We start from the raw sequence: 144179 nt of genomic DNA, 5'->3' as shown, positions 1-144179 counted from the left end.
TACCCAAATGGCTTCCACAGACTTCAGCTGGTCAGAACAGAGGCATTCATGTAGTATGAAAAAGATCCAGGAAGTCTCATATCAGAAACCTGAAGGGAGAATCAGGAAACTCAAAAGCAAATCTGCAGCTTCCAATGAATGGGCATCCTACCTCTGGCTGGTTTGGGGCCAGAGTGTAGAGGTCTGAGGGGCATGAAAGAATTTCTGCCAATGTGGAAAATTATGATCAGGGCCTTTTCTGTGAAGGTGACTGAGAAGTGGGGAGGAAAAGGAGGGGTGGAAGGAAGATGGAAATGTTTAAGGGATAAAGATGCTTTGCCACCTCTGGGCCCATTTAACCCTTCCCAGGAAGACCATCTGACATCAGGTAAGGGAGAAGAGAGTTTCTTCCCCTGGGAAATCTTCCTAAGGTTTCTGCTGCAGCTAAAGACTCCTACCACAGTGCAGCTGTCACCCACTGCCTATCTGCCTGAAGTCACACACACAGATGCTCCCACTGCTCTTCTTAATACTTCCTCATTGGGTTCAGAGCCACCAGCTAAATCAATCTTCCTTCTGACCACATCTCCCAGCTCCTTTCTTATACCCAGCTCAGAAGTGTCCATCCTAAAGCCCCATCCTCTTCAGGATGAAAAAGAAAAGCTGCTTAGCAATAATTGCATTTTTTCTGTAAGAATGATGTACACAAATATTCACTTTCCACTCTCAATTTATTCATCATATATCATCTGAATTTCAGATCACAAGCTGAGAAGAACTGAGAGCATATGGCATTCCTGGCTGTATATAAACTCATGATGCATAGAGGGCACTACCAAGACAAAAGTCTTGACAGATCCCATGATTGTTGCATGGGGACACTACTGGTAGCTGCTTCCTCCACTGTTGCTATCTGAACACCTCTAGGTAGCTTCCCATTTTGTGCAACTCCACAAAACCCTTCTCCTGCAGGAATAGCTATCTGCATTTGACCCAGAGTCCTTTACAGTCGCTTTTGCCTAAAGAAGCTCCTATTCCCAACACCTGTGGAGTAGTATGCTGACTGGTCAAAACATGGAATATCTAGATAGCTGATCTGCAAATATTAAAGAATAGAGAGAAAATAGAAAAGAACAGAGGGAACCCTCACTGGCGTCACAACAAGTCAGAACAAACACATGGAAATTCCTGAGGGAGTTCAAGGTGAAAAGGTTGACTTTGTGATATTCTCAATACTTGTAAATAATGCTAGAATGTTGCACTTGCAATTATTCCTTACATCTCGTGATTCTGGTGGGGAATAGAGTCCAGGTGAGCAAACACCTACAGGAGAAAGAGGGGTTTGTAGATGACAGGTGTGAAGGTTGCCAGGTAAGAAGGCTCAAGAGATCCAACATGCTTTTACTACACTGGCAAGGCAGCACTGCATGAATTACAGTTCCATTGGTCCTTCCCTTTCTCTTTGCTCACAACCAACTGTAGGAGCACTACCAGCTGATTATTGCCAGGGATGAGAGGGAACTATAAAAAAGTGTTATGTTTCATGTCTAAGGGCAAAAAAGGATATAAATTATGTGCTTTAGATACCTACAGGTTCAACAATGCAGTCCATCATCTACAGGCCATCTCTGGTTTCTTGTTGGCTTTCTCCCATTTCAGTTTTACTGGAAATTTCCCTTCTTGATCCTAATCAGAAACACAGCCTTCTTCCTGCACTGTTTTTTTCCAAATGTGAATTTAATTTATTGAGCGAACAACTGCACATTTCACATTAGTAGATCACCTGCCTCTGCTTATATTGCCTGTCCAAAATACATGGGGCCTCCTCTGTCTGGTTGAGGCGATTGATTTCCATCTTGTAGCTGGGACCAGCTGCTCTCTCACACCCATCAATATTGTTCTCCTTAAACACACCTGAAGATAATGGAAAGACCCCAAAATGCAAATGGGTTTTGTAAGAACACTACTAAAAATATTTCATAGCAATTGATTACTACAATATTACATGCATCAATTGTGTCAGCTATCCCTTGTACTTCCATGGCATTCAGGAGTTTCAGTCCCCAGAAGCAGGACTCAGGTCTGCTGAAGTGAGTGTGTGTGGGATGGGAGCCTTTCCCCTTGGAGGCAGGCTGGTGCCTGTACACAGTCCTCCACACCCTTCCCTAATTCCCACTGGTCTCATCCCCAGATCTGCTCCTGAGAGAATGAAACGCCATGCCAGAGCAGTTCTAACAAGGGCAATCTAGTTTCAGATTTGTCCTTTGGATGAAAAACATTGTCAAAAAACCACTTTTCATTTTCTGAGTAAATGAGCTGAAAGTTTCTCCAAGAGATCAGCAGGTTTTGTCTGACCCCAGCTGAAAAGCAGCAAATTACTGAGCTGAGGGAAGTATTATAAGAGTCAGACAACATTTTAAAGAAGCTTCTAAAATACTGTTCCAGTTCAGAAACTATCCAAATTAAATGCTTTAGTTTTTCATCTAAAAAGTATTTGGGAAGAAACTATTCAGCAGATTCAGCAAAAGCTTCAGAAGTTGCTCTGGGCAACCTGACACAACATGTCTGGATGAAGATGAGTTTTGACAGGAATATTTCACCCTGTCAAGAGTCTCTTCCCTCTTCACCATGCAGCTGACCTTCCCCCAGATAGAAATTCTCTTGGCTTTTGTGAAAAAAGAAACACAGGCAATATCTACTTTATTTGCTGTTCCTCAGGAATGATTATCTGTCCCTGATCTGGTTAATGTTTATGATAGAGTCTAGGTTTATAACACTGTTCAACAGCTGAAAGAATATGAAGACAGGACAGACTCTGTACTTTGGAGATATTTGACTAGAGCAGGAATAAATATCTTCAAAAAACAGCCATATTTAGAAACAGCTACTGAGCATCAGATCTTTCACAAACTGAAAACTTCAGAGCCCCAAAACCCTGGCTTTTCCTTTTAGCTTGCCATCTCCAGTCACCTCCATGGCCACCATCTCCCAAAAGCCATGTGAGTTTCTGAGGAGTAATAAAGAAGGTAGAAGTAAAAATAAAACCATACAAGTCTTCTCATTATAAGCAAAGCAAGACCAGCAATGAAACTTGGCATGAAAATACATTTTTACTGTGTAAGAGATATTTCAAGTCATTTTTCTTCATCAAAAGACACAGGGTAACTCCTGTCTGCCAATATCAGATTTCCCCAGATTGAGTTGGATGTATCTGTGTATGCCCAGGTTACTTGTGGTGATGGGCAAGACTTGCTGGGTGAGTTTGCCACATGTCCATGATCACCATCATATAAATAGTTGCAAAGTATACTCAATGTCAGCTAAAAACTGAGCTAAATCAGTGCTGAATTTGCACAACTGTCTGTTTAAGTATTAGAAAATGCAGAAATTATTGTGGCACTGCAAACACATCTCAAGACTCTCTGCACAGATATTTTTATATTTTCCTTTGGGAAAAGCACCTTGTTGAAAAAAATGCTGGATATTGCTTCTTTCAAGTATAAGAATATCTGTGCTTGGAAGTAACACTGAGGCCTCACAATTTTACCTCTGGAGAAATATCACATCAAATCACTGTCAGTGGAGCAGGACTCCACCAGTCCCATCCTTCACCAAAAAGCAGAGCACTGCCACCTTCATCCTGGCATTTCCTAACTGCAGGAGTTTGCAGTTAATGTGTCCCCCTGAGGGGCCTGGCATGTGACAGCCCTGACAAGAATTCCAGGTTTTATCACCTGCAGTGTCCCATTTCTGCCTAATAATCACTACATATGGTAGATGAGACCAAAAAATGAGATTCTGGGGGTAAGAGAAGACAGTGCAAATGCTGGAGCAATCAGTGTAACATACAAGAGATGGCAGACTTATGGAGTTTAAAATCAGGCTAAATAATGAGCTAGTTTTCCATCTGTTGGGTATTTGTGTGTCTCCAATTTCTGTAAATCTCCAATTTCCTAGACATTTCAGAGAAATCTAAAGGTATCTGAGCAGAGGTGATGGGCATTTGAAGGAGAGATTTGAAAGCAGAAATCATTTCCACAGGACATGTACAGAAGCTGATGACCCCTGAGCAGCTTCTAGAGTTTAAATCTCTTATGAACCATATTTCACAGCTCAGGGCAAGAGATGTGCAGACATTTTAAACCTGCAGAAACCCAGGACCTTCCTTGGTGAAAGAAGGAACCATTACTAAAATAAAGATCTAACACTGAGTATGTTCAGATCACATAGTTTTAGAGCATAGAAACAACGGGATCACTGAATCTTCCTCTTTGCTATGGTTCTCCACTGAGAGCAATTGCAAACAGACACAGAGAGGAAGGAGATTTGTCCACATGAAAGGTAAAGAACTTTCAACATTCGTTCTGGCTCAAGAAAGAAGAACATAAATCTACTCAATAATAAATGCATATGTGCAAGAGAAATGAGTGTGTACTTGAACATTTTCCAAACTGTGTTCTCCTGTGCTAAAGGATTTTATCAGAGATAGCTCTCCCCACTGTAATCACACAAATTCATCTTGGGAGATGCTTTAGCTTGTCCTAAGAGAAGACACCAAACAATCAGACTTGTTGAGACACTTGCAGTTATGCTTTTTGCACCCTTAGAAAGTAAATGGAATTAAGTCCTAACTTCTTGAGCACCTCCACTAAGGACACATCTGAAAACTTACCATCTTAACAGACATATGTGAAAGAAAATGGCTATAATAAATATTTCTTTCATATCAATATTTTAAAGTAGCCCATTCAAGCTCACCTGCTCCAAGGTTCACCAGTTTCCATCTCTCCACCTCGTAGGCTACAGAAAGTGTATCATTAGCAGGCCTGAATTACAGGCAGGACTAGGGAAATCAAGGCAGCTACATGGATTCCTGCTGAGATTCAGTCAGTACTGGCAAGTGTCAAAGTCTCTAAGGAGAAGAGCACAGTCCTGTGCAGTGCTGCACATCTGAGCACAGGCAGCACCATGGAGGGGTGTGAGCCACCTGCTATGGCCATGGCGTGCTGGAGCACGGCAGATGGGCCAGCAGATCTGTTTGTTCTCAGTGTGCACTTTGTGTGCCTTGCTCTGGCAGAGCCTATGCCTGGGCAGCCAGGAGGGAGCCTGCCTGCTTCCCTTGTGCTGGCTCTGCTGGGGCATGCCTGAGGACCAGGGAGATGACACCTTGCAAAGAGCTGAGCGTTTCACGGAAAAGCCTCCGGACTCATGTGGTGAGAAGCAGAGAGGAGTTTCCCTGCAGGATGAAATGCAAACCTGCAGGACAAGTGGAGACAGGGACTCTTGAGATCATGGTTTCCTAGTCATTTCTTGTTACAAAAGTAGAATGATTTATGTTGGAAGGCACCTCCAATATTGGAAGGTCATCCAATCCCACCACTGGCTCACAGCAGCACCAGCCTGGAATCTAGCTCAGGTTGCTCAAGGCCATGTCCAGCAGGTTTTGGATGTCTTCAAGGACAGCAGTTTCACAGCCTCACACTGAGAAATGTCCTTGTATTTCACCTCCCTGTGAACACTCCTTTCCATAGATCTCATTGGTGTCCCATGCCTTGCTCACTACCACTGAGCACCTCTGGCTCCATCTGCTCTCTAGCATAGCCCATTATGTGGGAGAGGACAGCAAGTGCAGTCTCTCCCTTAGCCTTCCCTTCTCCAGGCTGGAAAAGACCTGTTCCTCCAGCCTCTCCCCACTTTTCCTGGGCTCCAGCCCCCAGAGCCCATCAGCCATCCTGGAGAGATGGCACAGATGCAGGGGGATGAGACATCTCTGGCAGCAGCATCCTGTACTTTGGTCAGGTCAAAGCAACTGCGCACCCCAGCCTAAGAGAAGGAATCAGACTCCAAGCTGCATTTTGGAAGTGATAGAACATAACTCTCCTCAGGACCCAGAAGGTCTTGACTGCATTGCAGAAAGGAACTGATGCTGGGCTGGCAGTAAGGGAAGGGACTCACTGCAGGAGCTCAGGGGACAGTACCACATGTGCCTTCCCTCACTGGAGCTGGAATTCTTGTCTGAGCAAGACATTCCCCCTTGGAGTGAGCCCAGACCTACTCTGTGGGGGCAAGACCAATGCACAGCATGAAAGCAAAGAAGAAGAAATTTGAAGGTGAAGGTCTGCTGTATTCTCACTTGGAAGCACTGGAGAAGGCACTTGACACAATAGCACCTGATCTGTATTGACAACAGTTCCAGCAGGTCACTACTGACCTGTTTCATGTAACCACTGAGAGTGCCTCCCCTCCTGAAACACTGAGCTCCACAAATTAAATCCAGCCTGGCAGGGCAGAGTGGGATGCAGCTTTCACCGGCTCCACGCTGACATTTATTCTCAGAACTCTCATAGGAGGGACTCTGTGCTCTCTGTACTCCAGAGGGCATCAGCAGAACAGCAACAACCCATTGTGTTTTTAAATGGCTTTTAGAGAAATTAGTCAAATATTTCAAAAATATGAAAGTGTTTCTCTACTAGAGAAGCAAGATACAGTTATTCTAATTTACATAATTCTTTTTGGACTACAGTCAACCTGATTTCAAGGGAATTCACACTGGATGACTCCAGTTAATGTTGTCAATTCACTAAAAAATTATACAGTATTATTAAGATATAATAATAATAATAATAATAATAATAATAATAGTACTTTAAAAACTCCAGAGTAACTTACAGTTCAAAGTAATAAGACATGTAATATTGCAGACCAAGAGGACCAAATTGAAGGATTGCTGTCTTTCAGAATGCCACAGCAGCGCCTGTATAATCTTACTGCCTGCATAAAAAGAGAGCTACAAGTTCCTATGCAACATATTGTGATATCAAATATTGAAAGGGGGTGTCAGCAAATTTCAGGATGGCTTACATGGCTGGATGGAACTGTTATATAGATGAGGAAAAAGAAAACAGATATCACATTGGATATAACATTGGAGATTGATATAGATTAGATTTTATTTACTTCATTTTCCATCTTGCACTCCCACGCAAATTTCAGCAGATGAATGGCACTTCCAATTGCAAGAATAAATTGCTCTTGAATAAAGTCATATTAAGTTGATTTGGTTTTCTTTCTTTTTTTTTTTTTGGTAACTTTACTCATAGCTGAACTTTTGTGCTCTCATTTTTCTCTCAGTGTGTTACTCATCTTCAGTCTGAATATGTTTTAGGTAGCTTCTGTAAGCTGAGAAGCTATTGTTCATTTGTTTACAGAAAAACAGGCTACATGTGCCTAGCTTCTTTTTTCAGTCTGTAAACAATTCAAACACATTTGCTAGCAGTCTGGATCAAAACTTCTATTGAACTATTGTGCTTATCTTTGCACAGGTAAGAGATAGGAAAGGAAGCCAGGAAGGAAAGGATTGGCAGAAGCTCCAAGAGCTCTAAATGCACAGAACCTTTCATGCTGTACCTACTGGTAGTTTCCCATGTGTAGGCATACAGGCTGAGAAAGAGAGGAGAAGAAATGCTTCCATACATTGCTAACCCCTGAGGAATGGCCCAGAGGAAAATCCTTCCAAAATATTTATCCTGTAATTGTAAAGCTTTTCTTTCTGAAAGATTCCTTCTTTAACATGCACTACAAGAAAAGACATTTTCTTTACAAGAAGGACATTGAGGTGCTTCAGTGTGTTCAGAGAAAGGCAACAGAGCTGGTGAAGGGTCTGGAGCACAAGTTTTAGGAGGAGCAGCTGGAGGAGCTAGGGTTATTTATGCTGGGGAAAAGGAGGCTCAGGAAAGATCTAATCACACTCCAGAACCACCTGAAAGGAAGTTGCATTAAGGTGGGTGCTGTTCTCTTCTCTCAAGTAACAAGTGACAGAAAAACAGGAAATGGCCTTAAGTTGTGCTAGGACACATTCAGATTGAATATTCAAAAAAATTTCTTCACCAAAAGGATTATGAACACTGGAACAGGATGCCCAGGGAAGTGGTGGCATTACCATCCTTGAGGTATTTAACAGACATGTAGATCTGGTCCTTAACTACAAGGTTTAGTATGGAGTTCTCCGTGCTGGGTTAATGGTTGGACTGGATGGTCTTGGATTTATTTACCAACCTAAATGATTCTATGTTGTATAGCACCTTTCCTCCTTGAATCCCCTACCTCCCAAGGGGATGATCCTCCTGGCTGGAAGGTGTTCACTGGGGCACTGACCTGTGAGTTTTCCAAGCCCTCAGTCATACCCACATCAGCACAGCCCCTGTGGCTGCTGCAGGAGCACACCCTCACATGGAGTCATGTATAACATGGGTGGCCTGACCACAGGGTCCAGCTCTGTGTGAGAGCAGGCTCTGGTGTCCTGCCTGCCCTTCCCTGTCTGCCTTTTGGCAGTGCCTGCACTTTGTGCCAGCCCCCACTGTGAGTACAAGGCAACAGCTTGTCCTTCCATCCATTGCTGCATGAGGCATCAGGTGACACCACTGTGGCTGAGGTGTGCTGAGTGCCATGGGGTCCTGGATGCACATCTCTGCCACCATCCTGCCATCCCTACAGCAACCCCCAGACACTACAAACATCAGTGCTGCAGCTTTAACTTTAAAAGGGATGTCCCCAGAAATTGGCCCCTATTAATGGCAATGTAGGTAATTAAGAAATAGCGTACCATTTAAAACAAATATGCCAAATAAAAACTATTAAAAGTCTGGTATAGAGGAAGCAAAATACCTCATTGAAAGATACTAAATTGAGATCTGGCTGCAGCATGCATCCACAGCTGTCTTTTCCTTAGGCTCATGTCTAGTATTAGGTATATGTTTCATTTCACTGACTTCAGTTACTTCTACTGTATGAACTCATGCAGTTTACAGAAGTTAATGATGCATGTGAAGCATTTCCCAGAGTGAGTAGCTAGATTCCCATTAGGAGGATGTGTAGAAATGCAGGCAATTCTTAGGACTCTTCTAAGAAAAGGCCAGGTCTGGCCATGCATATACAGCAAAAATCAGGTGCCTGCCCAGAAAAATTGTCTTCACTGTTTACTCGGCACCATTCCTAAAGTAATAACACTTGTCTGTCCTGGTTAATGTTTTCTAGAGGACGTTTTGCTTTCATAATGCTATTCAACTGTATAAATAAGAGAGGGAGCTACAGAGTAGTCCTGGTGAAGACAGCAGGATCCTACGGAGCTGCTGTAAGTAGTGATTTATTTTTTTTTTTGCTTCCTATAGAGATTTTAAAAGTGTCTCCTCTTGTTGAAGGCAATCCATTTTAAATCTTTTCTAGGGTTGTATCTTATACTGAAATCTGTTCTATATAATGAGGTTTTTATTGTGGCACCTGGATATAAAGGACATAGGCATCACAACTGAGGGAATGAGTTGCCCACACATTGTCAGGTCATTGGAGGAAGGATTGGGAATCTAAAGGCAGAGCAGAGTGTCTTGTCAGAAAGCAAGGGGGTCTCTGGAGCCAAGAAATCCTACAAAGGGGACTTTCCCTGATGTACCTCCTGCTAGAAATAGGCCCTGATTCATTAAAAGTCTGAAGATGGGTGCTTAGAACTTTTTTTAATGTATTGGTGCTTATTTTTAAGTAATCCTGGTGATTTTTATACTGAAGGTCTACAAGAAATACCATTGCTTAGGGAATGGTGTATCTAATGTCTACTTCTATTTTAGATTGAGGTAATCATCAGGCCCATTGAGAGGGAAGTGGAGAAATTGGTGATTTTCACATGTTCAGAAGATCACAGGGAGGTCAACATTTTAATGAGCCAGAAACCAGCCTGTGGTTAGGTGTACACGGGAATGTAGAAACTGAGAACCTGGTCTGATCTGTTCTTGCAGAGAGAAGAGAATCCCCTCTATCCTTACCACGGCACTCATTCTTTTTTGTCTACTTTTTTTATTCTCTTGGAGTCAGTGATGCTTCATCCTTGAGTGTGTGCAGTGACTCTGGTTCAACAGCAAACACTCATGGTGGCCTGGTAGAAGAGTGAGAGCTCATGTTCACCTGTTTCCAGGTAAAAGGAGTCTTGGAGGTGAGTGATGCCACTTTCTGGGTGAGTTCTCCAATGCTAAGCTGGCTCACTGAAGATAGAAAAAACACAAAACAGCCCTGGGAATGAACAGTCACATGCATTTCTAAAGGATTATGTAAACTAGGCAACTAGGTTTCCACATTTCTGCTGCAAAAGGAATTACTTTTAATGAAATATTCATAGTGGTTGGATTCTCTGCACAGTCCAATGGCCTTGGCTTGTGTTTGCAATCTCCTCAGGGCCTCAGGCATAGAGGTATCAAAATGCTGAAAACAAGAGAAGTGAATGTCTAGATGATCATCTGGAACAGGCCCTGAACCTGTTCAGGTGCATATGATTAAATAAGCAGAGCTTTCTGGCCAGCCAGGAAGGCACAGGTGAGTTTGTGGTGCTCCTTTGAATAGGTGGCCCTGGACCTATAAAGCCTGGACCTATGAAGCTTCATCACCTCAGAAGCTTGGCCAGGTTTCTGAGGTCATGGTCTCACACACAGATCTGGCTAGTCAAGTCTTTCTTTTGTGATTTTTTTTTTTTTTTTTGTGTGTGCTTGGGTGATTCTTTTTACAAGTCCCTAAATAGCTGATATTTAGTTCAGCAGACACCACTGGTGGTTGTGGTGCTGTGACTTGCTGTGTCTGGTGCCCCCACAGTGCTTTCGGGAAACAAATTTCTCAGATTTCCTTCTTCAGAAACAATCAGGAGGGAAGCAGCACCATCTGGTGAGCAAACAGCTTTTCTATTTATGCCTTCATACGTTTTTGAGTAGGGCAAATATTCATGTTGCCTGAAATTAGATTATCAGTGAGGACCCCTTATGGGAGTAGTATGGGATGAATATTCATTTCCTGGAATATTACATGGCACTCTAAAGGCAGAAAGTTGTCTCCACAACCTCTTCAATCATAGAGAAAGAAATCAGCCCTAAAATGGACAAAATACCTATATCCATAAAGAAGCAAGTTCTGTCAGTCAGAAAACTCAGTCCAGCCCACTCCCAGGTTTTTTGGTGGAATTATTCTAAGGTAACTCTAGCTATTCCCAGTGTTCTCCATTCTCTTTCTGAGTTGCATGGTAGGGCATATTGTGCTAGGGAAGAAGTAATATATTCAGCAAATGTTATCACCAAGTCTATTACAGATAAATTGCTGCAAACACTGTCTTCCAAGTGCTGGTATACTCTTGTATCATTGTCTGGTTTGACTGAAAGCTCTTCTTTAAAGACACCTATTCTTGAACACCACAAATAAACTGTCACTGTGTGACACACACAGAGAAAAGAGGTAGAGGTTAACGTGTTTCCTTCCAGGCTGTTCAACAAGTCAGTCTAGATTTGGAACTAGAATTGAAGTGCTTTTCACTCCTACTGCCATGTTGATGGATAAACTGGGGGTTTTTTCCTGGAAATTATAAAAGTAAAGGTCTTAAAGAGCTTGCTGCAAACTTAACTCCTCCTGTCTGGAAATTTCCTAAAGGCTTTACAGCACAGGTTCTCAGCCCTTTGCTTTTTAATAAATCATTAGCAACTATGATCCATAGGAAAATCCATCAGTCTTTAAGACCATATGAGAATCTGCATCTTCAGTTTCCTGCTGAAATGGTGTATTGTCAATTTGTCAGTGGTTGATCACTTGCTAACCCAGAAGCCACAATAACATGAAATGAAATAGTAAGTATCAAATATGAAATAACAATCCACAATTCATATTCTGAAGGTTGAGAGGGTGCAAATCTTATTATAAAAGTACCTTTAGGTTTCAAAACAGGGACTAATGAAGAGGACCACTTGTATCTTGAAAGCTTTAACAACAAAAAAAGACCTCTACAAAACACAGCTGCTAAGTCTTTCATAATCTTATGCCTTTAAAACAAACCATTATCAAGATTTTTTGTGAGGTCTGACTCATGAGTCTTGACTGTTTGTGATTGGCCAGTACTGAGTAACAGATGGATGATTCAGATTGTATTTAATTATCTGCGAATTCAGAACTGTAATAAAATGAAATTAATTCCATGAAAGTACATAAATTAACCACAAAATGTGAACATGTTGTAACTACATAGAGAAAAAAATATCAGGATAAGGAAAATTACCTTCAGAAAACTGTAATTAATATTTTACAGAATCCTTACAGCAAAACCATTCTATATTCTTTCACCATAATTTTGAGGTCAAGCCAGTTAAAATCCCTTTCTGCTTTGCATTCCAAATAAATAGAACTGGCATTTTGAGGCATATAGAAAAGCCAAACTATCAGGTGTCATATTTTGTAATAAATATTAAATGTGATGAAATAGAGAACAGGTGGCAACTTATGTTTAAAATGAAATGTTTCTCTTTTTTGGTATTCATGTTCTTCTTAATAAATTATGACTGCAGCTGAGTAAATAGTTCATAGTAAATAATTTATCCACAGGCAGCTTCTGACTCAGCCTGCTGAGTATGTGGAAATAGATTAGGCTTAGCTCTGATGCTTTTGTTTGGGAGTTGATTTGTCTTCAAAGTCTGACTAATATACTGGCTCACTGATAATAGTTCTTAAAACTCAGAACTGGAGCTCTTGTGTTGAGATACAACTATCTAGATACATCAAGAATTATTTCAATGTCAAAATCAGAAGAGATCAAACTATAACTTAAAACTACTGTGTACAGTAATTGAAAATGTAGCTACCAAGAACCCAACCATTACAGTTCTTACACTTGTCAGTAATGCTGTTATTGCAAATAAGCCTGCTTTTTAAAATTACTCAGAACAAACGTAAATGTTTGAATATTTGATTATAGCTTGAAAATGTCCTGTTGTTCTCATGAGTCTATCTATAAGTGGATATTCAACTACAAATACAAATTGCTCCCTCTGATGATGAAGAGAAAGCAGGACCATAAGCATGGCACTTTTGATGAGGGTCTTAAGTTGAGTCATGCCAGAGATGAAAGGTGCAATTGGTGTAATATGTCTCTCTGTGCACAATCTTAGCAAATCTGGCTCGTTATCTCCTCAAACCCTGTGCAACTCTTGCACCATTTCTTTGCCCTAGATTCCTCCTCAGAAATGAGGCCTATTGGGACATTCACACCCCATTTCCAAGGTCTCTTTTTAAGCGCTTATAGAGTGCAGAGTGTCAGCTCTGCAATGTAACGTGGCGACCATAGCCAAGTGTAACACACTGATAAACGCTTCACCCTTTGACCAGTGGAGCAGCTGATAAAAATAAGGCCTTGTTCTTTGTTAATGGCATTGACTGCTTCTGCTGTGCTGAATATGAACCCACTCCAACAGTTTTGTGTAAGAGACAGCACGTTGTTTCAGGTTCTTTTTTAAAACATTATATTTTTTCTATTCAGCAAAAAACTCACCTATTCCTTAGAGAGGTAGGTGTTTATATGTGGTTTGCTACTGAAGAACAGCCCCCATTATTTGTCCTTTCTATAAATGGGACACCTTATCAACCTGACCAAAAGTTTATTTAAAGATCTCCTGCCTGCCTGTTTGCTCAGATTCTGTTTCCATGTAGCTACTGATTGCTGCTCACTTTGCATGAATTTCCTCTTTCTCCCCTAACTCACAAGATACCAGATTTCTTCTATGATGAAATTTTAAGGAGTTATTCAGACCATTAATGTCAAAAGCAGAGTTGCACCACAGCCTTTCAGCAATTAGCCAAGAGGTGTTTTGTGATGGGATATGCTCCATTCTCCAGCCTGCTGAGGGTGCTGTGTATTCAACTAATCCATGCTGAATTTTGTCTTTGCAGGTATTTAGGGTGGGGGTGGCAGAAAGAGACTTGGTGGAGACTTGCCAGGAGGCCTGGAAAATTTAAAAAAAAAAATTCTGGCAAGAATTGGAGATTGTGGAAACTGAGGACAAAAGAAAGAGATAAGACTTTTTGATTCAGTGGTAATGAGAGAATAACTCTTTCTACTTAATTAATTGTTTACCTCAGTAACATCATGTCCTTTTTTTTTCTGTAGGATTTTATTACAAGAACATGAAGACCACATTCTACCTAAGTTTGCTGCTGGCTGGGTTTCACACTGCTGCCCACAGTCAGCTCCCACCCAGTGACCACAATGGACATGACCCAAATGACCCTAAACACCACATACATCATGGAGGTGAAGCGATGGCTTGCCTCAGACTTGTGCCAAACAACGCTGACTTTGCATTCCAGTTTTTTAGGGAGGTTGCACAGGAGGCACCAAACAAGAACATTTTCTTCTCTCCTGTGAGCATCTCCACTGCCTTTGCAATGCTGGCCCTCGGGGCCAGATCAGCCACAAAGTCTCAGATCCTGGAAGGACTCGCCTTCAACCTTACAGAGATTCAGGAGAAGGAAATACATGAAGGCTTCCACAACCTAATCCACATGCTGAACCATCCTGAGGGTGGAGTCCAGCTCAACATGGGGAGTGCCATCTTTGTAACAGAGAAGCTGAAACTCCTAAAAATGTTTTCAGATGATGCCAAGGCTCTGTATCAGCTGGATGCTTTTACAACTGACTTTAACAAACCCACAGAAGCTGAAAAGCAGATCAATGACTATATAGAGAAGAAAACACATGGGAAAATTACTAATTTGGTCAAGGACATGGACCCACAAACTGTAATGCTTCTGGCTAGCTTTGTTTTCTTTAAAGGTAAGTCTCCTCTAGGGTTCACATTCCCACTATTCATTCTTATCAACAAATCTAATGTCACCTACCTCAACTGAAAACTGATCTGGGGAAAATTTCCAATGCTCCTTGCTGAAGGCCAGAAGATCCCCTAATGGCACAGTGGAGGTGATGGAGGGGTAACAGGAGGCAGGTAATGGGCAGGCAGCTGGAGGTCACACAGTCCTGTTTCTCTTTGTGACACTCCAGGAGCTCTGTTCCAAGCCACAGCCTTCCATGCAGCCTGAGCTGGTGTTCCTGGGTTTAACTGTAACTCCAATTGTCTCATATTCTTCTCATTTTCAGTGAAGGCACTTAGACTCATATATGACCTCATGCCTCTTTTTAAATTATGCATTATTCAATAGCCTAATTTACTACATACTCCTTTTTTTCCCCCTATCAGAGTCCTTTATACAGGCACACTAACATCTATATATGGGAGAAGCTAGTGACAAATGGGGGGGGAACATTTTAAGGAACAAAGCAGAAACAATGTGCATTTCTGATGTGGGTTAGATGTGCCCTTAAGCCCGACATAACACCAGTCAGATATGAGATCGTAAATTATTTTATCTACAAATATGATTAAAGTCAATAGAAATTAATTGCATGCAGTATATGAGTACATAGATGATGTTTACAGAAAGCCCACATAGATCTCCTGAACAGAAAAGCCATGGTAGGTACAGAAAACCCCACCTAATTATTTCATTACTGGCATCTGAAACATAAATTGAAAGTGGAATACAATGCACTTTTTTGAACAGGTAAAAGATCCTTTCATTAATGTGATACACATTCTAAAGTGTCACATTTGAAAATTCAGTATTTAATGCATGGAGAAACAGGTGAATATTATTACCAGCTATAAAAAAACTTAGACTATGATGAGATAAAACATTGGATATTCAGTTAAATTCTCCTTCTCTGCATCAGGCAGCTGGGAAAAGCCTTTCAAAGCAGAGCATACTGAAGAAAGGGAGTTCTTTGTGGATGCTGAAACAACTGTGAAAGTCCCTATGATGTACCAGATGGGCAGATTTGACTTCTACTTTGATGAGGAGCTGTCATGCACTGTGGTACGGCTGCATTATAATGGCAGTGCTACTGCATTTCTGGTTCTGCCTGCAAAAGGGGAAATGAAGAGTTTAGAGCAAACTCTGGACAAGGAAACCATCCAGAAATGGTCAGACCATCTCTTCCAGAGGTAATCTTCTGCCAGTCAGCTGTACTGGCACCTAATTTGTAGTATTTTTTCTTTTTGGGGAATGCAAACACTGTGATTGTGGTGATTCTGGGAACTGAGTGGGTTATTTTTGGCTCATGTGCCCTAGTTGTAAAAATCTTGCAGCTGGTTGGTATTTAACTATTCTTTTGTTGGTGGATGAGTGACTTGCTGCTCTCCCAACCAGAGCAGAGACCATCCTATTCCTCTCTAAGGAATAGCAAGCATATATTGGTGTTTCTAAAATACTCCACGGACTGAAAGGAATGGTTGCAATTTTAAGTCAAATCTTCCATACTGAGATTTCAGCTAGTGTGTTTTTCCTCTCTTATGTCACTGGGACTCAGACATAAGTCTGAACCCTAAATAAAACATTACTTATACAGTTTGTAGTAGTGCTTACAGGCATGATACGTCCTACACAATTATCTTGCAGCATTCAGTTGTTGTTAGAAATTAAGTGATTAAAATTGTGGATGTCCTGATTTTCTGGCATTTTGTTTTGAAACTATAAATATCTAACGAGATTCTGTTAGCTTCAACCATTGACACCAACATCAGCTGATGCATTTTACAACCTTGTTTGTCTGGGAGAGATCTTAGCAACAGTAGATGAGTAATAACAAGTTACTACATGCTTAATTTACCAAGCTCTGCCCTAATTCACAATTAATGAGGCTGTGCAGTTCACACCCATGTATCTCAGTGCATCATCACAGAAATACCAGCACAGTTAGTAAAAACATAATGGGTAGCAAACTGAATATGAGCTAATAATGTGATACCTCAAATATCAAAATTAGAATGTATCATTCTCAGCTGCAATATCAGAAAAACCCTTATCTAAATGAATTTGTGGTGCAAGGTCATTGAGGATGAATATAGGAAAAAGTTCTCCATGGGAGAAACTGTGAGAACCAAATGGCAATTTCTGTTTTACTGTTTTGTTGCAAAGCAGCAAAAGACTTGAGCTACCTAAAGGGTAATCACTGCTGTGGGTGACTGAGGACCCCTGAACAGGGCGTGAAAAGAAACCCAAGATAAATCACACTGAGCAGGAGCTGCCTGCAGACAGCTCACAGTCAAAGGCAAACTTGATCATGGTCAGCCCACAGGAGGAAGACAATTAGAGGACATGGAATCCAAATGTGCAGGCAGCAGGGAGCAGACCTTTCCTGGGGGCATGCCAAATGCCCCAGTTATGCCAAAAATACTTATTTGATTTGAAATGCTGGGATTTGCCATGCTTCTCCCCAGGCAGACTTTGTCAGGACTTCTCTTCAGCTCTCCACCTTCCTGAGCATCATGGGCTATCCTTTGTCTCTGCCTGTAAAGAGGGGCTCTTGCTACTGTTCTACTTAGCAGAGTGCTCTCAGATTTCCTGAAAAAAACACCAGATAAATACTATTATGATTGCTATTTTTATTATTAAGTATGATAGTGCTTCTATCACCATGAGAAGCACCAGCAATGGAATTGCTGCTCACTGTACATTCAGGGTCCAAACCCCTGGGATTTGATGCTCATGGGAATTACACAGATTTGTCCCCATCCTTTATATTGCTGAAAAATCCTTCTCACCATGCTTTGTGTTTCTCTTCTACCTAACAGATCTATGAACCTCTATTTCCCCAAATTTTCTATTTCTGGGAGCTATGAAATAAGTAACACCCTTAGGAAGATGGGAATTGTGGATGTGTTCACCAACCAAGCAGATCTCTCTGGCATCACTGGCACCCCAGATCTGAAGGTTTCCAAAGTAAGTATTTTCCATTCATGCAGGAAAATCCATCAGTGGTAACATCCAGGAACACCAGGATGCTCCCAGATTCCCACCTTGCCTGCAGCTGGGTCATCCAGGCCTCAGCCTGCAAGCTACAAAAGGAGATTGGCCCTTGGTGACACTGGAGATCAGATTAGATTGCTGCATGTCTGTTTTTTACCAATAATAGTATTGGCCAAAATTTTTTTGGGCAGTATCTGAAACATGAGAGGAGCATCAACTCCTGACTCCTCAAGGATAACCACCAATGCTCCCAGGCACAGCACAACCTGTCCTTCTCACCCTGGAGACTCAGTTTTGGAGGCACAGACACACAATTGCAGGTGGAGCTCTATCCTTCATCCAGTATTTTGGACTTTTAGGAGATTTCCATAGCCTCATCCTAACCCTCATTTAAGCAGCCATGACCACAACAATAGAGTCTTCTGCCTCTACTCAATTCTCAGTGGATCCCCCAAAGCAGAGCTGCTTTAAAAGGACTCTGATTAATTTCTCAAGAGGCTGTTGACTGCCCAGAGTGACTCTATTTTCTTTTTTCCTAGGTTGTCCACAAGGCTTCTCTGGATGTTGATGAGAAAGGTACTGAGGCAGCAGCAGCAACTGCTGTTGAAATAATGCCAATGTCTCTTCCTCCAACCATTGAATTCAGCCACCCCTTCCTCATGCTGATTTTTGACAGAGATACAAACAGTACACTCTTCATAGGAAAAATAGTTAACCCAACTAGTTGAAGTGACATATGAATTTTGTTTGCTACTACTAATTAAAGATGTGAAAATGCATGACATGATTTATTTCCATTTGTACCAGCTAATATATCGTTCTTTGTTAGTAACAGTTTTTATTTTATGTCATCAAAATCTATTGGTATTGACCATGACATTTCATGAAGAGGAAGGAAGAAATTGTTTTAAATGCAGCTAGAAAATAATGCCTTTTTACCTGACTGAAAGACAAGGAAAGACCTAAGCTTTGCCAGCATTTGGAAAGAAATGTTTATATTACAATGGAAGACTCCTGTTTAATGCAAGGTAGTCAGAGGTAAAATTCTGAACATTCTTGCAAACTAAGCAGAAGTGGTTGCAATTTACCATAAGTAAATCTGAGATGGGAATACTTGGATCAACAGTGCAGGGTCACAGAAACCTGAAGCTCCTAATGGAGACAGCACTGGGAATGTGAAAAGCTGCCCTCAACAGCCTTCTGTACCAGAAACCTTTTATCATTCTTAGTATCAATCTAGCAGCAAATTTTCCAGAGTTTCTGCAGCTTAAAAGAGAGCAGGAGGATCAAATCTGCCTTGAATCTGATTTTCACCACGTGTTACCAATTTGACAGACTTAGATGGAGTTACTGGCTCCTCACATATGTATCCATCAGTGGTGAGGAGGAGGGTGTGTAGCTGAATGGGAAGGTGAGGTATTTGGATGGCAATTACTCAAGCATACTGTCAGCAGAGATTTGTGGAAAACCTAAAAGAAGACTCTGGAAAATTAGAGATCTTTCAAATGCTTTTGTCCTTTTACAGCCAAAGATGTGAGTCAGGAGCATGCAATAAGCAAATCATCTGACCCAGGTGGGGGTGTCAGGCACCTAGGTAGAACATAGGGCAGCTTGGAGGCTGGCTGGGAACCACCTTCAACGGACTTGCTTTGGTAACTGGGATCGAAGGGAGTACAATTGGCTCTGTTTCCCTAAAGCTGTGGGGTTTGGGAAGAAATGAAATGGTGTCATGTCATTGCCAATGATGCTGGGAGCAGTCAAAGGCTTGGGAAGCCAACACAACCTCAGCAAGTTCTTGTGTGCTTGCTGTGAAATTAAGAGCAAGTGTGATTTTATTAGTGTGGTGTAAAGCATCGTCTCCCCTGTAGCAGTCTAAAGGAAAGCTCCCTTTCTGCTCTGTGTTCCTAGTGAATACCCTCTGCTAACAGGATGCTTGAAGGTGTTTTTTGGCTAAATACAGTCTCATTATAGATGAATATATCAACAACTCATAGTATTGAAGGCAGGACTCACAGTGACAGAAATCCATGTACTTTTCTGACACATTCCTGCATACTCCTCTGTTTGGGTGCCTTTGTAGCCCACTGCCCACACAGCAGTAATTAACAAAATCCCCACCTGACGGCAGGCTTTTCATCGCTCTTAAATACAGGAGGGTGCAACCTCAGTGAGGTCAATTTCAGCTATCACTCCTGCTAAACAACGGGCATCCAGTAAAGCCACAGTAAAACCTTTAGGGGGTAGAGAGCTCAAAGAGGCGAGATCCTTATTATTAATTTAATTTCCTAAAGTTGCAGTTTAAAAAAGGAAAATAATTGATTTCAGTAGGGTGATTCTCAGTTGACATCAAGAAGTGTGGAAGAAACAGAGGCCACAGATGAATTAAATATTCCTTGCTCCCTTGTAAACCACTTTGAAGTGGATGAAGACATAAAAATATAGCATAGTAGGAGGAAAGTTGTCCCCCATGTGGTTCTGGTAGGGAAGAGAATTGAAGAGAATTTCTCACCTAAGCTCAATCAGCTTTTGCAGGCTGTTAATCCTTATTTTTGGAAGGAGATTCCTTCCTTTCCTACCGTTAGTGCCTTGGTGCCCTCACAGACGTTCTCCCTTCGCAAGCATGCTGCAATTGTGTTTCCCTCACATATTCCAGGGAGCAGAGCCCACGGGGCAGCAGGAGGGAGGCACAGGAGCAGCTGGACTGCTGCGAAGAGCCGGCACTTCTCAGTTTGTGTCTCTCTTCTCACTGCATCTCTTTCTTAGCTGATCTCTGCGTGTCTGTAAATGTGTGGGGAGGTTACGGGGACACCGAGCGGCGCCAGCCGTGGGAGGACAAGGTGGCAGCGGTGCGGAGGGGCGCCTGCCGCTCCCACACGGGATTTTCTGCCCATCACTCGGTGTCCAGGAGCCGTTTGCTAGACTTGCTTCATCAGGCAATAGCTCCTGCTGTACTGACACCATGCTGTGATTTTCCACTGCGGGATTTGCCAGAGACAGTGCTGAGAAGAGGCAGGCACCACACTTAGCACAAAAGAGCAGCAGACAGCTTGCTCCCTGCCTACATCCATACTGTGCTGCTGGTTATGCGGCCCCTTCTCATGTCTCCCCCCATCCACCAAGTCCTACTCTCTTAATCCTGCTCTCGTCGCTGCAAGCAACAAAAGAGGTTTTCCTCATTCCACTCACTCTTCCCACTTCCTCTCCGGAGCAGCTCCTTTTCGCAGCCTCCCACTCTCCCTCCTGCAGGCTAACATTTCGTCCCTCCCACTCGCCGGCGCCGTTTGTTCACGCAGTAGGGAACGCTGCCGCCTCAGCTGTGGTGCCGGCCCCGCCAGCAGGCCCTCCTCTCTCCTGCCCAAAAAATGGAGGGCAGGAAGAAACAGGGTCCCCTGCCTTCCACAAAACACCTCCAGGGCACTTACAGCACAGTGAGGAAGGCAGGGTTTCAGGTCACTAGGCTGTTGCCATTTGCGGTGATGGGCAGTGTGGGAATGTAAATGAGCCAGAGACACATCTCAGGAACAATTAGTGACCAGGTTCATTAGCCATTGAAACAGCTGATACAGCTATAGAGTGCAAGGAATGGAACTGACGGCTGTGCTTCTGGTCATCCCAGGTTTGGGTGACCTGCCTGTCACTGGGCCGGGTGCCAGCCCTGTTTCAGTGACTGCACCCGGCAATGCCATGGGCAGCTCCGAACGGCCCATCCCGAGGCTGCCACATGCTCCTGGGCTCACACACTGCTTGTTGAAGCAGGCATTCAGGGGTTTGCTCTTCCCTCACCATCACTGAGGCTGTACCTGGAGAGAGGGAACCAAAAGTCCCCTCACTTTCCACCCCACACCCTTCAGCCTCCCTCAAAGAGGAGTCAGGGGAGATGTGCCTATTCACGCTTCAGGCAGGTGTGCTCTGATAGCTCTTGCTCAGCAGGAGGAAAGATACTGGTCACTAAAACCTCTAACTTTGCAAATACAGCCGTGCTGGTATTTCTTGTAACACAGTGCCCTGCTTTTTATTAAACAGTACAGGCCTTGATTCTTTGCACTTGCTAGGCTGGGCTTGGACCTGCCCAGGCCTGCCTAGGGTTTTGTTTTAGTTACTTTTTGTGTAACAGTAACTATCCAGCAATTAGGTGCTATTACCCACTTAGTTTAAATTTTCCCTTAGCTTTGGACGATTGTATTCAGATATTTATGTAACCAGGAGATATTAAGAACAATGAGTTCTGCATAGAATGAAGTGCCTGTGGCCTAGAATGAAAAATGAAGGTACACAGACATGGTGGAATGATAGCAGGGAACTGGAGAGTACAAGCAGAGGATGATGCTGAACACCACAGAGCTGAAATCATCTTGCCAGTGGTCAGTCACTGGTTATCAAAGCTTTACAGACCTGGGAGTTGGGTGAAAACAGTTTGGGGCTGTTTAACTAGGAATAACTAGGAACTGTGAGAACAGAGATTGAGTACACAGTATATGTGTCCAAGTGTACTGTGTCCAGGTACAGTGTCCAAGTGTACTGTGGACCTGTGAAAGATTGAAGAAAATCAAGGGAAAGAACAGGTGAGCAAATGTGTAACAGTGATCCCAAGCAGACCCCAGAGGACAGAGTTTGCATCTGCCCTTTGTACTCCTCCTGGCAAGGATGTGGCCATCCCTTTCCTGAGGCTTATGGTAGGTGAAAAACTGATGTTTTGGAAAGAAAACACCCCCCCAAAACACCCCTTTGCAGTCTGTTGGTGAGCTCTGCCAAGTGCTTCAAACCTTGTGGATCAATGTTGGACAAAAGGCAAAAGTTGGTGCAACATGGGGAAGAGGAATAGGAATCAGAGGCAAGGAGCCAGCCCTGCCTGGCAGTCCTGATCCTCCTCCAAAGACCCTGCCCTGGCCTGCCCTCCCACCAAGCCTGCTGCTGAGTGTGGGGCCACAGGACACTCAGAGCTGGGCTGCAAGACCGTGAGGAGGGCTGGCAGAGGGGCAAGAGGACACCCCCAGGCAGGAGCCTGTGATCTGCAGCCCAAGGAACTTCTGGGTGACCACTCTGGGGCTAACAGGCACAGAGTTCTGTTGAGATCTGTCCCACAGACAGAATTTCACACTGCTTTCTTTGTTAGTCCAGAAACCAAAGAGAGCATCAGTAGGACTCCTTTTTCTGTGCCTCCTTATCTTATCTATTATGCTGATACTCTGTTATTCAGTCACTAGATGTTTAGCAACTTGACGAAAGCACCTTTTTTTTTTTTTTTTTTTCCCCCTGGATAGCTGCAAGAAATAAGATGTCATCATTATTTATTCTGTCTTATCTTCAGGAGCTCAGCCAGTCAGCTACAGATTACTGGAAGGCACGAGCATGGCTCTACTCATTGACAAAGGAGAGGAGCTCACTGAGAAGAGGTGAAATCAAAGCTTAAAACTCTAGTAGGTTGCTTTCTTCATGGTTACACAGAAAATCTATTTAAAAACAAATCTTCACAGCTGTAAATGACTGTCAGTCCTGTGACAGCAACACAGAAGCTGCTGTGGCAAAACCCCTGTGTGCTCCTTCACATGTGTCAGAGTTCCCAGCCTCTGACCAGAACTGGTGCTGAAATATCTAGTGTTGTTGGTGTTGGGGCACTGAGAACAGCCAGCATTTTTAAGGACACCTTGTTGCAGGCCACATTTGAATGTGGTTGTGCAGGATATTGGTTGTAGGAGACAAGCATGAGAGTCTGGTTTTGTTTGTCATTGCTCCATAGGCTATCTAGGTATAATTTGAAGTACTTGGATTACAGCTTGATCTAGTTCTATCAATTATTTTATATCCCTGGGTTTGCTATGTTAATTTACGTAGAAAAACTATTTGCCTGGTAAATGGTGCAGCTGAGAGATTATCAGACTACCTGCTGTGTCAAAATAGCTGGCTTCAAAGCACAGGAAATAACTGTTTAATCAATTTAACATGTTTGGCCACAGGTAAAAGTCTAGCATGACTTAATAATTGTATAACATTTAAAACTTTAACAAAAGCTTGGGGGATTTATTTTGTTTTATTTTATTTTGTCTTATTTCTTGGTCGATTTAACTTCCAATATTCTCAAAATATGTCCTCAATCCCTTATACAGTCATGGGGAAAAGACCCACTACTGGAGTGGCTCTGCAGTGGAAATGAGCTCAGCCTGTCATGCTGGCCAGTGAGGGTGATGCCATCCCACAGAGCCCAGCAGCATCAGCCAAGAAAACCTGTATGAATTAGCAGTGTTCCCAAACAGGCAGATTTTGTGTGCATGTTTCTTTGTCAAGCTTGCATCCTTTGAAGAAAACAGAAGAAAAACTTCCTAATTATTCCAGACTTTAGTAAAATGCAAATGCAAAGTTCAAGGATGTGTTTAAGCTGGTGGCTGCAGGAAAGCTCAGCCTCTTTGGATAGCACAGGAGGTCATCTCACTCTGCTTCTGCCCATGGCCACCAGCCTGGCCATGTGTGAGGCCACTTGGGCAGAGAAAATGGGGGTATCTCTACAGGGGGGCTGATGATAAGCAGGAGTTGAGGTGAAAGGAGCCCTGGGTTTGTAGCTCTCAGCCTCACTGCCAGGCAGGAAGCCTCTGACCATGGTACAGAATCCCAGCACCATCCGTGGGGTGTCCCTGAGTGTGCTGTCCTTCCTTGGGTAGCACAGACAAAGGCATGAGGGGAAAGGAGAGATTTCCATGAAGCTGGAAGTCTGAAGTCAGGAATGTGGTTTTGCTGCCATATTTGTAGGCATGATCTCCCCTGTAGAAAAACCACCAATTTCCAAATGTGCCCTTTAACACAACACAAGCAAACCCCACAATTTTTAGGATATGACAGCTGAGATCACCTTATCACTGCAGAATCAAGAACAGACACTTGGAGACAGCCACTGCATCTTGTTTCAGTTCAGCTCTGCCTGCCATGGTATCATATTGTAACCCATGCGAGTCACATTTACCAACACAGGGCATATCTCCATGCCTCCCAAAGTGCATCAAGAAGAGATGAGCCTCAGAACTCCTGCAGCTAGGAAAGTGAACAAAACCACACATCAAGATGGCACAAAATCTGGACAGTTTTGAAATTATTGGGAGATTGTGATGACAGCACTTTATAATACAGATTTCTCCCCAGCTCAAGTGCATCACTGTTGAGATCATAAAAGCAACAGTAGGGTTTAGGACTCTGTTCTCTCCTGGCTGTTTCCCCACACCACTGAGCAGTGCTAGGGCTGCTTGACATGCCAGCAGGGCTCCCCATGTGGGCTGTGCTCCAGCAAGGCATGCTGCCTTCTCAGATTCCTTCCCAAGATCTGCTCTCAGGGTGAATTTGCCATCATTCCTAAGCAAACCCTGGCTAATGGACAGAGAGACACAGCCCAGGTCCTCCCAGTTCTGCATCTGTTTGCTAAAGTCCTGGCAATCAGGCTCAGTGTCCTATTTCTCTCCTATAGATGCACCCACAGACAGATACACTGGCACACACTGATCTTTACTGTGTGGTTTGGGGACATCAAAGTGTTAACCACTGTTAGTGTAATTGAACCAAATTACTCTAAAGGAGATGGTGGCTAAGGCACTCAGTGCACAGAGGAGGTTCCATGAGAAAATGCTTTGCTAGCTTATACCTTTGTTTTCTGCTCTCTCAGGGCAAATTTAAGATAAGGCTCATGTTTGCTTTGCAGTGAGCATGCTGACGTTGCATTGTTCTTCCACCCCGACTCCCTATTGCTTGATTTTACACTAGGAGATAAAACTCTGGGCAAAGACTCCATTGCACAGCTCATTTTTCTTTTCAGCAGACATGAAAAGAGATGAGGCATTTGCATTTCATATGTGCTTAGAACAAAATTTCTAGCCTGGCTTCAACTTTTGCTTTTGCAGCCTCATCTGTTAAGAGCTTGTTTGCTTGCAGACTTTCAGTGTCACGCTGTGGACTGGCCTCAGCAGCTGAATCTATCACAACTTCTTGAACTAGACATGCTGTTACCAACATAAACTGCAGCATGTGCATAATTAATTACTGAAATGGTCCTTGCCTGAGCAAGGGCAGTTAAACCCACAGCCTGCTCAGTGGAGCGATGGAGTTATGTCATTATACCACTGTCTCATAGGGAGACTGTTTATGTCACCTCCCAGAGCTGCTGAGCTGCACTGCTGCAGGCACAGCTGCAGTGGTGCAATTGCTCCTACAGGGAGTCTCCCCCTGGCTCAGCTCTCAGGGAGAACTCAAAACACCATGGCAGGTCCGGGCATGCCAAGAGTAAGAGCTGCTGTGCAAGTCAGCTGAGTATGGAAGTCACACAGCCACAGAGGGACAACAGACCCAGTCCTGTGGTGCTAGGTAGAAGTGGAAGCTGTGAGTTTTACAAGGCTTCACATGTTGAATTTTGGTCAAAAAGGCAGAAAGAGTTAAATCAAAATTATATTCAGTGATGTGCTGAATCATTCCATCTTCCATTACACTAGATGCACACAAAACCAAGGTTCTGCTATGATCTAAAGGATTGGTTTAAAATAATATAGTTCTAGATTGAAAAATTTCTGTACAGAAACTTTTGTTCTGACATAAGAAATCTTTTTTTATTTGTCATCTGCTGAAGAGTTGAGAGTTTAACTTCACCCAAGAAGTCATTCATGCTAGAACAGAAATTCACCCAAGGATTTAGGATAATAACACTTTCCCATCACAGTTCCACTGCATTATTTCCTCAGGTAAACAGCCCTATGTCAGTTAAAATTTACTGATATAATAATGAAACGTCCACAGAGAAAGCACTGGTAGTTTTTGTCCCCTTACTGTTGGAACTGTCTGTATCTTGTATGTTTCTTTTTCATATGAAGAACCTCAGTTCTCTAGTTTTGATCTTTGTTTCATGCTCCTGATCTGCTGCAGCCCATGGTGTCACACTTAACCTGGGAGGAGCAATTTGATCTGGTTACAGCAGCAGGAGGCTGAGGATCTGAGCACATTGTCACACAAGATCCACGTTGGTTGTACACAAGCCTAAGGAGCTGAGACAGGATGTCTGCAGCAGGTTAAAAGCAAAGATGTTTGCCAGACCAATCTCTGTGGAGTGGCAGGGTGGATTATCATTGGGTCTGACCTCCCACAAGCATCACAGTGCAGTGCAATGACTATATTCTGCCTTTGGAATGGGAGCATCTTTGTGTCCAGGCTTAGATCTTCCAATGCCTACCATGGCTACCTTGTGCCTAAGCTCTAAGATAACTACAGTCAAGCAGAAGATACATGTTTGGATGGCAAGTGTATGAACCATGATTTTAAAAGGCCTGTTCTCTTACAGTCTCTTGATAGAGTCCTCAATTCTTTGCTATTACTGCATTGTGTGCTCACAAGAGCACTTGTTTGCTTTTTGGTCAGAGAGAGCAAAGTCTTGTTAAATATAGCCACTTGCTCAATAAAATGTAGCTGAAATATCATATTCACCCCACGCTTATCTTCTACTGAACAGAAATGTTGGCTGACAAGAAGTCTGACCACAGGACTGGCTGTCCTTTAGAAGGACAGTGACTGGAACTTGAAGACACCACTGCTCACTGAAGAAGAATGAGTGGTGGCTTGTAATTTAGGCCTCCTGTCAATGCAAATGCTTCCATGCTCATTACAATGCCAAAAAGAAAAATGAATGCCTCCATCAAAAGCAAATTATATGATGCAGAAATCTTGCATTCATTCTATAATCACATGCTGACCAAGGTTACTATCATTTACTATAGAGCGACTTCAGTGGGATCCAAAAATTGTTTCATTATATAGGGAGCAAAATAGGTGCTTTCAATCAAAAATGCCTAAGAAGGAACAAGTAAAGATGCTAGATGAGGCCTTCTGGGAGGTAAGAAGGATGGCTTGGATGTGTTCAGGCACTTATTCTGATCTGGCCACAGCCCCAGGAAGTGTCTGAAGTAAGACTGCTCCCACATTAGAGATACCACTCTCTTTAAAGGAATATATAATACAGTGTATTATAGGCTTTTAAATGCTTCAGTTTGGCACAAAATCCTGACTGTAGGAGGCTAGGAATCTTTCCAAGAAGAGGCATAAAGAACAGTGCTGATACTGTAGTTATGACTGTAGCACAGAAAAGCAAAACTGACCTACAGCTGAATTGCCACCGGGGTCACAGAATCACAGAATCACACAAGTTCAAGGCTGGAAGAGACCTATAAGATCATCAAGTCCAGCCGATGTTCTAACTGTTCAACTAGATCATGGCAGCAAGTGCCACATCCAGTCTTTTTTTGAATTCTTCAAGGGATGATGACTCCACCACCTCACTGGGTAAATGATTCCAGTATCTGACCACTCTTTCTGTGAAATATTTCCTTCTTAATTCTAACTTACATCTCGCTTGACGCAGCTTGAGACTGTGTCCTCTTGTTCTGTCTGTTGTTGCCTGGAGAAAGAGACCGACCCCCAGCTCACCACAGCTACCCTTCAGGAAGTTGTAGAGAGCGATAAGGTCGCCCCTAAGTCTCCTTTTCTCCAAGCTAAACAACCCCAGCTCCCTCAATCGCTCTTCGTATGGCTTGTGCTCCAAGCCCCTTACTAGTCTCGTAGCCCTCCTCTGGACACGCTCAAGTAACTCGATGTCCCTCCTAAAGTGAGGGGCCCAGAACTGGATGCAATACTCCAAGTGAGGCCTCACCAGTGCCGAGTACAGGGGAAGAATGACCTCTCTGCTCCTGCTGGCCACTCCATTTCTGATACTGGCCAGGATGGCATTGGCCCTCTTGGCTACCTGGGCACACTGCTGGCTCATATTTAATCGACTGTCAACCAGCACCCCCAGGTCCCTTTCCACCTGGGCACTATCCAGCTATTCCGTCCCCAGCTTATATCGGTACAGGGGGTTATTGTGGCCGAAGTGCAATACTCGGCACTTGGACTTATTGAAGTTCATCCCGTTTGATTCTGCCCATGCGTCTAACCGTTCCAAATCTCTCTGGAGAGCCCTATACCCCTCTAGCAGATCTACACTCTTTCCCAATTTAGTGTCATCAGCAAATTTACTAATAAAAGACTCTAAGCCCTCATCCATGTCGTCAATAAAAATATTGAACAGAACTGGCCCCAACACAGACCCCTGAGGGACACCACTGGTGACTGGTCGCCAGCTGGATGTGACACCATTCACCACCACTCTCTGGGCCCGGCCATCCAGCCAGTTTTGAACCCAGCAAAGGGTATTCCAATCCAGACCACGGCCGGCGAGTTTGTCTAGGAATATGCTATGGGAAACAGTGCCGAAGGCCTTGCTGAAATCCAGAAAAACAACATCTACAGCCTTCCCTGCGTCCACTAGCTGGGTTACTTGGTCATAAAAGGTGATCAGGTTAGTCAGACATGATCTACCCCTCCTAAATCCGTGCTGGCTGGGTCTGATACCCTGGCCGTCCTGCAAATTTTGCATGATGGTGCGTAATATAAACTGTTCCATTATTTTGCCAGGTATAGAGGTCAGGCTGACTGGTCTATAATTGCCAGGATCTTCCTTTGCACCCTTTTTGTGAATGGGTATCACATTGGCCAGCTTCCAGTCATCCGGAACCTCACCAGTAAGCCATGACTGTTGGTAAATGATAGAGAGTGGCTTTGCAATCTCATTTGCCAGCTCTCTCATTACCCTGGGGTGGATCCCGTCTGGTCCCATAGATTTATGAATATCCAAACATTTCAATAGATCTATAACAGCCTCCTCTTGGAAGGAGTGAAGGTGACCTTCCTGACAGTGAAGGTGCTTTGAGCTGACCCATGGTCCACATCCCGTGGGAACACAACTTTCTACTCCAAGTGACCCACAGAGTTCCCTGAGAGACTGCATTGTCCATGCCAACCTCATGGGAATGTGCTGGTACTAGCCGAGGAATAGACCTTGTACAGCCAGTTGTGTTTCATGGATTGATGGAATCTTGGGCCATGCTTTGGGTGCCTACAAGGTTCCTTTTTCTGTTCGATAAAGTCTCAGCTTTCTGCAGCCTTGATTGTCATGCTTTTCTTCTCTCCTCCTTCCAGCTGTCCTATCACCCTATAGGAATGGATACTTATACAAAAGCTGTTAATCATGAACCTATCTCACTACTCTTTGTTATCCTGGAAGTGAATATTAAGATTTTATCTGCCTCTGACACATTGATGGGATTAATTTACCAGCATAAAAATAAGTATCTGAAAGCAAATGTATTTGCGCTTTTTTGGTACATACAAAGAGTTATCTGGCCTGCAGATTCAGTGAAACCTGGTTTCCATAACTTCTCTGGTGTGGATTATCTGATGTCTGACAAGGATGAGCTCACCACTTCCTCCCACAGTACAGGTTGTAAAAATGTCTGCCCTGGATCAGGTCATTCAGCTTGATGAGCTTGGTGTATTTCAGACCTTTATCATTTTGTCATGGGGGATGCAAAAAGAATACTTTCAAAATACATAAAATGCAATTGAGAGAAGGCAAGAGAGAGAGAATGAGATAAAGAAAATATAACCTAAATCTCAAAAAACCCAAGCAGAAAATTTATTGACTCAAAGTTCAGAGTTGGATGGCATTTTAACCAGAAAACATCAGTAACTGGGAAGAGTAGTTCTGGGAGGAGTAGCAGCCTAAAAGAAACCTCTCAAAAGAGCTTTAAACTTAGCACCTGGTTTCCATCAGGACTGAAAGTGGTTCATGCATTTGCTCTGTTTGCCAAATTTTTTTCCAATACAAATTATCCTCTCACTAGCAATGTATGTTCATCCTTAAGAAGTTCCATTTCAAAGATGAGTAAGGTTGCTAAGTGACATGAGTGCCTAAATCAAGGAAGTGAAAAATTAACACCTCACATCTGTCACTGCCCACATATTAAATGCAATATTCCTATGAAACATCAAGAAAGCCATATTTGAGTACCTATACAGCTCATAGGGGTTGCTTTCCACTTAATTATTTCACTGTCTAGATAATTTTCCTTATGAGAAAGAAAATGGAAATGTAGATACTGTAGATACTGTCTTCAAAATATGGATACATAGATCACAACACGGATACTGTCTTTAAAAACCTCAGGAAGGGCCTGAGGTTTTTAAAGACCAGCATGTATAATGAGTAGAATCAGAGAGGCATGGATATGTCTCATGGAAGAACAGGTAGTGTGAAGTGCTGGAGCAGCTTAAACAAAGTCACCAAGTGCTGTATGAAAACTGATTCCTGCTTAAATACTTCATGAGAGCAGAGCCAAGTGGATACAAACTTTCTTGAGGAAGAAGTGTTGCTTTTGAATATCCAATCCATGCATCCTCCAACAAGAAGAGCACACTCAGAGCCAGGCCTGCACTGGTTACTGCATTGACAATTCTGTTCAAATGGAAAAACCCTTGAGAAGCACAAGTACCCAACCCCACAATGCAGAGCTCTGCCAGTCGCTCTGGACAATGCAGGGAGCACTGATTTGCACTCATTTGGTGATTAATAACCCTCAGCACATTTCACAGGTGCCAGAGGGCACCTTTTGCTACAGAGGCCACAGTGCAGAGATTTCTTCATTACATCAGGTAATTGCTTCAGGTCAGACAGTCAAACACCGCAAGTCCCAGGGACTTAGATTGATTATCCCAGCAGTAAGGAGATGCATGTGCAGTGCACGTAAATGTAGAATTTGGATAAGAAATAGTGGGCAAATATATAATTTTTCAAGTTCAGGCCATCAGAGGTTATTGACTGTAAAATTTTCTGTCATTCTGAAGGTGCAAAAAAAAAAGGTTTTTTACCCCTTAGACGTGCCAGTCTCTTACACACTTTGTCATTCCTGCCTTTTGAGTTGGATTTTTTCCAGGAATTTAAAACAGAAATGCCCTTGCATTTCACATCTCCTGGAGAAACTTTGAAATGCCCTCCCTGGAGAACAGAAATATCCACCAGTACCATTTTCTTAAGTTTGTGTCTCCTGCCAGCTCAAGTCCTGTCTCGTGACAAAAGCTTAGTAAGGCTTTTGACAAGGCTTAGGAAGAGAAGGGCAGCTGTCCGAACACACAAAATTATCCTTCTTCCCATCTGAGAACTAAAGGTTGTGATGACACCTGCTGGCTCCATGGGGACTCGGCAAACACCAGCCAGCCCCTTCTAGAGCTTTGCAATACTTGCAGGTAAAAATGGAGGATAAATAAACAATGGTGAATTCAAATTTTTCATTGCTGCAAGCGAGAAAATCACAGGGAACAAGGCTAGGCTAACTTTAAAAGGTTATTTACTCAGTTTACTGGAAAAAAACAGGGTTTGTGCTACTTCCATCATACATCATGAATGATTGCCTCTTTTTACCTCTTACTGAAAATTGATAGTACCTCTCTGGACACGGTGTTACAATGTTTCATCATTTTTGCATTTCCTATAAAAGATTCCACAGTAAGATGTGTTATTAACATACAATTATACTTTCATTTGTGTGTTCAAGGACAGTTAGACAGCCCTTGACTGTGAAGTTGAAAGCATCATGGAAATACTTCTGCCCTATTTATGAGCTACTGCAGCTTTGGTGCTTTGTCCAGCTTGTACAGCAGTACACCCATCCCACCCCAGGTGACAGGCAGGAATAAGTGCCTTCCAAAGAGGCTCTCACTACAGCAGTCCTGTCACATGAACAGTGGCACAGTTGTACAAAAGGGCTCAAGCTTATAAACAGTGTAGGCCTGGAGCCATAGTTGCATCCTGATGATTTCAATTATTGTTGTGCGTTCTTGGAGTGGGAGAAGCAGCAGTCACCTTGATGAGTCAGCTCATTGACAAACTAAGTGTGTTCAGAAGACTGTATTAGGAGCTGTTTTATAACTGTTGGAGCATGTTAGTTTATGTGTTATGAGTAATTTCACAGTGAGACTTCAGAAGAAGTACAGATCCCTGCAAATCATCCCTGCAAGTCATCCATTCCCTGCACTATTCCTGGGATTTTGTTTAGTCTAAGAAACGTGGAAGAGGTTAGATCACATTCAGCCTAAATATTTTCCTGAACTGACACTTTTTACTTTCTCATCACTCTCCAGTATGGTCAGTATTTCTGACTGATTTCACCTAGATCCCTCAAGACAATTGTAAATGCCCTGTGTCTGCCCTTGAGAACCAAATGTGCAGCCATTAGCTGGGGACGGAAATCTGCAGGGTCTTGACAGAAATGTATCTGTTTAGTTACTACCTTGTTTGAGCAAGGCAAGAAATTCAGTTCCAAAAATCTCCCACTGGGAAGCTGGTACAGATACAAGTAATTAAACCACCTGTCTCCTTCCTGGAACCTGCTCTCACTAGTGCAATCATGCCCACCATATCTCATAGCCCACTTTGAATCTCAGCTGTGGTTGAGTTACAAACTGCTAAAATGGGTCATGGAATGTGGAACAGGGGCATTACTTAGTGCAGAACTATTGCTGCTCCAAGGAGATCATAACTGGGAGGAATCAGACTCAGCACAGGGAACCTAAAGCCCCCAAGACCCCATATTAGGATGACGGGTTTCTTCATGGTCACAGAAGGTTTCCTAAAACTGACTGAGGAAATTAGGTAAGAGGAAAAGCAGCCATTGAAATAGAGGTGTTGCCAGTCCCACAAAACTGCAAAAGGAAGAATTCTGTCTATAGCAGAAACTCTCTGACTATTTGGAACAAGCAGCTGAATCTGCCTCTGCAGTATCTACCCCCAGGTACTCAGGAGTCACAGGGCTATGTGAAACAGATTGGTGAGAACCTGAACTACATCATCACTGCCAAGTTTTTCAGAGTTGCATATGCATCCAAAAACAGTTGTCTATTAGAGAACAGACCGTCTTTAGCTCAACTGCTGCCCAGCCTCAGCACTGGCACAAGCTCCCAGCAGAGACACAATTGGGCAGCAGTGCACTTGTATTGGCCTTGCTTATTCTGGTTTTAGAGGTGGTTCTGTCCTGATGAACTGTGGAAAAGTGCAATTTGAAAGAGTCCCACACTACCAATCCTCTCCCAGTAAATCACTCTGAACATGTATAGTTTGGCAGAGTGTTACCCATATGTTGTGTGGAGTTTAACTGCTCATAAAGCTCTGTTGAATCCAAAGGGCAACTGACAATATAAATAGGAGTTGGTGGGAGGAATATGTTACTCCTGATAGTGCATGGTGGATACACTCAGCAAGGTGTTACCTGGCATAAAAAACTAGCTAGGGCTTTGTGAGTAACTATAGAGAAAGACAATTTTCTCAGATCTCTGTACACAGCCAATACATCTCATAACAGACTCCTATTTCCTCTGGGAAAAACAGGATTGATATGGGCTTTGTGGTCCAGCAAAGATTTAGCCTAGAGATTCAAAGAATAAGATTTCTTCAAGCCCCTCTTTTCAGTACCATACCACCTATAAACAATCTTAATATTTTGAATATTAAACATCAATATTGAGTCTCTTATCTTCCAGCAGTGACCACATGTGTCAGCATCGTGGTGCAAGGAGGAAGAGCTACTCTCATTGCAAATAACTGCTGATTTTGCTGAGCACAAAGGCCAGGATCTGTGTCCATCAGGTTTTCCTTGTATTTTCCTTTGGGCCACAACCACAGCACCACAGTCTCCCAAAGACACACAGATTCAGAGGCACACCACAGTAATGCAGCTTTGTTCAACCATATCAGATGCAAGTTTCTTCCATGCGATGAGAGGACATTTGAATTTCAAATCCAACTGAATTAACCACAAATACATATAGACTAGGAAGTAGGAAAAAAAAGTCCAGTCACATGGAGAACAGAAGTTCTGAAGTCACAGGGGCATCCATCCACAGTAGAGCTTTTTCATGTTTAGGGACTAGACTGCCTGACATTACAGGGTCTTCAGTTTGTAACCCCATCTTATTTTCCCATATTCTGTAATACAACGCCTACACTGGGGACCTATTATGACTGGTATTGCTTCTAAAAGGAAGAATATTTTAAATTATTTTAAACAAAATGTAATTTAAGAAGCTAGAGCCTGTGACCTCTCTGTTGAATGCCTTAAGAGCATAAACCCCACAACTGCCCTCCAGTATGGTATCCTTGCAACAAGGATACAAATCTGCTTAAACAACAGAGGGGCTACATTCAGTTCTTAAGCCCTTCCTAATGAAATCTTGCATCTTGTAAGCAAACACTCTTATAGAAGCAATACTCATCAGCAATAAACAAAAGTCTTTTTAAAATTGAGTCCTGGATGCCCTAATTCTTAATGGGCTTTCTACAATGTCTAATACATCCATTTAGACTGCATATTATATTTATTTTTTTCAATTCAGTGAGAAATTAGACTAGTACCCTTATTTCACATTTTAAAGCCAAATGATTTTTCTTTTACAATCCAAATCAAAATTCAGTGTTCTATTTCATTTGGGAGTATTTTTGAAAACTGTTTAGGACCACGAGGGGAAGATAGGGAATTCCATGTGTATGTTTTATCTGGAATTAGGCCAATAATCAAAATAGTGAAGAGTTTAGACCATCCCATGCTAGAGAAATTGTTGAATGAGCTATATGTCTTAAAGAATGTGCCCTGCCCAACTAATAAGGCTCAAGACTCAAATCTGTTCAAGCAAGACCAACTGAAAATTGTTAAAAATTATTGATGCCTCCCATAGCTCTGTATAAGTTTTGCATGGATATCAGCTTGGCCCACTTTGTATTTTATGGGAGAACATCCCTCAGTGGTTATCAGGCATTGATGTTGGCAGACTGATACATCACCAAATACCTGGCACGCTCTTCAAAGAGGGAGTGGAGCCCTGGCCTTTCCTCTCAAAGCACGGCCAAATTGCAGGGCAAGGATGTTGGTAACACCCCTACCAATGTTCTGGACCTTCTCCCTCTCTCCCTCCCTCGTGCTCCCCCTGCCTTGGTGAATATTGACATTTTCTTTTACGTAAGGGGATAATTTAAACCAGATTGGATACTCTACTGAGTAGCACAGATCCTGTCTTAAAAATAATTCTTATGGGCTAATGGATATGGGGGGCCACATCCTGATAGGGTGCTGAAGGGCTAAATGCAAAGAATTTATTGTTCTCTTCTTTCTCATTTAAGACAGAACATATTTACTGGAATATAACCCTCCCTTATTATGCCATTTATAGGAAACACATAATCAGTGTTTATAAAGCAGTTAATTTATAACAGACAAAACCAGATTATCTGTCTTTGGAAGAGTAAATATTTGTTCAAAAACTTCTAAATGGGACAGACATCTTCATCTCATTTTTAAACATAACTGATTGAGTAACGTAACAGAAGAGCTACCTAATAGGTAAGATAAAATTTATATGAAGCATTTAGATTGTAAAGGAAATATTATTATATCTTATATATATATATAATACAATGTTATACATTTATCAATGATTCTCTAGATGTGATGCTTTAAATGGTTGTAGACCTTAATCAGCTTCTAATGGATTTTTCTCTTGCTCTAATGCCTTCAGAAGAAAAAAGCATTTGCACAAGAAGCTTCTTTCTTTGATATTGATATTACTAAAAATAAATATTTCTTTAAATGGAAGTAATATTCACTTTGCTCTAACACACATTTATTAATGAACTGTCTGCTCTCCAAATAAACTGAGTTGTCTGAAATTAGCAATAAGCTTCACTTGGATCTAAAAATACAAGTCTATAATGTACATAAATTCTACTTTATTATTCCCAGAACTGTTTTTGAGAGAACTGTTTTTGAGAACTCCCAGAACTGTTTTTGAGAACATGTCCTCTAGTTCTAGAGGACATGCTCTATTTCTATCAGTAAAGGTGAATGATACAGATCCTTTAATGTTAACTTTAAATGTTTGCAATCTCAGATGGTTACTTAGTGCAATTGCAAGGTTTTTATTCCCATGTTCATTGCACCCAAATCAGCAGCAGATGTGTTTGTGTTTGCCTGAGGATTCAGGGATCTTTTTTTGAGTGTTGAATAGTTTAGGATAAACCTGTAAACAAGAGCTTCTGCGTTTGTCCTGCCCTTTCTGTCCAAAACCTCTCTGTGTTGGGAAGGCAGAGCCCTATGGAAGGCAGCTCAGCACTTTGCCCAGCCAGTCCCTTCACATCTCCTGGGGAAAACTGGTGGCCACTTGAGCCAAGTCCTGTTCCAGATCTCCCAGAGAGAAGCAACAGTGATGTCTGCCAGATGTAACACTGTGTGCAGGAATTGCACCCTGCCTAGAAAAGATGAGGAAGGGCTTGTGCTCTGCAATACTTGGTGAGCAGTTAGGCCTGATGCTAACTGTATTTAGAGGGATGAATTGATGCTGCAGCGATTGAATATGATCAAAAGCAAAATTTTCCAGTCCCTGCCTCTTTGCTAGAGCTGACTCTGCAGTCCAAGGATGCTTCTTCAAAGCAGGGATGATTCCCAGAGGAAAGAACCTCCTTCTTTGCTGCCAGGGCAGGTGTAGCACTGCGGCAGGAACAGGACCCCTGTGCCTGTGCTACTTCCCACAGAAGTGGGTCACTACGCAAGCAGAGGGAATGCTCAGCAGTTACTGCACTAGCTCTGAACTGCACTGCTTCAGCCTGCCAGGGGACAGTGAGTGTCCCAGCACTCCAGATGTCGCAGGCACCGCTTTGACCAGCAAGGCAGGAACTGAAGTCAAGTCATCCCCTTCCCTACTCCAGTCCTGAAAATCCAGACACTGGGAATCTCTTTAGAAATAAATCAAGAGTTAATGGAAATAAAAATAAATAAAAAAAATATTCACAACATATTTGCTGCATATTTTGCTCTGTTCTCTGCCATGCACTCGAGAGCAGGCATAACATTCATTGAATTCACTGCCTCCCGATTAAGTCATGACAGCCCATCTGTGCTGCAGCAAGTACAGAACGTGACCTATTATCTCCAAAGAAAATAGCACACCACCTGACTGCCAAAAGCACCTCGTGACTTGGCACCCAAATGTCTCAGTACTCACATCAACATACCTTTTCAGGACTAACTCCCACAGCCTGAATCAGCCAACTGTGAAATTCAGCTGAACTCTGAATAAACCAGATAAAACCAGCTTTCCCATATGCCAAATCACAAATTATACAGTGACCGTAATTTGCTGTTACAGATCCTTAGCTTAAAAGGAGTAGTTAACGATTGCCACGTGATTCTAGACTGTTGAATCACTTACTACTTTAATGATGGGCCATATAATCCATCTTTTAATCTCATTTATCCCTTTGCCCACTGCTATACAAAAGGAATTTGTGCAGGTTTGGTGGTCTTGAACATCCCATTTAATTTATAATGGGAAAATGCATCTCCAAAGATTGTAGCCATTCAAAAATTTTCCATGAGGTGCAATTCAACATTGCTGTATGGGAGAGAATTCATATATTGCTTTGTGGAAACATGGATGATAATCATATTTGCACTATATGCAAAGTGCATTTCATTTGCAAATTTACACAATGTTTGATGCTAAGGTTTGCCTTGGGTGTCCTGTAAGATCTGCCTGGTCATCTCTAAACATTTTGTTGGCCAGGTTTGGAGTATATACCCTGAAGATGCAGAAAGACCACTACATCTTTTACCCTTTGCATTGTGAATGGAAGAACAAACTAAAAAGTCATTTTGTTGCCTTTCTTTTTTTCTAGGAAAAAACCAATTCTAAATAGTTCATTATTGGATGTCAACATGAAAACAGTAATCTATATACTTCTCTTAAGTGAAATATGTTTTGAATTCATCCAGGCTGATATCAAACCTAAATTTCCAACAGAGGAAAAAGAGAGTAATTTCTTGGAAAGAAATAACATCAGTATTTCCAAAGAGTGGTATCATCACAAAAATATCTCTAAGCCTTTTGAACACCAAGGTTTTGAAGACCAAGGTCTTGAAGATTTCACTCTTCACAACTTCACTGAAAAGACCACAAATTTTGGATTTAACCTCTACAGAAAAATTGCAATGACACATGATAACAATGTAATCATCTCTCCATTTTCTGTGTCAGCTCTCATGAGTGTCTATATGATGGCAACCAAAGAAGAAACACACAGACAAATTGTAAAAGGTCTAAACCTCCATGATGTGAAGGACAGAGTGGATAGCCAACATTTACCAGCTTTGTTTAAACAACTGACAGGTAACATCACAATGAATGAAGAATTTCTCCTCATGCGAGGTGTTCTTTCTTTTATTCAAAAGGACTTCAAACTCAAGGAGTCTTTCCTGAATTTATCTAAGCAGTACTTTGATATGGAATTCCTGAAAGTAGACTTTGAAAACTTAACACAGGCAAAACTTTTCATCAATCAAAAAATTAACAAAATGACAAAAGGAAAAATCCCAAAACTTTTTGAAGAGCTGGACCGCCATAACAGAGTGGTGCTTGTGGACTACATTTTCTTTAAAGGTAATTGCTGGTTTTATTATGCAGAATAATTATTTATTAGGAGAATCAAGACTCTAACTTCAGCTACATTAGGGGGAGTTTAAATGAATTTAGATGTTCTATTTTCTCTATGTCTTTATCTAAGATTACTTTTTTCTATTAAGCTCATATAATAGGAAATTATTTTTTATGATAGGAAACCACAATTTTTCTATGCTATCTTCCATAAAATAGAGTCTCAAAGAGAACAAAAAGCCCTGTATCAGGCTATCTCAGTCTATCTCCCAGTTATCCCTCTTTATGACAGAAAACAATGTTTTATTTTAATTCACCCATTAAAATGAAAAAGTCTTAATCATAATAGTCTTAAATGCTGAATACTGGGCATAAAATCATGCACTGATTTAACATAGTATACAAAATCATTGAAACAAAAATAATTTCCCTATTTTCATCAAGAATCATCTGTCCCATAGGAACCCAAGAATCCCATTATATTACCTTACAGGGGGAGGGAAAGAAATACCAGAGATGGTCAGAAACCATTCCATGGAGAAGTCAGTGAATCCCCATCCAAAATATTGGATAATAAATTAAATAAGGGATATTGAACAGCTGGTAGACAATTTCAGAGAAGGTTGCATGTTACAAAAGGTCAGATGCTCACCAGCCATTGATAAAACAAAGATAACATAAATTCTGAACTTGAGTGGCAACTAACCAACCTTAGAAAAATATTTCCCTTCTTTCTGTGCAAATGAAGCAGTTTATTTTGTAGATTACTTTGGGGTTTTTTCTGTAAAAAAATTTATATACAATAAACATAAAATATACTGAAATTGTCATCCACTTATCCCAGACACAACTGACAGCCACTTCAGCTAGATACAGAAAATACCCTATAGGTTTTTTAACTTTTTAGAATATTTTTCTGAACAAATCTAAACACACATAATGATTTCATTTCTTTCTTTCCTCAGGCAAGTGGGTCTATCCATTTAATTCCAAATTCACGGAAATTGAGACTTTCCACATAAACAAATACAGAAGCGTACAGGTACCCATGATGTTCAAGTCAGATAAAATTAATTCCACTTTTGATGAGAACTTAAGATGCACTGTGATAAAGATACCTTACAAAGGGAATGCCCACATGCTGATTGTTATCCCAGAAAAAGAGGGAGACTACATTTCAATTGAAGACCATTTGACTGCAGAGCTTGTGGAATCCTGGCTTGGAAGCATGAAATCCAGGTATTGCTTTGACACCCGTGGGCCCCTAATGTCTTTGATGTCCACTGCAGAAAAGCAACAAAGCCCAGCAAAGATTAGCTGGTCTTCCTTACCCTTTTCCCACGGTAGCATCTCTGTGGCAAGAGCTATCTACAGAGTAGAGGTCCTTTAATGGTCTATCCACAGCCCAAGTGGCATGTGAAAGTTTTTACTCAGAGGCGACAAAACTTCAGCTCATCTCAGTTAAAAATGTCTCTGTGAGAGAAGGCATGAGTCTTTCCATATTCTTCCTTAGGTCTCCTCTCTCCTTAAATTTAGTACTGCCAAACAAAACCCACTATAAATCTAGACATTTATTAAACATTTCCTACCTGGGGAAACCCAGAGGAATTGATAAATTTGAATATAAAAAGGTAAACCCAAATGATTCCTGTGAAATATAGTTCCCGAAGTGAAAATTCTTTTCACCAGTCCATAAATTAGTGTGTTGCCCTGGTATCAGGGCACTGTGACTGTTGGTGGAAGTATTTATACTGAAAAGAAAATGATTTGTAGCATCACTGGCATCTAACAGGTTAGAAATTACTTTCTGCAACCTAAATGCCAGCAGAGACTCTCCAGTTTTTGTCCCTTCTTTTTCTGTGTAAAGCTTAATTCCTGAGTAGTGTGCATTTCAGCAGTCAAGTGACTGTTTGCATTAATTTATTTTTTTTAACAGAAAAGTGGATATTTCATTTCCAAAGTTTAAACTAGAGCAAAAATACAAAATGAAGAAACTGCTTCAAAGTCTTGGAATTAAAAAGCTTTTTACACGTTCAGCAGATCTTAGTCATCTGACAGATCACGAATATGTAGCGGTTTCACAGGTAAGCCCACTAAAATTATTTGTTGTTTGGATTATAATAGTATATAAACAGCCCAGCCAAGATGGTCAGATAAATTTATGGGGACACTAATAGCAAAGTACCTCATCAGCCAGGTATGTGCAATCTACACATCTTAATCAGGATGGATCCCACTTCAAGTATGAGGTGTGTAAGGGAAAGAGGCAGTGACATCTCATAGGTGCTCAGCACCTCCCAGAGCTAACCCATCACAGGAGAAAAGCTCTGCCTCAAGAGGAATATGGTTGGCAGAGAATGGGCACAATTTCACAAAAACTGTGAACAAGAAAGACAATATAAATGAGAGTCAAATGGTAAAATCCAGGGCAAGGAAGGAAATTCAAGGAAAGAACTCCTCATACGCATTCCAGAGACAGTTATACTTCTCAAAAAATAAAGAACCTTAGAAAGTTTAAATAATAAGATCTCAAAAAGGTAACAGTGAAGAAGAGAAGTCAAGGCACTCCTGTTTTTCCCTTTATATACCACGGAAAAGAAAAAACACGATCTCACAGGCAAGGATTGGCACAATATAGTTGCACTCCAACCCATACAGATGTTCCACCTTGTATGCTGAAACTTTCAAAGAACCTTTAGACAGGTAAAGGCAAGGGCACTGAATGGCCAAGAAGGCAGGAACACAGCCCCGTGGAAAAAGAGGAGCAGGAGGAGATACTTTATGCCACTGTTTAAGGGAGAGCAAATATGAAATTCAAAAGACTGATGGAAAACAGAGGCAGAACAAGAAGCAGTAGAGAATGGAAGACAAAGGACTTGTCAATCACATCAATATCAAGAAGGAATAGGTCTATGTGACCAGAGATATCTTATGAAAAACAAACAGCTAGTCTATAAAAAGGACAACTTGCTGATAATAGAAAATTAAAATGCATGGTCAAAGAAAGGAGATGAAAGACAAAACACAGAGATACTTGTGCCCACAAGAATGGAGTGTGTGGAATGAGATGGAAAACAACGAATTCTAATACAAATTCATACATTACAGTAAAAGTTTAAAAAAATTACTGAAACAAGATGAATTATAAACAAGATCCAAATAAAATTACTCTGGCACAGGATTTAAAAATGTAGCTTTATAAATTTATGTAAGAAAATTGTAGCATGCAACTGCTCCTGGTTGTGGAGGGTTGTATGGCAGAGACAATCCAGAACCACAACTCCAGGAGAGGCTTCCCAGAATCACAGAATGGTTAATGTGGGAAGGAACCTCTGGAGGTTACCTGGTCCAACTCCTCTGCTCAGGCAAGGTCACCTCGAGCAGTTGCTGAGGTCCATGTCCAAACAGCTTTTGAATATCTCCAAAGAGGAGGAATTCAGTGTGCCAGTGCTCAGTCAGCCTCACATGAAAAAGCATTTCCTGGGGTTCAGAGGGATCCTCCTCTGTTCAAACCTCCTGTGTTTCACTTGGTGCCCACTGCCTCTGGTCCTGTCACTGGGCACCACTGATGAGCCTGACTGCACCTTCTTTGCACCCTCCCTTTGGGTATTTGTAACCTATGAGAAAGAATCCTTCTGGTGCTGCTCCTACAAGTCTCCCTACACCATATAGAAGCCTTTGTGCTTAGCCAATTAACAGGGTGGGATAATAAACACTTCTATACAAGTTTCAAAAACTCTCATGCTTGATCTAAAGGTTTTCAAATTTGCAGTGGCTTGAAAAAAAAACCTTTCTGAGAAGATCTAACATGCTAAGAATAAATATTTAATGGATAAAATTGCAGAGATTTTCAGTTTGGTATGAACTATTTCACTGTTGGGAAATATAATGGCAATCTGCAGCACTTTTGTCCCTTCCTCTTGATCATGTAACTTTCATGCTGATTCTCAGCAGTTAACTATTGTGTTATCAAAAAAATCACACTTTAACAGGAACTGCTAACTGATATTAGAAGCAATATGTGCATCAGCTACAGAGTGCCAGAGGAGCATCCTGTCCCTGGGAATTGTGAAAGACAAAAATATTATTTAAAAATATGTAGCAGAAACCTCAACACTGGTGAAGTCCTTCAACTGTTTTCACATAAGTAATTCCTAGAATTGGGAGTTTAGGAGCTGTAAATCCACTCAATGACCAGGCAGTTCACCAGTACAGACACTAACACAGCAGAAGCACTCACAGGTATAAGCAGCCTGAAAGAATAAAATGGAAAAAATGAAAAAATGAAAAATCAGATTCTGCCAGGCTGCAATTTCAGTGAGAGTGGAAAATATTCTAACTAATCCAGGACTGTACCTCATTGCTCTACATATTTAGATAGACTACCAAATTTGTACATTTGGTAGTCTGTGCTACCAAATGTACAAAATAGAAATATGCAGGAGAAAAAACAAAGATTAACTGCTCATTTTAGTCCTTCACAGAAGCCTACTTCAACTGAATGCCTTCAGCTGGAAAAATACTCTTTAGGTTAGTATTTACTTCTGTCACATAGTTATTTCTGCCTTGCACTTCAGGTTGTCCAAAATGCAGTTATTGAAGTGGATGAGGAAGGAACTGAGGCTGCAGCAGCAAGTGGCTCAGAAATAACTGCATTCACAGTGCCTCCTGTCATCAAAGTAGACCGGCCATTCCTTTTCATGATTTTTGAAGAAACTTTTAAAACATTACTGTTCATTGGCAGGGTGGTTGATCCAACAGAAATGTGAATAAAGGTAATTGTTTCTATTCCTTGGTATGTAAGAGGCTTTATTTTTAATAATTTATTTTATAATAAAAAGACAATTAAATGCGAAATGTGAAAATCTGTTCTGTCTCTCCTAGCTAGCACCAGGTCATCCTAGCAATATTTTATTAATGCCACAAAACAAGCTAAATTCATTAAGGCTGAAAGCAACAAAAATGTGTCTTGTAAAATCTACCTTTGGTAAAAGAAAACCCAACAACCACAGAAGAAATTTCTAAAATCAGCATTTTAGTGATAAATCTGAATAAAAAGCCCCTTTCAAATGCCAAAATATTCAGGAAGCTCATTCCCAAACACTGCAGATTCCTCAATGTTTTCTTCTGTTACAAAGAGACTGAAGAGCCCAATGACCTCAATGTTAGCAGAATTTTGCCAGTTATACAAACAGAAGCAGTATCAAGTCCTAAAAGAGAATTTGCAACCTTTGCCTAGAGATCTTTATTTTATTACTGTAGAAAAGAAGTCTATCATGAAGTCTGCCTTGTGAGTGTGACGTCTTTCAAAACATTTATGCAGACTATCAAATCACCTCATTTTCTCAGAGTACACGATGTGCATTAAAAATATTCTTTGAATTTAAAAAAAATTTGTTCTGAAGAATAACTTAGGTATTCTGATTTTTAAAAATCTGGCCTATCCTGTTTCATAGCACAAAGCTAGCCCTCTCCTAACCCCAGAATTTCTGCCTGTAATATCATCTAGACACCAGGGTGAACTTTGTAACAGGACTCTGTAACTGAAATAAGGTAGACTTTGGTAGGAAAAAAACGTACCTCCATTGGAGTGTAATAAATCTAGTCACAGAGTTGATCCTAAAATCCAAAGGTGTTGCTATGATGTTTCAGAAAAATATTTCAGAAATATTTCCAGAAAAATATTTCCATGATCTAACAATTTCCTTTATTTGAGTAGAGCAGTGCATCCAACAGAATGACAAGATCTTAACATTTAATAGATTTTAATTAGCAGAGTCCTATCTATAAAGTACAAAACAATGCAAAAAGACACTTTTAGGTTTATGTAAATAACAGATGTCAGCATTATTCTGCTTGCTCATACAATCTTCACAAAATAATTGCCCAAAAAGGAGCAGAAGACTTTTCAAAATCATTTGGCAAGGAACTTCACAGGTGTCTATCAGTAAACACAAGATACCTCTGTTAGAGAAGATACAAAAGATACCTTATAGGATAAAACTGGTAAATCTCTAAAAATCACCTCAGTCACCATTTGGTGTCTGCCCACAAGAGCCCAGACACTGATGTACCCCACTCACCAAAGGACTTAGGAGGCAGGCTCTGCTATCTGACTACACTATGAAGGTGCATCTAACCTAGCTCCAGACTGCATTTAATGTATCCAGAAAGAGAATCACTCCTGCCACTTGTCTAAATGAAAAACAACAAATGCCACTGCACAGTTGACCTTCTGCTGTTATTCCAGCAGGTATAAACAGTGCTCTGAAGGGCTCAAATGCATTGGTGCTGTTTAACAGAACTAACCCAGAAGTAAGTGGCCCCTAAAAAGACTGCTTGGATGGAGGTCTGCAGTGCAAAGGAGTGATGAAAGTATGCACAAGACACCAGAGGTATTGCACAAGGAAAATGACCAGTCCAAAAATGTCTAAACAGAGCATTTCAAGATTACATTGAAAGAATTTCAGGTTATTGAGTAGAGCACATGTTATCAGCATTAAATAAGTCAGTTTAAAATGACAGACAGTGACAGCCAAGAAGGAACAAAAGACAGACTGCTTACAGAACTCATTACCTGCTTATTAAGGGGAGAAAGAGCTTTAATTTTCTGCACTTACTGGTTGTTCTGCATTGCTCTGCAAGGCATGAAAAGAGCAAACACAGTGCTGAGTCCTGCTCTAGAGCTGACTACTGATGATCTGAGTTTGGTGCTGCCAAAGGTTACACTGAGAACAGCCTGGGTCTCCTGTGGCCCACGGGGCAGCAGCTGTAGCTGGCACCTGCGCCAGCTGTGCCTGGGGAACTGGGGGTGTCTGCTTGCATCAGTGCAGAAGCCAGGAGGAGCCAGCCCAGGTCATCTGCACACCTCTATCAATACTTAATGTTAAACATCATAAACTCAAAGAAGCTTTTAAAGAAATCTGTGATTTACAGGATCCTATCCCAGGCTGCAGAACAAACTGAAAAATTAAGTATTTCCAGAGAACCCAAATAATGCCTGTTGACTTAAGACAGAGAATACTGCTAAATCTAACTGAGGTGTAGGAAGCTTAAGCATTCAGATAGTGCTTAATCCAAAGAAACATTCTGTACTTCACACAAGACAGCACACACCCAGCATTATTAGTATTTTAAATAAATACCCTCCATAGGTAAGTGCTTTTATTAATTTTAATTATAAAAGATGCCCTGAGAATTTTTCTTTCAAGAACATGCATGTACAGCATTGTCCTAGGTTTTATTTTGAGTAAATCATCATTCATGTTTTTACATTATAAAAAGTAACCACACTCACATATGCATACACAGACCAGATTATCTTTATCATACACCAATAAATTTTAAAAAGCATATATTTCTGATATCAATATATTTATGCTGCCTCCATTTTGAAAGAGAAGCTGACAATAGCTTCATAATCTCCCTCAAGTATTGGCATAAATAGAACTCTTCAAAATATGATTGCATGTTTTTCCACATAAATTTTGATAGAAACATTAGCATTAATACAAACAAATGCAGATGACATCACTGAACCATGACAGCTTGCAATAGCAGCTGATTAAAAATTAGATTCATTATTATAAATTATTAAAGTGAAAATACAATTTGAAATACTAAAATTAAAACAAGTATTTTTACAACAAAACTTATGAAATACAGCTTTTTTTTACATCATCTGGAGACATTTGCTTTTAGATTGCTTTGAAACTCACACAGGATTTTTATGAACTTAGCACTTGTAAAAACATTAATTCCAAATTCACAGCACAATGCTTCAAAAGTCTATGGTTTTTTTTTATAATGGTTCTGGACTTTGGTCTTAAATTAGGTTTGCAGATTCTTTAAAATGTGGGATTCCTTTTTCATATTCATAACAATTCCTTCTATTTCTTCCTTAAAATATGGGAACTAATGGTTGCTAAAATTGTAAAGAAGCCAATTAAATAATGTGCATTCTAAATCCAAGACTTCAAACTATAAAGGCCTAACTGAAGAAAACAAAATCTTCTCCTTAGCTGCAGCGGTTAAGAGCACATAGCTGAAGTTATAGTTCATATAATTTCACTACGATGTTAGAATTCTGCAACCATTACATTGTTTATCAGAACATATTTTACAGCTTGGAATTTTATATAAAAGATTTATTTTAAATTTTTAACATTGCAGGATGCATTTTATTCAGTTCAGGCATTAGAGAGTCCCATCTGCTGCTCCCACCTTATGCCACCAGAACGTTGCTTCCTCCAGTCTCTGGTTCCCTCATTTTTCTGTCAGGTGATCTAGGAGTTTGATTTTCTGTTTTTTCTTCATATAAAAGAAGAAACACACATAATATGTTGTTACTATATTACTAAATTGCATAACATATTAAACTGCTATTGTGCAGAACATTTTAACATAGCTCTTAGCTGCTGTACTTTAAAAATTTTGAGCTGTTCTACTGCACGCAGTGAAAAAGCCAAATGGATATATTCTGAGGGCATTCTTCTCAAGAAGGGTGAAGTTCTCCATTGAGGTGTCCAGAGAAGTTCTTGTAGAGATGCATCTGAGTGAGATGATTAAGGTGGCACAAGCAGTCTATTAATGGCTACTTTTGGCTATGCCAAAAGTCTGGCACATTGCACTGTGATTTCTAGCTGTTCTGTTGACCACAAGGTCATTTAGGTAATTTCTGGATTTTTCATGCCTTAATTTTTTAATCTTTAGATATACTGTTTTCAGTTTCAAAGAGTTGTAGATGTCAATTAAAAACAATTTGTATCAGACAGAAATATTTCCAAGATGGGTGTAACTTTTAGAACTCTTGGAAAAACTAATTTGCATCAATATTTTACACTGTCATTTACAAATAACACAATATATTGTTCTGTTTCACTGCTTTAAAACTGCATATATGATATGATAATATATCAGTGCCAGGATACCTAGTAGCTCCATCATAGAAATGAGACACAAAACACAAGCCAGTCCCACTGGAACTGGGAACTTTCAGCATCTTAAATGCCATGATGAAAACATGATTAAAAACTGTAAGTAACCAACTCCAAAAGTAGCAGATCAGTGGCAGAACTATTTCATCTTGTGCTTAACTTTCTAAGCAATTATATGACTAGATGAAAGACATTAGTTTAAGATACTTAAACATATAACTGGTACATGCATCAAACTGGATGTCTTATAGGTCAGTTGTGGGCATCTTATAAAATACTGATATTTATTTAGATTTATTGTTGCATTAAAAATTAACTTACTAATAATAAATTAGAATTTTATAATAATAACTTAGAAAAATATTTTTTATGCAACAATAAATCTACTCCCTCTTTTTAAAAGATGGAAAACATGTACCACACATCCTTAAAGAAAGTTTTGATTAAAAGTGAAATAATATCAGCCAATATTTGTATGTCTATAGGCAAGATGCAAAATACTTAAATGCTATATATATATATATATATATATATATATATATATATATATATCTATGAAGTGGATCTATTCATTGACAAATCTATAAAGTTTCTAAATAGTTTTAAACAATTGCATGTTGAACCTTTTCAGTCATATTACAGCAATATAAATTCAAGCAAAACATCTTATATCTAACAATCTCATAAAACTGAAAACATTCAAAAGAATATAATAAAGCTACATGGCCTAATGATAGAAGATCAGACTGCTTGATAGAACACAGTGTTCATGATTTATGTCAATGTCTGCACTAGGATGATTCATGATCTAACTGGCAACTCTTCAACAGAAAGTCAGAAAAACTTCTCTGCTCTGCATATTAAACAAGATCTCTTGTGGGACAAAGTACTCAACCAGTGCTTTTTCTGATTCTTTCCTTTCCATCAGGTACTTTAAGCAGGTAGTCTTCTCTTTGTGATTCCCTCATGAAATTATATGGGTGCTACTTTAGCATAATTCTGGCATTTTCTATGGCCTAAGTATTACCTAAGACCTAGCAACTGACCCCTACACTAAAACAATACTTCCTTGTCACCTGCTTGTGAGCACTGGATCATGATTTACTATTTTTTTTCTTGCAGCTGTGTTATTTTCAAAAAGAGATAAAACTTTAATTGGCACATACTTGTGAACTAGTTCAAACTGAATGTTTGAATGCATGAGTGTGGTAAGAAAATACTTCAGTTCTCCACCGAAGTAACTCTGAGTTTTGAAAGTTTCCTAGAGCACTATCATATATTAAACCAGAAATTCTTCATCCCTGCAAACTGCACTATATTGTTAAAAGTGAATACTTGCCAATATTCTGTAGAGCAATTTTATAGGAAATATTAGGCTTAAGCAATTAAACAATATTTTATCCAAACATATACCACTTCAAACTACGAATCATTAATTTTATCTGCTTATACTTCAATTATTGTGTTACTGCCCACATATTTACTTAGAAAAAGAAAAGTTTTAGAAGTTACCCTACTCAAGCTGCAGAGCCAGGAAACAAAAAATTAGGTCTTGCCAGAATTGAGACGATCAGTGCAAATTTTAACCAGCATATACATGAATCTGCATGATGATACACTCTAAATAAACACTCAATTATTGTTTTCTCACCTTAGTGAGTTTTCTGCCTTAGTCAGTCCACCAAAGGTGGTGCTCATTTGTGAGCATCAATCAATTGTACCTCTCACTGTACAATTGTCAAATTCTTCTCACAGAGTCATTTCTGTCAGCTGCTTATATATTTGGATATCATTTTTTTCCATCATCAAACTTAGAAAATAATGCTTCCTTGAAATTGATATTTTTGCTATTTTGTTGTTGTTTATTTTTAATTTAAGTGTGCATATATTTAGCACCAGGCCTGATTTCCTGAGTAAAAGATAAAAAAGTACAGCTAAACATGTGTGTGACTGAATGCATTTACCACCAGACATTACTGTATCTGTATCTCTTAATATCTCCTCATAAAGCTGCTTCATTTTCTTATGAAAACAGTTAAGTATTGGGTCACTTTACAAAAGAGAAGTTGAATCTACAGCACAGCAGACATTAGACCAGCTTGAGAGATGTCTTTTCCCATAAGAACACAGAATACTAAAACTTATTCAGAACTAAATGTAGGACATCCTAAGCTTCCTCTTCTTTTCCCAAAAATGTTTTTTTTCCCCCTGATACATCCTCTTTAGCTTCTGACCCCATGCAGTTCAGGGACTTTCTGAACCAGAAAAAGCACCCAGATCACTGTGTTTGATCAGATACCTACTTTCAAATACTCTGCTCTTAGGGTATTCATTTGGGAATGGTACACAGAGATTCGAAGCTGTGTTTCTTACATCCCACTCTCCTGCCTGAAGACAAAAGTGCAAACTGATCTGTGTGAGCCTTTTCCCGTCCCTCTGTATTTAAACAAAAGATATCCGTTTTATTTTAAATGAAAGATAAAAAAACTTTTGAAATTTGGAAATGTTTTATGTGATAAAAAAATAAGTTTAACTAACCTTTGCACCTCACGGCTTCGTGAATATTAATGCATTCACTTTCCCCCAAATCCTTGTGGGACAACAAATAATTGGAATTTCTACAGATTGCTAAAAATATTTACATTTGAACTAATTTTCTGGTTTTTAAAGTGAGGAAAGGAGGCTTTCAGTGATTAGGGTGAAAGAAAATGAGGTTTTGAGCACACCTAATTTTTTAAACTATGTAGCACTCCATTACATTTTATGTTCTCAAGATAAATGCCCCATTTACTTTAGAGATAGCTGAAAATGTCAGCATGTCTACTAATCTAACTGCTGACTTTGAAATGGCGCACTTTGAAATAAGTGACCCCCTAATGATCACCTACAGAAAGTCTGAAGTGCTGAGGGTAGTATTAAGAGAAGCCATTAGACGCTGGCAAAGACAGGGACAGAGGGCAAAGTGATTTGGCACCTTTAAGTACTATTCCTGTGAAGCCACTTACTTAACAGAGGCCATCTGCATTCACAACTTACCTTCCAACCTTCTCTACAAAATAAAAGCAGTTTTAAAAACTACAGGTCACTATGCAAGCTTGAGTTCATTCCAGAAAACAATTTATCTTGTACAGTGAAGACGGTAAAATTCCAGCAGAAAAAAAATCATGTACACAAGGAGCTAAATGAATATTGTCCTGAGAATTTCTTATTTTGTTTGTTAAAGTTTTTAGTGTTTTATTTTGCAATTTAGTAATTTTATTAACTTAAAATCCTGACTAAAGCTGGGAAGATATTTTGGTTTATTTTTTAAAGAAACTGAAAATACAGAAGTGGAAAAATGTGTTCATCCAGATATTTAATTCACCAAAACAGATCATCACTATTGTTTCCTCTCTCTACCTAGCAAACCAGTATGTTTTCTCTTTCCTATCTTAGCTTCCAGCTGTAGTTTCATTGTACATTGTACATTGAAGTCTGCTTTCCCAGACTCCCTTTCTTGCTGTAGCTGGCTCCTTCCAAGGCATTCTGCCTTGACTAAGAAGGCAAATCTCTGCTAGCAAAGAAAAGTCTCAGTTTGAGCCCACAAAATTGCAGCTAGTCCAATGACAGTAATTTAGTTATAGTGTAAAAGGAATCTGCAGGGAATTTGCTGCTAGAGTCTACAGGGATCTGGGTGAGTGTGTGTCACAGTGATTTTCTATGATTTACAGTTTTAGCACAGGAGCAAAAAATACATCTTTGATTTTGTTCTTGCAAAATGCTGAACAGCACTGGCTGATGTTTAAAGGAAAGCAGCCTGAGGGAGATGCCTAGCATTGATTTTTTGATTTTTTTGTAAATGGTAAGGCAAAGGAGTCAGCATTACTAACAAATACCAGTACCAGTTCATTGTAAGGCTCACGATTCATAAGGGAATTGTTACGTAATGATAAAACATATATAAGTCCACAAAATGAAGGAAAATCAGAAACTAAATAGTCTAAAAATACTTCTATTTCTCCAACTACAGGCAGCCAAATCACTGTGACTGTAGTTATTACACATCAAAGGCACTAACCTTCACTTTTTCCCATTCCACCCTCTCAATTATATACCAGTGAATGCAAATATGTGCAGGAGAAACAATGTGAAAGACTAATTAGAAGGCAATGCCATCTGAGAAACAGTTACAATTACATACCCCACATTTCTACCCTGCTATTTTAGTATTTCAAAATCCGTGTGCAGAAGTATAATAAATACAGGCCTAATTTTTTTACTTGGCTCTTTTGAGTTCCCTTTGAAAATGTTACCCCTAGGCTCAGATTAACATCTTGTCAACAACTTACATGCTCATCCTTCGGGTCTGACTCTCCTTATTCCCATTTCTCTTCTGGTCAGCTGAGTTGAATAAGTTGCGAGAAGAGCTGGAAGGGAAGGCAGCATTCCCACTATTGCCAGCAGCATGAGTCCTGAAGGAGTCATCTGAAACACACAGGGGCAGCTTAGACAAAGAACTTTTTTGAAAACACTGCACAGAAAGTAAACAGAATAAGCTGTTTTTCCTGTGACAATAGTGGTTTATTTCCTATGGCACTAATCCCAAATTTTAATGGAATGGTTTTTACTTAATATTTCTTCAAGTATTTTTATTAAACAGTCCCCCTAAATAACTGGAATACACATTTTCAGAGAAAATATTCATATATTTAATGTATGTAAAGAGTGTGATTTCTTAGGCCAAATTTTAGCTGCTTAAAATTTAGCTCTTTAATGTAATTTAATTGCCTAGTGGCTAATGGTAGTGAATTGAAAGACAGGTTTCTCTAGGAAGCCATTCATCTCAATCTTATCTTTAATCATCCAAACTCTTTAAAACTTAATGTGCAGAACTCCAAACAGTAGTTTCTCTCTCTTAGTTCAGTAGAATTTTTACATAATATTCATTCTCTTCATGTAAAATAGGTGGGGAAAAACTCAAAACTCAACCTTTTTATGATACCTGGAATTCCAACCAGGACATGACAAATTCAGTTTATTTTTTCTATTTTTAAATGTAAATTAAAACAAATGTGTAGGGGGGAAAAAAATCTGAAAAATACACTTACTAGACTAGCACTTAAATGCCCATATAAATTGGATACCTATTATTCTGTTTTCTTTAGGAGAATGATATCTTAGAGTATGCCTGCCTAATTGGGCCCTATTGGCAAAAAAACTGAAGTAAAACACATTCTAGTAACCTACTTACCACTAAAGGATAACATACAACTCTTTCCCATCCCTGGTACTGAAGATGTATATCCTGTAGCAGAACTTTTACTTTAAAAAACAAAGCAAAACAGAACCAAATTGGTTATTTCCGAAAGTGTTCCTCTCAATTATATCATCCTGCAGTTTAATAGTATTGGAGGTTATTTCTGAGTTTATATGAAGAAATTAAATGAGAAAGTTGTGCTGAAATGTCTTTAAGAAATATATGTGAAATTAGATTTAGCAATTCATATGGAAAATTACTTTTAATATATGATAAAAGGAGACATTTATTAACTTAAAAGGAATTCATAACCATTTCTAGGCCTCAGCATGCCTTAGATGTTTCTTCCTTCAGTTAATCAATTAAACAGAAAGCTGAAAACATAAGTCACAACTCAGTGAGCACATCACAGCTTTCAGAGATCCATGAGCATTCATTTCATAAGAGCTGACTATTAGCAAACATTTGCCTAGGAGGTAAGCAATGAAGATTATAAAGATACTTAGGGCACTTGTCTATGTTGCTGTATTTTGGATGCAGTACTTGAGTACTGAAAGATTGGCTTCGAACCAGCTTGGATTTTTTTTCTTCTTTGCCTAAAATTATAAAGAACATTTTTTAATATGAATATTACATTTCCTCAATAATTAAGAACACTTTAAAATATATTTTTCTGTCAATCTATGGTAAACGAAGGAACGAGATGATTTAAATACTTCAATTTAAAAAAATAAACCTTAAGTCACTATTTATATATTACAGAGTGAAACAAAACTAAAAACCATAGAAAATACATTCAGTTCTATCTTTTCCTCTGTGCAGTAGGTGTAACTTGGGTCCACAGATGTCAGCAGCATCTTTGCTGGGGTTTAATCTGATGATGTGAAATCAAAGTGTTTCAGTGAGTTTTTGAACTCTTCTTACCTGCTGATGTACCAGAAGAGCTTCCAGAAATAGAGAGATTGATACTTTTTGCCAACACTGATGATGTTTTACTGTCTCTACCTACAAAAAAACCAAAAAACTGTCCAGTGAAATCCCTTCCCTCTTAAAACTTAAATTTTTATAAAACAGTGGACATATCAGTCCTGGAGCAAAGATTAATACTATCTAATCCAGTGCTACTAGCCCTTCAGAAATACCACAGACAAGTACTTACACTATATCCCAAAATGAAAAATAACAGAGAACTAAAACTGTAATGTATTTTATTAATAAAGCCAAAATAAATATATGTGTTATTATCTATTATACATAATATGAGGCCATTTTTCATAAACAACTTCATTAATACATAGAAACAATTTTTATATCCAATTTCTAAATCTGTTTATTGTATAAAGTGTCTCTTTCCTGCTCCTTTCTCTACTACCTTTGTAGAAGAGTAAAGCATGCATAAACATGTACACAAATAAACAAACTTACGTTTCTTTTCAAACATTTTATCATTAATATTTGTAGATCTTCCTTCATTTTTCTGCTTCTCTTTTTCTAATTGTTCCTAAAAGAATGAATAATTTTCTTAGATATTACCCAGGTAAAAGTAAATAAATGTGTTTCCAAGTAACAGTTCATTTCTACTCTCCTGCTCTACAATCCCTGATGAATATCCAGAGAACCAATTAAGTAATACAGAAAGAAATCAGGGTACATATCTCATTTGAAAACCACAATCTGAAGAAAGCTCAGAGAGTTGAAGTTCACATCTAGAACTTATAATTAAAATTATGCCTGGCTTTTGGCATTTTTTATATTCAAAAAGATACAGACATTGGCAGCCGGCAATGTAAAAATTTTCTGTAACACAGACACCCTGAAAACAGAACAGGCAACACTTTTATTTCATACAATTCAATGAAAATGTTTTTCTTAGATTTTAAGCTGTGTCACATATATTCAAACTTTATAAAGATCTAAAATTAACATCTACAGTTAATAAATCTTTATGACAAAATCAACTATGTAAAATTGTTCAGGTTCATGGAATTTATTTGCCCTTCTGTAATACTACCCAGCCTAAAAATATATTCCATTTGATAAGTAGATATCACACCAGCTTCAAAAAACTATACAATATTAGCTAATATTCTATACCATTTTCAGAATAAAAGTTAAGTGAACCATAACTGCTCTAAACTATATTTTTCATGTCATTCTAATTACTACCCAGTCAAGAAAAGAAAGAGGTAATTAATTCAGGTCAGGGTTGCTGGAAAATAGTTCCTACAAAATCAGCTACTAAAATGAAGGAAACTTACTAACATATTCAGTACTAAAATCTTTGGCAGTCAGATTTAAGTGGGTTGAATGGCTCTTCATCTCTTTGGGACTGCAACATGTCCCAGTTCCCTGTGTCCCTCTCAGGTTTCCCAAAAGCATCACAGACAGTGCTAATGAGGCCTTTGTGACACAGAAGGGTTGCACATATTAGTGGCCTATACCATAAAAATTCAGGTGCTTTTCTAAACTGCAGCTGTAGAAACAGGGTAAAAATTGATGTCATCATACAACACACAGGAGCACAGGAGGCTCTTTTGCGCCAGGCATACACTTTCAGTCTAAAAGCATTAACTGTATGTACCTGCAGACTGCCTGAGCCAAGTTCAAGATTTTGAGTTGAGTGTGTGTGTGCAGGTCTGAGAACCCAGCTGGCTCAGGACACTGAAGTGGAAGGAAATCTGTGGCTCAGGTATATTTGCTCATACTGACCTGCAATACCCATTGACATCAAAGTGGACCACAAAGGAGGAAACAAGGACATTTTTGGGACACTCCTGAATCTCTTCTGGTTCACTACAAAGAAGTTTATTTACTACAAGTCACAGGAACCATACTAACAATTTTAGGAGCTTCTGAATCCTGTCAGCTGCTCAGCTTCTCCCACCTCAGGCTGGAGGGGAGGCAGAGACAGGAGGACTGCAGTGGTCTAATTTAGGCTTTGTGGAGATGAGATGAAGATATAAGCTGTGTGCTGAAGTGCCTACTGCACCTTTTGCTTTTCTCTCTTTCCTGGCTAATTGGAAAGCCTGTAACACAGAGCATTCTTTGGCTTCCTTAGGACAAAAGAAGTTACAAGATTAATTTCTTTGCCTTGGGAAGCTGTATGTGAACTCTGAGGTGTTTCATGGTCAGTTTATCATAATATACATGGTATTTCTCAAGAAACTCAAGTGTGCCTTTCTAATTGATACAGCAAAATTTAGGTAGTAAAGAAAAAAAATGTTCCATGTTACTTTGAAGGACTTAACCCTATTATAAATTATAAAATGAAACCACAGAGAGATAATGAACCCATCGAGTCTCTCCAAAATACAAATTTCCCCTACACCTTAAAATTACTGCCTCCTTAATATGGAGCTAGAAACTATTTTAAAATAATGACAGCGTACTGATAAAATATACCATTTCCAAAAGGAGATGTTCTTGCCTTTCTTTTTCTTGATCCAATAAATCATTTTCGTAAAATCTTTTCTGAAACTTCAAAATAAAATCAATAAAAACAAAAATCACTACACGAAAATGGAAACTAAGAATAGTTGGTAAGTATTAAAGTTAATAAGTACTTACAGTATCCACAGAGATCTCCATTCTATCCAATTCTAACACTGTCTACAAAGAAAATGAAACCATTATTTATTATTACTCTACAGAATGTCATACCATGAAGTAAAGAATTGCCTTTTCTTCCTACATATTTGAAGCCTATGCTTTTATTTTTATGGCACAAATGCAGTTTAAAAGCATCAGAGTATTCTCTGAGCCCTGCTGAGACTCACAATGAATAGATTCACAGAATATCTGTATGGAAGTCAAAATACACTCAAGGAAGCACCACAGCAAGCATAGCTATGGCACAGGCATAGGAACCACGACTGAAAAAAGCAACTCAGGAACCTGTGTCTAACTCAGAAGGTTCCACACAGGTGCTCACCCAGTCTCTCTCCTGCAGACTGGCCCTGTAAGGAAGCCACCTACTTGAGCTATTTCACTTCATGGTTTCTAAATTTGAGACTAAGCATGGACATTCCTGAAAGATGTACTTTTTTGAATATTCACATTAAAAAGACATTTGTAGCATTTCAAAATCCTGCAAATGTTTTGTCTGTATATTGAAAAATATCTAGTCTAACAAGATATCTCTGTCTCACAAACCTGATGAGTTCTACTAGAATCAACATTCAATCTTTCTCTAGTCTTTTTATTTCATAAATGGTCATTGAGCCAAAATCCTGAATTTGAATCACTACAAAATAACTGCAATCTAAGTAACCAAGGAAACATTAACACTCCTGAAATTCACAGAACATACTATACTGCATCATCTTTTAATTGTTCAAAATTACATAATAGAGAATGGAATTTTTTGTCTCCTGTTCTTACATTGAGAAAATCCACAGAAAGCATACTTTAGTCATCTTAACTTTCAGTGATAAACCCAAGATTAAACACTGCTTAAAAAGAAAAATGCTTACTCTTTTCACAATAGTCAAGACATCTTTGTCTTTCTCTTGACACAGAAGTTTCCTTATACATAATTCCAGCTGCTGAAGTAAATGTTTATCAGTGGGAATCTTCAGAGTAGATTTGACTTTTGGCAATAAACAGCATAGCTTCATTCTACAAAAAAAAAAAACCAAACAAACAACCCAAATATTCACTTTTTGATGCGGATGCTTAATACATATTATTAATTCTCAATGTATAACATGCTAGCATTTGACACAAAATAATTAGGTGGTCTTATTTTTCAGAAGTGATTGTTGCTTATGTGTTGATTCCAGACATACTGTTTTCAAAAAGTCTCTATAGATCATGAATACAGACCATAAACATCTTTGGTTTTTCTGGGTTTCTTTTTAAATCTAGAAAAATAAGGAGACCTCTGGATTTTCCAAGTGATATGCACACCTAACTTTATCAGTTACCTACTGACCTACTTCTGGGATTTTCTAACACCATTCCCACACTCCCCTGCATCTTTAGTACTGGTCATTCTGAAGGCTCTTTATGTTTTCACTCAAGTTCCATTATTTAAGTAAAACATAAAACTTTTAACAGTATCTCTTAATACATTATTTATAGCTTTTTTTCCTGTACACTGCTATATATTCTACATACCTGACATTTGCCACTGGGTCATGGGTAAGTTCAAGCACAGGTAAAAAGAAGTATTTACAGAAGAATGATTTTGAAAACAGTTCCATAATGAATTCACAAGTATCTAAAAAACGAAGCCTGTTCCAGTAACTTTTTCCTTGACCCAGTTCTGAAAAATAAAAATTTGCAGATATTATCTGTCAAGTTTTCAATGTCAGATAGAAAACATTTCACAGGCTGACCTTTGACTTAAAAGATGATAATCACAGGCATCAAAAGACATATTCTCAGCCTATTTCAATTCTTTCTTTTAGTAAAAAACTAACATTCTAAATTCAATCAATTCTGTCAGTGAACACTTAAAAAAGCAAAAGAACAAGGGAACTAGCTACAGTGTTAACAAAGTCCTGTACGCCTTTCAAACCATGTCACAGGAATATCAAAATTACTGTGTAAACATCAAGGAATGTTAATGAAGATTGTTAAAACTCCTAAGCTATCTTTAAAACACACAGCATACACCAAAACATCAAATATAGGTGACTGATTAATAAATTAATTTCTGAGACTTATTATGCTGAAGTCTCTAGAGAATTTTAGTTCTACAGCGGAACTCTGGTTTTTATATTGCTGCACCAACAATTTAGTAATTTTGGCTAAAAGAAGTAGGGCTGGAAAGGTCTTGGCATATTATCAGTTTCTGCATTGCCTCTTCCCCAAGCCTTTTCTATAAACTTATATAACTCCAGCTCTATTCCTCACATATGCGCAGTACATTTTGCTGGTGATAACATGAGAAACTGAATGTCTTCCAAGCATAGTCCCTCCAATGATGGAAGGAAATTACACTGAATAAATGTAACTGTAAATAGATCTTCAGCCAAAACTAGCTTTCATTTCCCAGTAATGGAGGAAAGATCATCTCTTACGTTCGATCAGTTTCTGAATAACCTCGTGTCTCTGTTCCTGTTTGCGATTGTAGCGCAAATAAACACACAGAGTCCGAGCAGCTGCTTTCTGCACTGGCAGCACATTCTTGAAAGAAATAAAGGAAACACAGTTAAATGTATCTGCAGGAGTATGACTAAAAACTTCTAGAGAATAAGAAAAAAAATAGCTAAAAAGCAGAGTAACTTTATAAATTTTAAAATAAATGTCATAATGCAAGACAGAATTAGGAAGTTTGGCCTATTCATGAAACACCTGCTTTTTTATTCCTTCTGCCCAATTTGTAGATTTAACTATTTCATAAGCACCTTAAAATATTCCATGTTTGCAAGGCACCTTCTGTATTACAGATGTTAGAAATAAAATTCACATAATCTTCTTTTACAACAGTTTTATTCTTCAATTAACTCAGTAAAATTTCAGACTAGTAGCTTTAAATGAAAATTTACTTTAGAAATGCAGAGTTCTTTCATAAAGAACAAACACCAAGGTATGGAATCGGGAAAAAGAAGGCATATTTCAGAGGAAAAGGTTTTGATTTAACTAGAAACAAACTGATGATGAGCACAAGGAAATGAACAAGTCTTGGGGAGGAAGAAAACTGTCAATCCAAATTTTGTTCCTCAAATGGGGGTAAGTTTTCAGCAAAAAATCTCATAGAAATAATGACAGGGCTTGATATACCACATAAAAATGATAGGAATTTAATATAACACAGGAAGTACTACACAGAGCAAATATCCAGTGGTCTAACTTGCATTAACAAACCAAAACAAATGAGAAAGCGACAGGTGGGCTCACATTTGTCAAAATGATTGTCAACATCCTGTGAAGAAAACGGTAATAGATCTGATCACTTGATATGATATGAGGGAGACAAGCATATTTTTGCAGTAACTTCTCATGTGTTCTCCATTTTAAAGAAGTCGCTGCTCTCTGTTCTGCTGTTGTTAATGCAGGAATCAAGTCAGGAATAGAGAGTAACTAGAAACAGAAAGGTAAACAATAATTTTACATTTTCAAGCTGTGTGTCTTGTCACTATACTTAAAAAGAAAATCACAACAATAGAAGAAGGGAAGACTAATACAAAAGGTATTTTAGTACCTAGCTAAATACACTTTCATCTCTAATCCCTTCTCCTGACAAAGGAAAACTAAACACCGTTCTCTTTGGAACACCCTTTTACAGATATTAAAACCATTACGCCAGCTCTCCTCAGCATTCTCTTTCTCAAACCAAATGAATCCCAATTCTCTTTTATCCTCTTAATCTTTGCAGTTATTGTTCTCAATCCCCTAATTAGTTCTAGTAGGAATTAATTTTAGTAGGAATTGTACACCTTTTCTCAGTAGAAGGCAAAGAATTTTTAGTAGCCAAGCTAAATTCCCTCTAATATTAAGAAAAATTAAACAAACTGCCACACCTGACACTGCATTTGCTGTATGTTACATATATTTACAGCTGTAAACAACTGACAAATTCAAATTTTTAAATTACACTGTCAACTTCTTCACGTACAAGAGAATTAATTTCTTCAGTTCTTATACTACTGCAATATCTCAATTTATCATACATTCAGGAAGTATTCTCAAAACCAGCATCCTTTCTGTTCCATCTTAGAGGTGAGGAGTCAGGGAATAAACCATCATCCAGAGACACATACAATTAAATTAGAAAAGATGGGAGCTGAGTACAGATCTCTTAATTCAGTGTCTTCAGGAAATAGATTTCCTTCTAGCAGAAGCCTGAAAATGGCACCCTTGAGCAATTGATACATCAATATGAAAAAATTTAAAATAGGTATTAGCTATTGATCCCTTAACACAAAACCAAGTTTTGTTTTCACTTAACTGTGGTTAATTAGAAAAAGAACATGTATAAACTGTTCATTTTCATATTAACTCTAACCTTTCCAAATTTTTTAATGTTAAAGCTTATAAAGTCAACAATAAAAGAAGAAATGGAAACTTTCTATCTCTTCAAAGCAGAAACTAATCATGAAAGCCTCTTCCTACAAAATTTGTCTGAAATTTCTTACTACCCTCATTTAGAAAGAAAATTTGAAAAACCCCATGAGAATACCCACCTTGCTTTCTGATCCATTGTTTTCTCCTCTATTAGTCATTAGTTCAAGGATTTCAGGAAGGTGACCTACTAGGGCATCTAACACCTATTTAAAGAAAGGCTGCATGAAAGAGGTCTGTAAATTAACTCTATTTTTAACTCTCACCAACATATCCCTGCTGACACCTTTCAAGTTACTGCTCTCTCATATTGAAAGGAAAATGGAGATTAGTTGCATTGGTTAGTTGCATTGATGACTGATATTTTAATGCAGTAAGTAATATAAGCATTACAGGTCTCAGTTTTTATTTATGTGATGAGACAAGTTTTCTAACTGGAGTAGTCTAACTTGCTACCAGAGAAACCAGTATCAGAGGAAATGGTGGGGTTTTTTCATGAACATGTCTCTTTTTTACATCCCAAAAAGTCTCACTGTGCTAACTGATTCATGTTCTATGCAAGTTACCATGGGCCAAAACTCTTTCTGAAAATCTTGATCTTCTAACCATACACAACTTCTTTATCTCATCCTCAAATGGACAATAAAAATGAAACAAAGCAAAAGACCTTGAATGCTCTCAACTATTATTTTAATATAGTACCAAACCCAAAGCTTTTTAGAGTTTGTAAGATAATAAATAATACAGCAATTGAAACTATTTAGAATTAGTATTTTTAAAAGCTAATAAATTTAGTGTAGGTTTACTAAATTCAAACACCTTCCTTTTTTCCTTCTTTTTATTCACAGAGGGCTGGTGTCTTTATGCAGAGTCTGTGCAATAGAAGTAAAAAGCTGTTAATCATTTCAAATTGTTACTCTACTATGGTAGTGAAGAGTTATTAAACATGAAGATATCTGCCTCAATGTAGCAAGCAAAAAGTTCCAATAAAAGTGTATTACCTCCAGTGACTCATCCTGTAATAGTGTAACCAGTTCTTTATGTATTGTATACACATCAGAATTTAAAAGCTTAGCAACCTAGAAAATGACAGTAAGATAGCAAGGTGAAACATTCTTTAGTTCTATGGCTCAACACTGCTTTCTTGCTTTACAGCAAGCATGAAGAGACACAGAAAAAAGTGTTTAATATCAGCTTCCTAAAGTTGTGTACTTTCCCACTGATCACATTAAAAATATGCTTAGATAAAGAACATGAGACAAGAAACAGGTCTATTATCTAACTATAAAACCTGCTTTTGAAATTAACTCTATTTCACATTTAACAAGAAATTTTTAGGCTGCACTGCAAGGCTAGAAATTTCCTTGAGGAATATTCAAATGCTGTAAATTAGGAGAGTTAAGAGTCAGCCTGCTGTATAATTTACAGAAGATGAAACACAAAATTTTTATATCCTGTGCTGGATTTTAAGTTTCCCCAACCTTCCACCTGAAGTTTCCACTCCTTACTCCTTTTGGTTTTTTACAGTGACTCATGTGATTCATAAGTCTCATGTAAATTTTTAAAAAACACCAGCAGTCCATCTCCATGCTATTAAAAAGCTTTTATAGCAAGCATAACACAAACTTGAAGAATGAGATTTTTTTTGCCCCAAGAAATATTTAGATTATTTTTTTTAATGCTCCTTTAAGCCAAGTGAAAATAAGAGCTTACTTCCAATCAAGATGAAGCTTTAAGAAAATGGCTACAATGACTTATATTTTTTGGAAAGTAATCCAGCTAGCAGGGAATGCCATAAATTACTCATTTTTGCCTGTCAGGTGGTTGCCTAGTTAAACTGTTAAAATTAAATCAAAAAGAACGAAATGTTCATTTAGAACAAGGTATAATTTTACAGGTTTTTCTAAATGAGCTAAAATACTTTCCTTATATTCAGGCAGTACCTTAATAGTGCTATGCAGCTAAAATAAAATATTATGTAGAATTGATGCTAATTTTACAATTTCAACAATTATGCTGGACTATCATTCATTAGAACAAGACATCAACATGTAATGAGAACTGAAAATCCATACATCTTTCTTACAATGGTGAAAATAAAGCCATTTTGCCCTTTATTGCTCATTTAAGGTTTTCAGCAAACTGCTTAATTTACCAATTTCCCCAGCAAAAAAATAGGATCTAAGCTAAGCTCCAAGACTGAAACACAAGAGTGTTATGAAACACATTTTAATTTCTGGAATTCACTCCATATAGTTAATAATACCTATGCATTTGTACATTTTTTTCATTGCTCCTTACAATCTGACCTAGCAGCAATCTCTTGTAGACAAATGTCACACAACTTAAATAAAATAATGTTTGTGTATATGGGCTATTAAAGAGGTTAGAAGGAACCAAACACCCTTGAAAAACTAAATAATTTCAATACATTTTCTCATCTCTTTTTATTTTGGTTGAATGTAAGCCTAAAGACAATAACAAAATAAAATAAAACCATGTGAGCAGTAACAAAGAACCATTGTAGACTTACTTCAAAGAAACTAATGGCCATGGTATATCTGACAGGAACTTCAGGGTCATGACAAAGGCAGAAGAATATAGAATAAAGTTCTAAATGGAAGTTCTTTGGATCCACAAAAACAATCATGGCCTGTGGAAGGATAAAGTCCTTTTTAAACTATGCAGTAAAGCATGAAAGTAGCAGAGACTTTCAGATGAACTTGAGAGGCAGCATGTTGTTATTTTACAAAGGAAGTGGGGAGGTTTTGTTGGCCTTTTTAAAACACCAGACAAAATCCAGAGTTGAGAACTAAACTGAATTTACTTTTCTTCCAGACATGCTGCAGGCTGTTTTTTGAAGATAAAGACTAAAACCATGAGATATAAAACTTCAGATTTATAAATACTGCTAATGTTTCTGTACTCTACAAAAACTGCAAATGGATACATCAAAAACAAAGAACATTTTAGCAAGCAGCAAAGCAAGAATCTGAATTTCAATATGATTGTGTTTGTACATACCTTGGTTTTGCTCAAATAAACCCACAGATGTCTACCTACATTTTTGCCTTTGTGTTTGCCTTCAAAAGGCAGAAGAAAAAATAGCTGTCTACTGGCTCTTGGTGCAAACATGTTTTCATTGAATACAAATACAGAATGTCAAAATAAAAAGTAGATTTACAGAAATATGACTGGTGTATTTAAAGACCTCACATAAAATTGAAAAGACTTTCTGTACTCAGGCAGGAACATGACTGAAACATCAACCTGAGCATTCAGTTTCAATCTCCAACTCCCTAGAATGATGTGACACACAATGAATGTGGAAGTGCAGATTCAAGTGGGTTGAAACTGGGGACTCTGTTTCACAGACCTTTTCCCAAATCCTTTGTGCTAAGCATTTGGAAAAAATGTGCAGGAAAGAATAAGACCAGTAAACTCTTAGAACACCATTTCCTCAGTCCAAATTTGCCAATAATTTTCTGAGGCTCTGCAAATAGTAGTATTTCCTGCTACCTCTTTTGCATAAGCTTACTAACTGAAAGTTTACAGGAAAGAGCTAAAATCTAGCTAATAATGAAGAATTTGGGAATAACTCCTCTATCACTTGTATCACTAGTAGTCCTATTTAGTGTACTATATGTTCAACACAAATTACTATTAAACCTTAAATTAATACTACTTACTGGGAAATTGTAAGCACAGTTCTTCCTCACAGAAATATACTTCTTTTCCTGTTCCAGAGTTTGCAGATGTAGTTGATTATCATTATGCCCATTTTCCTGCTGTAAACCCAGTGTGGAAAGCTTCTTATAAAATTCCAAAAACCGCAAGTGCTGTTCAGGAGTAAAAATGCCTCAAAAAAAGAAAAAAAAACCAAACAAAACAACAAACCTTCCTCATTACAAATCCTATTAATAATATACCCAAACAAATCTCACTTTAAAATCTATCAAATATCTTGATTTTATCCCTCCTCTTCCTCCCACCCCCCTTGAATCTAGCAGAGTGTAATCACTACACACAAGTACTCAGAACAAACTGGAATGTAATTAGCAAGAAGAATTTAAAAACTACAAGTACATTAGTAATAACAGAAATAACCAAAAAAAGCTTCAATTTTCTATTCCAGAGGACAAGGATGAGCTATCATTGATTGGTATCAAGAACGATGAAATTCTTAAGAATTTTTCTTTTCAAATTCCACTAATACCATAAGGCTGAGTACAATTAATAACTCTGACAAAAATTCAAGCTTTAAGTAGAGAAACAACAGGTCAGTGGATCTTAAACAAGAGGTTTTCAAAATGTGCAGTCAGATGTTCTTCATTCCAGTACTCAAAGTACTAGTTGTTGAAATCTTAAATAACAGAATAGAAAAGGGCTGAAGTGGTACTTATATTTAATAGCTGGAGAGAGAATGGACAAGCCATATAATTATGTAAATCAGGTTACTTTCACATGTTTGAAAGAATTGAAACAAATAAAAAAAAAAGAAATCTACTGCTAAATACCAACATACACACACACACATATATCCCCCCCAAAAAATAGCAATAGCCAACATGGCAAAAGGGAAACTTGTCAAACTGATTCAATTTCCTTCTAGTATGGGATAACATGACCTGTGAAACAAAAGAGGCAATAATGATCATGTCTTTCACAACAAGGGAACAGGAATGATAGATTAAAAACTATAAAAGCGCTCCAAAACTGCTTGGAAAAACAACTTAGAGAAAACTACCCATATACTAGTGACAAGATAGGCAATGGTATAAAGTAAGTTCTATCCTAGTTGTGGTACTATTTGGTATTTTCATTCTGGATGCTAGACAAGAGATTTTGCTTATTCAGCATTCTGAAAGCATCAACCAAGGACAGAGACTGCTTATTCTTCAGAAAGATAGAGTTTAAAATGATCTTCAGTAACTGGACATATGGTCCTAAAACTTTGTACTATTATTCCATTAGAATAGCAGTAAGGTACCACGCTTAGCCTGATCTGCATCACCTGCACAAGGCCAGGAAAGAGAAAGACTAGCTGCAAGATTTTTTTTAAAAGGCAATTTCTCATACTGAAAAATGTGACTGTATATTTGGCAAGATGTGTGAAGCAATCCTTTCACTTCATTCAGCTGCTCTAAGGCGTAACACTTTGAGAAAAATATGAACTACTCAGATGGAGTTCAGAGATGAAGAAAGATCATGAGTTAGTCATTCAACCTAGAGAAAAGAAGACTGGAAAAACATGATAAACACAGGATGGACTGTCCTAGCTCCCTGTCTCTGAAAATAACATTTTGACACTGTGGAACAGCCATTTCAAGTAATCTGCAGTGAAGCAATGGTCACTTTGATCATGTCTAACATAATCATTAAGGTTCATTTTAAAGAGCTGTAGGAAAGATCAAAGGTTTTAAGAGTCTAGGGGGAAATTATAATGTAAAGCCATGATTCTGTGCTCTTCCTCCACAGGTAATACATGGTGGGCAGACTTATCAAGGAAAGTTGTGCTGTGCTCAAGTGAAAATTCAAGCACAGATTTTGGGTATAAAAGTAATGGGCACAGATTTGGCCTCAGCTGCAGCTGGGAAATTCACATGGCATGTCCTTTCTCCCGCGAAATTCTTTAAGGGGCACGTTCTGCACTGTGCCTTAAAAAGGAGATCAAGCACGGAAAAAAACAAAGTTAACATCATAATGTTTTCAGAGGTTTTTAGTTTCAAAAATTCTATCATCCAAATGACAAGCTCCAGAATACCCCAAAAAATCAATCAAACCAATAAAGATGAAACACCATGTTTCCATCTTTGACCATGTCTAAACAAAACAAAAACAATAATAAACAATATGCAGATGGTCACCCTAAGAGGAAATTTCCAAAATCTAACTAACTACCATTTCGTTTTCTCCCCCATCCAAGGGATTCAAATTCTCCAATCTTCCCTCATGTTTAAGATTTTTAAAATGAAATTAAATCATACCATATAATCCATTACAGAGTTTCCCTAAATGGAAAGATAAGGAAACTAGGATAGATTCATCTGTTTTGAAGGATTTTTCACAGAACGATTTCACTAATGGGAGAACAGTTTGACTCCGATCATCTGAAAAACAAAAGAAATTTGTAGAGATAGCCATTTGTCAACATTTTAAAAAGAGCACAGACACTGAACTACTGTAATAAATGGATAAAAATTTCTTTTAACATTCTCAAGATTACTGCTGGCAGGCACTCACTGAAGGTGCAAAACCAGAGGTAGAGAGAATGATCCTAAATTTAGTACCTCTCCTGTTATGTTCATTTTTTGGTTGTTGTTAGTGAAAAGGCATCCCCAGTAAAGGATGAGGCAGAGAATAAATAAACAGTGACTACCTTCTCCATTCACCAAGAATATAGAGAGAGAAAGAATACTGCAGTACTCCTACAACAAGATTTCTCACAATAGTAGGAATACAGGGAGATCAAGACTGAACATGACTGTGACAGTAAATAGAAAAATCAGGATATTCTGTATGTTAATTTTTTTAAACCTACTCAGAAGTGTTTCAAAATCTTTTGGTATACAATAAATTCACAGAGAAACAAAATAATTAAGGACACAGGAAATAAATTAAATAATTTAGAAATTAGAGCCAAATCCAAACACTCTGTGTCTTTATAAAATAAATGAGCAAATGTTTGAAGAAATTTATGTCTTTGGACTTATTTTAAATAAAATCATTGTATTAAAATGTTTGAGATTTAAAGGGATAATGATTTTTAATGGTAGATCAACTGCAAAATTCAGCAAATAATTGTGGCTGAACAATAGATTGGCCTGAAGAAATATTTTGATATTGTGGGAGAGACACTCTAGGATGTAATATTGGGTCATCTGCCTTCAGAAGTGTTCATTTTCTAGTTCAGCCATGAAAGCAAAACCCACGCAAACCCAACTTCTAGAACCATTCCTTAAAAACCTGTAAATAACCCTGATTGCTTTCTCTAAGCTTCTTACAGTATCTCAAAGCAGTAGTTACAGCAGGGGGTGGGGGAGGAGGAGTGAAGAGTGAGAGGTGCTAAGAGAAGCACAAACTTGATAGCACCAATACAGAGGCTCAAGAACTAGAAAATTAACCTACTATCATACTTACTGATATAAACACTCACTGCTAAAAAATCCATTTACAGTATTCTCTCCAAAGCTATCCTATATTTTTCTTTTCTTTATCCACACCTCTATATGGCTTAAATACATATATTGTAGTAATTCATCACCAAGTTGCTGTACAGTACATTTTTGTTGAGCTAACACCTTGTATTTGGTGTACTGATAGCACTACATTAATTAATTAAATACTAGCAACCAAATATTCCCATAATTTATGCAGTAATTTTACTCATTCTATTTAGATGTATTATATTAGAAACTTGGAACATGATAATTGATTTCATGGACAACTAGCTCACCTCCCTTAAAATTTTCTGCATATAAAGCATTGCAAGACATGAAATATAAGGAAATACAAAGGACAAAGCAATGAACAAAATAAAATCAGAAATGTCTGAATAATGCAATTGGAACAAAAAGCATTTAAATACAATTATAAGATGCACTAGAGCACTAAGAATTGGGCTAGGAAACTAAATTAGGTTCTTACCTGCATCAAACATATCAAGCAGGTTCACCAAGGTCTCAAAAGCTGCCAGGCGTACACTGCTGCCCTCATCTCTTGCCAGCTCCACCAACTCAGGAAGCACCACAGTTTTTGTTAGTTCTGTCCTGCAACATGAAGCAAGCAGTCAAAAGGAAACTTACAACAAAACAATACTGCCACTGCAAAACAGAATTCTGCCTTGAAATACTCATTTAGATATTTTTTGGGTAGTCAAGAAGAAAAAACAGACCAAGTTCTAAGGAAATGAAAGTTAAATATAAAACCTCCAGTCAATCTCAGGACTTTTCTTCATTTTCAACCAAGGTAACATAAAAACTTTAAATGCAGAACTTCATCATTAAAAAACATTCAAATTAGCTCAAAATAAATTAGAGAAAATGTAGACCAAAAAAAAAAAAAAAAAAAAATCAAAGGACTCCAGCCTTTTCACTGTATCACTAAGAAAATTCTTATGATCAAATGTGCTCATTATGATGGTCTAAAGTCAAAATGTAATAAATATTAGCCATGTTGGATTGAAGTGTCTGGAAATTTTACAAATCTAAGATGAGCCTCCTGCTCAGAAAAAAATGCCATTTCCCAACTAGTCTAAACACTGACTTTTGGCCCTAGTTTAAAGTAGTAAAAAAAGGGTTCTGCTTGTCCTTTTTTGCCTTGGTACATACTGACCTACTAAAATACTGGTGATAGTTAACTCCAGGATGCTGAAATAATAATGCTCAAAATACTCCTTCCAATCAGACTAAAACAGTAACAGCTGCCCCTTTTGTAAGTCAATATAAACAATAATCCTTTCAAATGTTTATAATCAGCATCAAAGTGATTTGCATCTTACAGAGTTCATTATACCTACGAGGAAATCAAGAGGTGTTAACAGTGTTCTTCCAAGAAAATGATTAAATATTCAAATAAAATTATGAGAAAATAACAGATCATTTAAGTGGCAATAACACTAACTAGTAAAAATAAGTATTTGGACTGCTGTCACATTATACCTTCAATATTTACCTGAAAATTTGCTCATGTCTGTTTAGTTATTTTTTTATTTACCTACGACCTATTTATCCTCAACATGATACACTGGAATAGCTTCCATACTGAAAGCCCTCAATGTCCAATCTCATGAGATTAAATCATCCAAAGCACTGAGAAGGAATTAAGCAAAAAGAGATAGAACAGTCTATGTGAATACATTAATGCTAAAAATAAAAGCTGGTGAGGAAAGAATCAAAGGAAAAATACACAGGAAAGATCAGTAATTGATAACAAAGTATTTAGCCCTATGAAACCCACTGTTCTAAGGTGGTGTAAATTACCAGTAAAGCTGTCATTTGCCACTGCATAATACTTATTATTTTTTTTAAACTTTCAACTCCCAGAATAAGTGAAATTTAGAATAAGTGAAATTAAGTTCATTTTAAAGACACTAAACAGAATTTAGAACACATCTGCACATTCCAAATTCATAACTGAGTATGCATGAATTCAGCAATTTTAAAAGGAGTTTTTAGGCTGACATTTTAGAGAAATATTTTGCATTTTAGATCAGTCAGGCAAATTGCACTCACCCTATTCCTCGAGCTACATGTTCCAGCTGCCGACACATGCAAGCTCTAACTTCATATTCCACATCCTGGCACAGTGATTTTACCAATGGAAGCACCTCTCTTTTAACACTAAAAATGTGAACATTTTCTATTAGTATAGAGAAAAAGAATCTATAAAATCTATTGAGTAATACTGAACTTTACTCACATATTATCTGTTTAACCCATGTATTACTAATTTATCACATACAGTAAAGGATTTTTCTGATAATCAGCCATTAGAAAAGAATATTGTACATTGGATGCAAATATATTATAAAGATATGCAAATATGTTATAAAGAAAGAGGAAAAAGAATATTTACTGTCATTATATTTTGCTCATATTCATCTATTATTTCTTATAAAAGAAATAATTTCTCTACAAAAATAGTAGGTAGGCTACTTTAGTAGGATGCTGTCCTCATTTAATAACTTCTAATCTTCAGTACAATTTCTGAACAACCACTGAAACAATAAAAAGATTATATAAATGGAAATGCAAATCCCAATTAAATGTCTGTAATACCTCATCTTTGATTTGCAGGTATCACCCAAGACATAATTAGGAAGAAAGGAGAAATAGAATTTAAGATTAAAAGCTTGAATATTTCAATGCCTTCAGGCAAGTAGACCAAGTATCAATCTAAATCAATGGCAGATACAAAATAAAAATTTTGATTCTTATTTCAGTAAAAACATATTACAACTAGGCAGAATCAGCCATTGTGTTTCCTTTCACTGTTCAAGGTTCTGTCATAATTATTCATAAAATATCCCTATAAAAATCCTTATGTTATTGCAAAACTCAAGATAAATAATATGTAGACACTGACAAGCAAATTTTCAAGCCAGCTTGCACAGCCTCTATTCATTTCAGTGGAAATTAATTTACTTCTTACAGAAAAAATTTAGCCTCAAGTTTCAAAAATTGTACAGTCTTGGAAGTTTGGAATTTTAGAATACACTAAATTAGGGACTACATAAAAAGAAAAAGTACTTTTTAACTTGGAACACTGGAGGGAAGAAAAACTAATGTTCCATGACAAGGACAGGATATTAAAACAAACTAGGAATAACATCAAATACAAAGTTTTTAATTATAGCATAAATTTTATGAAGAAAAACTGTGCCATTCTGCAGAAGAAAGTGAAGATATGCTTATACATTGCCTACTCCTGAGGATGGGTATGTCTTCTGGGCCTGTACCAAGAGCCCTTCTGAAAGGGGAATGAGAATGAGACTTGAATATTACTCGGTCTGCCACATTCTAAACCTGAGGACCCAGCTCTGAACTGCACTCAAGAGCTCTCTACCAGAAGAACAAGATATCCCAGAAAATTCTGAGTTATCTTCCTAAAATGTAGTGGCTGTGCAGAAAAAGTGCTAAGACCTGTTTACTGAAATGTGGGGATTCCTGCTTCTGAAGAGCAAGGAATCATGTTGAAGAAACACCACAGATGATGTGATTGTTATGGCTACCAATTAACACTACTATATTTCACAGAAGATTCCAAGTAATCCATAAAGTCACTTATTTCTATGAGACTTTAACATCAAATAAATAAATGCAACTGCTATTCTGACAGAGTCCTAAAGATTTGGAACATAAAGATTTGGGAACATTCTCAAAAAATACTACTCTACCATTTTCATTAAATTTTGCATTTTCAACAAGTATATATACATATATATATATATATATATATATATACAAACAGCAAATGAAGATTTAGATAGTTTCCTTTTGGGTGTTTCTAGCCTTTTTTTATTGAAGAAAAAAACCCATCATAATCTAAAGAAATTTATTCCTAAACATCTTGGTCGGCTGACCAAGGAATGTAGCACACCAACTGCTTTAACTGCTTTGGGCAGATGAGTTTTGGGCAGATTTGCTTCCATCACTGCACTCTATTTCATCCAGGCTCACAGACACTGAATCTAAGGGCTGGAAAATATCAGGGAATAGCAGTAGTTCCTCATATATCTACATTTTAGTTAGGGATAGGAAAAAAACAGATCTACATGCTAAATTTGGTTACATAATAAAAAGTTAGGAATGGAATTCCTCTTCCTATGACAAGAAACTCAAAAGAGATTAAGTTGTGTTTTGTGCCTGTAAGTTTGCAGAGAAATCCACTGTGTGGCTTATTTTCTAGTAAGAAAAACAATATGGAAGAATGGCCTGAAAATGGTATCCATTCAAATCTCTGAAAGAACATACAAACTCAAGTTATAAAATGATGAACATCAGCAAGTATAAACATGCTAGTTAAATAATGAAAAGGACCTGTGAAAAAAGTATTTCATTTTTGCAATGAAGTCTACTTTTCTTGTAGTAATTTGTGTCCACTAACAGAGAAATACTGGTTTACACTTTGGAATGAAAATATATCAACAATCTACTTACATATGAGCTTCAAATTTGTTAGCTACTTTTCCCATGATTTTACAACTAACTAAGCGGGACTGAAGTGTTTGAGAAAGTTGTGCTTTGGAACCAAGTGGATTCAGAATCTACACGGAAAAAAAAGAAGAAATATGAGTGAAAAAAATTGTGAGCATCAAATAAATTATTCCTCTTCTTAAAAAAAATCTATAAAAACATATCCCAAATGTCAGTAACCTTTTCACTGAATTTATCAGTACTAACAATAATGGCACCTATGCATATCAATAGTCAATTTTGTTTTAATTACATCTTTTAAATAACATTGCAATTAGATTTTGAAGGTGACTAGAATAATTTCTCTGTGTTTGTTCCAACCTTATTTTTTACCCTTTATAAGTTGAATTTTTAAACAGTTCTGAACAGTTGAATTTTTAAACAGTTTACTCTTATTTTAATGAGGATTTTTATACTACACAAACAATTGTTTATTTAAATCTCCATATTGTTTTAAATTATAAACACAGTCAATATGTCTGTTGCAAAGTTTTTGAACTTAACAAAATATGAACACTTAAAAGTGAATAAATTAGCTGACTAAAGGGGACTGGCATTATAACTTAGTGACAGATTTTCTTCTTTCTTTCTTGAGCTACACAGTGAAAAATGAAGAGTGTTTGCAGTGCACTAGAGTTTTGGTACACCAAGAGCTACTGGAATACACTAAGCAATGGACCTCTAGCTTTCAATTCCATTTAGCAGATATTGGAATTTTATTCCAATAGTAAACAAAATGTAGTTTCTTCATGAAGACATAGAGTGAGATACTACTCTGTAAATCAAAACAGGAGGCAGGAAAATGTGCTACTGAGAATACAAAGTGCAGTGGAAATGTTACAGTGGAGTGTAAATACGTGTAAAGTAAACTTTATTTGCTGAAGAACACTACTTTTTTTAAGGCGACCTTCCTGTCTCGCCTTTTTGCCCATTTTTGCATACTCTTACAGTGTGTTCCACAACCACTACCATTTTCACAGGCATGGAACTGCCACAAATCTGACTAAGGTGAATAAAACTTGCAGGGAAATACAATCTTACAATTTTAGTATTTTTTGTGATCATGAGAAATCAGTATTACCTCATGTCTGACAGTTTCTTTTGGTAAAGCTTCTATTACAGCAAGAAGAGTTTCTAACCATGCATTGCTGACACCTGTTTAAAAGATATGAATTATATGTGATGTCTTATATTGTGCATACAACAACTACACAAAAACATGTACCAGTTTTACAAAATTTGCTCTAACTTTTTACACACATCTTCAAGGAGCTATCAATCCGAAAGCCACCATATTAACATTCAAGGCTTCAGAGTACAAAGTAGGACAGGTAAGAAGCAAGGTCTGACCCCATTTCTTTTCCCTTTCCAATTCCTATATAAAATTAATAACTACTCAAATTTCTTTTTAAAGCTAATTTCCCTCATTTCATTCTTTTCTTATGCCCACTGAAACTTTCTAGTTGCACAACAGTCCTTTTCTTTCCTTGGTATTCTAAAATTAGTGTCAAATAAATTAAGGAAAAATAATCAACACAGAAGAAATGTCAACCATCCTCCCCCCATTTTCTCAGTCGCAAAATGTTGGTACTTCAGGAGAAGCTCAGACTCAGAAACAAGTTTGGGATTTGATCTTTCAGACAACGTGAGAGGGGTTTTTCTGCTTCAATCAGAATTACATTTAAATATCAGTATGAAAGTGGTCATCATGCAAAAATCTTTCCATTCATGCAAATCTAGATACAAAGTCACAGTGATTGCACTCACTGTTGACACAGTATTGCAGGGTCACTAAGGAAACAGAACATGTAGAGGTCGTGAGCCATCAGAGTGGCTGTGCAGCCCTGACCTGCATCTCTGTGTTCCAGGTTCTGGAGAATGATGTGTAGGAAGGAGTGGGAGTACGTATGAATGGACACCGACTCCTCTTGCAGAACAGTCAAAAAAGAAACAGCAGCTGTTAACTGCATTTCCACTCCTGCAACATGCAGAACCTCCTGTATAATTACAAATTATAACAATTTAGAGAATGAGGCAGAAATGTACTGAAAGAACATCCAAATTTTTACATTCACTTTTAGAATTAATATGCAACAACCAGGATAAACTACAAAATTTGCTGTAAAATTATTTTCTCTTAACAGCAATTTATTGCAGAGATTAAATCTTCTTATGATATATCATGAATCTTCTAAGAAAAAAAAAAGTTACTTATAATATTCTTTGTGACTTTAAGTTTCATCAATGCAATGTGTGGATTCTTCTACTTTACAAAATGAGAGATAGAAACAGACCAGCCATCAACTGCACTCCTCTTGTTTATGCACATGAATTAAAAATAAGTATTTCATTCATTCATTCAGTAGGAGATACTGAATATATAGCAGTAGGCAATTTATATTATAATAGCAGAAGGCAATTTAAATTTCATCCCTTGACTAACATGGAATGCAAATAAAAAGTACATATATATAGTCTTAAGAATAAAGCAAGATACACTAGAATATTTATCTAGCTAACTAAACATTTGTATTTCTGAGCTCTGACACACAAAAATGTCATGAATTAGGCTGTCTTTAAAATCATCCACTCAGAAGTTAAACAAAGTTAATATGTTGAAGTGAAATGAAATATCACTATTTTTTTAAATTTAAAAACAGGTAATTTAAATTTTAAATATCAGATTTTTGCACAGACCTTGCAGGATGCAATCTTTGACACAGCATTCATTGTAAGAATTAGGAACTGTAAATATCTGTCAACTAAGTGAACATTCTATTTGTTTACTTTTCTAAGCATGTCTATTTCCTGAAAAAATAAAAAGTTCATTATTCTACTACTAAAGCATTACACTCATTTTACAAATTACTCCAAGTTCAGCAGGAGTCTAAATCCCATGCCTCCTACTTAGCATTTTATATATGTGGTTTTGTTTCTTTTTTAAGCTGCTTGATATGAACAGTGTTTTCTCAGATCACTCACCAAAAATCAAAAATAAGCCAAAATTAACTGAAAATAAAAATAAGGCTGGATCAGATTAAAAAATTATATATTCATTTTGCACAGTTGCTAATGGATTGTACTCTTCACTGGGTTACAAACTGTCTGCATGGCCAGGTCCTCAGTGCTGATGAATGGAATTACATCCAGTTGGCAGCCAGTCACAAGCGGGGATGCCCAGGGCTCAGTGCTGGGACCAGTCCTGTTTAACCTCTTAATTAATATCAAGGCCAATGGTCTGAGGTTCAACAAAGGCAATCACTGGGTCCCACACCTGGGTCACACAAACCCCTGAGTGCTACAGGCTGGGGACAGAGTGGCTGGAGAGTGGCTTTCCTCACTCAAAGGGTGGTCAGGCACTGGAACTGGCTGCCAGGGATGTGGTGGAACCACTTCCACCATTCCTGGAAATGTTCAAAAGGCACCTGGATAGGGAACTCAGGGACATGGTGAAAATAGTGCTGCTGGGTAAACAACTGGACTTGATAATCTTAGGGGTTTTCAGATTTAATGATTTTATGACTCTAAATATTGCGTGTCAGAGGACTTTTGCTGAGAAAATAGTTTGTAGAGAACATCTGAGAAATTACTATTTGACTTGGTATAAAACAAGTTCTCATTCTACAAATGTCAAACCATTTGTACATACAACTGTACAATTATTAGCTATTTCAAGGAGAACAATAACTTATCTCTCAAGACCTGTCCCAGTTTATAACGATGTTTCTTTCTAAAATTATTCTCTGTGTCCTTGCTCCCACAAATGAAAATCAGAAACAGCACTGTGCTGCTTTCCAACAAAGTATTTGCATTCAACACCCATGGAAACTGCCGCCTCCTTATTTCCACAGACTCTGTCCTTGTTCCACCACTGCTCTTACAGCCACAGCCAAGAAAGAGTAAGAACACCTACCAGTTTTGTATTTTGAATATTTTTGGGATCAGAATACATGTCCATACTTTTCTGGGATTCTGGCTTAACACTTGCTCCAAAAACCATCGCCAAGAGAACCAAGAGAACTATCCACACACTGTAGATGCTAACACAGCAGTGCAGACCAGAAAATTATGGAGCAGTGCCAGGTTAACAGTTTGACTTGATGAACTTAAAGGTCTTTTCCAACCTAAATAATTCTGTGATCCTATGAATTCAGTTTTCCGTACCTATTTACTTTGTATGCAATACAAACAGGGTTACTTACCAACAAACAAAGTTCCCAAATAGTCTCCTCCACTGATCCACATAACTCTGGATAGTCATGTGTGAGAACACATTCTCTGGATGTGCCTCCTCATGGACCTCGGGAGACATTGAAATATAAATTTCTAGACTGCTTACACACCTGCCTGCACTGATGCTTACACTCAGAACTATACAGTTCTGCATTTGGAAAAGCATGGGTCTCCTCTTTCCATTTTCATACAACCCAAGCTGAGTAACTTAAATTTACTTAATATAAATTTATTTATTTAGAAAATAATGTATTTTTCTATACATGGATACTCCACAAATTTTCACTCCAGACTAAAAAAGCTCTCCCTGTCTATCTTATTCAGACAAGCATTAAGTATTTAATGGAATTTAAGTGTACTAACATGTTCTTAACTATTCTAATGTCTACAAGTTAAACTCAGGCCTCAAAACTTAAAATTTAGAAAGCCTAGTTTATTCCATTAATTGGAAAAAGGAAAATTCATCTCTACTTTAAATGCAGATTTTCTCCTGCAACAACAGAATTCTCTTGAAAGAATGCTGCAAGCAGAGACATAGTCAAATCATTTTAGTAATTGCATTGGCATGATAGAAATTTTAGACTAAAAGACTAAGAGACACAGAAATAATGGAGATTACAGAAGCTGAAGGATATAATGAGAATGGACCTTAAAATTAATGTACAGTATAAGGAAGGATAAAAATCACCCCACCTTTTCTTAAACCATAAAATCAGCTACAGAAAAAAAAAAGCTTTCAAGAGAAGGCTGATATATTAGGAAAATAAGTAACTCTGAGAATTAATTTGGAATTAATGAGACAACACTGAATAAAGCTTGATATATACACAACAACAAGAACAATCATAGTTTGCTGCAATCACAGCATTTGGAAAAATCTTATTAGTCATTTGGATAGACACCTGCAATCTCCCTCCATCACTTTCGGTTGCAGAGCTCAAAGATGGAAAGCAGGAAAAATACTATTAGCATCATTTGAAAAGAGCCATTTTGTGCACAAAGAGAAATGCTTTTAAGAACGTCTAAGCTTTGCCTAAATCTGCATTTCAATGACTTCCAAGGTTCATGAGGAGGTGCATGCAGAAATCCAGAGTGGGCTTCTCTATGCAGAAGAACACATACAAGGATGCAACTTCATTTAAACAGCAGAATTTTAAAAGAAAACTTCCTAATCTCATTCCTACATTAACATCTAAATTATATACGGTATGTTTGTTTAAATAGCGTAACCAAAATACTGACACGTTATTCAATAATTACTTATGCATGTCACATTCATTGGTGTATTGATTTTACTCATCTCAAATCTAAAACATGTTAAACATATAGTGTCTTTGACACAATTTTAATTTAACTAGATTTCACAAAACTATAAGCAATTTGCATACACCCATTTCAATATTTCTACAAGTAACTATTTTTATCAATTTTTCACAAATGAAATACAAATTTGCAATGTATTCAGACTGAATATTCCTTGTATTTATTTCTTTCTTCATCTGCTTTACCCTCAGCTCTAATAAAAACATTAATTTTGCTTTGGGTGTCTGCAAGTATGCTAAATAAGTACACTGATTTCCTTATGCAATTATATGGTAACAATACCTTCAAAGAAACAGCCCTCTGAAACTACTACACAATTCATTTTTCATGTGCCAATTTGATTTCACAAATGATTGCTCCCAAGCTAAAGAAGTAGAACCAAGTGCAGTAATTTAAATCAGTTTATTTCCCTGCAATGGCAGATTACATTTGCAAGACTCTGAGTGCAGTGGAGTTCAATTATGCTTTTACAGACTATAAAAGTTTCCATTAAATGGTCAGGATTATTCCTCCAATAAAAAAAAAGGTTAAGAAAAAAGTAATAGGTCAAATTAATGATGTCAAACACTGTTTTGAAATTAAAAGTGCAGTGCACATGGTTACAACATCACTTTACTTCTACTACAGATAAATAATATTAGATAACAGAACACCATTGAAGGACTGGCCTTATAAGAGCAATGGCACAGAAAGGAACTTAATTCATATACATTCCACAACACTTCAGTTTATAAAGCCTAAAGTTTAAAGCAACTATTGGATTTAGACTGACCTCATTATATTTTATGTTTTTACCTCTGTCTGGAGCCCATTAAATTAGGTTTCATTTAATATATCATCTAGGAAGACATCCAGTTTGGGTTTAAATGATACTGTAAGATGAAATCCACACTACATTTCTCAATAATTTGCTCAAAGATTGATTGCATTCATTATTAACGTTGTCTTCTTCATTTCAAGTATTTCTATCTTCAGTTCCTACTGCCTCTTTCTTACTATACTGTTTTTAGTTTAATGTCTTCAATATTATACAGGAAGACACTTTTACAAAGTAACTAAGTACAGCCTGATCAAATATCACACTGAGATCCAACTTCCACCGTACAAATACTTTCCTATTCATGCAAATGATCATACTTCCAAATATTTTCTTGATCCCTAAATAAAAAAAAACTTAAAACTAGAATCAAAAACTGTATTCCCATACTAGACTTTTTACTGAAGACACGCCAAGGCCAGCACTTCTCTACAGCCTGAAAAATAAAGGTAGAAAATACCTAGTGTTTCTTATTCCTCCTTAACTTTAGGAATAATTCTGCTCTCAAAGTAGAAAACCAGAGGAAAAAACTGGATTCAGTATGGTAAGCATAAAAAACCCAAACCAACTTTTCTTGAAGTCAGTAGGTTGGCTTAGAAAGACTGCATTACATATGTCAGATTAATTGGTGGTTGTAACTGCAGATATTCAGTGCAAGTGGAAGGGTTACCAATTACTTTGTAACTTCACATCATTCTTCTCAAAGCACTTTTACACTCATACATATTTCAGCAAATGCCTATTGACCTGCATCTCATAGTGCAGAATGCAACCAGAAGTACTTTAATGTTTTCTAAATCATCTGTCAGTCTATTCCAGTCCTTAGTCCTGAAAAGAGCTATTTCTTGACCACTTGCTGAATCTAAATAATCAGATAAAAGTTGAAACAGCTCCTTTTAAGAACCAGAAGTCTCCTGAGACAGGACAGGACATTTCAGGACATAACATGAAGTTGAGAGGTGATGTCTGATATTCACAGAATGCTTGAAGGCTGGAAGGGTCTTCTGGAGGGCATTTTGTCCAATCCCCCTGCTCAGACAGGGCCAGTTACAGCTGAGACATGCCCAGACTGCCTTTGAATACCTCCAAGGAGGAAGACAACAACATCTCTAAGCAACTTGTGCCACTGCTCAGTCACCCTCACAGTGAAGAAGTGATTCCTGATGTTCAGAAGATGGCTCCTGTGTTTCTGTGCACATTGCAACAACAGTTGCAGTTCTTACACTGGGTACCATTGCAAAGGCCCTCTCCCAACACTCTTCTTTTGCAGGGGTCCTAGGGGTTATTAGCATTATTAAGTTTTGCATTTGCATTTGTGATTTACTTTGTTCTTATTTGGCCAAGGCTGCTCCTAAAACCACACCTTAAATGAACTTTTACATTTCTTCTGGGTACATATCTGGGACAGAGTGGAAATATGGAGACAGGTATCTTCTTCACAATCACATAATCATAGAATAGGTTGGGTTGGTAGTCCACCCCCCTAACAATGAGCAGGGACACCTTCCACTAGACCAGGCTGCTCAGTCCCATCCAGTTTGACCTTGAACATTTCCTGAGATGGGGCATCCATAACTTCTCTGAGCAATCTGTTCCGGTGCTTTACCATCCTCATGTCAAACAATGTATTCCTTATATCTAGTCTGAATCTATCCTTCTTTAATTAACCCCATTGCCCCTTGTCATATCTCAAAAGGCACTGCCAAAAAGTTTGTCCTCATCCTTTTATAAGCCCCTTCTGAAGAACTGAAAAGTCAAAATAAGAGGTACCCAGAGCCTTCCCTTCTCCAGGTTAAACAACCCAAATATCCCTTATAAAAACATATCTCTATATAAAATTACTGTACAACATTACATGGTCAGCATGCATTTATCACAACTAGCAGTGACTTACTAAAAATGCGGAGGGCAGAACGTGAAATTGCACAGACAGCTAAAAGCAAACTATACTCTTCTAGACAGCGCCATGAAGATCTTAATGTTTGGATGAAAGGGGTTTCAGAACATCAGAATCAACCATTATGACTGGATAGTCCTCAACAAGAATTCTCAAAAAAGCTGTCAAAACACTGGTAAATCTTTTAGAACATTTAAACAGTACTAATTCTGCTTTTTTTTCCCCTAACCTAACAATTTTTAAAAAACTATAATGCCTGTAATACTTCATCAGTTCAGTGAATTAATGCAGAAGACCTATTGACATACACCTCCTAGAGACTGAGTTTGCAATAAAAGTGGGATATTTTTTTTTCTTTGTTAAAATAATTAAACTGGCAGAAAAAGATACATTCAAACCTCAACACACAAAACTTACTCTGATTTTTGGTAAAACCCGACGAAGTGTTTCTGCAGGATTCTGTCGCATAAGGACTGGAAGATTTGCCACCACACTTGTTCCTTGGATATCCTGACCAGAACTTACAAAAACATAAACATACAATACATTACTCACTCTGATGATTACAAGCTCATGGCTTTCATTAGAAAACAAAACAAAACCAAGAAGAGCAAACCTACACTACTCAGGTTTTTCATGCAAGCAATGAGGTTTTTTTTTTTAAATAATATGTGGTAGAAGACCATATTTAAAAAAACAACCTATCAAGTTATTATATATCATTTCCTACATGGAATGTTTTAATTTTTAGTGTAGCTTTGCATAAAAATGTGAAACTTCTGAAAGTCTTTTCAAACCAGATGATCAAGGCAGTGGTTTCACGGAATCTTTTGCCTTATGGCAATACAAGGGATAAACCATAAGAAGGGGGTAAATAGAAGATATACATGAAAATAACACACAGGGTACAGCATTTTAACAGAAACCTACCATTATTTCCTTTTTGTAGGGAAAGCAGTCAGATGTATAGTCATATGCACGCAAACATGATTAAAAAAGGATGTAAAGAACTTGGTTAAATTACAGATCTTGTACCTTTCTCCTCATTCTGTCTCTCTCAACGGTATCCCACAATTGAAAAAGGAAACAAACAAAAAAAAAACAGGATGGGAAGGAAGTGGTAGGCAGCAATGAAAAAAAGTACAAGGTGAAAAGAAAAATTACTCAAGTAGATCAACTCCTAGAATAGAATCAGAAAGCAAGAGGGTCTGGATGCCAAAATTAAAACTAAACATCAACACATCCTTTTCCTTTGGCAAAGCATGCATATCTTTGTGTTATCCAGTAGTAATGCAAAAAGCCAAGGTAACTTGGAGAAGATTTTTAATTTAAATTTTATTCATTTTGTATCAACATGGAAGAAACCCATGTTTCTTCCTGCTAACCCATGTTCTAACTGCTAAAAAATGCAAACAAAATGCTACTCTTATCCTTCAAAACGTAAAGAAAAGGGAAGCATTTCCCTTTAAACCAGAAATTCTTAGTATCTGGCCTACTGCCAATTAAGAAAGTGAAGCAAGAGGCATTTCAACACCTACACAGTCTGTAATTTTCCAACTGCAGAAGATTTCTATTTCTACCAAATGAGCTGCACCATAGATTTTCTTTAAATATTAAAAACTCCAGAATTAAAGTGAATTATTGCTAAATGCTCAGCTGTACACATTTTTGTACTAATAAACAAATTAAAATAAATCCTGTATCTTTTCTTCAGAGTCACAATAAGCTCAGTGTTTTGAAGGCACTATTCCTTTATTAACAGTGCTAACTATAGAAGAACACAACAGAGCCCTATACTTAGAAGCAATTTAGCTCAACCTCTTTTGTGCTAGCAAAATCCACATACCATTTAAATATAAAACTTCAGGACTCATCTTCTGAGTTCATCCTACAGGAGATCCCAGTGACTTAGCAATGGTGGGAATCCTCATTGGATTCCCATGCAGGATGCAGGGAGGGAAGCTCCCCAATGCTCCTGTCCAAATACTTCCTTCCTCTGCAACTGCAGCTGCTTGCTGCTGGCCAGTGGAACCAGACCTGGTCTAACTGTAAGACCCCTTGTAAAGCACTTTTCAAACACTTCTCAAGCACAAACATAGCACTAAGCCTTCTCCTTCTAGCCCCTGCATTTGCTTTTACTTATTTCTTTCACCATCATAAAATGAAGTCCACATAATAATTGTGATGTCTTGTGACTGAAGCAAATCCTCCTAGAAACCATTTACAAACATTTGAAGGACAGAAACATGCCTGCAAGCAGTCAGCCTGGATTTGTGAAGGGGAAATCAATCCTGACCAGCCAACTTGACAACATGTGACTGGCTGAGAAGGTGGAAGTTGTTTAACTTATTTTAGCAAGGCTGCCGACATTGTCTCCCATCATATACCCCTAGATAAACTGATGAAGTACAAGCTGGACAAATGGAAAGTAATGTGGACTGAAAACTGAGTGAACTATTGAGCCTAAAGGGCTGTGATTAGTGGCAAGGGAGCCATCCACAGGTGGTTTACCTCATGGTTTACCTTACTGGGGGCAATAAAGTTTTCCTTAATGACATGGGTGATGGGACAGAGTGCACCCTCAGAATGCAGATGACACAAAACCAGGAGGAGATGCTGACAGACCAGAAGACTCTGCAGACTCAACAAACTGGAGAAACAAACCAACAGGGATCTTATGGAGTCCAGCAGCAGGAAATGCAAGTTCTGTAGCTGTGGCAGAACACTCCCATGCACCAGGAGAGGCTGGGGGCCAACCAACTTTCCCAGTTGGTTGGGAAACAGCCTGGCAGGAAACGACCTGGAGGTCCCAGGGGACACAAAACTGATCTGGAGGGAAAAGCAGCTGACAGCACCCTGGGCTGCACTCAAGAGCATCTCCAGCAGCTCAAGGAACATGATTATTCTTCTCTATTCAACACAAGAATCTCAGGCAGGGGGTCGCGAGTTCATCGCAATATTTGTGCAGAAGTTTAGACAAAAGGGATTTTTAACCTTGAGAAGAGAAAGCTTGGGGGCCTTATTTGACATGTATAAACTCTGATGTGAGACAGTAAAGAAGACAGAGGCAGATTCTTCCCAGCAGTGCCCAGTGATAGGATGCAAAACAACAGGAACAAATTCAATACACAGGAAATTCCACTTAAACCTTAAAAAACCCACAAAATCTCCTGTGTCAGAGTATTCGAATATTGGAAAGAGTTGCCCACACAGGTGGTGCAGTCTCCACCCATAGGACTCAAAATCCTGCATTCAAGACAAGACTCTGAATACATTGCCACTAATTGACATTACTTTGAGCAGGAAGATGATCTCCAGAGACCCCTTCCCACTATACTATGATTTTATTCAGGGTATGTGTGACCAATTTTGCCAATTTTCATGAAACTCAAGGAAGACAATAAGATTTCTTATACTAATTTTTAAAGCATTATTAAAAACAGATTCTACAAGGTAAGAACAAATAAAATTTTCAAAGTCCCTGGGTACTGAATTAGAAACATTTCTGTCTGGAAATGGATGGATGACTGCAACTCCTTCTGCAGCATGAAGAATGAAGATTAGTCACTGAATGTACTGCAAGACAATATTACCACAAAGGATTTTGAAAAAGAAAAGACAGATTTACATTTCTCTCTCCTTCATTCACACTAGCCACAAAACACAATGGCAGGAACAGAATACAGTTCTGTTAAGAAGACTGAGGCACCATGTTTACCCAAGCTCTAACTGAAGCTCTGTTTGTGTAGAGGCTTTTCTTTCACACTGTGACTAACTGCAGCAGTTTGGCAAAAAAGATTTGTTAAATAGCCATTGTTGAATCAACCACTCAAGTCTGTGCTCTGTGTAAACAGAAGTTCTGATGAGTGGCTGCAGGGAATTACAGGGTTACCTCAACATCCCTTAAGTGACATTATTTTCAGTGCAAGATTCTATAACATTCTATGTTGGTCCAAATCTGAATTTGTTGAAGACAGAAGTAAAAATTTAGCAACTTCAATGAGTGAGGGACTAGAACACCACAATTAAAAAAAAAAATTAAAGTATTCAGTAACTAACTGAGTATTAGGAAAATGAAATTCACAAACACTCAAACTTGAAAAAGGGTGTCCACAGTTGTGGAAATCTTTGGACACATTCATAACTCATCTGGACAAAGTCTTGAGCAATGTGAGCTAACATCAAATGGCATCAGACTTGGAAGCTGGCTCTGCTTTAACCAGGGCATTGGACCAAATGACTTCCAGGAGTCCCCAACCACCTAAACTATTCTGTGACTGGGATTCATAAATCCTAAACTTAATTTCCTATTTGTATAAAAGCTCAGTATCTGACAGGATTTAGCCTTTTCAGAATTATTCCATTTCAATTCTCCCCACAGTATTTCTGTTTTCCTATGCAATCTACAGTTGCCAAGGCAAACTAGAAATCCAGATAAATATTTCTGTTAATAACATAAAAGTGTGTGGTTCATAAGACCTCCTTTGAGAATCATCTTTAGTTTATTGTGAAAAATCTACATGGTCTATATATTAAATAAGAAGAAACTAATAGTATTTTAGTACATATCTGAACTTACATCACTACATGTGAAACTTGTGCTGTAATTAAAGTAAGAACTGAAACCCAAGATTTAGCTGCACAGTAGTTCTGTATTCATAGCAACCTTGTTTACCAGGATAGGTTGGGTCAACTGAAGTCTCTTATTTTTGTTTCCTTGCTGAATATCTGTCAAAGAGAGAAATGAGAATTTCTAACTCATACAGATACCCTTTTCTGTTTCTGAACCAAACCAAATACATTCTAATGACACAATAATTTCTTTGTTCCTAATATAATCAGATCCATGAGTTTATACATTAATTATTATGAGTAAACATTGAGCTTTTCTTCCTTCAATTTTAAGAAAAGTTTCAAGGATATAAGTGCCTCAAAGGAACACATTTTTCCTCTCAAATATTACCTCAATATTAACATTACAATCTCCTAGAAGATAAATGTTTCTTCTTTCTTAGAGGACTTATAATACATATTGCATTTTGTATGGTTTCTAGGTAGAATTCGTTTTGGCATTTTTTATTTTGAGTCTGAATGTAAAAAGTAAAGCCAGTCTTTTTACTTCAAGATCAAGGTAATGCCATTTGCCATTCCTAGGTGATATAGCAAAAATGAGCTATGAGCTGGTATTATCTTTCATTCTGCCAGTCTTCATTCACTGACCCAAAACTTATAATTTTCACATTCAACCAGATTTGTCATGTTCACGGCATGCATTATGTGCTATAAGAAGTCTTCTGAAAAAATACAAGGCCTGTAATTTTTCTAAACTGAAAGTGAAAAAAAAATCACAGATGCTAACAGAATTCTAGAAGGGTAAATTACTTCTGTTGACCTAAATTTGTCTTATAGTCTAATTTAGACACAGGATATCTTTTCATTCTCCAGTCTTATTTTTTCTGTCAGTATACTTCATTCACACAGAAAGGAAAACTTTAAATTATCTAGTAGGTACTAAAATCTACTTAGAGTCTTCTTCAGTTTGTGGGTCTTACCTGTGTGGAGCATTATAAATACCAGATCTCAAAGCTTGCACTTTATTACTGTGTGTATTTCTATCATGCCCTCTCAGCCTTTCTGACTATAGCGTATTCCATCTTGAATCAATTCCATACTTCTTTTTCATAGCAACTCTAATCTAACAGTCCTAGAAGATGATGAGAATTTAAAAAAAAAAAAAAAAAAAGCCGTAGCTGTACATTGCAACCTCTCCTTTCTAAACTGACTCACAGGTCTAAAAAAATTGTTTATTTCTACAGGATTTATTGACAGCTCTAACAGAAGCTGCCACTTCACCTCAACCCTTGCTGAGTCTCTTCAATCATTTAAAAACAAATTATGCTATGCTAAATCCACTTGCAATTCCTCTGCATGCTATTAAGAAAAGCACATTAAAGGTTAGGAAAGCAACTGTTAACTGGTTTCTGCCTATAGCTGCTTGGCTTCATAAAAAAGTGCTTTCTGTATTTACAAGAGTCGAAGACAATGGTAAAAGCCTGAATAAGCCTAGCCTTTTAGAATCAAAGCACAAGTAAAACTTCCTACTAATCTTTCAAAAAATTCAAACATTTTAGAATAGGCTTATAATTCCCATAACAAAAACCTACTAACAGTAGAACACAGACAAATGGTAAACAAAACATACTTTGTACATGAGTTGATCAGTCTTTTTCAAAAGCACAGGGACTGGATCAAAAGAAAATGCAAATAAAAAAGAATCATAAAGATACTAAAAAAACCTGAGTACAGAATGAAAGCACAGCGTATTAGTACAGTGACTGAATGAAAAGCCACAAGAAAATGCAAATAAAAAAGGATAAAGAGAGTGTTTGAAGCTTTTGATCACAGCATTTTCTCATATACAAGAAAATCATAACTAGATATCTTATAAAAGTATATAGAGTATAGAGTATATAAAGTATATCTTATATAAAGTATATAGATATCTATATATTGTAAGTAGATAGGCATTATATCTAATAATACAAACTAAGCTTATGTTCTAAATTGATAAATATAGGAGTCAAAATGTGAGCACTGAAGAATATACCTAAAATTTTAGAAACAATTTTGAAGTTTTAGCTGTAGAAGCAGCTTTATTCCCGGCCAAGGAAATCTAACTGTGACCTCAGAATGACTTTCAACAGTTCATATTAAATTTCTATCAAATTACTGCTCTAAGGACCTGATGACTCAAAAGCAAAAAATAATTAGGAAATGAAGATGAGCAGTGAACTTACTCCATATAAGAGCTAGATTTTCGACAAGTTAGAAGTGGAAAGCTTTGCTGTTTCACATTCCATTCATTATTCAAGGAGTATACATAGTTTCAATCCTCATACTTTTAAGTAATTTGGACTCCTATTTTCAAGTTTACTCATATTTTCAAGTATATCGGACAGCTCCTTCAGACTGATGCAGTTCCATGCATCAGCAATACAGCCTCAAACAGCTGAATCTAGTGCTGCTTTCTCATGTATCAAAAGCAACCATAGATCGAAGGCAGCTTTCTGAGGCAAATACACAAATAACTAAAAACTGCTTCAATTTCAAGCTGTTCCTGATTCATATTCTGTCAAAAAGAAAAAGTATTTTACTTGCTTTATGTTCACTTTGGAAAATAGGATAAAATTCAGCTACTTAATTAAATAAAAGAGTTAGAGTCATGTCTCTCAAACAAACATAACATTTGTTCCATGTTGGAGTGGACAATCAAACCAGGTAATACATTTAACATAATAAATTGAAGTAGTGACACAAATCTTTCAAATTTCCAGCTCTCTGACAGAATAATTTCACTCAGTAGATAAAAACAAGCATTGCATATACAGATAATTAATCCATATCTGCATTCTTTATAAAACCATTATCAGAACACCATCAGAATCCTGCTGCCTACTGGTGCTCGTTTGGCCTGGGGTACAGTTAATTTTCTCTCCAGTGGCTGGTGCAGGGCTGTGGTTTGGACTTGTGCTGAAGACAGGGTAGATTATAAAGAGATGTTTTTGTTATTGTTGAGCAGGGCTTATGCAGAGCCAAGGCCTTTTCTGCTCCATGTTAGGGAGGAGACTGGGGGTGCATGGGAGACTGGGGGGAGACACAGCCAGAACAGATGATCCAAACTGACCAAAGGGATATTCCAGACCATATGGCATCATGCTCAGTATATAAAGTGGGGGGGGAAAGGAGGAAGGAGGGGGTATTTAGCATGATGGTGTTTCACTTTCCAAGTCACCATTACACACAACAGGGCCATGCTCTCCTGGAGCTGGCTGAACACCTGCCTGCCTGTGGGAAGCAGTGAATTTGCTTTGCTTTGCTTGTGTGCATGGCTTTTGCTTTCCCTAATAAATTGTTTTTAATCTCAGCCCACAAGCTTTCCAGCTTTTACCCTTCTGATTCTCCCCTAGTGAGTGAGTGGCTGCGTGGGGCTTGGCAGATGTCTGGGATTAATCCAAGACACTACTCAATTATGTTTAGGTAACAGTAGTAGTCCTAGTAACATTCCCTATCTTCAAAATCACTAAAATAATCTTAAATAGCCTTTTGCTACACTATTTTTTCCTCACATAGTCATATTACCTTATTTCTAGTCATACAGTTATCCCAAAAAGAGTTTGACGTTCTGCAATGGAAAGAATAAACAAAAACATTTACCAGTAATTCCACCCACATTTACTAAAATTAGTCCAGAACCATCTTTGAAGAAAAGAATATCTCTTTCCTTTGAATGCATATCAAATATGCTCAGCTGCACAGATCTTTCACAGCATATATTCAGTGTTAAGCACCAGAATTTCTGGCTTGTGTATTTACTATGTTGATATCAATATCATTCTATGGAAGAAAAAGTAACACAGAAGAAGAAAAATGTTTAAAAGTATTGATACAATACTATTTGCATGCCATTCCCCTGCCCTTCTCCCTATGGTTTGTTTGTTACTGAAAAAGAACTTTAACTGATCACTGAAAGGTTTAGAACAATACATTTTTAGGCTAAGTGTAGTATTAACACAATATATAATTTTCATGAACAATACTTTTGTTAGCTGTGTGAAGAGGTATCCATGCAAATGGATATTGACTGGCAGAATTTGCCATACACACAGCCCACAGTGCTGAAGCTATCAATGTTATTCTAGCGCATAAAGAACTCCAAAGTTCTACACAACTTCCATTGGGCCAACATCATCTTTACAGATGTCACAGAAACCATCTCAGTGGGCATTCACTGCGCAGTCCTCTGAAAATAATGAGCTTAAGGCAAACTCTCAGTCACAGAAGGCAAAGAAAATGAAAGTGAGAAAGGGGAAGGAATAACATTTGGGGGAAAATACTCCCAACATCCTTTACCAAAAAGCAGGTACAGTGAGTCATGAACATCTCAAATAACCCATCAAATACTAAACTCTAGTTAGAATCTTTTTCAGCTTATGGGTTTTACGGGTGTGGGACATTATACCCAACAGATCAAAAAGCTGCCACATTCCAACTGTTCATTTAAAAAGACCAAAACCACCTCCTTCATTTAATAAGGAAGATGAGACACTGTAGAAATTTTTACTTGATGCCCTCAGAATTTGCAATAAATAGGTAAGATACAAAGATCTGTATATCAACTTTATTGATCTATCTACTCTCTAACACATCATTCTCAAATAGATGGGAAAGTTTAAGTGATCAAAGCACAAGTGTATTTATCCACAATAAGAGTTGATTTTTACATACAAGTATGCATCTAATGATTTATTACAAACTTAAGGTGCAAGTATTTTCTTGCAATACAACAAGCATGCACGGTTCAAAAGAATTAACAAGTAACACTTAAAATACACCTAAGTTTGCTTTACATGATGATAAAAACAAGAAGAAATAGACATACTCTTGGGTTAAAACCTGTAGTAAATAAGCAGGTTAATTTTAAGTATCATTCTTTTCTCCATTGATTTAGTGTCTATCAATTGCTGCAGTTGGAAAAAAACAAAAATAAAATTGAATCTTGTTCTGAATCTAACTATAGCCTAACTAACTTCTAGTTTCCCAAAATGGCAGAGATAATAGGTGTTTTAGTCCTGAGCTTTGAAATGAAAGTACATAAAAGAGATTAACTGTTTATAACAGAAAAATTTTGGTGCGAACAGCAATCAGGCAATGACTGATGTTTTGCTATTTAATATGGACATAAATCCTCCCCCTCAAAAAGCTCAGTTACAATTTCAGCAGTGAAAATGGGATCTTTTCTGTTTCTCCATTTAAAGATAGGATTTTTATCTCCAAGCCTGCCCAACAATGTAAGCAATAATATCATACAAAAAAGTGTCTTAAAGCAGACACCTTTCACATTTCTCTTTTACATATGTTTATTCTGCTAGAAACAATACAATCAACCCCTATTTACAACAAAAATACAATTAGCATATTTAAAGCATTTTATTTCTGTCCCTAGTTGAGCCTTCTCAATATATGCTTGGTAACAGAAGTTACCAAGCAATTTCACTAAGGAGGAGGAAAAAAAAAGCCAGTATATATATACACTTTAGAAAATCTGATTACAAGCTGGTCAGCTGCACTTCTCATGCAGCACAGACAAACAGTAAATCATCCCATTTTGTAGGCATTAACTACTGCAAGGAAAATGCAATGGTTTTATTGAGTGCAACGCCACTTCTGCTGCACAGCTCTGTAATGTCAATTGTGTTACCAAACGCTTTTATCCACCTGGAATCCAACTTTTCTGGTCTACTCCAACTGGTAGAGAAATGCTTTGGAATTAAACAAGCAGCTTTGAACAGGCTTTCTTTAATTGTAGCATAAACTGGCGGCTGCAGTGCTTAATGTTGTTCTTTGTTGTTCAACAATAGCCATGGGAAGCAGCAGAGGTGGGGAGACAGAGAAGCAAATTGATACCTACCCAAATTAATTTACTGGTTTTACTTCAAAAAATGTTGAATTTTTACTAGAGGCATAATTGACAATTTGAACACAAAGCTACTTGGATAAACAAAAGTCCTCCAAGACTTTCTGTTTATACCTTTTCTCTCGGACAATCACATAAAACCTGGTGGAAGCTTATGCAATTTTATTTAAAGTTGCATTGCTTTGCCATTTAAAAAACAAAAAACAAATTATAACATTCTGATTTAAGATAGAATTGGGAAAGAAAAAAAATATTTTTCCCCTAACAATCAAATAGGAGATTTAACTTTAAAAACTTATGAGAAAAATGCCTTAGGAAAAAATCTCATACTGATCCATTTCCAAAGTTAGAAATATTCTCTTAAACCGAATGATTCTTGAAAAATGGATAAGGACAAGAAGAATGCATAAATTGCTTTTTCTTCCTATTAGAAAGAATGTAGGACTATGCTCTTTGAGACTGCAGCCTTTCTTCCCCACTACACATCATATTGACTTAGCAATGTGGGTCACCTTCATTTATAGAATCTTACAAACATTGTCAGTTTAAAAAAATTATCTGAAGTCTTACAACAAACCTCTGCTACTATACTCAGCTTGGACTCACACACACTTAAAATGACGCAATTCCATTCATGCCAGTTCATCTATCCCTGCTTGCACACTGCCTACACCTGACTTTCTTATGGTAAATTCAAGAACAAGTAGAAGAATGTGAAAGTAGGAATTATATAGAAACACTGAGGCTAAATTTACACTGTAGCATGTTTCTGTAAACAAAGCAGCTGCAATTTTGGAATTATGCAATGACTAAGAATGACTGTCTACATGTAGCCTGTTAGGAAAGGTAACATATAAGGGATAGATGGGCAAGACGTTTCCAACAACAGTGAATGAGTTCAGCAAAGCAGAGCAATTACCTTGGTCCTGCTCTGAATTGATATGACTGACAAGGAATGACTCAGCTACACTGTGCATGAGAGTTGTACACATTCTCACAGCCCACAGTCACGTAACATGGAATAAACAAAACTGCTGCTAGAACAACTGCTACCAAGATACAGGGACATATCCCAGGCCTGGTATTTTTATTTCTTAACATTAACCTCTCACAGGGTAATGTTTTGCAAAGAGAAACATGCAGAAACAATTACCTGAATGTAAAAGAAGCTAAATAGAATAATTTAAATAAGAATACCTGCATCATCAAGAGTCTGTTCAAATAATAACACTGATGTGAAACATCTAGTACCTTCTGCTTGTGTAAAAGTACCAGGCAGCAGCAAAAAAGCCTCAGACAGATGTATCCAGGAGATCTAGCAAAAGTTTTCAAGTGGTTCTTTGTCCCTTTCCTCATTCTGTTTAATTATCACTCTTACACTAGAAAGACATTTTTCTTCCACATACAAGGGTGGATTGGCCATAGGGAATTAGCATTCAAGGCAAAGATTCCATCCTGTCAAAGTTTGGTTTTCCAAGCCTGCAAAGGATACTGTTACTGTTCAGACTGTAAAGACACATCCACAACCTGATCTAGGAAGGTAAAGATTCACTGGGGAGAAAGAGAGGAGAATCAAGATGTAAGAATGCCAGAGACACATCAATTCTCAAAGGGTAAATTTCAAGAAAAATTCAGTTATGAAAAATTTCCATCAATGTGCTTTTGTATTACTGGTGTTTTTTAAAAAAACCTTGCCTGAGGACATAACTGTCTTTGGCTAGAGATGCCAGTTTTGGCCTCAGTTTTTGAATCTGAATTGACCTTCTTATTCAGGCACAGAGTCCTATCATTGTGTATAATGAAAACAGTTGGTTCTTTAGCTGTAATATGAGTTTTACCAGACTATGTCAATAGAAGCCCTTGCTATAGAAATCACTTCAATTTCCTGTTCTGTTTGTCCTCAAGAACTAAAGAAAACTTCTGTTATACAAAAAATTGCCCCTAAAAGATTGAATAAGATGTTCCTACCAATGTTGGAGAACTTCTCAATGAATAATATAGACCTCTTTGAGTTGCTTAGTCTCAAGGACTGTCTACATTCCCATTCTGTTTCCACTGTGAAAAAACTTCTCTCTTAAGTGATTAAATTATCCTGGTTTTGTTTCCTGTGACATAAAGCTTTGGGCTCCAAGGCTTGACAGAATCCAGGGTAACTCAGTGTTGGCTTTTAGAGTACCAGCTGGTGGAACAAGGAAAAAAACATTAATATTACTAAAGTTAACTCTAAAAATAGCTAAATGAACTATTACACAAGTTTACCCCAGAGAGCAGGATTAATTTGAAATCCCAACAAAGCTATTTCTTGTCTTGTTCCAAATTCTTGTGTCACAGCATATCTGCAAAGGCACAGATACAGGCCCAAGACTGCAGTCCTAGTTCCTGAAGTCCTAAAATTATAATCAGAATTTCACCTCAGTAAAACAACTTCACATAAAGTGTACAGTGTAGCAGTATGAACCAATGTATAGTTCTATCCATCTTGTTTTGCAGAGATTCAGAAAAGCTTTTAAAAAGCCCTGAATGCAAAAATATAGGGTGTATCAGCACTAAGAGCCACTCTCTGAAGAGCCTCAAGAGCACTCAGATTTTTTGGGACAGGTAGTGATGCATGCTACTAACCTGCTTTTAGGGAAAGAGCAGCTGAATCAGTACTAACTCCTGTCTCTTTGTGCTAGCAACATACGGAGTCAGAGTGCAGGGCCACAGAAGCATGCCTACAATAAAGCAGTCCTCAAAACACTAGAAGGAATTTGCAAGAATGACATGTTCAGTAAATAAGCTATCAGTGGGATGTTCACATTTAGAGGATAGTAGTCACCGTCTCAATGAACATCAATGATGAGTGGTGTCCCTGAGAGGTCCATACTGGGACCAGTGTCATTCAATATCTTCATTAATGGTACAGACAAAAGGACTGAGTGCTGCCTCAGTAAATCTGCCACCAAGACCAAGCTGAGCTTTGCTACAACATCATGAAGTTTAACAAAACCAAGTGTAAGGTGCTACACTTGGGTCAGGGCAAACCCTGGTATCAACACAGGCCAGGGGATGAACAGATCAGAGCAGCCCTGCTGGGAAAGATTTGGGGGTGTTTGTGGGAGAGAGGCTGGATATGAGCTGACAACATGCACTATGCAGCAGCCCAGAAAGCCAACTGTCTCCTGGGCTGCATCCAAAGCAATGTGACCAGCAAGGCAACGTGACTCTGTACCCTGCTCAGATGAGACCCAACCTGGAGTGATGGGTCAGATTTCCTCAGCACAGAAAGGACATCAACATTTTTGAGGAAGAAGGGTAACAAAGACCTTGTCCAGAGGAGGGTCACAACGACAACTAAAGGGATGGAGCACCTCTCCTGTGAGGAAAGGCTTAGAGAATTGGGGTTGTTCAGCCTGGAGAAGAGAGCAGCCTCTTAGAGAAGCCTTACAGTGCCTAAAGGTATCCTACAGAAAAGCTGAAAAAAGACTTCTTACAAGGACATGTAGCAACAGGACAAACAGAGATAGCTTCAAACTGAGAGTAGGTTTAAATTGAGTATTAGGAAGAATTTTTTTACTGTGAGGGTGGAGAGGCACTGGAAGAGATTGCCCAGAGTTCTCAACTCTGGAAGCACCTACAGCCATGTTGGATGGGGCCTGGAGCAAAGTGGCCTAGCTGAAGCTGTCTCTGCCCATGGCAGGGGGAAGGAATTAAACGACCTTTGATCCCTTCGGACCCCAGCCATTCTGTATAAATTGACTAGAGATTTGTGTTTTGGTCACTAGCATACAACAGTGACCAAATTATTTTACAGGGTGACAACAATTATTTTACAGGGTACTATCATGTGAAAGCATATTCAGACTGGCCAAAAATGAACAGCTTGATCTACTCTTTGAAGATTCTGTACCTTTGATGTATTCTAACACAAAATATTATACTTTCCCATCTACATCTTCATTTCCAGAACCTGTCAAAAACTAGTCCAATATTATTATCTCTTGCCAAGGCAGGCAAATGATAAAATTTAAATTAGTATTATTGAGCAAGCATGAGGATAAAAGCTCCTTATGCACACAAAATGTTTTTTTGTAAACACTTGGCAATTTCTAAGGAAGGTGATATAAAGAAGAATTATAATATTTATACATTAATTATGTGACATCAAAAATGAACTGTGCAACTGTTAAACCTATTTATTAAATGCCAGTGCTCATCCAAACAAAAAGAAAAGAAACTCACTCTCCTGCTGGGCAACAGGCTATTTATGTATGGGATCCATCATTGTAGAAATAAAGAAATATGGGAAATATTTTCCTGGATATTCCTATGTCAAACATTTCTAGGAGAGGATGATAAGGTTTTCCTAGGACAACAGAACAATTTTTAGAAGTTAAAAAAACCCACATATTTTTCAACTGTGTTTGATATTCAAAAATATATCTAGTTTCTCCTTATGTCATGAGCAAAGATGCTCTGAAACACAAATATAATTGACATCTCCAGAGAAGAATTTGACAACACATAAGGAAGAGCTACCTGGTCTCACACATGACAGCTCAGGCAGACTTCCAAATCTCATGCAGAGCTGATCTCCCTTTCATGACCTGGTGAACCATGCAGGGGTGGTGTAGGGTGTGGGCCTTTGACACTGTTTCCCCCATCTTTCTCCTGGAGAAGCTGACAGCTACCACTCGGATGGGAGTGCTGTTGGCTGGGTTAAAAAGCGCTTGGAAGGCTGGATACAGAGAGGGGTGGTGAATGGTGCTGCACTCCGTTGACAGATGGTCACTAGTGGTGCTCCCCAAGGCTCAGTGTTGGTGACAGCCCTGTTTGACAACTTCATCAATGGTCTGGACAAGGCGATCAAGGGCACCCTCGGTCAGTTTGCAGATGACACCAAGTTTGGTGGGAATGTCACTATGCTGGAGGGTAGGAAGGTTCTGCAGGGAGATCTGGACAAGCTGGATCCATGGGCTGAGGCCAGTAGTATGGGGTTCAACAAGTCCAAGGGTCAGGTTCTGCACTGGGCTCACAGCAACCCCACACAGCACTACAGGCTGGGGCAGAGTGGCTGCAAAGCTGCCAGGTGGAAAAGGACCTGGGACTGCAGGTTGACAGCAGCTGAACATGAGCCAGCTGTGCCCAGGGGGCCAAGAAGGCCAATGGCATCCTGGCCTGTGCCAGCAATGGTGTGGCCAGCAGGACCAGGGCAGGGATTGTCCCCATGATTGTCAGCACTGGTGCGGCCACACCTCGAATGCTGTGCTCAGTTCTGGGCCCCTCATGACAAGAAAGACATTGAGGGGCTGGAGCATTGAGGGCAACAGAGCTGGGGAAGGGTCCAGAACACAAGACTTGTGAGGAGCAGCTGAGGGAGCTGGGGGTGTTTAGCCAGGAGAAGAGGATTACTCTTTTGTATTATTCTCCACACCCACCTGAAAGGGGTTTGGAGCCAGGTGGGGATCAGACTCTTCTCTCAGGCAACAAGTGGCAGGATGAAAGGAAATGGCCTCAAGCTGTGTCAGGGGATGTTCAAGTTGAAGATCAAGAAGAATTTTCCTTAGTTAAGGCTGCTCAGAGCAGCAGTGGATTCCCCATCTCTGGAAGTGTTCAAAAATTACTGGGTATTGCATTACTGCTATAGTTTATTTGACATGGTGGTGTTTAGTCAAAGGTTGGACCCAATGACCTCAGAGGTCTTTTACAACTTTCATGATTCTTTAAGTCCATTTTATGTCAAAGGCCTTGTTATACAAACAACAGCTGATACTTTCTATCCTCTGCTCATTTCAACCAGTAGTTCACAGATCCAAAGTATACATTCAAAATTAGAGTAACAAGTACCAAATCTGGTTCACTATTGGCAGCAGAGCCTTGTATCAGCTGTGACTTCTTGTTTACACTCCCATTTATAGCAGCAAGAGCAGTTGCATTTTGTTTCACACTTTGCTGGAACAAAGTATCTGAATATTTTGTTAGAATTAGAATGTATTCCCTAATCTGACTGAGATTGCAGGGCTACAATAGCATCAGTGCTGGAACACAAAAGCTATCAGTACCATGCAGTCACAGAATGAAAGGAGAGGTGAGCTTCTCTCTGATATCAGGAAAGCTTCTTCCAGCTTAGCTTGACTGTGAAACCAGACACCAGGAAACCCTAACTTCATAAATACCATAAGCCAGTCAAAGTTTCAGGCATTTCACCCCCTCGCAAGCATTGTTCCCATGCTGCTATTCAATTCCTTTGTGCTGGCACAGGTCTTCTTTAAAGTATACAAAGTCCTGGACCATACAGTTGATCAGTTTTAAAACTAACCATCATTTCCAGGATTTGCCTCAGGTCAAGTCCCCAGCGTGCTGTGCAGACAAAAGGGCAAACATAGTTCAAACACTAGAACAGGGAGAGGACTGGCATTGCCATCTTCCTGCACTGTAGCCTGAGAAAGAAACCTGAAATTTTTCTCTCTCCTTTTTTTTTAATGCTTCTCAATGCACTACAGTAACTCTGCTCTGTAGATTCACAGCTGGCTCCTCAGCTGCAGTTTCAACTCAGCAAATATGATTAACAGAAGTATTTGCACCAAGCTTAATTTAAATAAAGGTATGTGACTTAGCAACACTTTAGGAGTCTACAGGTACACCTTTTACTTTAAGGTGAAAGACTCCATATTATACTCATTAGTTTATTTGCATAACACATTTAAGGTCAAACAAATTGTTCATCTGTCCAACTAAGTGAATCAGAATGGAACTTTTATAAAACTTAAGTTGCAATTTGAAAATTAAAGGATGGGGAAAATGAAAAAATACTTTTGACATTGATATTTAGAGCTTGACAGGGCAGATGGAAGAACTATTTTCCAACATGCTGAGCATTACAGCTGGATCACTTAGCATACCATTAGAACCATAAACTGTATAACTGGAATAGAATAGCCAGTTTTCATGATTATGTAACACACCAAAAAAAGTGATACAATGCAGAAAATAATCTCCTAAAGTTACATGTAAATGAAAGCTTTCATTTAAAATCTAATTATTTTAAAGTGATTTGCCTGAACCTACAGAAAAATTAAATTTTCCAAAATTAACACCATCACTAAAAACCAGACCAAAAAAAATCCACAAGCTTTTAAATAGTAGTGGTTTTGACATTCACAATCAACAACATATAATGCATTAAAAGATGTTTAGAATTTGAGAATGCTCTAGCTAATCAAGGCTAGCTTGTACAATCAAGTACAACTTTTCTTCTTGTTGCTGTGGCCTTTTTAAGTCACCATAACTTCAGAGGCATTGAATTCTTTCCAGTCTAGACAGAGTATTTATTGTGTCTTCAAGAACTGTGTTAAATGTTTTAGAAAGGGATTGTGTGGTTTTCTACACTGATAGATAGGATCTCTCCAAAAACAATGGTTTTGTTCCTAAAAGGGTGAATAATTCAATCTTCCACCTTGATAACTTATTATTACTATGTTATTTTGAGTAAGACACAAATGTCAAGGTCTGGAAGTTTTAACACTAAGCAGGCACAAATGAAAAAAAAAAAAAAGTAGCTGAATACAAAGTCATACAGTACACACAACAATGCAAAAGCCCTAGGGAAATCTATCAGAAAAGTCCTCAGAAAACAAACCACCCTGCAGTGCCTATGCCAGTAAGCATCCAGAACCAGATTCTCATCAGGCAAAGAACACCTGCTTTGGGCTGTATACCATAAAAGAGTGAGCTACAGCAAGACAAATCAATATAAGCAATAACACCAATCAAGAATCAGAAAACATGGAAAAACTAATTACAGGCAAAAATTCACAGCAGGAATGAAAATTATTGTTCCCAAGCTGCTTATTGCCACTGTCCTGGTAGAGGTCACAATGCCCTGAGGTGGAATGCAAACTGTTCAGTTGCTTCAGAGTGTTCCAGCAGCTCCTCTTAATCTGCTGATGGTTTTATGATCAGCCATCAATCTTGACACTGACCCGGGCTGAGACACACAGCTGTTTTGCTGTCTTTGTTCTTCTGTAGGGCCAGCATCATACAAAGTACAGACAGAATACAACTCTTCAGTGATTCTTGTTAGAGGCTCCAGAAACCACCAAACACACAAGCTGAAGCTCTAAAACATAGATCTGAGACACTCAAATGCCTCTCCCTCCCTAAGTCCCTAAACCCATTTGGTTTCAATGAGAAGTTCATAAACATCCCTGACAGTCTGGTCTAAGGAAGCCCAGTTCCTCTACCAGAATCAAGGTTAAATGAGATTACAATAAATTACAGTCCACTTTGTTACCACATTCTTATTAAATTAGAACTTGCTCAGTCTAACTGCAGAATGTTACCTAATTAAAACTGAGTATTCTGGGAATCAGTGGTTTAAAGCAGTAGTTCACTTACGCTCAAGTCATATTAAAGTAACCCTAGCCACCAGGAGAGCTGCTACAGCCTCTCCTTTTGCTTGCAGAACTGTTTCTATATCCACATGATGTAGTAAATCAAAGAGTTGATTTATCTGACAATTAATGCAACCAGAAATTATCAACTTTACCTAGATCTTCTTATCAATCTACCTCATTACAGAGTTATCTGAAAAACAGTACTAGCAGAAAAGGGGAGACTGAAAGCAAAGACATTCACTAGCAATAATAATGAGAGAGAGACTACCTTTTCAGGATTATCAAAATTACAATTATCACTTTAGAATGCGAAACCAAATTATGATAGGCAACAGCAAAAAAACAATTGCAATGAAATCATGTCTATATGGACCTAAAATCTCACATAAGATCAATCTATCAATGTACTCACCACATGTTAAAAACATTTGTAGGTATGTAATTACATTGCACTTAAGAGAACAGAACGAACCAAAATTTACAGAATCTGTGACCATACATCATGGCTAGACACAGACAAGACACCATGGAAATACAAAATAATCATTAGATGGTTACAAATATATACTGGATGAGTAAAGCAATTAACTTTACAATGTCAAGTACAAGTCCACACCAGAAACTGTATGGTACTACTGGCAAATGAGAAGCTAAGAACACAAGAAATGAAAAGAGAAGAATAACTGATGAAACTCTGAAAGTTGGAAAATTAATACCTTCTCATATATGCAGTTAGCAAGAATCAGTCACTGGGGAAAAAAAAGAAAATCTATCCTCTCCAACTTGGATCTCAATGTACCCATTTTCAGACCACTATAGTAAAAGACTTCAGGAGCAGAAATCTTCTAAAAACAAATATCTAACAAACATACAACAACTCTGCATATAAGGAAATTGAAGCTCAAGAGTGGGGAGGAAAAGCTGGAGGCAGGTTTTAAAAGGAAATTATGTGAAAAGAGAAGAAAGTAGCTGAGTTTTTTGTTCAGAATGAAAGCCTTTAAAACACGAAGACTCTTTCTGAACTTTCCCAGAACATCACTAGTAAACATTAGCTGGAATAGAAAATTCCAGCTAATGAAAATCACTAGTAAACATTAGCTTTGCTGTAGCATACAAAGCTTTTACCCATTATTAATCAGCTCCATTGCACTGTACAAGCAACCCTGAAGATACTCACCTCAGTCAATTTAAAATCTTCAACTTGAAGATTAGGGTGCAATAAGTAAATGACAATACAAAAACCATTGTGACAAAAGTAGTACTCTGATGTTACCTGTAGATATTTAAGATGAGAGATCTGCTTTGTATTATTGTTCTTGTATATTTTAATGTATGTGGAGATAACACAATCCTTTCCAAATGGGAAACAACAGAGGTGTCCTTAACAATTTGTTTCAACCTCAGCAATGCTATTTCTATAGACAGATTTCAGAAAAGGCAGTGGCTTTTTTGGATAAGATCAAGGTTAGTCCTACATAAGGAACAACCTACATAAGGACAGTGAATAATGCATTTGTGTGAGAAAATGAGGCACAGAAAGACTGGACTGGCACTACTATCAGACAGCAATAGGCAGGTATATTGTATTAAAACAGATGAAAAATTCCTGACAAGCCAAAAGTACATACTCTTGTACATTATATAAAAGGTACTACTAGGTTACAGGCAGCTTTTCAACTCTGCTTTTACTCCACTCAGTACAAGGACAGCAACATGCTATTCAACAGCAACAGCTTCCACTGGATGACTGTATTAACATACATGCACAGTAAGGCCAGATTACAAGAACCATATCAAGCAGAGTTGAAGGTTCCTTTCAGCAATGAGAACAATGCAGAGGGAAAAATGAACACTTCCTTAAAAGAAAAAGAATGTTATGTCTCAAACAGCTGCTGGAGTAGAGAAAATCAGATAAAGATGTCAGGAAAAGGTCAAGGCCAGGTTGAAAAGCAATTGGTAAGATGAAAGCTATGAATGCCATTTAAAAAGGCAATTATCTAGTTAAGACATATATGCTGGAAACATGGATTTTTAAGTGGAAAAGAAGCAAAGAAATTTGCTACACACTGGAAAAGAAAAAAATCATCTATGCTGGTTGTTGTAAGGTAAAACCCAGAATGGATACATATCCTTTCAGTGATATGTACCACATGCAAACTGTTTCCTCTGAATTTCCCTGCAGTCAACAGACTGCTTTGATTACAGCAACTAAGAGCAAAGCAAGTTTTAAAAGCCTCTATTTAATAAATTTCAGTAGTCAGTATCAAAAGCAGTATCAGCAGTCAAAAATGATTACTTACAAATACTGCCATGCAGCCCAAAAAGAGAAAACTGTATCACCAAAAATATCTACTCTAAATACTGAGCACAGGCTTAGACTAGAAAAGCACTTAAAATAGCAGAATAAGCAAACTGAGAGTGAGCTGCAGCTGGTTCTTCAATTACTAGGTATTGTTTAAAAATGCATATTCAACTCAAAATCCCCCCGAACATTTGTACTCTCAAAGATGACTTACACAGTAGTTGAAAGACCCATACTTTAAACTACCAAATTTAAGTTATTCAAATATCTGCAAATAAATATTTTCAACAAAAAGGATGAGGTAGGATGATGAAAACCAGAACAGAGGGAAGTATTAACACAGTATTTTCTACAGTAATTCCCAAGGACTATAGAACTAATGTATAGACAATTCAAGTTTTCTCTTCTGAAAGTCCAAACACACACAGGATGCTAGAGCAGCTCTGTTACTAGCCTGTGTTAACTGCCCATGAGTGAATATCTGGAGTGAGTATGAACTCCCTGAATTATTGGTATTAATAACATTGGCACTCAGGGAATCTTGCAAAATCAACTACAGGGGGAAAGATGATTAAGTATAACTCTGTGCTGGTGAGGAACATATTAAAAGATCAGAAATTCTTATACATGTACACAGACACCCCTTTATAGGGTGATTTTTTTGTGAATTACAATACCTATTTTCATCTTGCCTATATGCTTAACATAAGTTGAAGGCAAAAGAACTACTAATAGACAGAAAATTAAAGGAGTGAAGAGTAAAACACTAAAAAAGCTGTATGTAAACACAATGGTCAGCAATGTTTCACAGCAACATTTTAGGAAATACCTGAGTAGATAAACAGCCCTTTCAATATCACTGAGTTCTTCATCAACTGTCAATCTTTCTATTTCTTCTGGTGTCTGTCAAGTGTGAAATAGAGATTATGAGTTTACAATGCCTGACTACTTCACTGTTTTAATCTTAAAACAACCTGGTTCTCCCCACATATACAGGGATAGCTTCATGACTAATCTGAATTTATTCATGAAACCTCCAGCCAACATTTCAGATTCAATCACATAAATCTTTCACCAGGAAAAGACGGAACGTCAGAGAAGTACAGTTTCAAGTCAGACACTATCACTATTAAACAAGTTGCATATAATTTAATCTGAAGACCCAAGCTAATCTATTTGTTCCCATCTTAATATTCTTATACTGAAAACATCAAATCCCTGCTATATTCGAGACTGTTTATTATAAAATGCCTGAGAACGTTTCATATCCTGGTGCTGTTCAAACAAACAAACAAACAAACCCAAACAAACGCTAGAAAAACGGTCTATTCACTTATCTGTGCATAATTAAAACAGACCCAATTTAAAATGGATTTTAAATCACCGTTCTTTTTTGAGGTATATATACCTTCAGGCTCCTGCGTACTGGCCTCTCTATAATAGTTAGTTCCTGCAGGTCTTCTATGTATCCAAAAAGACTGCTATGACTAAAATCCATTTTGGAGAAGATTATTGGGCGCATGTAACAACTAAAGCCTTCGGCAGCCGTCGCTGTCCCCGAGCCTCACATCGCAGCGCGGGCGGCAGGAGCGAAGCCCCGGGGCGCTCCGGCGGCCGGCAGCGGCCCCGGCTGGGCGCGCACACTGCGGCAGCGCCGCCGGCCGCCACCCCCGCCCGGCCGCCTGCCGGCAAACTTTCCGCTCCGCCCGGGCGGCCAGGCGGCGGGGCCGGCGCCCGCAGCCCCGAGAGCCCCCGCGGCCGCTGCTGCCTCGGCGGGCGGGAGTTTCGAGCCAAGTTTGCCCTCGTCGCTGGCCACCCCCGTCCGTAGCGAGGGCGCGGGGACCGCGGTGCCCCCGGGCGCCAGAGGGGCCGGGCGGAGCCCTCGGCCGCGGGCTCGCTCCTCAGCGCCTGGGCAGGAGGGCAGGGCAGGGCGAGGAGCGGAGCGGAGCGAAACAGCCCCGCCGCGGTGCCCGGGTGCCGCCTCCCCGCCCGCCCCGGGAGGAGGGACGGTCGCTGTGGTGCAGTGACGCTCCCCGCCCCCGTCCCGCGGCGCAGCCCCTCGCCTCCCTCCCGGGTGAGCGCTACAGCCCCCGGCCGGGGCAGCCCCAGCGCCGCCGAGCCGGTCTCCGGGGCAACGCGGCGCTACCGCGGTCTCCACGGGCAGGGCAGGGCAGCGTCGGGCCCGGCAGCGCCGGAATGCGCGGAGGCGCGGCCCCCTCAGCGCCCGGCCCGGCCGGGCTGCCCGGCCCCCTCAGCGCCCGGCCCGGCGGGGCTGCCCGGCCCCCTCAGCGCCCGGCCCGGCGGGGCTGCCCGGCCCCCTCCGCGCCCGGCCCGGCGGGGCTGCCCGGCAGCGGTGCGGCTCCGGGAGCTTTTCCTCGCACAGCGGCAGCGCCGCGGCCGCTGCTCCTCGACCCCTCCCCTGGGGGGCGCCGCGTTCCCCGCCAGCGGCGCTGGGAACCCCACCAGTGTGGCCCGTCTCGCCGCTGTGTCAAATCAAATTACACCGGGGAAACTGAAAACAAGTGCTGTTTTTAATGAAAAGTCCAAACCAGGTTCCTCCCCCAATGAATTATATTAACGTTAAAAGGAAAAAAAATACTTCTTCGGCAGTAAACTGTGAAACTCTGACGAAGACATGACTTACACTCTCCGTAAATTCTTACTCCTCACCTTTTGCATTCTAGACCCAGGTTATGCACCACTCACACTCACAGCAGCAGCACAGATTCCAACAGGAATAGTTTTCCTGATAAATGCAGTTAGGCCTTGGATGCCTTTACCATTTTGGCTCACAAATGTGGATTGCCTTGGGGGCTAAAGGGAGAGTACTTTTTTCAAGACAAAAGTATGCTAATTACCTCTGATTCATATACAAATAAGTATGGATAATCTTTAAAAACTTAGTAAGAGAGCTTCTTTTGGAGTGCGTAAGTGATGCAAAATGCATGCAGGACAAGAATCATCATACAGAGTTAAACTCAGCACTTACTGGCATAAGTAATTCACCAGACCTCTAGACAGTGGCCTTTGCAATGGTTACACGAGCACATCAGTCACACTCAGACCAGGAATTAAAAAAGCTTAAATATTTCACAAGGGCTTGTTTGAAGGGGTGTGATGGTTTTTTATCCTTGGGAAATGCCCACATGACCAAGTCAGTTTTGTTGATAAAAGATTAGAGGTAATTCCAGAAATTGTAAATATTATATGATACTATGTGGTATATTGCCCAGAATTGTATTAATTTTTATTCTATGACTGGCAAGTACCTCAGCTTTTATCTAGCAAAAAATAAACATTGTCCCCTATGTATGACTTTTCTGTATACCAGTTAGGCCAAATCCTGTGCTTGGACAAACCAGTAAAACATTAAAAATTAGAGGATCTTCATTAATTTCAAATGTACAACAGAATTATTAGCAGCAAAATCTAATCCAATATACATATAAGTAATTAAGGTGTTATGTAATAGCAAACCTAAACCATTTGGAATTTTCAAGGTATGATGATGAATCAAAATAAGAAACACTTTTTTGAACATCTCCTTTCCAAAATCTTTTTAACCAGGGAGCATAATTAGACAGAAAATACAATAGCTGTAAATGAACCTAAGTCCTCTTAGAGTAGGTAAGGAACTAGATCTATGACAGGAAATAAAAAACAAGTTTTAGACAATGTTTCCTCCTTAAATATAAAATCCTGGCATGCAGGCTTCTGCCACTGATAAGTATTAGGAAAACATACTGAAATCCCAAACACAGTTAGGAAAATCGTTTTGCAAGTTCTTTCACAGCCAATCTGTGGTTATTTCACCTTGCAAGTAGTTCTCATGAATCATAGATATCGTCTGAAATCAAAGGTATTTTCCTCTGAATGCCTTGAACTAGTAACTCAATGAAGTTTTCAAACAAGGAATTCCAGAATTCAGTTTTATAGACTGAATAATACAGAGTTTAAATATGCAATTAGGCTGATTACTGATGTTACATTTTATAACATTTATTATAAACTTTGTAAGCCACAAAGGAAGAGAGTTTTTTATAAATGTGTAAACATTTAGAAAAACATCTCTTCCTTACTGCCTTTAAAAAACTGTCCTTCTAACTCAATCCAGGAAACACTGAGCAGACATGATTCCCATTAACTTGAAAATATGTAGATATGTCAAAGATACCTACAAATATCCTGGAAATATGAAAAACATAATTAAGAAAAAAGATTTTTTTTCCACTAAATATAGTACTGGACTAGAATACACAGAAGGAATTAGATTAAATATAAATATATCTCATTTTGAACCATACATTTGACAGAAAACATAAAGCTTGCATATTTTGTTCCAAAACCACATACACAAAAATGAATCCCCTCTGATAGTAAACCTGCAGGCAAGTGGTCTCTCATTCTCATCTGTGACTAAAGTCAAGTATGACTTCCTTTCCAGTGCTGCTGCTTTCAGCTCCTCCCTTTTCCATTCCTCTCTTTTCTCAAATAAAACTCTACTCTCTCAGCTTCATTCCAACCTTGTCACAGCTATTGTATTAGAATCAAGAGCTATTTCATGCTGCTTTAATGAAGTCCAGACTGAATTGGAGCCTTCATTTTAACACAGGGGCTGTGTAACCTTGGAAAGAGAGTACCAGGCTAATTTCAAATAATCCTTTCTTGAGGAAGACAACTGCAGTGCACCTGGGAAAGTGGCACCCATACCTAGTGGAAGAAGAGAGAGAGTGTTATTCCTGCCTTCTAAAGCAATGAGCTCTAAATTCAATGCAGGTGAAGATAAAAACAAAAAATAAAAAAAGACAACATACATAGAAGGACTTTGTAACTGAAGGATTCTTCAGGTACTCTGACTTTACCTCAGGATTCTGGGGTGAAGTGATTTGTCAGGTTGGACAGATGCACAGTTCTCCTTTGCTACCCAGCAGTGAGGTGTCTGCCTTCTGGAAACTGCTCTGAAAAAGTTGTATTTCTTACCATACCTGTTACATGTACCAAAAGAATCTACCAGTAAATTAAACTATTCACAGAGAAATTGAACACTTGTGAGGTCTCAGAATGCATTGCAATGCCTGAATCAGCTGAAATATGAAGGAGCAGAGGAACTGGTTTGGGGGATACACAAAGACATGCCAAGAAATGCTTTCAGGCAAAATGTGTGTGCTCCTGATTAAGACTCAGAATTTCTCATGCAATAGCCAAACCAAAAAAGAAGGAAAAATTCAGCAAAGTATTTTTTAATTATGTTGGGGGAAAAAAAAAAAAAAAAAACCAAAAAACGATATCATTCTTCATTTCTCATTTTCCCTAATTTAACAGTCCAAAGAAAAAATAAATACCACTTCATAATGCACACAATGTAGGTTATGCACTGTGTAATTACAATTCTGCTCAGGACTCAGCACCTGAACTGTGCAGAAGTTCAGTTCAGAATTTTGTCTGTTTGCCACCACTGAGAGACAGCCAAAGCTGCAGCAGCTGTTGCTCACCATTTCCAAATGAGTGACCTCTGACTGAAATTGGTTTTTACAGTCCACCAGACTCTTAAAAAATGCAATTTTGATGCTCAATCTAATCCCTTAGCCTTACAAAACAAGGTGGTTTTTATTCTATTTGTACTCCAAGTAAAAATGTAGCCATGAACAGTGGCTCTTCAGGAAATCTCCGTGTCAAGGCAAACCTGTACAAGAATAATGTAAAAGAAACATGGTCAAAAATATTAATCTACTTCAGAACACTGCTTGGAATGTAGCACACACAAACCTCAGAAGGAAAAAGATATTATTTAGTGTATTTTACAGTTTGTTGCTAAGAAACTGTTGCTTCATTTCACTATTGTAATTTGCAGAAAAATTGTGATTGTTCTTTTGCCATTTTGGTCATCTCATTGTAACAGCTATATAAATAAATGGGTTATAAAGGGAAAAGCACTGAATTGTGTTCCATGTGCTTTCATCTGTAGCCTGGTCTCCCATATTCTTTCTTGTAACTTAGTTCCCTCCAAAAATACCTAAAAAATCAAATAGATTATTTTACAAGAACACAGAAAAGATCCTTAAATTGATTTTTATGTAACATATAAAATCTGCAAGATCACAGTCATTGTGCTCACCCTTTCTCTGAAAACTAGGAATGTGCTCCTACAGTGTCTAATCTGCTGCCCTCTGTCCAAAAGTAGTTAAAAGCACATGCAAAAAGATAGAATAACAACAGAGAAAACAGAAAGTGTTGTTTTTCTTCAAATCTTCCAGCTATCTGTATGAATTTTTTACTGGCAGTAGGACCTAATACCCAACTACTTTACAAAGTTTAAATGAATGATTTTCTATTGTAAAAACTGGCTCTGCTATATGCATAGGAGGAAGCTGATGAGTCCAGTTCCTTGCTATGACAACCATGAACACTGTCACACTCATGTCAAATATTATATTAAAACAAACAACTTTTTGTCTTCAAGTATTCTTTACTCATTAGTTGTCATAGAAACTTAAGATTTCCTACATAAAATTACTGTTGGTCAGTTTACCAAGTTTTTTCCTACGTTAGTGTCCTTTACTTTATTCTTCCTTTCCTGGTATGTAAAGACTGCAGTCATATCTGCTCTCATCCTGGATTTAATAAGCTAAACTCAGAATTTAGTTTTCAGTCCTCAAACAGGCTCTTCATTCTCCTGCCCACCCTAGCAGATCCCTTGGCATCTGCTGCAGTTTGACTTCACCTCTCTTGAATTAAGGTGATCAGAATATAGTATTGAAAATAAAAAATATCTGGGAAATAATGCCTCTTGCAAAGAATGAATATCTGTACAAGAGATAGTTTACCAAATATACTACATTGGCAGCTCACAGTTAATCTTGTGGTCAACTACTACTGTCAACCACAGTAACCTAAAATTAATTAAGTCCCATCTTAATGATATAAATTCTCAGGACTTACTTTAGCTGAATAGTGCTGTACTTTGGATAATACAATTCATCCAATTATACTGGTCCTCAAGGTCCTTTCAATCGGCCTTGATATCATAACTCCCCTCTGTATTAATAACTATGTCATCAGCAAATTTAATACTGTATAACACTTACTCATTAAATAAGATTAGTCCATAAGATTTTAAGAAACTCAAGCAAACTCCATATAGCTGATAGGTTAATCTATCAATATACACACCAATGTGCTACCCCAAAGGAAACATACATTTCCCTTCCTCTTTAGCCAACTTCATTCCCCTTGAAGTTCTGTCCTATTCTTTTTTCCCCTAATAAAAATATTTTGAGGTTGTCCAAGATTACATGCACTTTATTTCTCTGCCCAGAAAACCAGTTACCCTCTTAAGGGACATGGCCTGATTTCCCATTTCCCCTTGGTTAACCAATACTGACTTTTATTTAATTTCCTGTTATCTTCATAACTTCCTTTAGCATTCTTCCCTTGAAGATACATTCTGAAGTATCTACTGCATCTGACTGCATTTGCAACCATTCCAAATGTTTCTCTCATATTAAATGGAGTTGTCTTTGCTATTCTTCAATCACACAGAAAAATCTTCACCTTGATAAATCTATAGTTGAAGAAGTCTTTGCTACTGGAACTAAACATGCCAGTACTCTTAAATCTCATCCTTACAGATTATCTTGTTCTCCTGGCTTTATGAACACATTCTCTGAAGGAAAGCATAATGCTTGACAAAAGTAAGAAATGCATTTGTGAAGTTGGAAGAACAAACAGAGAAAAGGTAAAAAAAGGCAGCACAGGCAAAGGAATATATATTTTCAAATGGGGTTTAACAATAGAGAGTTATTTTTTCCATAGTGCTATGCCATAAGATCTTGTCAGTCCTAGAACAGTATTCCAGAACTTCTGAAAATGACAACAAAGCCTTAAGCCCAAGAACCAAGGCTTTACCTTGCCTCTCCAGGACAACAAGCCTCATCTGGCTGCATGACAGAAAAGAGAGAAGAGCAAATTTTACAGTCTGCAAGGCACAGGAGGCATCAGGTCCCCCACTGGCCAGCAGCTGCATGTCCTTCAATGCCCAGAGCACTGTGAGTATTAATATAAATCACAGTACTGTGACATTCCTTTGGTAGCAGAAACAGCTATCCAAATCAGTAATTAAGCACGTACTGACATTCCTGCAAGAGACCAAAAAAAAAAAAAAGGGGAGAGAAACCAAAGAATTTGATTACTAAGTGAAAGCCTACATCAGTTGCTGACATGCACATTCAACTGTTCCTGGTGCTGAATTCAGCTACATGAATCCCAAAATTAAAGGTACTGGTCAAAACATTCTCTGGCTTACACTTCCTTAGGAGAATTCTTCCATATTTTATAAAAAATCAAAATATTATTTGAAAAAACATATAATATCTATTATGTAATACTGCACAGTAGGGACCAAACCACCATCCCTGGGCTACTATCTGCAGGAATGTAAATTTACAGCTGGGAAGAACAGGATCTGTTACCAGGTAAAGTTCTGTAATGAGGACATCAAACCCTTCAAGTTCTCTTGGGCTCTCAGACATACTGGCTTAAATACCTTGGAAACTATTGATCAAACAACAAAATATGCATGTGCTGACATGAGTTATGCAAACAAATGACTTGTTAATACAGGTTATTATCTTCAATTCACAATTTCCTGGTATTTAAAGAACTGTTGATCTAAAGAAGCCCTAGGGGGGTAAAGCAGACCTGTTTCATTTGCCATTTATAGTTTTACTAAGAACTCACTCTGCACTGTTGATAATGGAATTGTATTCACCAGGAGTTTAACAGCTGACTCTCTGTTAGACACGAAGGTGAACTGCTCATTGGCAAAGCCTTGTCACAATATACCAAAGCTGGGCCTCTGTCAGGTCACAAAGGCTCAGAAAGATTATTGCTACAAAGGCTTAGCAAGATTATTGTTACTGAGCAAATGTTTCGTTCCCTTGGTTATCCCATTTCAAAGCAACTCAAATAACCAAACAGAGAAAGTGACCGTGTCTGTGCAAGCTGTTCTGAAGCTATTGCTCATTACAAACAGGCACATCCCTTCTTTCAAATTGAGATTTAGGGCCTGCAATTCAGTCCCTCAGTCTAGAATATAGAGCTCAGTACTGATCAAGAAGAAAATTAGCTCACATGAATTCTTACAGAAAAAAATCAGAATACTCCTTTCTTCCATAAAAACATGTCCACAATTACACTAGAAAGCATAATTCAACATGATTTGGCAAATAATTTCCACGATAAATCTTTCTTTCAGGACAAAGCTGGAAATTCTACAACTACAAAAGGACATGTAATTATACCTAGGAATAACAGGTAAGAACTCTTCTGTCCAAGCTTTCTCATTATTTTTATTCAGTGACAGTATTAAGTCAACCACACCAGAATTTCAGAGTAATCTATTTCTTTTGCTTCTGCAAATTTAGTTTTGCTTACATGCAGTAAATAAGAAGAGAGAAAATTAAAAATATTGTAAAGAAGCTTTGTTGTCCCTTGTTTTGAATCTAAACAATCTGTAAGGAAAGGTGCTTTTAATGAAGGAATGCATGAAGAGTGCTGGGAGCCTTCCTTAAGGCTGGCATGAGGATGCAGTCCCAGTTCCTGTCAGTGAGAGTCCTGCTGGCCATCTCTGCCTCCACCTCAGCACTATAAATAAGGTTTGATGGCTGTAAAAGGTGCCATATAAAACATGTAAACCATGCACACCAAGAAAGGGGAGTCTTCTGAAAAACTGATTTCTCTAAGTGCCCCAGAGCTGAGCCTGGGGGGTTTTGCCACGTGCCAAAGTCACTGCCTCAGCTCACAGGGCAGCAACGCTCGCTGTGGTGGCACAAGTGACACTGCTCCCTCCTGACAGTGACTGGCAGCCTGACCTCCCCCTCTCTGCCAAAATCCCCTCACCAGGAAAACTCCTGCAATGTCTCCTCCATGCTACAGAAAGAGCAATTTACTCACTGGGGTCTGTTCTACACACAAAACCAGCAGCACTGCCTCCATCTCCACAGGCACATTGCTCTGGTATTTCTGTGTGGGAAGAACAGTATTTTACACATTTTTGGGGCAATTTCTAAGTATTTGAGACATGTTTACTGTGCACATCACAAGACATACTTACAAGCAAGTAAATTCAAGGGTGTGTACATATTTCTGTCCAGATAAGCTCAGGAAAAATTCTAACAAGACTAAGTAGTGCCAAAAAATACTTAATCCTGCTCTAATAATTAGATTGTTAATAAACTACACTGATATATTTTACAAGAACTACATCATAAATGAATTATAGGGGAGTCCCTGCTCCCTGAACTCACCTCCTGACTGTCACTGATATAAACTCATCTCGTACAGAACATCAGGACTAAGCATCAAAAGCTCTTTATCCTTGCTCATGGAATATGAATTGGCAGAAACTCCTGATATTGTGCATTGCTAAGTCATTAGTGATGACTACCTGGAACTGAAACTGTCATCGAAAACATTTAATATGCTTATTTCTGCCCTTGGCCTTAAAACAATAAAAAAAAAAAAAAAAGCTAGAGAAAACAATCCTCTGTTTTGTCATCCTCTCACAGAACCAGGAAAGACCTGTAAATACCAAGTAGAAGAAATAAATGTAACTGTTGTTGTAATTGCACTAGAACCTACTGTCCCAGCCTCTATCACCTCCAAAGCTCGGTTTTTAATTCACTCTCCCCGTGTCACAGCAAGACGCTGTTCTGAACATCAGCCAACCTCTTCGAAGAGACAAAACCCTTCCACTATAATCTATGCCGAGCTCTTCCTACGGCAGGATCCGGCTGCGAAGAGCACGGATCACACAAGAGGCAAAAACACCCTTGCTGTGACCGCGGTGGCGTTCGCTCCTTCCCTACGGCTATTTACAACACGCAACTCTGCCCGTAGAAGGCATTAAAAACAGCGCCACACGCACACCCGAGCAAGCGTGAGTAGCAAATCTCGGTGTTGCGGCAGTGTCGGTGACCCCGAGCAGCCTCAGGAGCGGATCCCGCCCGGGACTCCCGGGCCCCTCACGCCCCGCTCGGCACCGCACCCGGCCGGCGCCGCGCACTGACGTCACCCGGCGCGTGACGTCAGGCGGCAATGGCGGCGCCCAGGGGCGCACGCGGGGCGCAGCGGCGGTAGCGGAACGCCGGGGTTGGGCAGGGCCCGCTCTGTGTCCCTGTGTCCCTCTCCGTGTCCCTCCGTCCCTCTCCGTTCTTCTCCGTCCCGGGGCTCCTGAGCGCGGTAAGCGCTGGGCGGGGCGGGGGGAGCAGGCGCCCGGAGCTCCCGCGTGTGGCGGCGGAGGCCGTGCTGGGCCCCGCCGCGGCTGTGGAGCTTCCCGGGGCGGGCAGGGCTGGGAGCGCAGCGCGGCCGCTGAGCAGATTTATCCAGCGGTCCTGCTTTTATCTCCGGAGGTGTTCCAGGAGGGACGCAGTAGGCCTGGCCTGCCGGTTGTATTTAGTAATGCTATAGCTAAAGTTATATTTTAGCTATTGTGAATAACGCCAATCACTTGTTTTTAAAATTTTTAAAAGTTTAATAGTAATAAAATGGTTAAAAAAATAGTAACACAATTAGAGTAATAACAATTCGGACAAATTGAATTAAGACAATATGAGACAATAAAAACAAAGAGTTACGGACGTCCGGGTACCTTTTTCTGGGTATCACGAGCCCGAAAAAGGACACCCGTTAACAAAGGATTAACCCTTAAGAACATAGCCCGTTGTATATTCATACTTTCAAACACAGGATTCCGTCTGATCAGTGTCAACTTCTTCCTTGTAATCCTAACAGCGCCTTTGAGGCGGGAAGAAGTTAGTTTCTTCCGATAAGAAGGCCATAAATTCTTTTTCTCTGAAAGATTTACGTGTCCTGTGGCTGCTATCTTGCTGCAAGTCCTTTTTGTTAAACAAAGCATCTTACATAGCATAGTTTCTATTTTAACAATTTTTATAACCTAAAACTGTATTTAACACAATACTTAAGAGAATTAATACAGCATTACTTTCTAAAACAACACATATAACATTCATTTTAATATTTGCAAAAAGCCTATCATAAAATACATGCATTTTTCACATATATATATATATATGTATATATATATATGTATATGCATATATTAGCTCGAAGTCATATATAAGTTATGTTATTGATATATCTAAAAAAGAAGTAATAAAATTATTCCATGGATTCCCGTTTGCTTGAATATCAATGTGGTCTCCATTCTTTGTATTTGAAGGCTTTTTTTTCTCCCTCAGTTTCTTTTTTAGGTAAAAAATGAAGGCCAGAAAAGGAGGGAGATTCAGATCTTCCTTTAAATTGAAGCGAAAAGGCATTGAAGTAGTAGGAGAATGGAAAACCGTGCCGATCGACCCCAATCTGTTTGCTGAGGAGGAGTTTCGAGATATAGTGTGCCTGGAGGAACTGACAGAGTACAAGCTAGTCAGTTCTTCCAAAATAGGGAAAGTAAAAGAGAAGAAGAGAAAGGCTGAGAGTGCTTCTGAAGAAGGCAATGAGGAGGTGGAAGAACCTGTTGTTCCTCCAAAAAAGAAAAAGAAAAACAAAGATTTGAGGAACCAAACAGATAAAGGCAATATTCCTAATGCAGCAGAAATTGATGTGCTGGTTGACAAGGAGGCAAAGTGTAATGAAATAATTGAAGAAGCTAATCGTGAAGACCGTGGACATGTGACTGAGAGCATGTCAAGCAGAAGAGACACTCCAAAGAAGAAGAAAAAGAAGGTGCCTAAAAACAAGGATTTTCAAGCACAGGAAGCCGTTCCATCAGTAGCTACCTCTAAAAAAGTCAAAAACTGGACAACAGAAGTTTTATCTGCCTCAACTGATCAAAAAGCTGATGTGTCTGCATGGAAAGACCTGTTTGTACCCGAGCCAGTGCTGCAGGCCTTGAGCTCCCTGGGGTTTAGTGCTCCAACTCCTATCCAAGCCTTAGCCTTGCCTTCTGCCATCCGGGATAATATGGACGTTCTTGGTGCTGCAGAAACAGGTACAAGTCTGTTCAGCTGATCCTGTGTGCTGGGAGCATCCCTTTCCCTCCTTAAAATGTAGCTGCAAGGTTTCAAGATTTTATGTGCAGAAGAAGCAGCTTTTCTGTTTTATAGAAGAGCTTTTGTCTTTTACATATCCAGAGTATTAGTAGAGTTTTAAACCTTTGAAACTTACATGTTTGTAAGCATGGGAACTTAAATGCTTGTAAACTTACGTGTTGAAATTTACATGTTTATAAACATGGGAACTCCTATCTTTACAAAGCATGCAAAAGCTTTGAAGCCTCAATGAGTTTCTGTGCTTTTGGCAGAAGTCTCTTTTCCTGTTTCTCAAACTGTTTCCTGTTTAGGGAATGGTAAGGTGATACTCTGCAAAAGGCAAAATTAATAAGCAAACAGGGTCATTTCTGGAGCAGCCAAACATGTGCTCCCAGGCTCCTGTGGAGATAATTCTTTCTAGAGTGGAGCAGTGAATAAACCCTGGGCACAGTTAAGTGTGAATATAACTCAGGTCCTACTCAGAGCAAAACGGGCCCACCCTGTGCTCTGTGGCACGGCTTTGCCTTTTTGTTGTCACCAACCCTTCTCCCTGCTTAAAGTGAGTTATTACATCAATGATTTGAGAGGTAGATTCACATCCATCTTGTGCTCAGCTCATGCTTTGAGAATTGCTAGCCTTCATGAAATTTTTTACAGCTTCTTGTTTACTTAATGCTATAAAGTCTCAGAACATTGTGTTCCCTCAAACTTTGCAGTTCATACCTTTGAAGTTTTGTCTTTAGCAAATTTTTTCCCTAAAACACCTAGAGATAGGAAGCACAATTGGAAGCTGCCTTGGTTTAAAAGCTTCCTTTAGACTGTCTTCATTTGTTCCAGTTGCTTTATCTCACTGCTTCTCTGTAAAGTCATTTACTGCTCTCCAGCAAGAAGGTATAGTAACTAATAAGATATGCAGTCATTTGCATTTTTATTTTAATTAGAAGCTGTGTTGATGCTATTAGCTTTAGTAAGATTAGAAAGCCCTGCAGGAAATGTTTTTAAAAATGGAACTGAAAATTTAAATGGTGTTTTTGTACTGCAAAAAAATGACATTGGCAGTGCTGGTAAGCAAGTTCCTCTCTAGCTGCAGAATGGAATGCTTGGTTGTTGGCAGGCTGTGTTGTTGCTTTATAATTTTGCATAACCCTGAGGTAGTAGGAATGTGTTTTGCTCATTTATTCTTTCATGAGTAAAATCCAGATTCTCCCCAGAGAGTCCATCGGATCATCATGTTCCTGTAGAAACTTGGGAGATGTGGACAACTGCCTGTCAGGAGGTGCTGCAGTTGGGAGAGGTTGAAACTCTCTAGTTCTTTTCTTCTGCATCCTGCAGCACCTCTTAACATTGGGCCTGAGGGAGGAATATGCAGAGTTAAAAAATTAATAAAGAACTAAATAATTAATCTTTTCTAGTAGCAACATTGGGAAGACTGGGAAGATTTTGATATGGCAGTAGATCCATGTGCAGATCAGACAATGGGAATGTCAAGGCTTGTTTTTGCAGTGGGTCTAACTCTTGCTGTTCATTACTGTGTAGAACCAGTGAAGTTTCTGGTTAAGGAACCAAATCTATGTGAAATTATACAATATGAAACTGCTTAAAAGAGCACAAATTGGCTTGAACTGTAGTACCAATATATTCCTTCCTCCTAGTTTTGCATGCCTGTCTGTGTCCATGGTTTGTGTGTTATAAGGATAACATGTCCTGTGAGGTGATAATTTGTTTAATTTCTGGGTGAATCTAGTGCCTGTAGAATAGTCCTGATTATCACAGCCATAATCTGTCTGGGTGCAATACTGACATTGGCAACAGCAAACTGCATTACATTTAATTCAAAATCAGCAGTGCTCTTCACCTTAAAAACAGATATTCTGTATTACCAGACCCCTATTGTATAAGTGGTCTAAATACAGGTTATAAACATTTTCCACTTCAAGTGCAGGCATAAGTCATAAAATACCTCCCAGCCATGCAGAAAGGTGGGTAAGTGGATACCAGACTTTGCAGCAACACTGGTCAGGATGATGACACTGGGCTCATCTGTATTAACTCATATTAAGGTTCTCCCCTTAAATAGGCAAAATTCTGTGTTGCTGCATTGGCAAACCTTTACAGCTTTTTGATATGGAAGGAATTGAGATGAGATTTGCAGAGGACTTTTTTCCAGCAGTGGCCTATTACAGACATGGTGTAATAGTGTCTTGTACTCTGGATGCTGCTTTCTTGATTAGTGAACTGCTGCATCTGAAAAGCTTAACTGGGGTGGATGTGCTACCAGGCTTTTCCTAATGTCTTTATTACTGACAGATAGTTCAGAAGGGAATATTTGGCAGGGATGTAACTTGCAGTTAGTACAGTGAACTCTTGCAATTAAACTTGCTTTTTACATGCCCTGTCTCCCCAAAGTGGATTCTCTCTTTTAAATTGGATGTATGTGTTCTGATTATAAAAATGTGACTCAGTGCTAGATCAGGAGATTAAACAGTGGAGTGTTTAAAAATACAGTATCTTAGAAAGTTGTAAATACAGGACTATACAGTGAAGGTGGAAGCTAATCCTTCAAGTGCATTCCAGTTTGTCCTTGGCCTCATTTGCTATTCCTTTATTTGGAGAATGTTGATTAGAACTTTCAATTAGGGCATGGTATTCTCCTTATGGGCATGCAGTTCTTTAAAAATATCTTGACTGCAACTGCAGCTTTTTAAAAACACTTTTAGAACAAATAAATATGCCTGACCTGCTAGAGATTGGAAAAATACCTGTTCTCTGGGAACAGGGGAATGGAGATGTATAAAGGGAACAGGAGAAAAGATGCTTCTGCTGCAAGTTTATGGTCTTCTAAAGATCATGAGTTTGCATCTGTTACAATGCTGTGTTTTAAGAACAGTGTGTGATTGGCTGTTGCTTTTCTCATCTTTTCAAATAAATGACTTGTCAGTCTGTGTTATTTTTCTTGTTTGTTTTTTTTTAGGAAGCGGCAAAACGCTTGCATTTGCAATTCCGATGATTCACTCTGTGCTGCAGTGGCAAAAATCAAATAACTCAACAACCAGAAATGACAGTGTTTCTAAAGAGTCCCATCAGCATCATGATGAACCAAGATGGGAAAATGAGGATGAAGCAGAAAAACGAACCCATCAGCAGGCTGAAGATAGCGGAGATGAAGATGATGCATCTTTCACAACAGGCTGTGTGAAGGTGCTGGAAAATGTTGAATTTGATTCCAGTGACGAGACACTCACTGTTGGCTCCAATAAAAACAGACCTCTTTTAGGACTGGTCCTTACTCCTACAAGAGAATTAGCTGTACAAGTAAAGCACCACATTGATGCAGTTGCAAAGTTTACAGGTATGTAAATCCCAGAGGCCATGCTCCACAGCCAGAGTAGACTGTGTTTGGATCTTGGCAATGGTGTTGAGCCAGAATGTGTGCTGCACTTCCTTCCATAAAATTAGTAAAACTTCTGAGGGGTTAGAGTTTTTACCACTGATGTGTGAGAAATGCATGGAGATTCTTCAGTGAGATGCACATGGAGGTAAGCAGTTAATGTGAGCTGTTTTGCTTTAAAATGTGTCTTCCTTCAAAGAGGTATTGATTCATGATCTCACAACACAGAATCAGTAGTAGATACCTGGCAACAGCTAACCTTGTTCTAGTTTTGGGTAATGTAGGCTCTATATAATTAATAATTTCATTCTATATAAAATTTTATTTATATATATATATATAATAATTTCATTTTTAACAAGTATATCAATCTTTGTACATACTGTATATGTATAACTTTGTTCTGTCTAGTAAAAAAAAAGTTATGGCCATAAATATTTAGGGTAGGATAGTATTGCTGGATTGTCTGGCTTATCTCCTGCAGCAATCAAGCCACAGAAGCGTTACTAAATAACGTGCCTGACAAAAGCAGTTCTCCCCTCTTCCTTTCCTTTCCAAACCAGAAGTCAGTACATCTGTTAAGTGAATGAGTGAGGACATGTTGAAGACAGTGAGTTTTTCCCAATTCTCTCCACTTCTCCAGTACCAGTAATTGTTTGTTTATTAAAGAGGTTATGTAGTGCAACACAACACACTAGTTTTAAGCCCATCTTTCTTTGGTGTCTATATGTCCTGATGTGCTCCTCAGTCTGCATCTGATTACAAGGCTTATTTTAACTGCTAGGCTGAAATAATCAATTTATGTCATACAGTTCTGATAGGAGCAGTGCTATTTATGTATAAAAATCTGCTGCCCAAGTGATAATATAGTTGCTGCAGCAGGAGAGGCAGTATTTTGATGTGGACTTTTTATTGCCTCAAACTCACTTGGGGAAAAAACCTGCTGTAGTGTTTCACAACTAGTCTCCAGAAGAGAGATCAGTGGAAGCTGGGATATTGTAAGGGTCTTGCACAGTAGCATTGGGTTTATCAGGAGCCAGTGTGTTCTTTGAAGACATAGGGTGAAATAAGCCATGTGTGGAGTCTGCTTCCAAAGATAAACTCCTTTTAGTGCCTCTGCAATCTACTTAAAGCTAATGAAGTCTGTGCAAGAATCAGTAATCAGGTGGGAGCATACTTTGTAGGATTATTCCATAGCAAATGAGCAGCTATTTAGCAAGACAAGCATTTCTCAGTCTTATTCTTGCAAGGAGCTTCTGCTTATTCTTAACAGGAATATGTTTGTCCATGCAAATATAAGGGAGAAAATACGAGACTCTGAAATTTGTGTAAACAAAACTAACAGCTATGGATGTGATTTTCATGCTGTTCAAAGACCGGTGCACTAATTCCTGGCATCTAACTATAATGAGAATCCTTCTGTAAAATTGAGTACATTTCTGTATGCTCAGTGTTACATAAAACCCCTGAAGTTTCCTGGCCAAAATGCTTGCTGAAAGTTGCAATGTAGACTGTTTAAAACACTTCGTGAAGCAGATATATATATATAAACATTCACTGGTAAATGAGTGAAATAAAATCTGTTATTTATATGTTCTAGGCATTAAGACTGCAATCCTAGTAGGAGGCATGGCTGCACAGAAGCAAGAACGTGTGCTGAATCGAAAGCCAGAAATTGTAATTGCAACCCCAGGCCGGCTGTGGGAGTTAGTTAAAGAGAGACACCCACATCTTTCAAATCTTCGTCAGCTCAGGTAAAGGGGCCTTTTCAGATAACTGCTGGATACTGAACGGACAGCCCTGCATACTGGTTGGGTTTACTAACATGAAATAATTTAGACTACACAAGGTCACCTATTTCTGTGTCAGTGTTTTATTGAAGCGCACATTGGTTATTTTGATGGAGGGATATGTCAGTTAAAGACAGTAGTAAAAACCTGATTTTTCAAAAAAATGCAGAAGACTACTGTAGCTGCCCCAGCATACCTGGTGTTCCTTTTGGTTTTATATGCATAACATCCTTTATGTGTTTAGCAGGAAAAGTTGATCTTAAATGTATCAGGTTTGTATTTAGCTGCACAAGTGTATTTTTACTGTGTGTTTTCTCCTTGACAGGTGCCTTGTGATTGATGAAGCAGACCGAATGGTTGAGAAAGGTCACTTCTTGGAGCTGTCTCAGTTGCTGGAAATCTTAAATGATTCACAGTATAACCCTCGACGACAGACTTTTGTTTTTTCTGCCACTTTGACTTTAGTCCATCAGACTCCTGCAAGAGTTTTACAAAAAAAGAATGCTAAAAAGATGGACAAGAAGACCAAACTAGAATTGTTAATGGAAAAAGTAGGAATAAAGGGCAAACCCAAAGTAATAGACTTAACAAGGAAAGAGGCTACTGTTGAGACACTGACAGAAACCAGAATCCACTGTAACACCAATGAGAAGGACTATTATCTCTATTACTTTCTTCTTCAGTATCCAGGAAGAACCATGGTCTTTGCAAACAGCATAGACTGTGTAAAACGCCTCAGTTCTCTCCTCACAATCCTAAATTGTGATCCTCTTCCTTTGCATGCCAACATGCACCAAAAGCAAAGGCTGAAAAACCTGGAAAGGTTTGCTGAGCGAGAGAGGTGAGTTGGTTTTAACTTCCTAGTAGAGAAAAAAAGAAATTGCATGAAGGGTGGTGGTGAGGGGGAACAACTCTGTTAGAGTAGGAGCAGGTTGCTGAAGTTTGCTGAGGATGGGAGTCCCCTGGTCATGAGCCCAAGATATTAACGATTAAGGATGAGGTTTCATAATTAAGGTGATGAACTGCAAGTTCAGTGGAAGGCCATCAAGATATCCAAGAAGCACTGGCTCTGCAAGAGAAGAGGCTGAAGGGACTGGGTGTTTGTATTACCTAGGAAAAGTATTTTGTGGGGAGCTAGTGGCAGCCCTCTGACACCATAAAAGAAGGTTATCCAGAAGATGGTGCCAGGCTTTTCAGAGTGGTGCTTGATGGGTGGATGAGGGGTAATGGGTGCAAGTTGAAATAAGAGATTCAGGCTGGATATGAGAGAGTTTTTTCTCAGTGAGGACAATTGAGCATGGGAACAGGCTGCTTGTCTTGGACTTTTTTGAGGCTCAGTTGGATAAAAACCCTGAGCAAACTGGTCCAGTCTTGCAGCTCATCCTGCTTTGAAGAGGATATTTTTCTAGAGATCTCCTGAGAGAAGATAGAGAGCCTGTGGTCCAGGAGCTTTTTGCTGCTGAAGGAGCTGTCACTCCCCTTGTTTTCAGACATTTTTTTAGAACTGTCCTGTACAGCTCTGCCCAGATCTGTGCTCTGCAGCTCATTTGATCCTCTGTAAGTTACTGTATTCCCCTAAACCATCAGAAAATTAACCACTTATTATTCATTTGCAGGTTTAATTATAGAAATCAGTATCCCAAGGGTTGAAGTATCTTTGAGCAATGCAGAAGAAAGGGCAGTTGTGCCTTTCAGCAGTAGTGGGCAACCAGGGCTTACCCAAGCAGACCCATCCTGCCATTTTAGAAACATTGCTTTGGGTTGTCTTTGACATGGCCTTTGGGAGATTTTTGTGTCATTACTTCCATAGTGCAGAAGCCTCACAGTTGAATCCTGGTGTGAGCTGCTGCGTGCTGTCTGGGAGTTTGTACCTTGTTAATACACCCAGGCATGGAGAACAAAGATTGAATTGCTGTGGTGGAACTGCAGCATCCCTTGGCAAATGTATTGATAGCATTTGCATAGGTCAGGTGAAGTGTTTTCAGAGACTGCAGATTTTCAAGGCAGGAAAGAAATTTATGAGATCATTTCTCATGGCCTTCTGCAGATTGCAAGCTGTAGCATTTTCTGTTGTTATTTCTGCTTTGAACCTTGTAGCAATAGAGTATGCAGTCAGATGCCATAAAATCTTAACAAATTTCTGTTACCTGAAAGTTATTCATTTCAGTTGCTGGGAGATGTTTTTAAAACAAACTGTTCCATATCCTGGGGATACTTCTGTCTCCGTAGAGACTGCTTATATAAAAGAACAACTTTTTTGAGTAGTTCATTTTGTCTAACAATAAAGAGAAATAGTAATTGTTAGAACAGAGCTCCCCCCTTTATTTCTAGATTTTAAATTACTGAGAGTGTATTTGAGTGTAGGTTGGTAGAAGATACTTCACCCCAAAAACCTGTTATTTAAATAGATAATGTTAATAATGTGATTTTTCTCAACTGGTGAAACTTTGAATAACATGTACTGCCAGAGGATCAACTGTATTGTTGATGGTGGGGTTGTAGCAAGCTAAAGAAATTCTTTAGAACCTAGACACTGAGAAGTGTAATGCAGGGGCACATATCTCCCCTTCCTGATTGAATAGCAATTTTTTCTAGCATTCTTGTGAACTGAGAGAGAAGAAAAACATAGGAAAACAGGATCCAGCAAGGTAGTGCATTTACTTATTGGAAACAGAATAGATCTGCTGAAGGCAAGACTTGTATTTTAAATTTTATTTTAAGAATTATTGTTTCAAGACCACCCTTGAGGTAAATTGGGTATCGTTTCTGTAAGGCCAAACAGAATGCATATGTCTTACAGATAATACAGTATAAACCTGTTTTTTAAACTGCTGTGGTAGAATTCTTGGTTGCTGTATTTTATGTTCCTTGGCAAATTTTTTGCTCTTCAATTTTACATTAATTAAATTTTGTCACTTTCTCAGCTGTGTCCTCCTGACAACAGATGTTGCAGCTCGTGGTCTTGATATTCCTAATGTCCAGCATGTCATCCACTACCAGGTTAAGCATTTTTAATGTTTTTCCTTTTACTATTTTGGTTTGATGTAAGTTTTTGCTGATCCAAATCCTGAACACTGTCAAGCTGTAATTCTTGGTCCCATATATAGTATAGTCCCAAGTACAGAGATTAAATCATTTAACTGTCCTTAATGCTTTGTACTTAAAAATCTCATTTCTGCAGTGACTGTAGGTAGCACTTTATGAATGTGTGATTATATATCAGAAATGACGTAATAGATACGATCCCCCTTGCTTTTTGCTTACCTTTGGTATCCAAAGGTGTCACATTACTCAGCCTTACAAGTCTTGGGTTAAAAATTGGGTTCTCTGTGTTGGCGCAGGTGCCTCGCACCTCGGAGCTCTACGTGCACCGGAGCGGCCGCACGGCCCGAGCCGCCCACGAGGGCCTCAGCCTGCTGCTCATTGGCCCCGAGGACTTGATCAACTTCCGGAAAATCTATAAAACACTGGAGAAGAGTGAAGAGCTGCCATTCTTCCCAGTTGATGCCAAGTGCATGACTTCTATTAAGGTAAAGAAATAGCAGGTTTTTTGCAGCCTGAGTAGTTGCTTCCTTATTTATATTATTGATATGGTATTGCCTGTCACGTTGTTTTCAGGTTTCAGGTGAAATTGACTCTTGAGAATCTGGATTAGAAAATTAAGTTAATTGCACTTTATATTTTTTTAAGCAATATCTATGATTTCTCATCAATAACTGGCCCAAGAAAGTTGTTCAAACATCAACATCACTTATGTTTTTCCAGAAACAGTATAGGGGAGTGGATATGTTTTATGGCTGTCGAGCTGGGATGTCTCTGCTAAGTACATTGTTTAAATCCTCTTATGTTAGGAACAGACTAGAGAACTGTAGCTGGTTCAGAGATATTCAGTGATCTTCACCTGCCTCTTCCCATCTGAAGTTGGAAGTTGTCTGTTTCTCTAAAAGTTTTTGTACTGTGAGGCTACAGCTGCCACTGAACCCTGTCAAACTGTGTTTCCCTTTCCTAGGCTATTGCCCATTTTAAAGGGGATTCAGTCACTAACTCACAAGATAGACAATGGTTAGAATTTACAAAACAGTGTGTTTAAGAAAGCATCTAGTTACTGCAGATTTTCTACTTCTTTAATAAGAGACTATTTCATGTCTCAGCATTCTCTTAGCAGTTTGGATGGTCAGTCATACACAAATGGGACATATTTAAATACTAGATTTTAAAGGAATCCAGCTGGGGTAGAAATGTCTGAATGTTGCACAGTCATTGAGAACCAGGAAAAGTGCAAGCAGTCAGATAATGCAGCAGGTGTCTTCCTCATGGTATTTTAATTCAGGCTTACCTCCTTGGATTGGACTGAGCCCAGGGTCTACCCCAGTGGCAACAACAGTATCCTCACCTTGGGAATAATGACAGGAAGTTTCAAAACTCAGGCTTATTGTAGAAAGGCTATTTCTTTTAGGAAATGCAGCTTTCTGAAAGAGGAAAGAAAATCAAATAAATGCTTCCACTGATTCATTTTTTTCTCCTCTTGGTAGTAATGAAGAGAATCTGATTCCCACCCCTGTCTCCCCCATTGTCCCTTCCACCCACTAAATGTTACTAGTTACTGAGAGAAATCTGTTATTTTGAAGAGTGTTGCTTCAGAGGTTCCTTCTATGTTTCTTGATGAGTAGTTGTTGGCTCTTATCATGCTCTGTCAATTAATGGGCAAATAAATGTTGTTTCTCCATTTTCTTCTTCCTGTCACCATCTCTATCTGTAATAGTGCTCCTCTCCCCAGAAGAGATCTGTAATTGTAGTTGCTGGACTCCAGCCTCATAAGCCCTTGCGACAGTCCTGTCTTGTTTATGTTTTTGTCCTGGGTTTAACTACAAAGTCATTGTAGTTGGGACTAAAAGTGTTGCTGGTTCTTTGTCTGTCCCATTGGCACACTCCTCTCCTTTTACATGGCTTCATTCAAGTTCAGGAAAAGTCGGAAGGGGTTTCACTTGAGAGGAAAAGAATTGTTGAACCAGGAGAGATTTAAAGAGGACTTAAATTTTACAGATATGGAAAAGGTTACTTTAAATTTGTTGTAATGATCTAACAAGTGACTGACTCAGTAGTCAGTAGTCCACTGTGAGTGTTAATTCTCCCTCTCTCTGCAGTAATTACCCTGGCAGATCTGGCTGCTGTTGTTACTGTGCAGCACCTGACTATTCTGATTCCTGCATGGTTTTGCTTTATGCAACTTCAGGCACATTCCAAGGAGCAGAACTTGCTTCTAGTTGGTTCATAATTGCTGTTAGTGCAGATTTTCTTTCCACAGAGAATTAGTTATTTGTTTGGCCCAGCTGGTAGCCTGCAGGTCAGGTTAAGTTTGCTGGACATCTTTGTTCCACCTGAGTGCAGCTGGGAAGAAGGACATTCTGTCCTGTGCCTAAACAAGATCCAGGTGCATTCCTGAAAATATGATGTGTTCCTTCCATATGGCCTGCAGGAGTTTACTTTCTTCAGAGGGGAATGAAAGTACTGGCTGCTCCTTACTGTGGAGACTAATAACTCTGAGATCAAGCTGTACTATATAAGCATGTAACTTGGAAATGATTGGTGTCTGAATCATGGTTTGTTCTTGATGTCTCTCAAGTGTTTATAATGATTCATTCATAGAAAGTTGAGTTAACATTCAGGTATGTTTAGTAGTTGAGATGTTTAAGAAGTCATATTCTGTCATGGATCTAAGGAAGGAAAACGCTAGTGAATGATGGTGTGTTTATTAGGTGGGACATGAGTAGGGAACAAAAGTGTCTCTGCACCCCAGATGCATTGCAGTGCATGCTCTCAAACACTTACTTTGCTGAAGTACCCCACATTTAGACCTGATCATAATGTCTAAATGTACTTTCATTGCAGGAACGGATGAACTTGGCAAGGCAGATTGAGAAGGCAGAATTTTTCAACAGTCGGGCAAAGCAGCACAACTCCTGGCTCCAGCAAGCTGCAGAGGCTCTTGAGATGGATCTTGATGATGACATGTTGATGGGCAAGTAGAAAATGTTTTTCCATGGATATGCTCAGTAGGGCCCATGGTGCTGGTGTCCAGAAGAAGCCTCACCATGGCAGAGAAGCTTCAAAAGCTGCAGGGCAGGAGTTGGGGGGAATGAAAGGAGTGTTGTTGGTGCGTGGTGCTAGTGCTGTTTTCAGGATGGTTGTGCAGCTGGAGCTGAGGAAGCGAGGTGTGACTGTTCTGGCAAGTTGCAGACAAGTCTGCATGTTGTAGAATTGGTGAGCTTCTGGCAAACATTTCAGAGTAATCTAAGCAGCCCAGTCTGTCCTGATTTGAGTCTTGTCCCCTCTTGTCATAGAGAAGGCTATTTCCACACTTGTGCTTCTCTCTCCCACTCTCTTGTAGTCAGGCATCAGGACAGGAGCCTGACAGCTCTGTGTGGGAGCAAGCAGGAAGTGCTAGGGAACACCAAATATTTTGTGAGCCTTAAGTAGGTTGAGCTGTGTGGGCTAAATGGCCGATACATATATTGAAGTTGATGAGGTTTTTGATGGTTTGTTAGAAATAAATAATTTCTTACATTTTTAAAATTAAATATTTTTCAGGCTGTAGCTGAGAGAATTTGTAGGGTTGTACAAGTACAAGTGGCTATTTGTTCATTGCCATGAAATTTGCAAAGCTTAGATGCCCCATTGTGTGTTCTTATTTCAGGAGCTGTAGGTATGATTTCCTACCAGTTCTTTGAAGGCAGGCTGAATAGAGTTACTGCAGAGGTCACTTCAGATTAGTCTGGCACTAACCTGTTAGCTGCTAAGATGCCAATGCCTTTATTTTGAAACATGTTTAGATTAATGTCTTTATTCATGCCTGGACTAGCTGCTTCTCAACCACTTTGCAAGCAAACACTAACCATCTCTCTCTGCATTGTTCAGGAGTGCTTTCAGATAATTAGCACTCTGCTGTCTTGTTTTGACATAATCTGAGTATGCTGTGTTTTGGAATGAGTTTCCAAATAGCACATCCAGTCCAAGTTGTAACTCTCAAGTGAAACACTTTGTAATTGCCTCCCAGAAACTTGCCAAGTTTATGCTTTAAAGTGTACTCAGTCTCTAATTCTTGTGTGGCTTGTTGGAGCCCAATTAAACTCCCAGTCATTCGTGCCCTTAGTGAAGTGCCTCTTACACAGTTACAAAAGATTCAGCAATGTGTTTTCAATTTTACCTTACAGCAAGCTTGATTTCATTTTTCTCCTCAGTTCAGGCCTTAACTATGGTTACTCAGTAGTCAGGATTCTTCTTGACCTCATGATCTTGTGAACAGCCTGGTTGATCTGAAGATGTCACAGATGACTGGGAGTTGAGTGACCCTGTTAGAGAGAGAAAGCTGGGGTCAGCATCTGCCCTTATCAGGTCTTCCAAACACCTGCAATGCAAGGTTTTTTCTTGTTGTAACGTTCTGTATCTTTGATTTGTGCCCCAAGGAAGAAAAGCTAGTGAGCAAGAAGAAAGCCAGAAGCAAAAGATGCTGAAGGGGATGAAAAAACAACTGAAACATATGTTGTCCCAGCCACTGTTTAAAGTCCTTATGAAAACCAAGTACCCAACACAGTCTGGAAAACTACTCTTGCCTCAGACATCAGAGAGCATTTCAGCTCTAGGTGCCATGTCCAAAAAGCAAGCCAAGAAGAAGAAATAAATAAAATAAAATTAGATAACAGCAAGATCATTCAGTGTGACAGAAGCAAGGACTATCCTCAATCAAGGCTGTCAGTGCTTTTGGAGGATCCCAGCTAGAAGACAGATTGTGTAAGGATGTTGCCTGTGTATTGGTTGTGCAGGCACAAAACAAAATGCTGATTTAAAGGGCTTAATTAACATCTGGTTGGTTACTGTTGAATCTTGTCTTGGATCTTGGTTTTTTATGTTCTTATTTTTTTTTTCACAAATCTCTATATTAATAGAAGTTAATTAGTTTTCACATAGTTTTGATAATTACTCCACTTTGTGAGATGGGTAAGAGTTACTGAGTGGAATTCACTGTGGGCATACTCTAATGGTAAATCTTGATTTGAATTTTAATGTTTTTGAAGGACAGAGGAAGGTCAGCTATATACAGTGCAAGTACAGACTGAGCTGGTGGTAGTGGGAGGTTTGGCTTTTACTGCCTCCAGCTCAGTATGGAAGGCAGAAAATACAGATTATGTTACCAGCAAGTCTACAGTTGTGGTTATGGAAATGTCCCTGTTTACTTTCTCCTCTGATAATATTTCTGTTCTGTTCTCCACCAGGTTTAATTCTCTTAGTCCTGTGTTAATGCATTTGAATATGCAAAAAAAGTTAGGGTGGCAGTGAGTCAGGACTGACTTTAGGAGATGTGTGAATTTCTGAGAAGTGTTGCTACTCAGTGTTTTCGTGATTAATATTTGAAGTTAAGCCTGTATTTGAAAACATGTTAGGACCATGATCTTCACTGTAATAGAGGAGATGATGTTTTGAAATGTCACTTTTGAAGATTGCTCCATGATAATTGTGCTTTTAAATAATTCTAACCTGATCTAAGCAAATATTTTTTAAACTGTTTTTTAAAATATGTCAGAAAAATATATTTTGAATTTTTTTTAATTATATCTGCCATAAACTTCAAAGCCTGTGTCTGTTTTCAGTTACTTGAAATTTCTAAATCCATCATAGCTGATGCTGTTTACACTTAGCAGGCAAGGAGAGGGGAAAAGTACCCAAAAGATAAGACAGTGGAATCTGTATTGGTGGGAGGACAGGTAACCTTCACCTGCTGGCTCTGGGTTTCTGTGTCTCAAACAGTGTGGAATGAACCAGTGTCACTGCCATGACAAGAATCACCAATTTACTCAGCTACCCAGGGAAATTTGTCTGTGGAGTTGAGACTTGCTAGTTATGTGAGAATAGCAAACTCTTTATTCTTTCATGTGTGTAAATAATTGAAGCCCTCTGTCTCTGGAGGGCTTTTCTCTTGTTTTCATGCATTACTGAAGAAGAGCTCTGACAGTGTAATCATAAGCATGCAGAGCTTGTCAATGATGTATGAGACTTTCCTTGCAATGCACTGTTTGTCTCATGCCCTTGGGAGTAGAGGGGAAAGTTTTGGGGAGCAGAGATGGGAAGGTTGTGTTTCCTCTCTCATGTGAGGAGATGCATCTTTGGAGTTAATGTGACATCTGAAAAATTAATGTGACATCTAAAAAACAATTTATGACAGTTCCTTGTAAGGAAGGCTGAAAAAAGGAACTGAACAAAGGTAAGCATGCCCTCATTTTTTTTTGCGTGCCATTTTAATCAGACTCTTACATTATGATAAGGAAACTTGTATTGGTTTTGCATCCTGAAGGGTTTGAAGACCAGGTAAGCCTTTTCTGAATCTTATGATGCATTTCTGTTTCCATTTCATTAGCAAAATCAAGGCTGGATCCTGACAACAGAGCTCAGCATCTCCCCATCTGAATCTGCATGAGTTTTGGCAATTTCTAATTCCATGAGATCATGAGGAGAACTGAGTTGGGGGACTGTGAGAGTGTTGTTATTTCATTTCTATCATCGCTATGAAGTTTTTCAGCTGCTTCTGTTTCCCTGTGTTTAACCCAGCTCTCACACTCTCTGCCCACTGTCTTGCCAAGTCTCCCAAGGATGGAGCATGGCACTTGTGCCCTCCTTGCTGCTTTCATAGAATCATAAAACCTAATTCCACCATGCCCAATAGCAAAGTGCCACATCCACTTGTTTCCTGAACACTCCAGGGCTGCTGACTGCACCACTTCCCTGGAGAGCCTGTTCCAATGCTTAATGGTTCATGTTTGCTTGTGGGACATGCTCTGGGGCTGGTTTTCTTCTGCAGCCTCTTATGTGCTCTGCATGAACTCCCAATGCTTAAATCTACTGATGCTGCACCCCCACAGGAACTAAAGCAGAGATTGGACCCTAAAAATATCTGTGTCTTAAAAAGAACACTTGTTTGGAGCTCTGAAAGCTCTCTTGTGGCTGCCTGTTTTGCCTTGTCATTATCTTAGCAGGATACCGAGTTTTCTAGCTAGAGGAAAAGCCTAATATTTGCTTTAGCTAGTTTTAAAAAATTGTTACGTCTATAACTGAGAGATATTACCATTTAGCAGCCCCACTCCTATGTGAATGAAGTTACTGCAGAAAGAGGACAGTAAAGTGGAATGTTTTCTCTATCTCTGATTTGTATGTGTACTACTGGTGCACATTAGACATGAAGAGTTTTACATCAAGTCCATATGGGCAGTGTAATCTTCATGTTCATCAAATATGTAGTAGCAAATGTTTTCTCTAATGCTGTGCTGGCACAGAAGTTATACTGAGGCCTCTAACCAGTAATCTCATGTTTTGTGGCAGCTTATGTCTGCTGAAATACCCATAATTAAAGGACTTATTAAGTCTCTTTAAGCTATCAAAGCAACTTTCAAGTAGTTTAATAAAAGCACTAGTGGTGGTAGGCTTCAAGCTGATACAGAGCAACTAGTACTACCTAACAGAGAAGTGAAACAATAGCTTCTGAACCTTCTTTTTTATTTTCTGAATGCATGGGGCCAGTTGACCTCATCCCTGCCACAGCGTTCCTGCTCTGTCATACTCTATAAAGAAAAGGAAGAGTCCCTGCAGTTTAAGGCATCTGCTGAGGAGATAGTTTGGACAGGATCTCACATATTAGACAAGAGAGTTTCCTGACATGCTCCATGCTTTTTCTTTCCTCCCCTGTATGTTAATAAAACAGTAAATTAGCAGAGCAGAAGCTGGAGTGGTGCCTTGCCATATGCCAAGCAGCCCAGGCACAGGGCTGGCCATGTGGCACAGGGGAGGTAATTCACACCTTCCTGAGGGAGGGCTGGGTACCCCACACTTTCTGCAATTAGTCTGTATCACTCCCTGAGGAACAGGAGATAGGAAAAGGACACTTTGACAGCCTCACCTCACACAGCCTGACAAGCAGGAAAATGTGGTAACAAATGCTGTGCTTTTCTGGGTGCTGAAATGCTCCCTGCTATGTCCTGTGCTAGCAGGATGTGGGGTTTGGGTGCCTGAGCTATTCCAGACTTTTTGATGAATGGCTTGGTGAAAGAAGGAGCTCAGAAGACATGAAATGAATGACTGATGATATAGCAAGCAACAATCTGTAAGTAATACCCAACAGTCATTGCAGAAAAGTAGGATGTTGTCAGTGGTCACAAGTTTGGGAAGTAGAAGGGAGGCACAAGACAGAAGGGCTCTCTTTAGGAAAATTATCCTGGTTCTGTAACCTCTGTAGATCCCCTCTATATAGCCCCCTTCTGACTCTCAGGAACATGTCTGATACTGTTCTGGCCTGTGAGAGATTTTCTATTTTGTTTTCAGCTTCTTCAGTGTTTTCTCAAGTCAGTCATAAGCTTGTCCTGGGGCTGGCCTCCCAGAGTGAGTAAGAAAGAAGAAAATAATCTGTCACTCCTGTGGTAAGTTTATTGGCCTGGGGAAGCAAGTAAATAAGAGCTGCTGTGCTTCCTTGCATTGGAGTTCAGCAGCTCTTGCTGTGAAACTGGAAGAAATTGTAGCCAGTTTCCAGAGCAACCAACTTTAGATGGTACAAATTGCCAAATTTCTGTAGGTGAGAGCTGCACATACAGAACATAAATACAAAACCTGGCTTGGAAAAGCAGAGCAGGCAGTACAAAGTACATGTGGGCTTTAGTACCACTGGGCTAATTAAAGTTCTGATTATTTTTTATTATAGATGTAATTATATCAGTCTAATCACTAGTGTGGATGGTTTTTTAGAAGTTCCTTTTTCTTTACTCATGGCAATATCTATAGCAGTATGAACTGACAGGTGTTATTGAATTACACACACTGGCCATCTTAACAGGGTCCAACCCTAGGATCCCGCTGATTAAAGTCAACTCCAAGTGAAGGTTTCCATTTCCTCTTTTGTTAGTTCTCAGGTTAGAGGTGTGTGCCTCTGGAGAGGGACCCCTTGCCTCAACTGTGCCCCTCAGTTGTACCCATACCAGCCATCCCCCAATCTACACATCACTTCATTCTGCTCAGTGGTCCCTCAATTTCATATGGTTTTCACTATTGCTGGGCTGGGCCTTCTTAAGTTACCTCATTCTCTTGGAATTGTCTCCTTTATCCTTGCATTCTAGAAAACAAAAGGAACTAAAACATCTGTACAATGAAGAGTTTAATTCTAGTATCTTAAGGTGTAGAAGACAGCCTAATAATAAAACTGGTTGAAACCATCTGTCTTGTGCCTTTTTGTCTTGTAAATGTTTTTGTGTCCCTGGTATAAATTTGCTGGTCATAGCAGGGACAGTAGTGGCAGACACAGCTAAGTGCCTGCCAAACGCTATTTCTGCTGGTGGCAGGTATTTCTAATACCCTAAAGGCTGTTCCAAAGCTACCTGACGACAAATTCAAGTAGTTTTGTCTTAGAGAGTCTTACTCATTTTTTCCCCTCTCCTGAGGACTGTGAATAACATTGAATGTGTAGTTGTCACTATGTTCCTAAAATTTTATAGATGTTGTTTAGTATTCCTGCTGGAAAGAGAACCTCTAGCAGGTTCCATGTTTTCAGGTATTCCATATCTGATAGGGATGTTTTAATCACTCTCACAGTAACAGTTTTCCTGGTGGGAAAAGCTTCTATCCATTCTGAGAGCTGATTCATGATTACCAGTGCTCATAAAAGGCATATCAGCATAACCACTTTAAAAATGGGAAAAACAAACATGATCATACTTCAATCTCTTGTTTGCATTTTGTGTTGGAAAACTTTCAACGTGTGGGACAAGAAATCACAATACTTGTCATATATATTCTGGGGACTGCCCACATTTTTTCCATCTGATTAACAATTGCGATCACCTCTCCAGGTATTTTATCATGAAACCACTTAACCTATTCTACCAAGAAAGTATTTAATGAGTTTGGCTATCTCCAATAGTCCAAATTCCAGTTTCATCTTTCACAGCCTCCCAACTTTCCCATCGAACCCATTCTTCCTGCGTAACCTCTGCATATATTTGTGCTGGATTACTGATTTCTAGTCAACCATCAGCAGACGGAGTTATTAGGGTGGCACACTCAGTATAGGTTGTTGGACAGCAGTTTTGGTGGCACACTCAGTATAGGTTGTTGGACAGCAGTTTTAGTTGCTTTATCTGCCAGTTAATTATTTCTTCTGCTTTTGCTGGACAGCGCACTACAGCAATTTCCCTTGGAAGCAGAATAGCTTCCAAGAGCATTCAGATTTCAGTTCCACAAGGAATAAACTTTCTTGCTGAGGTAAGGAACCTTCATTCTTTCCAGAACATACCCATTGCACAACACTATCCAAAAAACTTAGAATAAGAATAAACACTGCTGATGTCCCAACCAGGCTGCTCTTGCTAATGCAGTTAATTCATCAAAGGTTGTGGAGGTTCTGCTTCAAGTACCCATGGCTTTTTCACCACTGTGTAGCCTACGTGTCATTTTCCATTCATGTAGCATAAAGACCTGTCAGTGAGAAGGGTTAGATTTGAGTTCCCTAGAAGCAGATCTTCATGCAGTTGAAGTGAAACACAGCCTTAGCACAATCACGACAGGGCCCATCATCCCAAGGAGCAGGCAGTAAAGTTGCTGGGTTCAAAACACTACATCTCTTTAAAGTAACATTCTCATTTAAGACAAATTATTTTAAATCATAGTGCTGTGCCGTTTTGGGGGACATTGCTTGTGTGGCATGTTGCTTCAAAATCAGTTTTACTTCATGGGGGGCATTCAGGGTTGAGGGGCGAGCTGGGGGTGATGGATGCTCTGCTGCTCTCCGTGACGGCCGCCGCTCCCGAGGAGTTTGTCCCGGCAGGAGCCGGCGCTGAGCCACGGGATGGCGGTGCGGACACGCCCGCTGCTGCCGCGCTCTCACACCTCCTTCTGAGGACTGGAATAATTCAGCAATGCCCGCGCAGGAGCAGAAGCTCCTTATATACTTAGGAAATCCTTTCCTCTTTCTGGATCCCATGGTATAGTATGTACAAAATATATATATACTCATATATATAATATACTCATACATAATATACTCATATATAATCTATAATACAATATGTAATGGTTATATATATTATATCTATAACATATAATACAGAATAGATAATTTAATATATAATATATTTTATATATTATATCTAATATATAGTTCTATGCATAGAAATACATATTTTTTATATATATATATTTCTGATCTCCACTGCCTCTGCCTTTGTAGCTTCTCCCCCAGTATCCAGGGTCTGCAGTATGCTGCTGTGCCTAAAAATCCACACAATATCTTTCAAGTCATCTTTAAACAAACGGAAAAATATAGTAGGAAAGCCGGTGAACTCTGGGGGCAGGAGGGTCCATATAAGTTGTTGATTTTTCCACATAAATGCAAACAGGAGCTGGCTGCCTCCTGCTGCAGGAATGGTAAAACCTAGTAATCCCTGGAGAAACCCCTGCCCCAGAACAAGCCCCTCAGTTATACCTATACCACCTACTACTCAATCCATACATCCAGTCCCTTAATCCTGGTCAGTGGTCTCTTGATTTCCTATTAGTTTTCACTCTTGCTGGGCTGGCCTTCTTCTGAAGTTACCTCATTCTCTTGGAATTGTCTCCTTGCTTCACTCACATCTGCTGGACTCTGCTGGCTCTGTGTTAGCAGCACTTGTTTCCTCAAAAAATTTTGCTCTCCCTCAGCCCTTGCAGCCTAGAACTTCAAGTGCTTTATTTACTGGTGCTAAGCAATTAAAGCTAAATGAATCTATTCAGAAAGAACAGTTAAATGTCTTCTATAACACATGAATAAGGTACAAGGTGTAGTTGTGGCCTCCCTGAACTGAGTTACTGTGCAAGAGCAAACAGCCAGACACTGATTCCACTGCTGGGCAATCAATGCCATAAATTAACATTTCTGCTCCTTGGTGTACTTACATTTGTTGCCATTATAGTGCAAGAGTTCTATTGTCATTACATTGCAAAGGTTCCACATTGCTAGAGTTTCACACCTCCTTGATGTTTCTCATAGGCAGCTCCTCCAGGCTCATCCTCACAGCAGCCAACTGACTCCAGTTCTCCTCAGCCAACCAATCCACTCTTTTATAACACTCTTCTTATTGGCTACAGGTGCAGCCTGTTAAACTCAGGCCTGTTGCCAATCTCTAATAATTAGCTCAGCTGCAACTCATTAGGGGATAAGATTACTTTCTAGTCTACCTTTATTTACTTATCTTCTGTTCCCCTACGTACATTTATGACCATTTTATATGCTCTAGAAAGCAAGTCAGGCACTTGCATATATGGCCCTGTTTCCCCAGTGGAGGATGAATGGACAGGGCACAGGTACACACAGGGCTGGTAAATGTGCCTTGCTCTACACAAAGCAGAGCAGTTAGCAAGGAAGCAGTTCAAGAAAAAATTTCTGTGACCTTGCAATTACTGGAGCTTCATGTTCTTTTTCTCTGTTTTATTTTTAAACTATTAGCATAACTTTTCAGATGAGTTAATGTGAAAAGTAAACACTCATTTAGAAAAATTTATTAAATATCTTAAAGTGTGCAGAGGGAATTAGATTTGAGTGACAGCTTTCTAAGCGGTGCTTGCTGATTCCTGACAGCTCTCATCAGTTTCTGATCCAGTACTACTAATGCAGCCAGAACCACCAGCTGCAGACCAGGCTCCTGAGTGCTTAGCAACCACGGATCAAAAGGCTGTTCACACCCCCTAAGTCAGAACCTGTTTGGGTGCCAAATCATTTGTCACTTCAAACCCTTCTTTGTTCAGCAGGCTGCATGGTGTCCAGGGGATAGACAGGTGTCTTCCACTAATATCTGGTGACTGGTGAGTATCAGGCATTGTGTCCTTGTGCCCTTTGCAGAAAAACTCCATGATCCTTCAAATCTTTTCACAAGTTTTGAAGGAAACCATCAAATTCAAAAGGCTGCTGCTGTGAGTAGTAAACAAGTCTTCTCTCTACTTTAGCCACTGGTTTTATCCATCCTGGCAAATCTGATAGTATATTTTCCCTTTAAATGGAATTTAAGGTAAACAAATTCCATTTGGTGTTGCACTATAAAGTGCACAGCACATTGCAGCAGTCGATACATTGAGAGGTAAAGCTGGTACAGTGATTAATCCTGTACTAATTTCACACAAAGATCTTTTGTGGACCTACTGTTTTGTCCCATGTACAAAATTTAACCAGAGTGATGCTGCTGCACAAGCAGTGGTTATCCTGGGTGGAATCCTGCCTCCTTCTTGCAAAAAGGAAATGAAATCCATTCTGGTGAAAGGAAGAGTCTTGCTGTCCTTGTATGTCAAAGTCCCTCACCACTGCCTGTAGTTACCACCCACCTTTCTGTCTTGCTTCCCTGGGCCTTATCACTATAGAAATCCTTCTCCTTTTATATTTTAGCTTTCCTTACATTTATTTGTTCAGTTATTGCACTAAAACCAAATCTTGCCAAGTGTTGTTGCATTGCTATGATGGAGAATACAGGGAGAGGTCTGGAAACATAAATACTCATAGCAAAAACATCTGTTATCTCTTGTTAATATGATTTAAAACAAAAATTGCAATAGGACAGTGTTGTTTAAATTTAAGCGACTACAGCCAGGGAATTCCTACTCTGGGTGATGTATTTTCCTTCAGTGTCTCACTCTCTCAAGCAAAAGGCTCTGTACCTGTCTGTCAGCTCATCTCTGAAAAGACTCTCTTCCTTAGCCCTTTTCCAGTATGCAGGAGCACAATAGGAGAGGGATTAGGTTTGGTCTTTCTCCTGTTAATCCAGCATAAGGCAATAGCTATTTATATTGCCAGAACCTCCCACATTTTATCTCCTGGACAGCTGGCACACCTTGAAACGCTGACTGCTGTTCCCATCATCCTTGCACTGGCAATGGCTGCGTTTGTGCTGGTGGCTGCTGCCCTCTGCCAGCACACACCTGCACCTCCCACAGCAGAGAGAACCAAAATGGGGCAGGACTTGGGACAGACCAAAGCACTGACAAAAAAAGAGAAAGGAGAGATTTTCACAGGAGGGTTGAATTTGTTTCAGATCTACAGCATGGCTCCATCTACCACAGCTGTAGTACAAGTAGGAGAGTTTCCTGGAGTCTTGCTTATTTCTTGAAGTGCCTTTGCTCACTTCATTTTCTGACAAATTCTGTGCCGTTTTCTGCATCTGTTCATTGTTCCTTGTGTCAAGCAGGTGGTCCCCCGGGCAGTTTGTGAGGCAGAGGTGCAGCCTGGTCTGGAGGTGCAGCCACAGCAGTGCTCAGCTTAGCACCTTACTCACCATGGAAGGACGAAATCAGCTGCTCTGCCCATAAACACCACAGTCTGCCTGGGCTGTCTGGGGCTTTTTTCCAACACACTGAAAGCACCACGTGGCAATAAAGGTGTCTCAAGCTGCTGCATGTACCAGCTTTGGCACGCTCTTTAGGTTCCCATCAAAACATCAGCATTGTTTGCAGTTTTATTTGGTAGGTGATTCTCTGTTTCTGCCGGTGTCAGGCAGTGCTCATCGATGGCTTCTCTGGCCAGGCGCAGGCCTGCCTGAGCCACTCTCCTGTCTCCTGCAGGAGGCAGCAGGCTCCATATTTCAGTGTGTACTGATCCTCTGCAAGACTCAAAGGACTGTTCTGTAATCCCTAAGCTTTTTTGTGTGTTCTGAAGCCATACAGATATGATATCAGATAAAATGCTCTATTCTATTGGATTGGAAAAAGAATTCAGAACTCTGATGTCTTGTTTAAACAGTTAAAATTCAGGCTAAATGAAATTGAAGGATTGGCGGGGGGTGTGAATTATTCAGGCCTGTTTTGGGGGGGTTTTGGTTTTGTTTCTTCTCTTCCCTGTGTTGTGGAGTATGATTGCCTTTTAGGTGAAAATGTAGGATCATAAAATTGCTGGGGTTTGGAAGGGATGTTAAACATCATCTAGTTCCTGTCCTCCTGCCATGGGCAGGGACACCTTCCACTAGACCAGTACCTAAAGGGCCCAACAAGAAATCTATTCTATATTATTTACATTAGCTATTAGGAAGAAATTCTTTCCTGTGGGGGTGGGAAGGCACAGGTTGCCCAGAGAACTTGAGGATGCCCCATGCCTGGAAATGTTCAAGGCCAGACAGGACAGGGCTTTGAGCAACCTGGTGTAATGGGATGAGCCTTTGCCCCCTTGCACATGGGCTGGAAGAAGATGATCTTTAAGGTCTCTTCTGACCCAAACTGTTCCATGAGTCCATGAAATAACTGGCCAGCATGCATCCTTGGTCTTTAATGTCACAACGGCCGCGTGTCTATGAATGCAATGGAGCTCGTGCTGTTTCTGCCTCGGATGAGCTTAGCCTTCACCCAGCTAAGCTCATTAGCACACAGGCAGCTCACTCCGGACTCCTGCCTGCTCGGGCTGCTGGCGGGCAGCGGGCGCTGGGTGGCACCGCTGCGCTGGGAAAGCAGCGGCAGCCCGGCCTGGGCATCCGCATCCCCCTGCCCCGAGCCGGGCCTGGGCCTGCCGCATCCCCCTGCCCCGAGCCGGGCCTGGGCATCCGCATCCCCCTGCCCCGAGCCGGGCCTGGGCCTGCCGCATCCCCCTGCCCTGAGCCGGGCCTGCCACATCCCCCTGCCCCGGGCTGACCCTGGGCCTCTGCGGCCAAAGCGGCCTGAGGGGCTGGCACCAGAGCCACTGCGAACCCCCAGCGTCATTCCCCTCTGCTCCCGTAATTCCCCTCTCCCTGCCTCTGAGAAGTGTCCCTGGCCAAGTTTATCTCTCTGTAAATCTTCCTGGTTTCAGTTCACAAGTGAAATGGGGAGCACTGGGTATTTGCACTGCCCCCTTTTACCTGGCCAAAATCTGCCAATTTTTGGTAACTAGTTTGTCTCAGCAACAAAGATGAAGCAGACTGCACTTTAACCTCATGTAAATCCTCAGAATAATTCAACCATTTTGTTCTCGTGCCCTCACGTTTATCTGGTTGTGTTTAGTCCTGGGGATGATGATGATCACAGTTGTTCTTTATGTCCTCCCCAGTGAGTAAGGCTGAAGGAAACTGGAAAACTTCAGAGCCAGACAGCAGAGTGAAGCAAGCAGGTGTGGGTCCAGACAGCAAGGAGTGGCATTTTGTTATTAGATGGATAAACCTGGATTCTGTCCCCAAGCTGTGGAGACACAGCAGCTCTGGATTGTTTTCCCCAGTTGCCTCCTGCCTGAAATAAAGACTGTTTAACTCTCCTCACTTCTGTTCATAACTAGTCTCAGCAGACACTTCTTGTGGGTTTCTCTTTCGGAAATCTCACTCAGGTGCTTCAGTCTGGCACTCTGTAGACTCCTAATTGTGATGCTCTCACAGTCTGAGACCAGCTCTCCCTTTGAACTGGTTAGCTTGTGTAGATCCTTGTGGGGCAGCAGCCAAGCCATGGGAATCTGGGTCATGCAATGGGTTACAGTGGGGCAGTCCACAGGCATGAGCCAGAGGTGACATTGATACCCTCTGTCCGGCTTCCCCCAAGAGGCTGGAGCAGCTAAATCCCAAACTGCTGAAGTGGGTAATGACCTGGGCTAGATTAAATCATGTTCCTGCAGTGGGCAATGATGAGCATCTGAAGGCAGGAGTCTTGATGGGAGCTGGAAGAAGGTGGTGGAGAACTGCAGGTAAGGAATAGAAGCACTGGTTGCCAATGCCCAGCACCCAGAGCTGCCCGGGGACAGTGCAATTCCATTGCATTTTACACTGCACAGGTTAAACAAAGGTGCAAAGAGGAGGAATGAGACATTTCAGAGTTTTGTACATTTAATTTTCACAGCTCCTGATTTCTAGCAGAGGAACTATGTCATGGTGGAATGGGCATGGGCACCATTCTGACTTTGCAGGTCTGTCACAGAAAGAAAGACCACAGCAGCTCCAAAAATTTGGTTTTCTTATAGAATAAGGACTTAGTGTGGCCTAAATAAAAAATAAAAATTAAATTAAGAAAATTAAGAAAAAATATGAAAATAAAGAAAATGTTAAAAAAACTTATATGGTAGTTTACAGTTTTAATTGAAATCCTTCCAAGAATTTTGGTAGAAGAGGGAAAGCCAGGGAAAATGTTGCTGTAAGAGAATGTTTCATTCAGTGGAAAATTCTGATTTAATTTCTGAAAACATGAAAGACTGCAGTCAAAACAGGAGCTGTCATGCTGCTAAAAAGTCACATTTTACATTTGCAGCTGTCATTCTTGTCTGAAGGCTGAGATCCTGAGGGGACCCCTCAGCTTCCTTTCCCTGGGAGGTGCTGGCCTTGCTATTTGCAGAGACACAGTGATCCTGGCCTCTAGGAAAGTTGAAGGATACAGAGAGCAAAGTGCAGCTCTAGTCTACAGACCCTGTGACTTTCCTTTTTCAGGTATTTACATAGCTGTTGTAGTATCTCAAGGGTCAGTTTCGTTTTCTATCCAACCCCACAGTATCAGAAAGTCCTGTTTACATTCAGAAGCAGTTTCAGCATTAGCAGTGCCTGTTAACAGTTAATGAGTTAATGAGATTCACTCCAGGGCTGGTGCACAAACAGCCTTTTCCAGGCACCTGATGCTTTGTCCTCTCTTCTGCACAATGATAAACATGAGAGGAGACACCCCACAAAGCAGTTTTGGGTGAGGACACTCCAAGTAAAGAGAGGGGGCCAGGAGAAGGACAGAGGCTGCCAGGCAGTGTGGGAAGCATGGCGTCACTTTAAAATCTTATTTTTTAAGTCCTAACGAAGCTGATCACATAAGATGTGGTGCACTCCCTGGTAAATGAAATCTTGCAGAGCACAATGGCTGTCCCTTCCTGCTTGTCCCTTCCCATCAAATCACACTGTCCCTCAGCCGACTGAACTGGACAGAGTTACTGGGGTCAGGTTTCATATGCACAAACTGTCCTTCAATCTCTTGTCTTAACAGCAACAGGAGTACCTGCCTTCCTCAGGTCTTTAAACACATTTATTTTACTGTGCAACTTAATTTGCAGCTGGTTGATCTCCTGACTTGGTCCTGGTTGGCTGTACAGACATTTGTTATATAGGGGATGTCTTTTAAAGGTTTCTAAGTTGTGAACTGAGCTTTGGTAATTCCTACTTATCAAATAATATCAGCTTCAAAATACTATTGAACTGAGCCTTCAACACCAAAGGAAAATCCATGTCCTTCTCCAAATGAGCACAGGTGATGTGGTTTCAGTGATTTTGTTTGGGGTTTTCTTTATATCTGTACAAACCATAGCAATACTGGTTCATTCTGGTCTTTGGTCATGCAGCAGCGCTATATTAGTAGATATGGCATCATAAAATCATTCAAAAATCTGAAGTGTGGCACTTAACAGAATCTGGGGGTATTGAGTTGGGGTGAGGGAGGTGATTCTCCCTCTCTGCTCCATTCTTGAGACCCTATCAGGAGTACTGCAGCCAGCTCTGGGCCCCCAACATCAGAAGGACATAGACCTAATGGAGCGAGTCCAGAGGAGGGACACAAAGCTGGAGCACCTCTCCTATGAAGACAGGCTGAGAGAGTTCAGGTGAGGGTTTTCCAGCCTGGAGAAGACAAGAATCCAGGGAGACCTTATACCTTCCAGTATCTAAAAGAGCTCAATAAAGCTGGAGGGGAGCTTTTTACAAGGGCATGTAGGGATAGGACAATAGCTTTAAACTGAAAGAGGTCAGATTAGATTAGATACAGAGCAGAAATTCAACCCTATGAGGCTGGTGAGGCTCTGAAACAGGTTTCCCAGGGAAGCTGTGGATGCCCCATCCCTGGAAGCGTTCAAGGCCAGGTTGGATGGGACTTTGAGCAACCTGGTGAAGTGGAAGGTGTCCCTGCCTATGGCACAGGGAGTTAAAACTAGATGATATTTAAGGTCCCTTCCAACTCATTACATTTCATTCTATGAATTAACTACTACACCACACTTTTTTGAAAGAAGGAATTGCTATGCATTTGCCAATGGACTGACTGGATGTGGAGCTGTGGTGCAATTGGAGAAAAGGTGTTACTTTCATCCTCTGTGTGATCAGAAGAAATTTCATTCCATATCATTCAGTGCAGCCCAGTGGGCAGCCCAGGTTAGCCCAGGCCACTCTCCCAGGCTTTGGATGAAGAGCCATCTTTACCACGCCCGTGCTGGAGAGCATAGGGGGATCAGAGCGAAGCCTCCCACCACAAGAGCCTGCCCAGGGCCCTGTCATCAGGCTGAGAGGCCACACGACATCTCATGGCAGTGCCTGGGCAAAAACAAGGTGGAGGCAGTCACAAGCCCTGCTTCTGCAGCTACCCAGGGACAGCTCAGGATTCATGAGGTGGGAGGGGAGCAGGATCTGCAGCACAGTGGTGGGACATTTTGGAGAGCATGTGTGAATCTGCACTCTGCTCTGGACACAGATCCACACCTGCCAGCTAGGGCACCAGTGCAAGCTCTTACCACCACTTGCCTACCTGTCCTAAAAGTTGGCATCCTTGGCAGCAGTACCAGTCTTTGTTGAGTTTGGCAATAACCATGGAGCACGAACTGCTCTCAGCTGTTGTCCCACGGGGCTTTTACTAGCTGGGGATAATTTTTTGTGACTCAAGGAGGGCTGGTCTTGACAAGTGGTTTGATGCCAGAGTTATTAAAGCTGATGCTACGTTTGGACTGAGACAAAAGACAAGGAGTTTGATGCTAGATCTGAAAGAACTCTGCTGCCTGCAATGAGTGCCTCCAGCTTCATCTGCTGGTGAGTCACTTAGGAGTGTCTAATTCCATGACTCTTAGGAAACAAAACTTCACAATCAGCTCTTCTGTTTGGAATGGTGTGAGACAGAACTCAAGGGCTTGGTTCCCTGTAGCATGGTACAAAGCAGTGTCAGATACTTCCTTTCCAGTTTGGTAGGGTTTTCTAGCGAGCTTGCCCTAGTGCAGAGATTTGGCAGCTTGCAGGAAAACTGAATGGAGCATGCAGCATGTTATGCTGCTGGAAATCCTGGGTAAGGTATTCACCAGGCATAAGCCAGTAGAGCCCCTGTGTTTCATAGGGAGTGAAAAATTTCCCATACAGAGTAATGGAAGCTGTGATAACACAAAAAAGTACTGTCATGAGATCAGTGATTCTGGGTTTGCATCTTTCCCTTTCTTGTTCCTCCATTGCTATTCACATCTCCTGGCCCTGGAGAGCCTCTGGTCCTGCTGCCAGCCTCTCTATTCCCTCCCCGAGCTGAGGAGCCCCCCAGAGAGGAATGTCATCAAGCACAGAGTGTAGGAAGGAGGATGAACAAAAGGGAATTGCACCCCACTCTCCTTTTGTGGCTTCTGGTGCTCTTGGAGCTACTGGCTTGTGTCAGCCTTTGAATAATGGACTGGGAAGGGCACTGTGTGCACTGGGCAGAGGGGTGAGGGCCAATTTCAGCACAGCATTGTTCAACTCCAGGTTAAAGGGAATTTCAAGGGAGTAGCATAAATCCTATGGGCAAAGTGAGCTAGTGAGGAGATAGTGTGGGGAAACAAAGAGGCCAAAAACCTCTGAACACCACTGGCCTCAGCCTGAAAAGATTCTGAAGTACCATGATATGGTATTGACACTGTGAATGATTCCAGTAACACCTTCTTTTTCCCAGAGAAGGAATTAAAGTGAGGAGTCCTGCACTAATTTCAAAGTAG

At 39.3% G+C, this 144179-nt stretch overlaps 4 protein-coding genes across 10 annotated transcripts; 3 read left to right on the top strand and 1 right to left on the bottom strand.

Annotated features, from left to right (window-relative positions):
- The first annotated feature begins 9066 nt into the window (after positions 1-9066).
- Positions 9067-18404, top strand: LOC132074359 (alpha-1-antitrypsin-like). 4 transcript variants are annotated; one of them, XM_059474130.1, is made up of 6 exons: positions 9067-9109; positions 9841-9958; positions 13931-14596; positions 15551-15821; positions 17451-17598; positions 18165-18404. In XM_059474130.1, the coding sequence occupies exons 3-6, from the start codon at positions 13948-13950 to the stop codon at positions 18351-18353; spliced, it is 1257 nt and encodes a 418-aa protein (XP_059330113.1). In that variant the 5' UTR covers positions 9067-9109; positions 9841-9958; positions 13931-13947; the 3' UTR covers positions 18354-18404. The 4 variants fall into 4 exon arrangements, with proteins under 4 accessions (XP_059330113.1, XP_059330114.1, XP_059330116.1 ...); XM_059474131.1 differs by having other exon boundaries at positions 9095-9109; positions 9837-9958; XM_059474133.1 differs by lacking the exon at positions 9067-9109 and having other exon boundaries at positions 9863-9940.
- A 17434-nt stretch (positions 18405-35838) lies between these two features.
- On the top strand, positions 35839-64213 carry SERPINA10 (serpin family A member 10). 2 transcript variants are annotated; one of them, XM_059474792.1, is made up of 6 exons: positions 35839-35900; positions 38231-38991; positions 39951-40224; positions 40922-41069; positions 43563-43760; positions 64006-64213. In XM_059474792.1, the coding sequence occupies exons 2-5, from the start codon at positions 38271-38273 to the stop codon at positions 43752-43754; spliced, it is 1335 nt and encodes a 444-aa protein (XP_059330775.1). In that variant the 5' UTR covers positions 35839-35900; positions 38231-38270; the 3' UTR covers positions 43755-43760; positions 64006-64213. The 2 variants fall into 2 exon arrangements, with proteins under 2 accessions (XP_059330775.1, XP_059330773.1); XM_059474790.1 differs by lacking the exon at positions 64006-64213 and having other exon boundaries at positions 43563-43773.
- PPP4R4 (protein phosphatase 4 regulatory subunit 4) lies at positions 46184-103903 on the bottom strand. Of its 2 annotated transcripts, XM_059474788.1 has the most exons (25): positions 103693-103903; positions 103114-103187; positions 81551-81653; positions 74713-74860; positions 73945-74018; positions 72828-72934; positions 70401-70508; positions 68815-68936; positions 67155-67277; positions 64857-65026; positions 63701-63820; positions 62169-62246; positions 61290-61373; positions 60004-60186; positions 59184-59289; positions 58276-58423; positions 57630-57774; positions 56725-56766; positions 56560-56634; positions 54583-54658; positions 54082-54162; positions 53660-53753; positions 53152-53222; positions 52250-52385; positions 46184-47295 (listed from the first exon to the last, which is right to left on the bottom strand). In XM_059474788.1, the coding sequence occupies exons 1-25, from the start codon at positions 103804-103806 to the stop codon at positions 47271-47273; spliced, it is 2607 nt and encodes an 868-aa protein (XP_059330771.1). In that variant the 5' UTR covers positions 103807-103903; the 3' UTR covers positions 46184-47270. The 2 variants fall into 2 exon arrangements, with proteins under 2 accessions (XP_059330771.1, XP_059330772.1); XM_059474789.1 differs by lacking the exon at positions 56560-56634.
- Positions 103904-113367: 9464 nt separating this feature from the next.
- DDX24 (DEAD-box helicase 24) lies at positions 113368-129135 on the top strand. 2 transcript variants are annotated; one of them, XM_059474950.1, is made up of 9 exons: positions 113368-113522; positions 114542-115290; positions 118302-118679; positions 120319-120472; positions 120834-121349; positions 123433-123508; positions 123850-124038; positions 126398-126527; positions 127972-129135. In XM_059474950.1, the coding sequence occupies exons 2-9, from the start codon at positions 114561-114563 to the stop codon at positions 128184-128186; spliced, it is 2388 nt and encodes a 795-aa protein (XP_059330933.1). In that variant the 5' UTR covers positions 113368-113522; positions 114542-114560; the 3' UTR covers positions 128187-129135. The 2 variants fall into 2 exon arrangements, with proteins under 2 accessions (XP_059330933.1, XP_059330932.1); XM_059474949.1 differs by having other exon boundaries at positions 126398-126531; positions 127976-129135.
- Positions 129136-144179: the final 15044 nt, after the last annotated feature.

The sequence above is a fragment of the Ammospiza nelsoni genome, chromosome 6, assembly GCF_027579445.1.
Source record: "Ammospiza nelsoni isolate bAmmNel1 chromosome 6, bAmmNel1.pri, whole genome shotgun sequence".
In the NCBI taxonomy this organism is placed as follows: Eukaryota; Metazoa; Chordata; class Aves; order Passeriformes; family Passerellidae; genus Ammospiza; species Ammospiza nelsoni.
Note: the sequence above shows the minus strand (reverse complement) of the source record. Positions and strands in the feature narration are given on the sequence as shown.

What these genes read in the sequence shown, in the direction of transcription:
- LOC132074359 (XM_059474130.1), top strand. Translation starts at nt 13,948, where the DNA reads ATGAAGACCACATTCTACCTAAGTTTGCTGCTGGCTGGGTTTCACACT. An exon ending in TAGCTTTGTTTTCTTTAAAG is followed by an intron (nt 14,597 to 15,550) that starts GTAAGTCTCCTC and finishes TCTCTGCATCAG; the next exon opens with GCAGCTGGGAAAAGCCTTTC. An exon ending in CAGATCTGAAGGTTTCCAAA is followed by an intron (nt 17,599 to 18,164) that starts GTAAGTATTTTC and finishes CTTTTTTCCTAG; the next exon opens with GTTGTCCACAAGGCTTCTCT.
- DDX24 (XM_059474950.1), top strand. Translation starts at nt 114,561, where the DNA reads ATGAAGGCCAGAAAAGGAGGGAGATTCAGATCTTCCTTTAAATTGAAG. An exon ending in TCTTGGTGCTGCAGAAACAG is followed by an intron (nt 115,291 to 118,301) that starts GTACAAGTCTGT and finishes GTTTTTTTTTAG; the next exon opens with GAAGCGGCAAAACGCTTGCA. An exon ending in AGTGCATGACTTCTATTAAG is followed by an intron (nt 124,039 to 126,397) that starts GTAAAGAAATAG and finishes CTTTCATTGCAG; the next exon opens with GAACGGATGAACTTGGCAAG.
- PPP4R4 (XM_059474788.1), bottom strand. Translation starts at nt 103,806, where the DNA reads ATGCGCCCAATAATCTTCTCCAAAATGGATTTTAGTCATAGCAGTCTT. An exon ending in ACTCTGTAATGGATTATATG is followed by an intron (nt 65,027 to 67,154) that starts GTATGATTTAAT and finishes TCTTTTTTTGAG; the next exon opens with GCATTTTTACTCCTGAACAG. An exon ending in ACAATGGATCAGAAAGCAAG is followed by an intron (nt 60,187 to 61,289) that starts GTGGGTATTCTC and finishes TTCTGTTTCTAG; the next exon opens with TTACTCTCTATTCCTGACTT.
- SERPINA10 (XM_059474792.1), top strand. Translation starts at nt 38,271, where the DNA reads ATGAAAACAGTAATCTATATACTTCTCTTAAGTGAAATATGTTTTGAA. An exon ending in GGACTACATTTTCTTTAAAG is followed by an intron (nt 38,992 to 39,950) that starts GTAATTGCTGGT and finishes TTCTTTCCTCAG; the next exon opens with GCAAGTGGGTCTATCCATTT. An exon ending in AATATGTAGCGGTTTCACAG is followed by an intron (nt 41,070 to 43,562) that starts GTAAGCCCACTA and finishes CTTGCACTTCAG; the next exon opens with GTTGTCCAAAATGCAGTTAT.